The sequence below is a fragment of the Thunnus maccoyii genome, chromosome 4, assembly GCF_910596095.1.
Source record: "Thunnus maccoyii chromosome 4, fThuMac1.1, whole genome shotgun sequence".
Lineage (NCBI taxonomy): Eukaryota > Metazoa > Chordata > Actinopteri > Scombriformes > Scombridae > Thunnus > Thunnus maccoyii.
The window spans coordinates 32,364,024-32,508,202 of NC_056536.1; the positions used below are offsets into that span (position 1 = coordinate 32,364,024).

The 144,179-nt window shown below is 39.4% G+C and overlaps 6 protein-coding genes and 1 long non-coding RNA gene across 11 annotated transcripts; 4 read left to right on the forward strand and 3 right to left on the reverse strand.

The window, feature by feature from the left end:
- Nucleotides 1–373: 373 nt before the first annotated feature.
- gata1b (GATA binding protein 1b) lies at nt 374–5,772 on the reverse strand. Of its 2 annotated transcripts, XM_042409696.1 has the most exons (7): nt 5,429–5,772; nt 5,008–5,069; nt 4,611–4,705; nt 3,098–3,404; nt 2,840–2,985; nt 2,268–2,393; nt 374–931 (listed from the first exon to the last, which is right to left on the reverse strand). In XM_042409696.1, coding segments are annotated over exons 2-7 (912 nt in total). In that variant the 5' UTR covers nt 5,009–5,069; nt 5,429–5,772; the 3' UTR covers nt 374–694. The 2 variants fall into 2 exon arrangements, with proteins under 2 accessions (XP_042265630.1, XP_042265629.1); XM_042409695.1 differs by lacking the exon at nt 5,429–5,772 and having other exon boundaries at nt 5,008–5,198.
- Nucleotides 5,773–6,382: 610 nt separating this feature from the next.
- Nucleotides 6,383–12,415, reverse strand: cdk20 (cyclin-dependent kinase 20). The gene is made up of 9 exons (XM_042409266.1): nt 12,311–12,415; nt 11,250–11,389; nt 10,968–11,081; nt 10,693–10,881; nt 10,406–10,527; nt 9,284–9,346; nt 8,632–8,755; nt 7,302–7,457; nt 6,383–6,677 (listed from the first exon to the last, which is right to left on the reverse strand). The coding sequence occupies exons 2-9, from the start codon at nt 11,322–11,324 to the stop codon at nt 6,486–6,488; spliced, it is 1,035 nt and encodes a 344-aa protein (XP_042265200.1). The 5' UTR covers nt 11,325–11,389; nt 12,311–12,415; the 3' UTR covers nt 6,383–6,485.
- A 2,216-nt stretch (nt 12,416–14,631) lies between these two features.
- On the forward strand, nt 14,632–20,143 carry uxt (ubiquitously-expressed, prefoldin-like chaperone). The gene is made up of 6 exons (XM_042409318.1): nt 14,632–14,966; nt 15,623–15,704; nt 15,947–16,014; nt 17,333–17,440; nt 18,032–18,095; nt 19,475–20,143. The coding sequence occupies exons 1-6, from the start codon at nt 14,839–14,841 to the stop codon at nt 19,538–19,540; spliced, it is 516 nt and encodes a 171-aa protein (XP_042265252.1). The 5' UTR covers nt 14,632–14,838; the 3' UTR covers nt 19,541–20,143.
- A 5,843-nt stretch (nt 20,144–25,986) lies between these two features.
- elk1 (ETS transcription factor ELK1) lies at nt 25,987–71,727 on the forward strand. The gene is made up of 11 exons (XM_042409407.1): nt 25,987–27,072; nt 37,361–37,569; nt 51,197–51,382; nt 51,492–51,665; nt 52,779–52,925; nt 53,056–53,571; nt 53,659–53,809; nt 59,472–59,608; nt 59,771–59,854; nt 59,970–60,071; nt 70,248–71,727. The coding sequence occupies exons 1-11, from the start codon at nt 27,048–27,050 to the stop codon at nt 70,344–70,346; spliced, it is 1,830 nt and encodes a 609-aa protein (XP_042265341.1). The 5' UTR covers nt 25,987–27,047; the 3' UTR covers nt 70,347–71,727.
- Nucleotides 71,728–89,071: 17,344 nt separating this feature from the next.
- si:ch211-180f4.1 (uncharacterized protein LOC100144405 homolog) lies at nt 89,072–108,373 on the forward strand. The gene is made up of 13 exons (XM_042407900.1): nt 89,072–89,105; nt 100,233–100,412; nt 100,503–100,648; nt 101,816–101,917; nt 102,195–102,379; nt 102,977–103,219; nt 103,307–103,429; nt 103,948–104,070; nt 104,599–105,028; nt 105,138–105,267; nt 105,561–105,751; nt 105,883–106,041; nt 107,092–108,373. Exons 2-13 carry the CDS (start codon nt 100,331–100,333, stop codon nt 107,653–107,655), a joined length of 2,478 nt encoding a protein of 825 aa, XP_042263834.1. The 5' UTR covers nt 89,072–89,105; nt 100,233–100,330; the 3' UTR covers nt 107,656–108,373.
- Nucleotides 108,374–116,979: 8,606 nt separating this feature from the next.
- Nucleotides 116,980–122,065, forward strand: LOC121896461. Its single transcript, XR_006096006.1, has 3 exons — nt 116,980–117,306; nt 121,604–121,866; nt 121,992–122,065. It is a non-coding gene; the product is annotated as an uncharacterized LOC121896461 (long non-coding RNA).
- On the reverse strand, nt 118,654–142,205 carry LOC121896460 (alpha-tectorin-like). 4 transcript variants are annotated; one of them, XM_042410378.1, is made up of 18 exons: nt 142,071–142,205; nt 139,167–139,241; nt 138,391–138,476; nt 136,143–136,526; nt 134,907–135,006; nt 134,207–134,330; nt 132,721–132,955; nt 132,298–132,454; nt 131,004–131,088; nt 130,834–130,896; nt 129,899–130,101; nt 129,080–129,211; nt 128,139–128,326; nt 125,658–125,812; nt 123,533–123,778; nt 121,982–122,144; nt 121,746–121,839; nt 118,654–120,730 (listed from the first exon to the last, which is right to left on the reverse strand). In XM_042410378.1, the coding sequence occupies exons 2-17, from the start codon at nt 139,210–139,212 to the stop codon at nt 121,789–121,791; spliced, it is 2,418 nt and encodes an 805-aa protein (XP_042266312.1). In that variant the 5' UTR covers nt 139,213–139,241; nt 142,071–142,205; the 3' UTR covers nt 118,654–120,730; nt 121,746–121,788. The 4 variants fall into 4 exon arrangements, with proteins under 4 accessions (XP_042266312.1, XP_042266313.1, XP_042266315.1 ...); XM_042410379.1 differs by lacking the exon at nt 142,071–142,205 and having other exon boundaries at nt 136,143–136,223; nt 136,302–136,526; nt 139,167–139,399; XM_042410381.1 differs by lacking the exons at nt 129,080–129,211; nt 142,071–142,205 and having other exon boundaries at nt 139,167–139,399.
- Nucleotides 142,206–144,179: the final 1,974 nt, after the last annotated feature.

A 144,179-nucleotide genomic window follows, 5' to 3' on the forward strand; every position in this document is an offset into this window, starting at 1 on the left:
CTAACTTTTTGGGGGCCCTATGCTAAATCTTGTTTTCTACTATTTATCCATTATGTTTTAGCTATTTCAGCTACATTACTTTTAGCTAACTACATGATACTTTGCTACCCATTCCAGATATTATTCCATTATATTTACCGAATAAGTTCAACTGTTTATACATTTTTTATTTTTTTTTTGCAGTTTCAACCAATTACATCACTTTTAGCAAACTATTTCAACTTCTCTGCTCTCTTGCTAACTAGTTTTCACAAACTTTCAACTGACTCAGTTGGAAAAACTTACTGTTTATTATAAATTTCTAAAAGATCAGCGTGTGTTGCAAATATTTTTCCAGAATAAAATATGAGGCCAAAGTTTTTGTGACCAGCTGTTTATCTGACAGATATACAAATCAATACTTGCACACAAAGACCATTATTAACAAAACAAAAAAAACCCAAATGTGATATGTTTTCAGTTACAGGGAGATGAATAAAACGCAACACAGAAAAAATCTCATGGAAGAAAAGAAGAACTGCACACTTATACAACATGACAGGAGAGTAATTAAAGGTGGCATAGCAGGTGGAATGATCCAGCAATTTTATTATCAAAGAAATGTAAAAAAAAATATTCCAAATCTGCAGAGATAAAACCACAGACAGTAAAAATAAGCTCAAAAGATAAAGTTACATGCTGGAAATATTTCCTGTCAAACATCAGTGTATCCATCCGCCCAGTGCCTCTGTGCAGCGTCTCCTGCACAGCACATACAGTCAGACACGATCAGTGGGCAACAAGAAATAGTTCCAGCAGGAAACGGGGGCCTGACCAGGCTGGACAGCTCAGTCTCTGATTGGTCAGCTTTTCTGCTCCTCTTGTTCTTATTGGTCATTTTACGGTTTCTGGTTTGGATTCCGTCTTTCTTCATCGTCAGCGGTCTGTTGACCTGAAAAACAGGAGGAGCATTCAATGGCATCTGGTTCCTGGAGTCATACTACATACATGTGCGACAGTGTAACATGTGGCTCCATGTTCATTAATGTGCAGCTCTGACAGCCTCCACACTCCTGCTGTCAGTCTTTCCTCCAGATGTTGGAACCTGCAGATTGAGTCAGACGGCAGATCAGTGAGGATCTGACACACAGCTGCAGCTCATCTCAACAGTGTTGGATGGAGCTCAGGACAGACTCCCCTCCACCGCAACTGAGGAGTGTCCACATACTTATGGCCATATACTGGAGTCTGCAGTACCTGGTGTAGTTTATAGTATAATTTATAGTACCTCGTGTAGTTTGCAGTATAGTTTATAGTACCTGATGTACTTTATGGTATAGTTTATAGTACCTGGTGTAGTTCATAGTACAGTTTGTAGTACCTGGTGTAATTTGCACTCAAGTTTATAGTACCTGGTGTAGTTTGTAGTATACTGTATAGTACCTGTTTTAGTTTGCAGTACCTGATACAGTTTGTAGTACCCAGTGCAGTTTGTAGTACAGTTTGTAGTACTGAGTGAAGTTTGTCGTACAGTGTGCAGTACCTGGTGTAGTTTGTAGTACAGTTTGTAGTACCCAGTGCAGTTTGCAGTACAGTTTTTGTACTGAGTGCAGTTTGTCCTACAGTTTGCAGTACCTGCTGCAGTTTGTAGTACAGTTTGCAGTACCTGGTGCAGTTTGTAGTACAGTTTGCAGTACCTGGTGCAGTTTGTAGTACAGTTTGCAGTACCTGGTGCAGTTTGTAGTACAGTTTGCAGTACCTGGTGCAGTTTGTAGTACAGTTTGCAGTACCTGGTGCGGTTTGCAGTACCTGGTACAGTTTGTAGTAGAGTTTGCAGTACCTGGTACAGTTTGTAGTACAATTAGCAGTACCTGGTGCAGTTTGCAGTACAGTTTGCAGTACCTGGTGCAGTTTGTTGTATAGTTTGCAGTTACTGGTGCAATTTGTAGTACAGTTTGCAGTACCTAGTGCAGTTTGCAGTACCTAGTGCAGTTTGCAGTACCTGGTGCAGTTTGCAGTACCTGGTGCAATTTGTAGTACAGTTTGTAGTGCCTGGTGCAGTTTGTAGTATAGTTTGCAGTACCTGGTGCAGTTTGCAGTACCTGGTACAGTTTGTAGTACAGTTTGCAGTACCTGGTGCAGTTTGTAGTACAGTTTGCAGTACCTGGTGCAGTTTGTAGTAGAGTTTGCAGTACCTGGTGTAGTTTGTAGTACAGTTTGCAGTACCTGGTGCAGTTTGTAGTAGACTTTGCAGTACCTGGTGCAGTTTGTAGTAGAGTTTGCAGTACCTGGTGTAGTTTGTAGTAGAGTCCGCAGGCGTTGCACACTGGTTCTCCTGCAGAGTTTCTCCTCCACAGAGTTGTTGTTGCTGTCAGACAGTTCACACACTGAGTTCCTTTTCTCTGAGTCACAGTCTGAAAATAAACACATGAAACAGCTGAAAGTTATAATCTGTTAGATTTTCATGAGATCAAACCTCTTTTTGATTATATTCATGATCGGAAATATCTACTGAATTTTCTGATGAAGTAGCTCATCAACCAGTGTTTACTGTAAATCATCTAGAACTGACATCTAAAGGATTATAACTTCAACCAGTATTAATCTAAGGGCTAATAAAAACCTTCAGGATTTGCAAAATAGCATTAAAGACTTCCTGAATTTTTCTCTTAATTGAAAAAACAACTTTCATGTTATTTAGTACATTTGTTTTACCACAATAAAACCCTTTAAAACAGTCAGAACACATTAAAATGCTTAAACATATTACTATTCATTCATTATGCTCTTAATATCCTATTACACTATTACTATTATTCATTATTATCAATATTAATTATTATTATTATCATTGTCTCACAGGTCTCTTCTTCGGCCTCAGCAGTGGTCTGTTGTGTCTGTTGGTTTTCTGTTGGAAGCTGCAGGTGTTACACAGGTGATATCCAGTGGTGTTTCTCATCCACAGGGGGGCGCTGCTCGTCCCACAGCTCACACACTCACGCTGCTCTGAACACACACACACACACACACACACACACACACACACAGATGAAACACACAGTGAATAAAACCTCTTAAACAGACAGCAGCAGCTCAGACGGACAGGTAGATATCTCACCTGGTATGTTGCCCCGCCCCCACGGCACACTGACAGGTGATGCCCAATCACCAGAAGAGGAGGAGGATGAAGTGTAAGGGTTGCCATAGTAACTGGTCCATCCCGGCGTGGAAGAGGGGAGGAGACAAGTGGGGGGCGGGGTCAAAGCAGGATCACCATACAAGGAGAGAGGAGGCGGGATATATGCAGAGCTCAGTGACTGACAGCCGGAGTCGTCCAACCAGAGAGAGGGATTAATGACCTCATAACTGGCCTCATGTGACGTCCTTGGTGATTGGAGGAAGGTGTGTGAGGGGGCGGAGTTAACCTGAGAGGAAGAAGTGGAGTATTAAATTGCACACGCTGAAAAAAAAAAAAGCTTCCAATGCTTGAAAAATAACAAGTTAATGCGTTTAGAGCTGCACGGTCTGCATCATATCTGTCAAAAGTTATATTCCCATTAACCTCGGTGACAAATACATTGTGTTTCCTGTGACTGCTTCACAATAAAAGCCATCCTGTGTTTGTCCAGTTGACATGTTTTAATGTGAAGCAGCAGCAGTAGGACATGTTGTGTTAGCAGTAGCATTAGCTTAATTAACCAGCTCTGATACGACTGCAGGAGAGCAAAGACTGAGGCTGATATTAATGAGATCAAATTACAAATAGTAATGCATCACTTCCTGTCAATCCCTCCAGTGAGTGAATTTGAATCCAGCCTGCAACCAACAATAAGAACTATCTCATAACATATAGAGATAATTAAAGAATGTAAAAACACTGAGTGGCTGTTGCTGAAAAATGTTGGAGCGTCATCAACATGACGGCCGGGTCACAAACTTTCTCATATTAAAGATAAACAGTTCACTAAAAATATGTTTCTGCAAACATTTGAGGCAGAAATAGATAATGCAGTAATAGAATCATGACTCATATTTGATCAGCGCTGCCTAGTTTGACAGTTTGATCTGAGTTTTCTGAGCTGTGTTCAGATGCAGCTTTTCTTTTTCCAACTTTACTGAGTAAATGACAAACACATTTGTTTTGGGACTGAGATGCTGCTGCTCCAGTGCGACGTGTAGTCGTATATATGCTGCACCTTTAAAGTTCAACAGTTTCATCCAGAAACGATTCTCAGTTGATGACACATAAATATAATCTCATGTTTAGTCCGATCAGTCTCGATTTTCTTCTCTTTCTTTGCACCAAAAGGGTCAAAAGAGATGAAATCTGTTTTATTTACAGATTAATGAGCTTTTTTTTTGCCTCAGTTAAAGTTTTTATGAAAAAAAGCTCTTTTAAGGTGGAATTTTCTTTATTTTTTTTAACTAAAAAATGTTAAATTACACAATTTGAATGAGTCAATTTGAATAGCCGCCCAGTGAGATGTCACAACTGGGAAAAAACACAATTTCAGTATCAAACTGATATTTTTTTTTGTTTTATTGTGACGGTAGCTGCAGTAAATGAAGCAGTAATAGTAGTAATAAAGTGCAGTTAGTAGCAGCAGTGTAGCAGTGATGGTCCTTCTAACCTTTGTGAAGAGTCTTGATGTTTCTGATCTGGTTGTTGCAACAGCGGACGACCAATCAGCTGGCTGCGAACAGTCTGACATCATCATCATCATCACTGAGGGTCAGGCGAGGAGGGGTGGAGGGGGGGGGAGAAAAAGAGATTTAACGCAGAACATTTCTACTCCATTACTCGCCGAATGAATAAAACAATGAATTAATTAACAAATTAAAGACACTTTAGATACTAAAGATAAAACTAACTTTAAACGCTCAGCTGAAAAACATCAGCATCAAATCAGAAAAAAATGTTTTACGAACCAAAATCAACGATTTGGTCACAAAAGCTGCGAGAAAAAAAAACATCTGCAGAGAATAAATAGAAACACATTAAAGTGCAGTGATGATGATGATACTCACTGACGAGCTGCTCAGTCTGTCTCTGTCTTATAACAGTTTACTTCTCTGACTGCTGCTCCAAGCTGACAGACAACAGGAGGAGAAAGAGGAGAAAGAGGAAGTGTTTGGCACCTCCCACACTTTTTCAGCTCTTTTTTTAAAATATTGAAGGGTGAAACTGGTGTTGACTGAAATTTTTTACTTTAAAGATCCCCTCCATACATGTATTAAGACATATGAAAAGATTCTGCTTGTAACAAAAACATGTATGTTTGAGATAACATAATAATAATAATAATAATGATGATAATAATAATAATGTGAAACTCTGCACATACATCATTCTGCACAGTGAAGCTCAAACATCCAAATGCAAGAACAGGAAGAAAAACATATTTCTGAGTGGAGGAGGATTTTACATTTTATCTGAGCAATATCTCACTTTTATCTGTCTTTATGAAGAAATAAAAATGTGTTCCTGGAGTTTGTTTTCCATATTTAAGGAAAAACAGGTTTCACTGCAGCAGTTTAAGAAGCTGAAATCTTTGTGTCTTTAACAGTTGAACAACAGGTTTTTTTAGCGTATAAAAACTCTGATTGACTCAGAATGACTGTAGGTCACAATAACTCGGTTTTGTGCATATCATTAAAATTCCTCAACACCATCTTCTAAAGTCTTTTTTTCCTCAACTTTATAGTTGTAATCTCTGCCGTCTTAAAGGATAAATTCACAGTTTTTCAAGTGTCTTAAACCAGCAGTCAGGTGTCCATAGTAACAGTGAAAGAGGTTTTCCTCGCTGTAATCATTCCTCCTGTTCATACTGGATATTAAAAGATCCTTCAAATGTGTTTTCAATGGAAGTGATGGAGGATAAAATCCACAGTGTGTCCACACAGTCATTTAAAAGTTGATGTGAAGCTTATATGAGGCTTCAGCCTTCAGAGTTAGTCATATCAAGTGGATATCTGACACATTTACAGTCTTTTTAGCATCAAATTCCCTCTTTGTGTTTCTTCCTGTTTCCTGAGCTGTGGTGGAAGTATAGTAACAAAAAGAGGGACTTTGGCACTAAAAAGACTGCGATGTTGAAAGATATCTACTTGACATGACTCATTTGGACGCTGAAGCTTCATATTAGCTTTTTTTTTAGATCTTTTTTTTTGCAATTTTGCCTTTATTGGACAGTGAAGAGGCAGACAGGAAACAAGGGGAGAGAGATGGATGTGACGTGCAACAAAGGTCTCTGAAATCGAAGCAGGTTGTTGTTTTAAGACAGACTTGAACACTTCATTCAGTCCTCTTCGTTGCTACAGTTGTCTTTATTTATGGAGGGACAAATATATATAATAATTTGGATTTAATTATTATTTTGAGACACTGAAGAGCAACAGGAAGTGTGAGAACAGCTTCTTTATTAAAGCAGGTTAGAGTGCAAAAATGAATAAATTAAAACAGATATGTATGTAATATATAAGAGTAAACATGATTGGTTGATCAGTCAGAGGCAGGAGGCGTGTCCCTGCAGCAGCGCGGGGTCTACCACGCTGTTTTGCAGGGGCAGGTCCACTGAGAAGTCAATGGGCGGAGCCTGAAGACGCTGGCGGGGCGGTCGACCCCCCCTCTGAGGGATGGGCAGCTCCGAGTGGTGAGCAGGAAGAGGAGAGGAGAAGAAGTACGGATGGAGAAGAGCCTGCAGGAGAACCAATGAACAGCCAATACGTCAATCAATACATGTAGTAATCAATTAATCAGTCAAACAGTAAGCTAGGTGCTTTTTAGATCATCTCACCTGAGTTGAGACTGTTCAGTTACAGGAAGTGATGCGTTACATTCACTAAATTAAAACTTGACCTTTGCATTTCACAGAAAAAATACGAAATACCTTAAATTATTGAACCAATAACGTTCAACTAAATGACCAAATAACGTCAGTTAGCTTAGCATAATCAGATATTTCTCTCTCACTGTAAACTGCATCAATACGACTAAATCTGAAACACATACAGTACAAATTCCAAACTTTTGACTGGTACTGTATATTTCACCTACAGTCACTTTATTTTATCTTTTGGCTCCTAAAACTCTTATTTTTGGAGTTTTTGCTGCTACAGTCACTTCCTGTTTACATGGTTTTAGTTGGTGGATTTTGTAAATCACAGTTTGAAACTTGTTAGTAGTCATGAAGAACTTAAAGTCTTGGGAGCTGAGAGATTTATGATCAACTGGTGAGTAAAACAGAAAGAATTGGGGACCTAGGATTGAACCCTGAGGAACTCCTCTTTCTGAATCCTGAACTTCACTTCCTGTTTCCTACCTGCCGGGCTGAGCAGCGCTGTTTGGACGGATAAACCAGGAACTTGTAGAGCAGGTCGACGGCTTGGGGGCAGGTGTCAGGGACAATCTCCTCCAATGGGATCGCTGGATTCTCCTTAAAGGTGATTTTATTGTAATCTGGCAGCTCCACGATCTCCTTCAGAGAGAGACAACATTAAAGGTTCACAACGTTTCAAGTGTGTTTTAAAACATCAGTCAGGATTATTTTAGGAAAATCAGTCGTCTACAAGATTTGCTGTTAAATGAATTTTGGAATTTGATTCACAGATATTACATTTATTATTAATTTATATTAAATAAAATAAAGAGTAAATAGGTTAGAACATCTTTTGTCTGTCTATCATCCAGTTGGCTACAGAAGGTTTTATTGTTGGTACAGGTTATCTGTTATAAATGTGTGTTTGAAGCATATAAACAAATCATTTTCATTTCTATGACTTTACATTTGTTCTTAGGGCATCATTATTATAATATAGCTGCTCTTTCCCACTGCAGCTGCTTGTTAATTGATTGAATTAATTGATATAACATCAGGCTGCTGCCGGTGTTTGTTTTCTCTCTGCGTTCAGGCCGACTACGTTTTGGATCGGGTCTCTTATGTTCGGGTCTGTTATGTTTGGGTAGCAGCTCCAGGCTACATTAGCCGCTACTAGCATAACACACCACAATCTCCAGGTGCATTGTGGGTAACGTAGGCAGCAGGTTTTCACCAGAAAGAAGAAGAATGTGTAATAAAATAAAAAAGACTATAATAAAGAAGACGATGTTTCTGGTTCTGCAGCAGAGATTTACTGTCTATCATGAGTCTGATGATGTTTCAGAAGTGAAATAATAAATCCATGGAGACTCTTTTTTAAGACAAATACGAAATATAAAGAAAAGTTTAGTTAAGAGATCAATCAATCAACATAAAATTAAACAGCAACTATTTTAATAATCGATTCATTGTTTTAGTCATTTTCTAAGCAAAAATGTCCAAATATTTGCTGGTTTCAGCTTCTCAAATGTGACGATTTGATACTTTTCTGAGTCATATATGATAGTAAACTGAATATCTTTGGATATGGTTGATGTGTTGGACGTCTCCATGATCTCTACAAAATTATAACAGGCAATTTTCACTATTTTCTGACATTTTATGGACAAAATGATCATTGTTTCGGTTAATTGAAGATGTTTAGGATGAAAATGAGCGTCTCTTCAGACAACTGTACGAATTTCAAGGCTGTGTGTGTGTGTGTGTGTGTGTGTGTGTGTGTGTGTGTGTGTGTGTGTGTGTGTGTGTGTGTCTGTGTGTCTGTGTGTCTTACAGGCCAGCTGTCCTGTGTTGGCGTCCCGAGCACTCTGAGGACGCAGCAGAGCTGTTCAATGTCATTCTCTCCAGGAAACAGAGGAGACGAGTTCAACAGCTCCCCGAAAATACAACCAACAGCCCTGAAACACACACACACACACACACACACACACACACACACACACACACACACACAAACACACACACAGTCATATCAGTGCTTCAGTCAGTAAAGCTGTGACTTCAGACTGTTGCTGCCCTCTGCTGCTCATCTCTCAACACTGAAAAGATGTTTTTAACTCCACCTCACATCTTACCTCATATTATAACGATGACACCAAACCCTAAAACTATGTTTATTATCTGTGAAAACAATGCAAATGTGTCACAGTTCGCTCCATAATTGTTGCTGTTGTGTCGACTGTGTGAAGAGTTTTGAAGTCATAGACTCAGTATTGATCTCTGCAGGTAACCAATCACAAAAAAGTGTAATAATTAAGCAATTTAGGTCAGATTTCTGAGTCTTAGTTAGACTTATTGACAACATAAAGACTGTCGTTTTGTTTGTTAATATACAGTAAAGCCCCAGATTTCAAACCTAAACTCTTCAGTAGCAGCAGTATGAGCAGGATCATTATAAAGATGAGTAGTAACAGTAGTTTTCTCACCACAGGTCGACTCCCTCGTCGTACTTTCTGGCTCCGTACAGCAGCTCCGGAGCTCTGTACCACCTGAACACACACACACACAGGAAACACTGCGGAGCTCAAAAACCGATGTGGACGGCAGATCCACACATGGTTCTGTTTAAAGACAATACCGGGTGTCTGCATACATGCACATGTACACACGTTTGTTGGCATTTAACTAGAACAAACAAAAGAGCCCACATCACTGCAGCGCTGTAGTCTTTGCACTGGCTTCCAGTTAGTTTCCAGATCAATTTAAAGATTCTTGTTCTTGTATATAAATGTGTTCATAGACTCGTCCCGGACTACTTGGGTGATATGATGCATAGATCTGTCCCTGGCGACCTGCTCTGCTCTGTTTGTGGGCAAATTTCATTCATAAAAATGTTCCCAAAGAGTGAAAATAAGAATTTGAGGTTGCTGCTGTCAGAAACCAGCAGACACGTTTATCATCATCAGTAGTCGTGTTAAAGGAGCTGAAAAAAATTGAAAATATGAATCCATCAGAGCAGCGCCGCACTGTGACGGGATTAAAGAGGGAACGCTTTGACATGAAGTTAGAGGCTAAAAAAACGTCTCTCTAAAGCAAAGCGCTCCGTGACTCATATGACAGGAGGTCATGTGACCGTGACAGAGATATTAGAGGAGAGAATATTACAGCCTACAGCAGGTGATGTTACACTGTCAGCTGTAACACAACATGCTGCTGGACAGAGAGACACCTGTTTACTACTGATATAAACATCAGCACATCAGGAAACTGTTTCACATTTACACTCTAGATTCAGATAAAGACATCATGATTTCAGGTCAGATGAGTATTTTTCCTCGTGTGAAGAAAGTCAGACTGTGTGTTCATCTTTCGACAGCTCTGAACTCGTCAACGTCGTTCAGTCTTCAGAGAAATTTCTAAGAAAACTGGTGAACGTGACAAATTCTCTGAAATCACTCGTACGTGCCACTTTAGAATGAATGAATATTGTGTTGCAGCATAAATTCATTCAGATTAAACTTTTTTGCTGGATGTTTTTTCTGCTGCGGCCCTCTGCAGCTGCAGCTCCGCTGTCTCATTGAAGTGAATGAGTCAGCTGCTGTCTGTACCTGGTGGCCACCTGGTGGCTGTACAGTCTGTCTCCCCGCTCACTGAACAGTCTGGCCAGACCGAAGTCAGCGATCTTCAGATGACCTGACGAGCTGATGAGGAGGTTCGCTGGCTTTAGGTCCTACACACACACACACACACACACACACACACACACACACACACACGCACACACACACACACACACACACACACACACACACACACACACACACATCAGGGCTTTTATTATTCCGAAGGACCACAGGAACAGAAACTCCGCTCAGAGAGGAAATGACGTTCTCACCCGGTGCATGATGTTGTTGTGATGCAGGAAGGCCACGCCCTTCAGCAGCATCATCATGTAACCTTTGACCTGAGCCGGGGTCAGAGGTCGCTGAGAGTTCCTGATGACCTCAGAGAGGTCGGACAGCATGAAGTCAAAAACCAACACGAAGCCCGTGCCGTGAGGGAAGACGTCCTTCAGCTTTACCACCTGAGGAGGAGGAGGAGGAGGAGGAGGAATGAGTGTGACATTGACCTCTGACCTCTGACCTCAACATGGCGTCCTCTGGTACTCACGTGCTGGTTGTCCTCGATCTCCTGCAGGGCCTTGATCTCCCTCAGTGCCTGGTTGGGGATCCCGTCCTCCAGCCTCCTCAGAGCTACTTTCTTCAGCGCCACCGTCTCTCCAGTCTGATCAACATCCAATACATCATGATCAATACATCAGTCATTGATACATCAATGCTGAGTCGTTTGCACAGGTTTTAAAACATGTAAGGGTAGAAAATATATGGCTTTTCAGCTGAAAAACAAAAGTAATCTTTGGTTATGTTTGGGCTTTTTGGGCAGCAGATTTACCTCAATGTGTTTGGCCTTGAAGACGATGCCGTGGGCTCCTTCTCCAACCCGACCCAGGATACTGTACTGCTCCATGTCTTCACCAACACTGCTTCACCCTGGATCACTGCTGGCTGTTTAACCAGTCAAATGTCCCAGTGCTGAGGGTTTGGTAAGATTTTTTAATTTCATTTCAACACTCATTTGATATGGTATTTAATTCAGTTAAAGTTCTTTAAAGGCTGTTTGTGTTCAGACAGCAAACACACTCTCACTCTGTTTCCTGCAAGAGGATCTTTGAGCAAACTGAGCAGAAACTGGTTTAATTCCTCTGTAACTGAATTTAATTCTCTTGTAGTCAGAAGGAGAAAATATAAATATAAAGTTGACTGCAATACTTAGCAGAAATGTTCTACTTTATTCCTTATTCAGTTATGTTATTTTCTGACAAATCAGACCTAAAAATTAACTTATTCTTCAGATGTTCTGCAGGAGAAGTTCTGTAAAACTCTGTGATTTGACTCCTGACAAGAAAACACCGACATTAAAAATGCTAGTGGTCTGTTTGTTTAGAAAAATAGTCAGCAGCGATTGAAAAGTATTTTTAATGTGTAGATAATATTTCATGAAATATGAAAACACCAGTATAGTCATTTGTTGTCATTTGTCAATGACTCGGAGAAGCAGATTAACTGGAGCGTACCACGAACTCTGTTCATAAATCTGGCAATTAATTTATGTTCCGCTTATCAGCTCAATAATATAGACATTTATTAATCGTTACTTCGAACCCTTTAAAACTATTAAAGTGTTCTTTAATTCGGCATGTAAGACATCGACAAATAACCAACATCTTATGAAGAATAATCGACTTTTAGGGGAAACACCATCAGCTCCAAAGTTGAGCTTGCTAACTGTTGGCTAACGTTGCCTTGGTAACATGCTAGCTAAGCTAACTCTGCTAGCACGTCAAATTCAACGACAATCTGATCTAAACAGCGGCAGGTGACGCTCGCGACACATGTGTCCGACACAAACTAGAGAGCCATAAACATAAGTATTTTATTTAAAAAAATACATACTTGTTCCCATGAAGAACAGTTTAAAATAAGCGTTTGATGTCAACCACAGAGTTTCCAGCGGTCAGCCATGTTTGTTTACAGTGACGTCACGACATTAACAGCTACAGAACCAGAGCAGCTAGAAAATCCCCAAAATAAAATAATAAGGCAGGTAGAAAATCCCCAAAATAAAATAATAAGGCAGGTAGAAAATCCCCAAAATAAAAAAATAAGGCAGGTAGAAAATCCCCAAAATAAAATAATAAGGCAGGTAGAAAATCCCCAAAATAAAATAATAAGGCATGTAGAAAATCCCCAAAATAAAATAATAAGGCAGGTAGAAAATCCCCAAAATAAAAAAAATAAGGCAGGTAGAAAATCCCCCAAATAAAATAATAAGGCAGGCTGAAAATCCCCAAAATAAAATAATAAGGCAGGTAGAAAATCGCCCTAAAATAATAAAAAACAAAGCAGATAGAAAACCTAAAATAAATAGAGAAATAAATAAATACAGCAAGTAGAAAACACGGATTAAACAACACCTCATATTTTTTGGGACTGTACCTTTAATCAGACTTTTTATTATGACCTTAATCTTTTTTTAAACCTAAAATTAGATGCTCAACTCAAACTCAAAATTAAATTTATTTAATTTGTAGTTTTGTTTTGTTTTTTTTTGCTGATGGAATGCCTGTTGAGATAATATATGTTATTAATATTATTTCTTTATTAGCTAAATTCCACATACACGCCAGCAAATTTGCAAAATATAAACCCAACCTTACTGTCTTCATGTCCTACTTAAAATCCCACCTGGAGACACTAAAATACTGCATAAACTCTAAAGCTGTGAAACTAGAGTCTTATCCAATCCTACCTGAAGCCAAAGAAGTGACCTTTAAAAATTTAAATGACATCTATCCACCCAATCACTTCTTGCATAAAAGATTTAATTAGAACAACAACTTGTGGATTATGTGAGAGGGATATTGAGACTGTAAAGCATATTTTCTTCCAGTATGAATCTGTGCAGGAATTCTGGCTTTCATTTCAGAGCTGGCTTCTGTCTAAGAATATATTAGTGAAACCTCTAATGTGATCTGATTAAAGCTTGAGTACTTATGGAAGAGAAAACTCTGGATTCTCTAGTAAGCAACATTGATTGTTGTGTATATTCATAGATGTAAATGTTTCAATAGTAAAAGATGGGTTCATAATTTTTCAGTTGTGTCTTAAAACAACAGTCAGGAGCTCAAATGAATTAAAGCTGTTTTTCTTGCTGTAATCATTCCTCCTGTTCATACTGACCATTAGAAGATCCCTTCATAATGACCTTATAATGGAAGTGATGGAGGACAAAATCCACAGTCCTCCTTCTGTGCAAAAAATGTATTTAAAAGTTTATCTGAAGCTAATATGAGCGTCCAAATGAGTCAAATCAAGTAGATATCTTTCAACGTTACAGTCTTTTTAGTGCCAAAGTCCCTCTTTTTGTTACTATACTTCCACCACAAAGAGGGAATTTGATGCTAAAAAGACTGTAAATGTGTCAGATATCCACTTGATATGACTAACTCAGACTGCTGAAGCTGAATATAAGCGTCACAGAGACTTTTAAATGACTGTGTGGACACACTGTGGATTTTATCCTCCATCACTTCCATTGAAAACACATTTGAAGAATCTTTTAATATCCAGTATAAACAGGAGGAATGATTACAGCGAGGAAAACCTCTTTCACTGCTCATATAGACACCTGACTGTTGGTTTAACACACACTGGAAAAAAATGTGAACCTGTCATTTAGTATATATTCTATTCACTCTCGTTCTGTGGCTTCAGCACCTGCTGCTTTTATTTTTTCTTTCCTAGGATGGCGAAGTCTTGTCCCGCCCTACTCTGCCTCTGATTGGTTTACCCTGATATTATCACCCTAATCAACCTCGCTGCCAAAGGTATGTTTCAACAGAGAATTTATAAATAATGCACTAAAAAAAGAGCAACATATCAGTAATATTCTAAAAAAAAAAAAAAAAAAAAGTCTTCAGGTGACAAGTGGTGGAAATCTGAGAAATATTAGTATTAGTTATTTATTTATTTTTGTTTTCATCCGGTTCCTTTTTATTTATTTATGACTATTTTGTTTATTGTTTTAACTTATAAACAAAACTCTTTGTTTTGTAGAGAGTAGATCAAATATGCTCTATAACATATAACATATACAATATAACATATACACATATATTCCTGAACCGTCTCTGACCTCTGAATCTAACCAATGAAAACAACGAAGGTATCGAGTATCAGCCAATCAGAGGCAGAGTAGGGCGGGTCATGACTTCGCCATCCTAGGAAAGAAAAACTGGGCTCACGGTGTGCTGCAGAGAGGTGTTTACATGAGGCTGCAGCATGCTAACTGAACAGTTTGTGGATCGATAATGACGCAGAGACGTTAAACATAAGAGCAGTCAGACTTTCAGCAGGTTACAGCGGCAGCACTTTATCTTCCTCTCGGACGAAAAGTTTGGTTTTAAAGGGAAAATAGGCGAATGGCGATGGCTCCTCCTGCTAATGCTAATGCTAATGCTAACGCTAATGCTAACGATAATGCTAATGCGGATCAGAAGGTTCAGCAGTATGAAAACTTCATCAATGAAGTCCTGAAGAGAGATTTACAGTAAGACACACAAACTGACGCACTGCAGTGGCTTTAATATGTTATAAAAGTTTAATTTGGTGTCATAGAAAACATGTAGTCATGGTTTATACAGTTTGTATGTGGAGCAGTAACTCAATTACAGGTTAAAGGTAACGTTACTTGTACTTTACTCGAGTATTTACATCTTTATATAATCAACAAAATACACTGGAGACAGTTTTCAGAATAGCAAGCAGTTAACGACTATTTTCGTCATCAATTAATCTGTCTAAAGTGACACCTGACACATTCAGATTAGAGCTTCAACTAATGATTATATTAATTATCTATTAACCTGTCGATTATTTTCTTGATTAATCGATTAAGTTGTTTGGTCTATAAAATGGTGAAAAGTGTATATAAATGTTTCCCAAAGCCCAACATGACCATAAACATGATCCATAAATCACATATCCAATTACTGCAGAAATGCAGAAAATAAGACAAGACATTTGAGGACGTCATCTTGGTTTTAGGAAACACTGATCCACATTTTTCACCTTTTTCTGACATTTTCAACCAAGCAACTAATCAGTTTATCGTAACATTAATCAACAATGAAAATAAAGGTTAGTTGCAGCTCTAGAAGTGACACTTTAAAGCTCACGAAACGTGTGTGTTTGTGTGTTTTTCAGGAAAGTGTTTGAGCAGAGAGATGCTGTTTATGAGAAAATCTCTCAGTACCTGCAGCTGAAGAACACCATCCAGAGTCTGCAGGTACACACACACACACACACACACACACACTCACACTCACACTCATAAAAATATTAAAAAATAACATAAATAAATTAGAATCTGTTACAGAGTCTGAGTTTTTTGTCAAAGAGAAGAGCAGGAGGTTATAGGTTTTTTGGGTCTTTGTTGCTTTTTTAAACATGAGGAACATGTTCAGTATGAAGGTGAAGGAGTGATGTCACTGTGATGTCACTGTGATGTCACCGCGTGTGTCGTTGCAGGAGGCGGGATCTCAGCAGCTGAAGACAGACGTGGATCTCGGCTGTAACTTCTTCGTCCAGGCTGAAGTGTGAGCTGCTGACACTCGAACACAACTAATCAATCACAATCATTATTACTGATCACAGTGAAGTACAAACTTATCAATACAGGAACAGACTCGACTCGTCTTTAGATAAAGTCCCATTAAAAATCCTTCAGGGTTCGTTAAACTCACACACATTTACATTTCTTAATTAAATCGCTTATTAATGACTGATAGAAGAGAGACAGGATGTAACGGCTCCACGTTGGTTAATTAACATGTAAACACAGAGGAACCAACGAGGAGCATCATCACAATAACCACAAAATTCAACTCTCATTATTCAAAATGTTGATTTAGTATCAAAAAAGCTAAAAAGAAACAACTTTTATCAAGCACATGTATGGATAAATAAAAGTATTTTCTGAAAATCAAGTTGTTTTTTCATTAAACAATTTCTGATTTGAAAACAGACGTGAACTGAACACAAGTTTAGGAGCACAGAGCTACGACCAGGGCGGGAGGATAAACGCAAACTAAGCTAGCTCAGAACAGCCTCATACCGCAGTTTCTATTGTAGCTTCTAGGAGCGCTTGTTTTGTTTTCTGTTTGAACTCTGTATGAGACACGGAGACAACTGTTACCACCCGCTCTCCTGCTACGCCGGTGTTTAAAACAAACAAACCCTCCGTGCTGAAGCTAGCAGGCTGACTGGAGCTGCTTTCATGAAACAGATGAATGAATCATATGTGACATTAACATGCGCAGCATTAAATAATAATCTGTCAGACAAAAGACAACAAAGCAAGAAGCTGGAAAAGCTCTTCAGCAAAGCTGATGTAGAGATATGAAGACATTGAAAGCAGGAGGTCTGACTGTCAGCTGTATGTAGATGAATTACTGCTCTGTAAATATTTTAAAAGCACAATCTGTTCTCTAAATGTGAGCCAAACATCCCAACAAAGCACAGGATTAAAGCTTCTATAAAAGCACTTACAGATGTTTAATCCAGATACTAACACAACAACTCTGTTAACATGATGTTTTCTTCAGCTTTGAAAAGGTCGTTGACCTCAGTAACCGTTGTAAACACACAACGGTTTCAGTTATTAGGAAACAAAATGCTGATTCATCTATTAGTCAAACTGTTTATTCCCCACAAATCAGTTTTGTTATTTTGTTATATTCCAAACATCGATCTATAATTAGAACCATGTAGACGCTGTGAAACATGATATTATGAAGATGGACACTGATTGGTTGATTTTATTTACCTCTACAGCTCTGATCATAACCTGCTGCATCATTTAAATAAACAGTTGCAGCCTCCTGATGATGATATTTGTCTCCTTGTCTCCTTCAGCGAGGACGCGTCCAGGATCTTCGTGGCGGTGGGTTACGGTTTCTTCGTGGAGATGAACCACGACGAAGCTCTGTGCTTCATCGACAAGAAGACGAGTCAGCTCACAGCGTCAGTCTGAAATCCCAGAATTCAACAGGATATAAAACAACACAGAGCAGCTTAATGTTAAATGTTTTTATATCTGCAGTAACTGTTTCCCTCCAGCAGAGAGCAGCACAACAAACAACACCGACTGCAGCTCCTCTTCATCGTTTTTACACACATCAACACTAAATCCAGCCGCAGCATTTCAGATCTTCACCAGAGTTTAAAATAAAGTTTTGATAGTTTGTACAAAGTGTATCTTTATAGACGAGAGTATTATAAAGCACAACAAATGACAAAAAAACCCCAAAATATTCAATTAACTGTCATGTAACAAAAGCAGCAAATTACTACATTTGAGAACTAGAAGAAATCAAATGTTCAAAAGATCAATTGATTATCAAAATAGTAATTTTCTTTCGATCATCTAATCAATTAATGTGCCGATCGTTGCAGCTCTAGTAAAGAAACAGATGAAGTCAGATTGAGATGAAAAACATTTCTCAAGACAGTTTCTTCTTTTCCTTCTCTGTTAGCTCGATGCTAGCCATGTCTGTTATTATGAATGGCAGATGCTAACCATGCTAACATCCTGTCTCTCTGTGTGTGTTTCAGCTTCACAGATCAGCTGACCAAAGACTCGGCCAAGATTAAAGCCAACATCCGGATGGTGCTGGAGGTCAGTCTGATGTTTACATCATCGACTACGTTATTGATTATTAATAATAAATTATTCTGTCTTTAAAATGTCATTTTATGATTATTATGACAAACATTGATCAGCAGTAGTGTTTTAAATGTAATCAGATATCACTCCCAGGATTTGATTTTAAACAGAATCAAAAATATGATTTATTTTCATCATTTTTAACAGCCTGCTTGAAAAAGTTCTACAATTTATTTACATGACAAATATTTTAAATTAAATTACAGCAAATGTGAACTTTTCTGAAAAGCCTGCAGAGTTTTTCTCTTTACAGCTTTTGCACTTCGTTTCTTTGACTTTTATTTTTTTTTAAAAACAAAAACATTTGAGTACAGCTGGACTGAATTTAATCAGATGAGAATCAGAAAAACTTCATTGATCTCTGCAGGGAAATGACTTTGTTACAATTGCTCAACATGCAGTTATGAAAGAGGAAGTAAATAAATAAAAAGGTCAAAACTGCTATAAAGTAGAATAGTAATAATAAAAAACTAATGTGTGAGGTAGAATCACAGTGTGGATAAAATAGCAAAAACTGAAACGTGCAAAGTAGATGAACAGTAATATAACAATAATTTAACAGTAAAGTACAAAAGTAAACTGAGTGAACCTAACCTAAGTGTAATGTGGGTCAACAGTAAATTAACAGCAGAGAACTGATGAAGATGAAAGCATGTGAGAAGTTTAGAGGGAAAAATCACTATTTGGTGGAGCTGTTAACAACTCATAGACATGTGAAATGTGACCCCGACTACACACTGCTTTTTGTAAGACGTCAAAAGACAAAAAGGTTGGAAACCACTGGTTTCATCTTTAACAATGTGTTGTATTTTAAAAGCTTGTTATATTATCCATTGTGTCAAATCTTCATCTGAAAAAAGTAACTAAAGCTGTCAAATAAATGTAGTGGAGTAGAAAGTACAATATTTCCCTCTGAAATGTAGAAAGTAGCATCACATGGAAATACTCAAGTAAAGTACAAGTACCTCAAAACTGCACCAAAGTACAGTACTTGAGTAAATGTACTTAGTTACTTTCCATCATTAAAAGGCTCCTTACATTCGCAGCAGCTCATTCAACAGTTGTGTGAAGTGTTAATAAAGTTTTCAGGTGTTTTCTTGGGAAAAAGGATCAGATTTTGGGAAAATTGCCAGAAAACATTAAACAGATGTGACAGACAGCTGCTGTCAGTCCACTCAGATGATTCACTCTCAGTGTTTTTATTTTAATCAAACATTTTACTGAAAATGTAAACTTATCAAATCTTTTCTGTCAGTCAGCTGATCAGCAGATGGGAAATCTGATTGGCTCTTATCTTCTTCTTCTTCTCTTCCTCTTCATGTGCCTCTCAGGGTCTGAGGGAGCTGCAGGGGCTGACGGACCAGCCGTCAGAGAGCAGAAGAAGAGACGTTTTCTAGACTTTTCTACTGGTTGGACGACGGCTGCGACTCCTGAAGGGACGACCGGAGGACGGTTCGGTTCAGGAGATGCGTTCAAAGACCTGAACCCGATCACTTGCTCAGCTCCCATCGACACAGACGTTTGATAAAAATGTGTCAGCTGACGCACAGAGACTGAATTCTTCTTTTCAGGTGAACTGTTGGTGTAAAGGAGGTCACGTGTTTCAGACGTAGACGGATCCAGCGTGTGTTTAGACTGGAAGCAGAGGGGAAACAACTCCACATGTGTCTGATTTATATGTTTGATTTTGTTGGATGTCACGGTAACGTCCTTCAGTCGGGACGCAGGAGAGTTTGAAAATGTTTTTTACTGATGAAGTTAAAATCGTCTCCTGTGTGTGGACGTTTTGTCAAACCTTAAATACTGTAAACATATACTGTACTTTGGTCTGATTTCCTGGTTCCTCAGTTCCAGTGAAGTGAAATTAATGATGTTTCAACCAGAAGTTCTCAAACCTTTTTATGAATGAAGTTACGTTTACTTGTGACGCCTCCTCACATTAAAAAGCAGTTTGTTTCTTCTAAGATTGTTGAATTAAAGTCTTTCTTTTGAGACTAAAAGAGATGAAAGTGTCCAGTTTTTCACAAGAAAATTCAAAAAATAAAGAAAACTCACAAAAAATAAACATAAGTTTGTGTAATTTCTTAAAGGACAAGTTCACAATGTGTCAAGTGTGTGTTAAACCAGCAGTCAGGTGTCCATAGTAACAGTGAAAGAGGTTTTCCTCACTGTAATCATTCCTCCTGTTCATACTGGATATTAAAAGATCCTTCAAATGTGTTTTCAATGTAAGTGATGGAGGATAAAATCCACAGTGTGTCCACACAGTCATTTAAAAGTCTGTGTGAAGCTTCTATTCAGCTTCAGCAGTCTGAGTTAGTCATATCAAGTGGATATCTGACACATTTACAGTCTTTTTAGCATCAAATTCCCTCTTTGTGTTTCCTCGGACAGTGTTTCCCTGTTGAGCTGCAGGTGGAAGTATAGTAACAAAAAGAGGAACTTTGGCACTAAGAAGACTGTAACGTTGAAAGATATCTACTTGATTTGACTCATTTGGACGCTGAAGCTTCATATTAGCTTCAGATAAACTTTGAAATACATTTTTTGCACAGAAGGAGGACTGTGGATTTTGTCCTCCATCACTTCCATTGTAAGGTCATTATGAAGGGATCTTCTAATGGTCAGTATGAACAGGAGGAATGATTACAGCAAGAAAAACAGCTTTAATGTTCATTTAAACTCCTGACTGTTGGTTTAAGACACACATGAAAACTGTGAACTCGTCCTTTAAATCATCTGTTGCAGGTTGATCAGTTCAACCAAACATTATAGTTTCAGCTAAAATAAAAAATAAAAAAATCTTTTATTTCAATAATTCACAAGAGAAAAGTAAAAATCAGAGTAAAGTCTGAAAGTAATTAAAACATAATTTTGTGTTGCAGAAACATGTGTTTTTCCAGTTTGTTTGTTTCCTGTTTCAACACAAAGCTGAGATGATCAGAGGATTAATTAATTAACTGAAAAAAATTAACTGGCAACAATTTTCATATTATAATTGTTTAATTTTGAAAGCACAAATCCCAAAATTTCTCTGGTAGCAGCTTCTCAAATGTGAATATTTACTAGTTTTACAGTTTTCTATGACAGTAAACTGAACATCTTCATTTGGTCTTCAGGGAATAATCAACATTATATACACTGAACAGTCAATAGATTATTAATAAAGTAATCAGCTCTCCTATGATGGAATAAAACGACCTGTCCCTCACTTTTCTGTGATAAAAACACAACTTTACAACTAATGAGCTCAACAGAAACTAAAACCAAACAGAGTCCTTCTTCAGGACCAGGACCAAATGGAGGATGGAGGAAACCCGGGAATGTTCAGCCGTCCACATACTTTCGTCCATGTGGTGTATTTTCTTTCAGATATGATCATCAGTTTATTATCAGTGTTTTGTTTTTTTAACAGATTTAAAAAACACTGAAAGAAAAGAAAAGACACAGACTGTCGAACTGAACCGTAATAAAAAGATGAAACATGTTCTGCAGCAGCTCTGTCAACAACACCGATACTGTTGCCATGGAAACTGGATGCTAAATAGAGGCCTTGGCGTAAAGAAGCTGAGAGATGACTCTTGAAATAGACTCCCAGCAGGAGCACGTACACACACTGACACACTCACACTCACACACTCACACACGTACACACACACACACACACACACTCACTCACACTCACTCACACACACACACACGTACACACACTCACACACTTCCTGTGTTCGGTTGGATGAATTTTCATGAAGAGGAATGAATGACTGGATGTGATTCAGCAGTGAATCAGATCAGTTTTGTCGGACATTTACAACATTTTACGACGGTTTCGGCTCAGTTTTCAGTGTAAAACAATAAATTCATCACATCAGCACAAGTTTCAGTGATTATTACTGAACAAACAGATCATTTAATCAATACAACAAGTCTGCAACCATCAGTTTAAAACCTGTTTCTCTTGATGTTCTCCTCACTGTTCAAAGTGTCTCTTAAAGGACGAGTTCAGTTTTAATGTGTGTCTTAAACCAACAGTCAGGAGCCCAAATGAACATTAAAGCTGTTTTTCTTGCTGTAATCATTCCTCCTGTTCATACTGACCATTAGAAGATCCCTTCATAATGACCTTACAATGGAAGTGATGGAGGACAAAATCCACAGTCCTCCTTCTGTGCAAAAAATGTATTTAAAAGTTTATCTGAAGCTAATATGAAGCTTCAGCGTCCAGATGAGTCAAATCAAGTAGATATCTATATGAACACCTGACTGCTGGTTTAACACACACTTGTCCTTTAAATCTCAGTTTAACACCTGCACGTACCTGCAGGATTTATGACATCACAACTAGTTTGGAGCCAATCGTGTTCCAGTATTCAACTCAGACAAGTGTGATGTGGAAACTTGAAGCCTCCAAGAGCACAAACACTGAGACTTTATAGGTTTTATAAGGAGGAAACATCTGGAGTCCAGCAGGAAAACTTTACAAATCAACAATATTCACATATTCAGAGATTCTGGATTTTGACATTACATAATTAATGTTACCGGTGGAGGCAACTGACAAGTTTCTGAGTTTACTGCATCTCATGTTCTTCATCAGCAGACAGTTTATTCAGTTTACTTAAAAGCCGACTAACCAGTGAAGTTCTGGCATTGAACCGCTGAATAAAGAAAATTAATATGTTTTTATAGTAAATATTTCCATTGTTCCAGATGAGAAAGCTGTTAGCACTTTTATTTCTCCACATAAAACAGACAGGCTGGATTATTACAAATTATTATTATTAAAAAATAAAAATTAAAAACAATTCACATTTCATTTATTAATTTAACTGTTTAATTACGTTCTCTGTGAATTTTTGTCTTCTTTTATTATGGTCCAGTGTCACATATTTAAATGTGGTGGAGAATAATTGTATTTTATTAATTTATTTAGTTTATTTTTTTATTATTACTTATGGAAAATACTCAAGTAAAGTACAAATACTTCAAAATTGTACAGTACTTGAGTAAAAGTACTTAGTTACTTTCCACCAGTGGTAATAATGTTATTTTAGATGACACAGAGTCTGTTTAAGGACTCGGTCTGATATATTTTAGACTAAATTTAAGTGTCTTTAGGCAAAAATGTAAAAATGAGAAACCTTGAAGTGCTCAGAATCATGAACATCTGAACTTCAGTGACAACTCGCAACATGTTATAAGGTCAAAAGCTCCGGTAAGAGGACCTTGAGTTGAGATTGTTGTCAGAGAAATGTGAATCACGTGACTTTGCTCAGCGGCTCCTCGGCAGCGTGTGAAAGGAACAGCGCGCTCTGACGTCACCGCCCTGCTGTCTCTGCTGCAGAAACACTACAGCGCGTGCGTCAAGTTACACAAAATAAAAGATAGAAAAATACCGGAAGTCAGAGAGAGAGTGCGACAATTTGCCTTCAAAATAAAGAACCTCATTTAAAAAAAAAAAATTCTCATTGTTTTGGATTCCACAGACCAACCGACTGATGTTTGTTTAAAAAATAAAAATTTAATCCTAAAATCAACATTGGTTAAAAAAAACTTTAAATAAATGTTTTGTTTTGTTTTGTGATCTCATTAAAACTGACACGTAGAAAAGTATTGAAGTGGAAAATCTTCACTTTGACATAAACTGAATATTTGATGAAGGTGATAAAATACAAAAGTGACCATAAAGTAATGTTATTACATCTTATGTTGTATATGTTATATGAGATATACACAAACAAATATATATTCTTTTAGTTTATTAAAAGTCATTAATCAACAGATGTTCAGTATGTTTTGCTACAGAGTGATGATACAGATGTTCAGAGAGGTTTAACTGCCTGTTCAACAAACTTATAAAACAACAGAGACCACAAATGTCATAAATTCAAAATAATGTTTATAAGAAATCTTCATGAAATCAGTAAAAGTCAGAGTGTCGATGAAACAATGTTTTTTAAAGCTGTTAAAGAAAGTCCAGCACACAAACAATCTAAATATCTGTGAAGGTACCAAAGTTTCAGAAAATATTCTAACTGTTATTCGCTTTTTTTCCACAGAAATATTACAGTGGACGTGACCTCGGTGTCGTCTTTTTACAGAAAATCTTCACATAACTGAAACATTCGTGAGGCTTTCAGTCACTAAACAAACTTCATCAACTATCCCAAGATCAATAATGTCTAAACTCCTTTAATTTCATTTCCAATTATTTAGTGTTTTTTTGAGGTTTATTCGTCACCCTGGAAACAGCATTTGACAACAATCTCAACTCAAGGTCCTCTTACTGGAGCTTTTGACCCTATCACATGTGAGCTGTCACTGAAGTGAAGATGTTTACACTTTATATGATTCTGAGCACCTCGAAGACTATATAAAATATATATAAAAGATATCAAAATGAGTCCTTAAACAGACTATTTGTAAACTAAAAAAATCATATGAATAAGTAACTAAGTACATTTACTCAAGTACTGTACTTAAGTACAATGTTGAGGTACTTGTACTTTACTTGAGTATTTCCATGTGATGCTACTTTCTACATTTCAGATGGAAATATTGTACTTTCTACTCCACTACATTTATTTGACAGCTTTAGTTACTTTTCAGATGAAGATTTGACACAATGGATAATATAACAAGCTTTTAAAATACAACACATTGTTAAAGATGAAACCAGTGGTTTCCAACCTTTTTGTCTTTTGACGTCTTACAAAAAGCAGTGTGTAGTCGGGGTCACATTTCACATGTCTATGAGTTGTTAACAGCTCCACCAAATAGTGATTTTTATTAATTTACTGTTACTTTATTGTTAAATTACTGTTCATCTACTTTGCACGTTTTGGTTTTTGCTCTTTTGTCCACACTGTGATTCTACCTCACACATTACTTTTTGCACATTTATTATTACTATTCTACTTCATAGCAGATTTTACCTTTTTATTTATTTACTTCCTCTTTCATAACTGCATGTTGAGCAATTGTAACAAAGTCATTTCCCTGCAGAGATCAATGAAGTTATTCTGATTCTGATCAGATTAAATCCAGTCCAGCTGTGCTCAAATGTTTGTTTTAAATAAAACTGAAAGAAGCAAAGTGGAAAAAGAAAAACTCTGCAGGCTTTTCAACAAGTCAGTAAAGTTCACATTTGCTGATGAGAATAAATTATATTTTTGATTCATTATTCGGATTTCTGTTTAAAATCAAATCCTGGGAGTGATCTGATTCTATTTAAAACACTACTGCTGATCAATGTTTGTTATTATAATCATAAATTAAATTTTTGAGACAGATTTTTCCCTCTAAACTTCTAAACATGCTTTCATTTCAATATATGTTCAAATGATCCAATATTTACTTTATATCTTTGTTTTTTCTTCTTTCCTCTCCCATTAATCATCTCACCACCCCTCAGATTTATCTGCTGACCCTTTGGAGGGGCCCGACCCCTAGGTTGGGAACCACTGGACTAAACTAGCTAACTGTATATAAAGTAGTGTAAACTAGCTCCACCTCCAGCAGCTACAACAGTAACATGCTGCTCTAACACTGATTCTTCATTATTAATAATCTAATGATGTCATATATAATAATATATCAGTCAGAGGGACCAAACCACTACTTTTACTGCAATACTTTAACTACATCAAGCTCATAATACTTATGTACTTTTACTGCAATACTTTAACTACATCAAGCTCATAATACTTATGTACTTTTACTGCAATACTTTAACTACATCAAGCTCATAATACTTATGTACTTTTACTGAGGTGAAGGATGAAGGTCATGACCTTTTTGACTAATTTGGAGACTTTTCCTTACAAACTCATGACCGGAAGTTTGTTTGTTTACATCACAGTTAGCTTGACTGTGGTAAAAAGTACTGAGGGGGCGTCCGTCCAAACAGGAAGAAACTGGGAAAACACTCCTAAGTGATGAATTTAGCCTCTAATGGTGGATGTTTTAGTCCACAAGACGCGAATAAACAATCAGGCGGATTTTACAAACTACTTTTTCTCCGCGTCGGAGGACTCTGGAGGCTCTCCGGTGAACTCTGCGGCTCCTGTCCGCAGTCGGCAGCGCTGTTTGGGGGCTGACGCAGGAGAGGAAGGCGGGGGGGGGGGGAGCTGTCACAGCAGCAAGGCTAGGCTAGGCTAGGCTAGGCTAGGCTAACAGCTTTATCCCCCGGGAAACATGGACTTGGAGAAAACTTTGTGAAGTTTAAAAAGACCACCAGCAGACTGACGTTTAAATGGCTGCTCCGGAATCCAACGAGAAGACAAAAAGCACAATTTAACCGCCAAAATACGCGTTAGCCCGGCAGCGTTAGCATTGCTAGTTAGCCTGCTAGTTAGCTCTCATCCAGGCTCTGACAGCGGGGATGCAGCGGAGAGAAAAACACCCCAACATGTAGATAACATCCGCAGAAAAGGACTTAACTTAGATTTTTATGTTAATACAAAGCAATTAGACATCAATTTATACCGTTCGTCATAATTGGCACCAACTTATGTGCGGCGAAAGACTGTAAACGCGTCAGTTAATTGATTTCTGAAACATACTTTTTGGGTGGTTTTTTGTTTGTTTGTTTGTTTTAATAGCTGAGCTAACTTTTAATTTTCGGTGCTGTCGGTGTAGTGTGTTGTTAGCATGGAGGCAGGGGAGCCTGGCAGCAGCTCGGAGCGGTTACATAACGCCAGCAGGTCGGGTCAGAAGCTGCTGAACGTCGCCTCCTCAGCCTCCTCAGCCCGGCTCTGACAGCTGCAAACTGCTCCGACAACCCCGCTAACAAGACAGACACACAAACACACAGACAGACAACAACACAGCAGCATGGAGGAGGTGTGAGTCTGCTGGGACACAGGAAACAGAAGAAACAAGACTGAACATTCCCCCTTGAAGATGGATTCAAACCCGCTGATAAACGGTGAGAGATGTGCTGCTGATGGAGGGTTCATGCTGTGTGTGTTTGTGTTGCAGCCCTGCATGTGTTGCTGTGCAGCTTGGAGGGAAGAATCAGCAGCAGCAGTAGTGTTATTGCAACAGGTGTGTGGCGGCAGCTGAGGCCTGCAGCAGCTCTGTGTGTGTGCTGAGGTGGGATGTTGAAGCAGGTTCTCTCATGATATTAACTGCAGGTTTGGATCCAGACAGCAGCGTGTTGAAACTTGCAGCATGAGAGCAGGTTCACACTAAACCGGGTCAGTTTGTGAATGTGGCTACAGGTGTGATTTCACAGTGAAACACCTGAACCAGGATTTTAGGAGTACTGAGGTCAGATTATGTCTCCTAACATGGTTTAGTTTTATCGATTAGTTGCCAACCGTTAAATCAGTCACCGACTATTCTGATAATCGATTCATCGTTTTGAGTCATTTTCTTAGTTCTAAGTCTTAGTCTAAGTTCTCTGGTTCCAGCTTCTCAAATGTGAATATTTTCTGGTTTCTTTAGTCCTCTATGACAGTAAAGTGAATATCTTTGGGTTGTGGACAAAACAAGACATTTGAGGACGTCATCTTGGACTTTTGGGAAACAGGCTTCATCTAAAATGATAAATCGATTATCATAATGATCTGCCAGTTGACTAATTGATTAATTGACTAACTGTTGCAGCTCTATTACTAATACCTCGGGTGTTAGGAAATTATTTTGTGACATTTCGTAGATTAAGCGATTAATCATTTAGTCTGTGAAATGTCAGAATGTGTAAAAATGCCCGTAATAATGTAAAGTCCGAGGTGATGGCTTTAAATTCCTTGTTTTTTCTGACCAACAGTTCAAAACCTTTTGGAGTCTGTGCTCTCGAATTTATAATTTTGTCAGTCAGCCTTAACTTTGAAGAAGCCAACAAAGAAGACGTTTCCACTGTAGCGTCAGTTCATGGATGTACGTGTCAGTTACTGATCCATGAAGCGCTCCATCAGAGAGTATAACATACATCCATGTTCACAGCCCTGAAGCTGAGTTTACGGCAAAAAAATCCATTATCTGATAACATAATGGACCTCAGAGATAACACAGTGTTATGTTAAGAGTATATCCGCATATCTGAGTCCAAGATAAAAATAAAGCCTTATGAAAGCCAAGTGATCCACGGCGAGGGTGAAATCTGATAAATCAAGAGCATGATTTAGTATTTTTTTGTCCTCGGCCCCTCCTAAAAACATAATGACATTTGTATTATTATCCTATATGACAAAGAAAAGCAGTAAAACCTCACATTTAATTTTCTCCCGATCGACTAATTAATGAATTGACTATTTGTCGCAGCCCTACTCGAGAAGGAGCGCTCTGCCCGCGCCTGCCGCCGCCACCGCCGCAGTAAAGTTCACTTTCAGATAAATGATGGATGATAAAATAGAGTTAACATTATTTCCACTGTGTTGTTTGTACTTCAGCTTCTGCAGCTGCAGCACAGCTGTCCAGTGAAGAACAAACACTGTTTTTTCCCTGCAGCGAAAAAGGAAAATGAGTCAAGACACGTAGACTTCACTAAAACATCTAACATGTCTGTTTAGTTCAGTAGAAATAGTTCTGACATACTAACTTATATCTATTGTTGCATAAAACAGTATAAATTAGTTTTGTTCCTACGCTGAGTGAAATAAAAATAGAACATGTTTTTCATTCTGCACTAAACAAACTACCTGAAAAGACTCAATAAGGTTAAAATGTAAATATCTTGTTCTGTCTGATTAACTGTCAGAAACCCAACGATATTCAGATTACTGTCATGTTTGACACATAAAGGATTCAAATATTCACATTTGAGAAGCTGCCACCACCAAATATTCACATTTTTCCTTAAAAAAAAGACCAAAAAAACGACTCACTGAACAGTTATTCAGTCATCAAAATACTTAATTTTCTGTCGCTCGACTAATAAAAATAGTCGACTAATTGTTGTAGCTCTAAATGAGTCCAAGAGTTTTAGATTTGAATTGTAAAGTAAAAAGAAACGTATCGTCTTGTTTCTATAATGAGAAAAATGAGTTAATTATATTTGTCAATGTACATTACTGAGAAATGGGATTGAAACTCGGTTAATCACCGACTGGTGTTGAAATATGTGAATCCCGACCTCATTACAGAGACTGATTCAGGTCAGGGGTGTAATATTCACACGTTGTCATGGCAACGCTGACACGTGTTCTCATGTGAGTGTTAAAATAGTGTTCGTGAGAAATGACGCGACGGCACATCTCATGTGTGTGGAAGATCCGAGGAGTGACAGAAAAACTGCAGGCAGGAAGAGGACAGCAAGGAACGACGGGGAACTGTAGTATCATCAGTAGTAGTACCATCAGTAGTAGTACTACTGTCAGTAGTATTTGTCAGTCCCTGGTGTGTTCAGGTCTCCTGCTGTTCAATAGATTTGTGTCGACTGACTGACAGATGGATGTCAGGAAGCAGAGAAACCACAGTGGGACAGGAAGTAGACAGGAAACCACACTCTTCTTCTCTGGTGGGGAAAGTACTCTCGGCGGTTTGGTACTTCCTCTCCGTCTTTCTGTCTGTCTTTCAGTGTTTCTGTCTTTCTGTCACTTAAAGACGTTCAGTTTTCTCTGCTTCTCGTTCGCTTCACAGCCTTAAAAACTACAAACGAACAGTTTCATCTCAAACTGCAGTGATTTAGTTTAGTCGATTCAACTGACTGTCAAATATAACACATGTTATCAATAAAGTTGTTTCAGACAGCTGATTAATTTTCTTATGATCGACTAATCGTCCCAGCTCTAGATAAGTCGATTAATTGATTAGTTCATTGACAGAAAATTAATTAACAACTATTTTGATAGTGGATTAATAGTTTTTTAACTTAAAAAAATCCAAATATTTGCTGGTTGCAGCTTCTTTAATGTGATGATTTAATGCTTTTCTTTGTCATATATGACAGTAAACTGAATATCTTTGAGTTTGAGACTGTTGGTCAAACAAAAACAAAGAATGAAGACGTCACCTTTGACTGTTTTCTGATGTTTTATAGACAAAACAGTTGACTGAGAAAAACAACTTGCAGATTAACTGATAATGAAAGTGATTGTTAGTTGCAGCTCTGAAGGGATGTGCAAACCTCCGCCTCTTTGTTCAAAACAATTTATTGAGAAAAGAATCAGCAGATTAATTAGTTGCAGCTCTAATGGGGTCTCAATATTAGGTAAGAAAGCCTTTATCGTTTAAGTAAAGCAAAAAAGGTCTGAAGTCACCTGGGAAATTATAACAGCTGTTAATTTTTCACCGTTTCATAGTCTTCATCATAGTCTTCATCCTCTGGGTCATGGATAGAGACGTGGAGGAGAGAGTTCAGCATTTCATTAGACGGTGACCCTCTCCACTCAGACTTTATCCTTTTCATGCAGGAGAAGTTACGCTCACAGCGAGATGTTGACATAAGGAACACAAGCGTGACCTCCATGATCGACCTCGTGTGTCGTCCTTCAGCACCTTGTAGAAAACTCTGCCGCAACACCTGAGGCTCAACTCCTGATGCCTGAAATGTTGATGCACGACTACTTTGAGGTCAAGCCGCTCCTGTTTGGCTTCTTTAATGCACTTAAAGTCTGTGCATGCCTCAAGGACGTCCTGAAAGTGAGTGACAAAGGTCTTGAGGTCAGTCAGGAACAAAGGTAGCGAGGTCAGTGATGTCCTCTGGCCAGTTGCAAAGGTCAAACAGGGTCATTCATTAAGGCTGCTGAACTGTGTCGGGACATAGTCACCAAAGGTATCGATTAGTTTCTTTTTTACCTTGTGGAAGTCGTCATCATCCACCTGTTTCCTGTTGAGCTGCGCGTCAGAGTACCCAGGAAGTGGTCCCACTTCTTCCAGGAAGTGGTCCCACTTCTTCCAGGAAGTGCTGTAGCCGCTGGCCTGGAGCTGTCTGAAACACATGAAAACCTCACTGTCACAATTAATGAAGATAAACATGTAGCACAGAATCAGCTTACGGGGAGATTATTTTCCCAACTATTTATTTTGTTTACCTGCATGGCTACAAGAGTAGTCGTCTGCAGCCCGTCTGAAACCATCTGTATCTGACAGAGAAGGTTCCGGTGTTTCAGTTCACTGAGGATGCCCAAAATAAGATGGATGAAGAGGACCTTGTACTGTTTCAGCCCTCTTGGGTTGGATGGTTCTCAAAATGGACAAGGATGACTAGATAGTTCCTGAGAAGTGCTTTTAAGGCGTGCAGTGTGTGTCACCTCATACCATCGATGCTTCCTGGTTTGACTAGATGGATTCTTAGTGCGTTTGCCACAGTCTTGAGCTCACAGTTTATGTTTGGCAGCGGGATAGACTTCATGCTGTCTAACACTGCAAGCTCAAGACGGTGACCATATGCTCACAAGGGATCCACATCTGGCAGCCACGCCGTTCTTTTGACCTGATGTTACTGAGGCACCATCACACCCGAACCTAACAAACCTTGGGTAAGACCGGTAATGATGGCGTCTATGATGCTCTGGCTGTTGGCATGCTGTAGTCACCATGTTTACCATGTTGTTATCAGGTAGCCTGTTGTCCACAAAGGTGATGTAAATGATCTCTTGACCCTGCGTGGACCAACGGAGGTATCTGACATGATGGAGAAAAGTCTTGCAGACTTGTTCTTGTCCTCCAGATCTTCTGTCTGAGCGACGTTCTGAATGAATGTGCTTCAAGCTTGGTTGTTTTTATTGGTGTTATTTTCTGAATGATTCCTCTTTTTGGCCACATAGTAGGATATATTGAATAGTTTAAGTGTCTCTGTAACGTCTTCGTCCATCCCTCGAAGACAGACGGGCAGAGCTGCTTTCTCGGGATTGACCTGTACGTTGAGAACCTTTTCACAGTCAAAGTGAGCTGAGGTCAGAAGATGACTTGGTAGTGTTCTCACCCTTGTTTTGTTTCCGTTCACACCAACAAACAATGTGTCGTTTGCTTTTGTTGGCACATGTCAGCATTATCTCGGCATCAGCATCATATTCTGTGAAGTTGTATCGACGTTTCCATTCAGGAAGCCGTTTCCGTTTCTGAGTTACCTCGTAGTCCTCAGACACTGGAGGCTCCTAGAGACAAATGCATAATAAAATAATAACAAAGTAATAAAGTAATATGATAGAGTATAATCAAATAATAAAACAAATAGTCAGTAAGCGGCGGCTAATAATACTAGTAATAAAAGGCCTTTGAGTCAGATAAGCAGGGAAAACCCTGAGATATCACGGCGATGATGGTTGACTTCATCTTTAATTTGAGTTATTGTGCTGTTTTAGATGTGCAGCCGTTCGTAATAACAGCTGTCAGAGAAAATCAGTGAGTTTTTTTACAGACATGTAAACTGCAACATGACTGGTTTGCAGAGGCAAACAAGCACAAGGCGTGTTTCTGATTTGTAGTCTGTGTCTGTAGTTTAGGTCTGTAGGTTTGTAGTCTTTGTGGTTTTATAGTCTTTCTTCTTAGTTTTTGTTTTCAGTTTTGTAGTTTTGCTCTGTACTCTTTTAGTCTGTAGTTTTGTAGATTGTGTTTGTAGTTTTGTTGTTTTTGAATAAAGCAAGCTTATACCACTAGCTTTATTGTTGTTATAAATTTGCAGCTGTCTCAGAACTGAGTCTTGATAACCAGTCTTCACCCTAGTTTGTTTTTTAATCAGATTTCCTGTTTGTTTGTAGCTGTGTACAGTTGTACTGGTCAACTCCCAGTATGAGGTGAACCAGCCTGGGATTAAAAGCAGCATGCAGCTCCATAAACTGTCTCTGTGGAAGTAAAACATAAACAGTTTCTACCTTTTGTCATAGAGACGGCTGGAGGACAGAGATAAGCTGCTGCACACACACACACACACATACACACACACACGCGCGCGCTCACACACACACACACACACACACACACACACACACACACACACACACACACACACACACACACACAGTGTCCTTGTACCTGATGTGTTTTTCTGTCTTCATGTGTGAATCTCGCTGCAGAGATCAGGTTCAGGTTCTCTCTCTCACTGACAGGAAGTAAAGGACACACCGAGGCTTCTACTGACGCTTCTACTCTGTTATTACTGAACAAACCGAACATTTGCTTAAACACAAAGACAAACTGTCAGTCAGATGCGGGAGAACAAGCCGAGCTGTCAGCCCCGCGGGTTTACGAAGGCGGAAACATTCGTGACATCTTTCAGGCTGGTTATAAATTTGATTTGGGCGTCACAGTTGATTGGATTCTAATTATATGTCAGTCGCTGCTTGTTGTCCACATTAGATGATAATAATAAGATTACAGGTTTGGTTTTTATAAACTAGAATCAGGACATTGACATGAGTGTAAATTTTAGTCAAATTAACTTATTTTTAGTCAATGAAAACTGACCGGACATCGTAAGTTTTGTGACGTCTAAGCCTCATTCACATGAGATTAACATTCATTCTTCTTCTCTGAGTCATAATAAATCTTAACACACAGCCATGAAACACATATTCATATCATTCAGTGTGACTTATGCCTCCGGAGGATATCATTATCGCCAATAAACCTCCATAAATCCTCTTAGAAATCAGAGAAAAAACAGAGGTTGCAGAACTTGTTTTCTTCAGTATCACAGTAAGCTAATGATAGTTGTCTCTACATCCATGTTACACTGCAAACAGGAGCTGCTAACAGCTGATTCAGCAGACTATTTATGGATATTATTAGTCAAAATGTGAACAATTACGGTCTTGTTCTCCTGATATTTGTTCCCAAACATTCCTCTATGTTAGTGTTAGCATGTTTTCCATCTATCAGATTAGCAAAAACATTTCTTAAATTTCCTTCTTTTTCACATAAAAACAGATTTCACAACAAAATGATAAAAGAGATTCGTTTTAAAACACAAGGACGTCGCTCCAGATGGGATTTAAATTACACGGAGGAGCAGAGAGTTCACTGGAAAAAAAACAAAACAGTCGGGTCATTGCAGCTGTAATTATTCTTGGGTTGGAGGTGAAAATGAGCCGTAAACAGAGAGAGAGAGACTGGATTAAAATCACTGAGCAGCAGGTGGTGTTCAAACGTCCCCTCCCCTCCAGACACAGACCACGTCCACACTGAGCCGCCTGAATCCATAAACACATCCTTCTCTCTCCGTTTTCTTCTTCCATCCAGACTAAAACTGTGTTTTTCTCCCCTGTAAACTGCGGCCTCCAGAGCGTGTAAATGTGTATTTTTTTTGCTCGAAAACAACATTTTAGAATTAAGCCGATTTTAAAGGAGGAGTTCACAGTTTTTCAAGTTTTTCAACAGTCAGGAGCCCAGATTAACATTGAAACCTGTTTTTCTGGCTGTAATCAATCCTGTTCATACTGACCATTAGATCCCTTCATAATGACCTTACAATGGAAGTGATGGAGGACAAAAATGCATTTAAAAGTTGATGTGAAGCTTATATACATATATATATAAAAGAACCAAATGAAAACAAAAAGAAATAAATAACTAATACTAATATTTCTCAGATTTCCAACACTTGTCACCTGACTTTCTAGAATATTACTGATATTTTGCTTAGTGAATCATCTAAAACTTCTCTGTTGAAACAAACCTTTAGCAGCGAGGTTGATTAGGGTGATAATATCACAGTAAACCAATCAGAGGCAGAGTAGGGCGGGACAAGACTTCACCATCCTAGGAAAAATAAAATAAAAGCAGCAGGTGCTGAAGCCACAGAACGACAGTGAATAGAATTATACTAAATTACAGGTTCACAATTTTTTCCAGTGTGTGTTAAAGCAGCAGTCAGGTGTCCATATGAACAGTGAAAGAGGTTTTCCTCGCTGTAATCATTCCTCCTGTTCATACTGGATATTAAAAGATCCTTCAAATGTGTTTTCAATGGAAGTGATGGAGGATAAAATCCACAGTGTGTCCACACAGTCATTTATTCAGCTTCAGCAGTCTGAGTTAGTCATATCAAGTGGATATCTGACACATTTACAGTCTTTTTAGCATCAAAGTCCCTCTTTGTGTTTCCTCGGACAGTGTTTCCCTGTTGAGCTGCAGGTGGAAGTATAGTAACAAAAAGAGGGACTTTGGCACTAAAAAGACTGTAACGTTGAAAGATATCTACTTGATTTGACTCATTTGGACGCTGAAGCTTCATATTAGCTTCATATTAGCTTAGAGTTTTGCCTGTAGGAATTATTATGGCAAGAAAAACCTCTTTCAGTGTTCAACCTTTGTATTACAGTGTTATTTGCAGGTTTACCAGTCAGGAGCCACTGCAGAAATAGCAGCTTTTCTATTACACATTTCATGTATGTATGTATGTATTTGTTATAATCACAGTATGTAAATCATCAGCTCTACATGTTCTATACACTCTTATTTTTAGTCTTAATTAAAACATACTGTTCACATGTATTTGCTATAACAGTTGTTTAGCAAATACATGTGAAACAGGCCCAAGATGTTTGATCAAGATTGTTTAATCAAGATGACTTTGTGACTTTGTGTAAAATGAAACATCCTGGACAAATAATACACATGAAAATCAAATACTGAACAATATTTACTCACTCTGAAATAACTTTAATGCACTCTCAGCACGGAAAAACACATTCGTAACAGGTCTGCAAAACATAAACTTGATTTGTACGTCTCTCTGATCAACACTTCTAACCTTTTGACGTTTGCCAAATCAACTATTTAGTCCTCCTCCCTAAACTTTTAAATACATTTTTTGCACAGGAGGAGGACTGTGTTGTTGTAATATTGCATGCTGAAGCTTACAATATTATCCTTAAATCATGTACTGAAGTAAATATCACATCATGCTTAATTTGACACCGATTGAAAGAGCGTCCTCTCATAAATACCTTTTTGTTTCTGGATAGACGACAAGTTTTACTTAAAAAAAAAAAAAAACACTGATGAAATGTCAACACTAAGTCTTTAAAAGCAAAATTGGCATCTGTTATAGAAATAAGGTTCGTATTAACCAAAAATTATAGAAAGCAAAGTGTTCAGTCAGCCTTTTTTTTTATCTGTTCTGGACTGTGGTGATGTGATTTATCTGCACCTCTCAGACCTCTCTGGATGCAGTCTATCATTCAGGTTCATAACGGGGACGACTTCAGAGCGCGTCGTTAGATTCTTTATGTGAGCTGTGAGAAGACCACAGCGTTGCATCCTATTTATACACAAAGCTCTCCCTGGCAAACTTCCTGGGTACCTGACATGTTTTATTAATTTTAGTTCAATTTCACACCGCACTGGGTCCCAAAAACTGTTTGGTCCTTGAATATCAATGTGTTGGTTAGCGCTGAAATTGGGAAAATGGCTTTTAAATATGATGTTTCACACACATGCAACAACTTGCAGGAGATAGTCTGATCTCTTTTAATCATTACAAACATCTTTTAGCTGACATATGACTGCTGTGTGAATGTGTGTGTTTAAGTTTCATATTATGTGCTTTTGCTTTTATTGTTTCTTTTATTTTATACTTGTAATCTGGGCAACCTTGAAAAAGCAAGCTCTCTTTCAATGTCCTACCTTGTATAAATAAAGGTTTGAATGAATGAAAGCTGTGCGGTTTTCACAGAGCAGGAAGAACGGAGCCAGAATAGTCGTATATTTTAATATTGTCCTGCCTGTTTCAGGACGAACTGCTGCAGCCTCTCCAAACCTCTCTGTTGTCTGTTTTATACGTCTCTCTCGCACGCCGTACTTTTCCCCTTGGTTACCATTGATAAAAGGTCTCTCACCATGGCGATGGTTTCCTAGGTGTTTGATAGGTTAGTTACGTAACAGGTCAGCCGATGGTAATGAGGCTCATTTGCATGCCTGACCGGCATCTCTCTCACTGTAATCTGTTTTATGTTGACCTTTCCAGGAGGGCTGGTCAGGGGTTCACTCTGACATGAGGAGCACTCGTTAGAGTCGATCCACTGTGTGTGTGTGCATGTGTGTGTGTGTGTGTATGTGTGCATGTTTCTGTCTCTTCATCCATGATGCTGTGGCAGTTTTACACCAGACTTCAGTCACCGTTTCATTCATCTGTCTGTCTGTCCACCTTTGCATTTGTTAATCTGCCTGCATCTGTTAGACGGATGAATTGTGTGTTTTAAAGAAGTTTGGTTTATTTTGTTACACTAAAAACGGGTTTTGTTTGTTTTTTATTCCTCAAAATGAGGAGTATCGATTTAGTATTGATCCCAAAACTCAGTCTGTCTGTGTGTCTGTGTGTCTTTCAGCCATGGACCCGTCCATCACGCTGTGGCAGTTCCTGCTCCACCTGCTGGAGGACCAGCGGCAGCGTCACCTGATCTCCTGGACGGGCGACGAAGGAGAGTTCAAGCTGCTGGACGCCGAGGAGGTGGCGCGACTATGGGGGCTCCGCAAGAACAAACACAACATGAACTACGACAAACTGAGCCGAGCGCTGAGATACTACTACGACAAGGTACTGCCCATAATACTACTGATTATACTACTAATAATACTACTGATAATACTACTGATGATAATACTGATACTACTGATGATACTACTGATGATACTACTGATAACACTGATAACACTGATGATACTACTGATGATAATACTGATACTACTGATGATACTACTGATGATACTACTGATGATACTGATAATACTACTGATAATACTGATAATACTAGTAATAATACTACCGATAATACTACTGATGATACTACTGATGATACTACTGATGATACTACTGATGATACTGATGATACTACTGATGATACTACTGATAACACTAGTAATAATACTACTGATGATACTACTGATGATACTACTGATGATACTACTGATAACACTAGTAATAATACTACTGATGATAATACTGATAATACTACTGATGATACTACTGATGATACTGATAATACTACTGATAATACTGATAATACTAGTAATAATACTACCGATAATACTACTGATGATACTACTGATGATACTACTGATGATACTACTGATAACACTAGTAATAATACTACTGATAATACTGCTGATGATACTACTGATGATACTACTGATGATACTGATAATACTAGTAATAATACTACTGATAATACTAGTAATAATACTACTGATAACACTAGTAATAATACTACTGATGATACTACTGATAATACTACTGATGATACTACTGATGATACTACTGATGATACTACTGATGATACTGATAATACTGATGATACTACTGATGATACTGATAATACTAGTAATAATACTACTGATAATACTGCTGATGACACTACTGATGATACTACTGATGATAATACTGATGATAATACTGATAATACTAGTAATAATACTACTGATAATACTACTGATGATACTACTGATGATACTACTGATAATAATACTGATAATAATACTGATAATACTAGTAATAATACTACTGATAATACTACTGATAATACTGATAATACTACTGATAATACTACTGATAATAATACTGATAATACTAGTAATAATACTACTGATAATACTGCTGATGACACTACTGATGATACTACTGATGATAATACTGATGATAATACTGATAATACTAGTAATAATACTACTGATGATACTACTGATGATACTACTGATAATAATACTGATAATAATACTGATAATACTAGTAATAATACTACTGATAATACTACTGATAATACTGATAATACTACTGATAATACTACTGATAATAATACTGATAATACTAGTAATAATACTACTGATAATACTACTGATGATACTACTGATAATACTACTGATAATAATACTGATAATACTAGTAATAATACTACTGATAATACTACTGATAATACTGATAATAATACTGATAATACTAGTAATAATACTACTGATAATACTACTGATAATACTGATAATAATACTGATAATAATACTGATAATAATACTGATAATACTACTGATAATACTGATAATAATACTGATAATAATACTGATGATAATACTGATAATACTGATAATAATACTGATAATACTACTGATGATACTACTGATAATACTACTGATAATAATACTGATAATACTAGTAATAATACTACTGATAATACTACTGATAATACTGATAATAATACTGATAATACTGATAATAATACTGATAATACTACTGATAATACTGATAATAATACTGATAATACTAGTAATAATACTACTGATAATACTACTGATAATACTGATAATAATACTGATAATAATACTGATAATAATACTGATAATACTACTGATAATAATACTGATAATAATACTGATAATAATACTGATAATACTGATAATACTAGTAATAATACTACTGATAATACTACTGATAATAATACTGATAATACTAGTAATAATACTACTGATAATACTACTGATAATAATACTGATAATACTAGTAATAATACTACTGATAATACTACTGATAATAATACTGATAATACTAGTAATAATACTACTGATAATACTACTGATAATACTGATAATACTACTGATAATACTGATAATAATACTGATAATAATACTGATAATACTGATAATACTAGTAATAATACTACTGATAATACTACTGATAATACTGATAATACTACTGATAATACTACTGATAATAATACTGATAATACTGATAATAATACTGATAATACTAGTAATAATACTACTGATAATACTACTGATAATACTGATAATACTACTGATAATAATACTGATAATACTGATAATAATACTGATAATACTACTGATAATACTGATAATACTACTGATAATAATACTGATAATAATACTGATAATAATACTGATAATACTGATAATAATACTGATAATACTAGTAATAATACTACTGATAATACTACTGATAATACTGATAATACTTCTGATGATACTACTGATAATACTACTGATAATAATACTGATAATACTGATAATAATACTGATAATACTAGTAATAATACTACTGATAATACTACTGATAAAACTGATAATACTTCTGATGATACTACTGATAATACTACTGATAATACTGATGATACTGATGATACTACTGATAATAATACTGATAATACTAGTAATAATAATACTTAAAAATATGACTTTATTATTATTGTTGTTGTTGTTGTTGTTATTATTATTATTGTTATTGTTATTATTATTATTATTAAAGTAATCTACATGCTGTTGTTTCTTGTAATGGGAAATTGCAGATCACTCAATAAACACACAAGAGAGCATTGTCAGGTTATGAAATAGTGTAATCAAATAATACAATCAGAAGTATAATGCATCATAGTTCTGGAGACAAAGAATACGTACCACCTAGCTATCTTTTCTTTGTCTGAAAGGTTGGCACTTAACCAGTCCCTTAAATACTACTTGTACAGAATTTATGACATCTGCTTACTAACCTTACAGGTCAGCAACCAACCCTCAGATAGAAACATAGGTCAGAAGTTCAGCTAACCTAGGAACAGTCTTTCTTTACGACCATATATGACAGTACATAAGCATGCACCAAGTAGCATCACAAAATAACATCCCTGCTATATTAAATTAAGGACAAACCACACTATCCTCTAAAGCTTATCAGTTTTACACATAAACATCTACATAACTACAGTTTATCTTATCACTGGCTCAGGTAAGGGTATAACAGAATAAACTTAACTGTTAAACACACAACTGCCTCATCTTACACAGCAAAGAACTAAGTTTAGAATATATATAGCACAGAGGAATTTAGAACATGTGTGAAACACTAACTAACACTAAACTGAACTTAAACACTGTCTGAAACATGTATGATATATTGAAGAAATACATCAAATGATAACCTGTGATTCAGTTTTCTTTTACATTCCCTCCTTTTATCATTTGATAATCCTTTGTACATATCAGAGCTCAGAATAAACTCAAAAACTAAACAACATGACTAAAACACATTTAAACAAACAAAAATAGATAATGAGTTTCACACTTATTACTACATCAGAATATAACAAATAGGCCTACACATAATATCAATACGGATAAAAGTCTTCTCACGTCCTCTTCACCCTTATAGCTCTTGCAGCTCATTCAAAGGGCCAGCGCTGCATGCTTATGCATCCTCGAAATCATCCAAGTCAAGTTGAAGTTGCTGAAGGTAGTTTTCATCACCAATATCCCTACAATTACCCTCAGCCATTAGATACGAGTGGGTGTCCAATAACGTATTAGACAAAGGTCTTTTCATATCAGACTGTATTGCTACAGCAGTCAATGAGGTGTTAACCACCTTGCGAATCATAACTTTAACACAACTCAAAGCGCACATAATCATTACAAAAAACAACAATATTACTCCAACAACTGGCAAAAGTAACTGTAATATACCTGCTCCCCATGATCCAAAGATATTAACCAACCAACTGCGATAAGGATTCTCAATTCTAGGTTTAGAATACAAAGAAGACTGAAAACGGCCTAAAACAGTGATAACATCTGTCAAATTATCCGTAACATCCGGAATCAAAGTCATACAAGAACCACCAGTCAAATTTAGAGTCGCACACAAACCTCCAGTTTTAGCTAGTAAAAAATCCAAAGCTTGTTGATGTTTCAACAAGGTCAATCTATGAGACTTTAAAGTATCCTTTATGAGTGAAAACCCTTTCATTGTTGCATTTGCAAACCCCCACATAGTATAAGATAATCTATCTACATGCAAAGACATAGCAGTTACTGCTATTTGTGGAAAGAAGAAACTCATAAACTTATCATACCAAGAAACTTGTTGACCAAAAGCTGCTTGCTGACCAAAGGCTGTTATATCTGTAAGCTCTGTAGGAAGTGATCTAGGCTTTCTAACATGTGTACTATTTAACTCACTTGCTTCAGCCGAAGAAGTATTTTCCCATTGTCTTGTCATCTGAATTAAGTTTACTGGTACTGTCAAATGAACATAGTAACAGCATCCTGACCAAAACCTAGGCAAATAATAATAATAATTTTGACCCCCACACATAAAAACAAGATCTATCAAAGCACCTGTGGCTGAATATCCAATAGTAGGACCCTCTTGTATTACTACAGTCTTTCCATTTCCATGAAACTTATACACACCAGGATACCTCCCTCCATACTCCTTACATTCCGCCACACCCATGAACACTGTTTCAATCATATCCTGTCCAGATGCATATGGAGGATTCCCATCCTGGTAACAAAAACAATAGGGTGGCTTTTCTAACACCCGAACCTGACCAACAGGCTCCGGTCTACTCCTAAGATCTGTAGCACTATGAATCGGAATAATTTTGCCATACTTACTATCACACTCAACATCAAACGAACTCTGAAAGTACTGCTTCCCAATTTGCTGCTCATACTCGCAAGAAACACCCTTCATTTCATCTTTCCTCAGTGGTCTTCCAACAGGACTTAAACACATGTCTATGCTATTACAAGGAGGCGTAACCACAGCTATCATTCCTCTCCTATCTGGATATGTGTGCTTTACCATATAGGCCATCATTTCATACCATGTATTACCCTTCTCACCCAATGGCTGTAGGTAATTATCATCTAGCTCATTTACATCATCAGTCTGTATTGGTTCCAGCAGAGTTTGCCTCTTTGCCTTTCCATGAATTCCCGCTGATGAGACATCTTGAGTCTGCGTTGTTTCCACTAAGTCTGCAATGTGCTCTTCCAGGGTTGCATTTAATGTCATTAAGCCTCCAACAGATGGTAGCAAATGCACCAGCATAAGCAATCCCACAACCTTGAATTTGGGCATCTCATGGTATTGGTGCCCTCTTACAGTGGGACGCATGGATCCAAGTTGTCCTCTCCTTGACTTTTACTGCCGTTGGTGTAGTAAGCAGGACCTGGTATGGACCTCTCCACCGCGGAGAATGCCAATGTCGTCTCCTCAGATCCTTCACCAAAACCCAATCTCCTGGCTGGAAAGGATGGGTTGTTTCTCCTTCCCTCAGAGGCGATGGAAGAGCTGCTTTCACCTGAACAGAAATTGAACTCATTACTTGAGTTAACTTCTTACAGTAGGCCACTATAGCCTCATCTACAAGAATTTGATCTGTGTGTGTTCCCTTATACAGATTTTGGCCTATAGGCATAACTCTTCCTGTCAAAACTTCATGTGGAGAGAGACCTGTAGTAGAGTGATGCCTTCCCCTCATATACATTAACACCAGGGGGAGACAAGAAACCCAATCTAACTGCGTTTCTTCCATCATTTTCGTGAGCTTGTTTTTCAACACTCCATTAGCTCTCTCAACAGCACCCCCACTCTGTGGATGGTAAGCACAATGCTGTCTTAAATCAATACCTGTTTTTTCCGCCAGGTATGAGATTGTATTATTAACAAAATGAGAGCCATTATCCGATGACAATTTTTCCGGAATCCCCCATCGTGGAATAATTTCCTGCAACAAATGTTTAGCAGTAGATTTTGCATCTGCCTGCTTACAGGGAAAAGCTTCTATCCACTTGGAGAACATATCTACAACAACCAGACAATACTTATATCCTCTAGCTGGAGTTAATTCAATGAAATCCATCATGAGATGTTGAAACGGACTATCAGGAATAGGAAATGCTGATTGTGTCGTGTTGTGCGACTTACCTATGTTATGTTGAGCACACACCAGGCATCTTTTGCAAAAGTTTTCTGCTACGGTGCTAAAGCCAATGGAGTCCCAATTTTGTGCAATGAATTCAGTCATACCACCCTTTGAAACATGATCCGGTCCATGGGAGAGCTTCGCCATGTAGGGGAAAAGTTGCTTAGGCAAGCAAGGTTTATCTCGTGGACCCCTCCAGACTCCCTTTGAATCACAACGACCATGTTTCCTCCACGCAGTCTTCTCTGCTGCACTGGCCATTGATTGGATGTCTTTAAGGGACATGTGTGGATCAAAAGGGGTCTGAGCCGCTGGAAAAGCAAGGTACATTTGAAGCGAATGCATTTCAGATGAAACCGCAGCAGACTTAGCAGCAGAATCAGCAAGAGAATTTCCTTTAGAAACAGCATCTCCAATCCTAACATGTGCTTGGCACTTACAAACAGCTATCTGAGATGGAAGCAAGATAGCCTCAAGAAGATTGCCAACAAGTTGATGATGTTGAATCGGGGTACCCTGTGACGTAAGGAATCCTCTATTCTTCCACAAAGTCCCAAAATCATGTACTACTCCAAAAGCATACCTGCTATCAGTATAGATAGTAACAGATTTTCCAGATGCAAGAATGCATGCCCTTGTTAAAGCGAAAAGCTCAGCAGCCTGAGCAGAAAGATGAGCTGGAAGTCTTGCTGATTCCACCACTTCATGATCAGTAACAATGGCATAACCAACAGCCCCTATTCCTTCCAACCTTCTAGCTGATCCATCCACATAATAAATCAGGTCAGGATTAAGAAGAGGTTCAACAGAAAGATCTTGTCTAGGAGTTACTGTTTCAGCAATAACTGCCAGACAGTCGTGAGCTTCCCCATCCTCCTCAATAGGAAGAAGGGTGGCTGGATTCAAGACATTACACCTTTGCAAGGTGACATGTGGAAGACTCAAAATGTTATAATAATGGAGGGTAGAAGCTGGGGTAAAATGAGCCGTCTTAGCTTGAAGAAGAATAGTAGCCACAGCGTGTGGAACCAAAACAGTCAAAGATCTGTAAGCCACTAAAGAAGAAGAAGCTGTCACAGCCGCTGCAGCCGCAGCCACTGCTCTAGAACAAGGAGGAAGCCCTCTCACAACAGATGGAAGCCTTTGAGAATAATAAGCAACTGGCTTAAGTTTATCACCATGCTTCTGAAGCAAAACAGCACTATAAAACCCTTTCTTCTCATCCACTGCCAAAGTGAAATCCCTTGACAAATCAGGAATGCCTAAGGCTGGAGCAGAAGCCAAGGCTTCCTTCAGTTTTACAAAAGAGTTAGTAGCTTCAGGAGTCCAAGTCACTAAGTCATGTGCAGTCAGTCCAGTCGCATGCGCCATGTCTGAAAGTGGTTGAACTATTTTAGCATAATCACAGATCCACTGTCTACAGTAGCCTGTACATCCCAAAAAGGATAGCACCTGTTTCTTCGTCATTGGTTTAGGCATTGACAGTACCGCTTGAATTCTGTCTTTGCCAATTGTTCGTTTATTTTGTGAGATCTCATGTCCCAAATAGTGCACTTCTTGTTTTACCAGCTGGAGTTTTTCTAGCGACGCTTTATGTCCCTGCAAAGCTAAATATTTTAAAAGGGCGTTTGTATCCGCGATGCAGTTTTCCTCAGATATCGAACACACAAGCAAATCATCTACATACTGAATTAAAGTACTTCCCTTGGGAAATACAAAACCTGCTAAATTTTCCTGCAATGCAGCTGAATAAACTGTTGGTGATTCTGCAAATCCTTGAGGAACTCTGGTCCAAGTATATTTTTTACCTTTAAAAGTAAAAGCAAACCAATATTGTGAAGCCAGATCAACTGGAATGCTAAAGAAAGCATTTGCCAAATCTATCACAGTGAACCATTTTGCATTACCAGGTACTGAAGACAAGATTGTAGCTGGATTGGGTACAACTGCTGCACGGGCAAACACAGCTTCATTCACAGCACGCAGATCATGAACAGGTCGCCAAGATTTGCCATCAGCTTTCTTTATTGGAAGGAGTGGGGTATTACATGGAGAAGTTGGAGCTGGAACAATAATTTTATCGTTCAAGAGTTGCTCAATAATAGGAGTCATACCTTCTTCTGCATCGGGCCTCAGAGGATATTGTCGCTTATTAGGCCTGTAATCTGATTTAGGAACCACTACTAATGGAGTGGCATCCTTGATCAGACCCACATCATATTTATGTGTTGCCCACAATTGTTTAGGAACACCTTCCAATGCTGGATGGTTTTCTTTAGACTCAAAACTGTCCATCACAAAATTATGGACCACAAGGGGAAACTGATCAACCAATTGAATTGTCCTGTGGGCGCTAAATGTACAGTGGAAAGGATGGAGAATGACTCCCTTTTCACAGTTCACCTTCTGGCCTATAGCTAAATTAGTGTCACAACAGGACACATCCATGCCTTGTAGTACCATCCCTACATCATAATCTGAAAGCGCTGGCGAACTGGCCAAAACAACATAAGGGACACCAATCTTCCGAAACACTTTCCTCTGCATTTCATTTAGATCAACAAGCAAAACAACAAAATCCTCTGTGACCACAATACCATTACCATGCAACCTTTCCTCTTGTATTTGTCTGTTCCACTCTTCCTTAAACTGTTCATCTACACCTTCATATGTCACATGTGACACACACTTATAGCTGCATAAATCATGTCTAAAAAACATTTCATCACTATGAGTCTCAACAAAATCATGCAATTCCTGCACAACTGAAGAAGGGTCTATGCTCCAACAATACTCAACAGCTGGGGAGTGACACACCATAACAGCCAAAGTTTCGTCACAATGATCAGATTTTTTCAACACTAAACCTTTTTCTGTGCACTCAATAGTCAAGCCCAAAGCACATAACAAATCTCTTCCTGCCAAATTCACCGGACACTCTGGGACAATGACAAATGAATGCTGTATTTTTGAAACACCAAATTCCTCACATTCTACTGGACACAGTTTGGTCACCTTACACTTTATAGGTGTTCCGGAGACTCCAATGCAAGTCTTAATTTTTTGAGACAAATGGAAAGCTTCTGTTGCCGATCTTAATGTTGATTCAGTAGCTCCTGTGTCAGCCAGCATTTCATAGGTGGTACCGTGGACTGTGATTTTAAACATTGGAAGTTCTTTAGACTTGAAGCAAAGAGAAAGGTAAAATAGATCAGAGTTTTCAGAATTATTTATTTGAGGTTTTTCACTCTCCTTCTCCTGAATAATAGAAGGATTTGAGACTTGCTCAGACAGTCATGTTCTCTGTGATAGTTGATTCCTTCTTCCAAATGGTCTATTCACAGACACATTGCCAGGTGGAGGACGTGCCACTCCTTGTCCACCATCCCATTCCTCCGACATTGCAACAGGACAGTCTCTGGCCCAGTGGCCCATTTGGCCACACTTCCAACAGGCCTCGCTTCCATCTCTATTGTTAAAGGAGAAGCCTCTACCTCTTCCTCGTCCTCGACCTCTGCCTCTTACAGGTGGAGCATAATAAGCCATCTGAACCATCTGCAATCTTTCAGCCACTACTTTAGATTTCTTCTTTTGCTGGTTTCTTTCATCCTGAAGAACAGTCTCAGCATGTATGCAATATCTTTTAATGTCATTCAATCTGGCAGTTTGCCATGCCACACAGTGTCTGACGAAAATAGCTCTCACTTCCGGAGACAGACCATCCACCAAGGCCTGTACAAACTGTCTTTCCCACACAGTATCATCGACAGTGTTAGCTGGTTGTTCATTTCCACTATGTGTGTTAAAAACTTGGAGCTTTCTGAAGAAATAATCATCAAACGATTCTTCTGGTTTTTGCACACATGCATTTACAGTTGTCATATTTATGACTGGTTTAAATTGTGTCACCAATGCTTGACACAAAGCTGCCAGCTGCATTTGATAAGGGGCGCCATTTGCAACAGTCCATGGGGCAGCTGGATCCCAATTAGCAGGCTTAACTTCTCCCCAGGCAAGACCCATCTTAGTAGCACAAACATGCTCCAATTCAGCAGCAGTGGGTTTACACTGTATTACCATCTTTGCCAAAGCGTCTGCAAAGACTTTTCCATTATTCTTAGGGTCTGGAAGTTTGTCAATGATAGCCTGCAATTCTGTTATCTTCCATGGTCTATAAACATGCTGTACACCCCCAGCTCCATTAGGGCACTCTATCATTGGGCCAAGAAATGTGTCTCCAAAAGCACCTCCACATGCTCCCTCCTCTGGAGCAGCAGACGGAAGATCCAATGTTGAAGCTGACATTGTGGGCTGATAAACAGTTCCTGACCTTGTCATAGCTAGGCCACCTGGATTGAAACTTGTTTTTCTCCTCACCACCATTGGAGTCAACCATTCAGCAGCACAAAGACGTGGTGTTTTCTGAGGTGTTAGTGTTGGTGGTTTCATGGCTTGCTCCAGCAACCCAGCATATGGTGGAGGGGGACGGCTGATAGGTGACACTACAGCAGCTCCTTTACTTTCCTCTGATTCTATAAATACCTCTCCTACAGCTCCTCCTACAGCTCCTTCTCCCAGCTGTGGGTGATATTGTTGCTCACTGGGAGGAGCCACATCTCCCAACTGTGGAGGAGGACTTCTTGCTGGACAGTCCAACAAATCATCCACCTTATGAACACTGACCATAGTAGTAGCGGGCGGTGTTATTTTAGGACGACTGCCAATTATCTGCTTCGTGTGACAAATCTTTCGACTGATGGCATCCCATACCCCAACACATTCTATCATATACCCATAATCCCAATCAGAAGGGCCTAAAGGACTGGGTGGAGCTGTTAACTCATGCAACAACAATATCTGAGACTTCTCAAAAGAACCACTTCGTGGCCACCGCGAGTCAAAATCTGCTACATGATCACAAAATGGCACTGTGTAATAAGTTGTACTCGTTATTTCTTCAACAAGGGCTTTTGGCGTCATTTGTGCCAATTTGTTGTATGTGTCATCCACACACAAGGAAACAAATGTTCTAACACTTTTACACATTTTTTCAGTTCTTTCTCTATTGTCTGCTTCTTTTTCCCACAATTTCAAACTTTCAATTTGTTTTGTCCATCTATCATTAACCTTCTTAGCAGCTCGTACTTTAGCTTTCTTAATTTTATCCTCAAATCTCTTTGCTATTTTTTTTCTCAGATTCCTAAGAGAAGCATGTTGTAGACTCCCATATTGAGGAAATCCTGAATTCTTATGCCACTTTGGCAAAAATTGTACGGCAACAGAGCCATACTTATCAAACATTTCTTTTGCTGGACTTTGAAGGTTTTTCTGATTGCTGTTAATGGCACCCATGGCGATTCTGTTCCAATTATATAATACTATGTTAAGATATTTAAATAAACACCTTCTAATGAATCTTATATTAACTTTTTCAAAAAGAGAAAGAAAAAAGAAAAAGGAAAGAAACCTTCAAAAAACTATCCCTTTTCTTCACCTACTGACATGCACTCAGGGACTGAATGAATGTGTGACAAAAATATCTTCCACAGACTAACTGTCTGCTGTAGAAACAGAGGAGACAAAATATGTACCAGCTGTCTGATTCCCTAGTCTGACCACTAACCTAATCAGACAAATTACTATTTCTCACACTTCTTTTTGTCCTTTCCTTGTTGAAAAGAACTTAAAAAAATACGCCACACCAACTGTGCAGTGCGTTCAATAATTTCAATAGGAGAAAGGAAAATTTGACCTTGCTCATCAAGAGATTGATAATGCATGCGATGTAAATCACCAAAAAGGTGGACAGGCATCATTAATTACTCATACAAAACAGTCCACGTTGAACTATTTTCATTTAGTCTATGCATTCAGCATAACTCACTTTTCGTCTTTATTTATTTATTCTATTTATTTATCTTGTGTTTTTTTTTTTTTTTTTTTTTTTTTTTTTTTTTGTTTTGTTTTTTTTTCCTCGTGAGTTCAACAACTAATTGTTAGCATTTATGTGGGGAAAAATTTCCTGAACTGGTCTACACCCAGACATCAAGCAGACAGAAGCCGCCGACACATAACCACACAGGGAAATGCAATAACTCAAACAAAGAAAAACAGTACTGTACAGCACGGACTCTAACCGTACTAAGCGCTTCTTAACAATTTACGCAGGCTCACATATTGATAGAACTCTGATCTCACCTCGTATTTTAGGCCTTTTTGGGGACTCTAACCCCTTTTATTTATCTGGCTTTTAGTTACGCAGGCTCACATATTGATGGAACTCTGATCTCACCTCGTATTGTACGCAGGCTCACGTTTGTTGTTCCCGATCTTACCTCGCACTTTTAGCCTTGGGGACTCTAACCCCTATTAGCTTTTATCAAGGACTCTAACCTTGAAAGGGACCCTGGCAGCGGACTCTAACCCTGCCTTTTTTACAGTGCACACAGGGGACTCCAACCCCAAACCCAACCTTATGACTCCATTATTTCAACAACCAACAATGCATAGTCAAACCCACCAATTTAGAATTTAAAAGCAACAAACAAATGCAATTTCCACATAATCAGATCAACAGTTGCCAATACAAGTCCCCATAAAAGTGGTTCTTTCAACTTACTGCCGTCCCGTTTCTCGAAAGGAAGACGTCAGGCGTCCCGAAAAAACCCTTTCTTACTGGGCGTCGAGGTTCCTCAGTCTCCTAGGACTGTCCCGATCGTGGAGTCCGTCAGTCTTACGAGAAAAGGTCGGCAGGTTAGCATCCCGGACGAGCCCCCAAAATGTAATGGGAAATTGCAGATCACTCAATAAACACACAAGAGAGCATTGTCAGGTTATGAAATAGTGTAATCAAATAATACAATCAGAAGTATAATGCATCATAGTTCTGGAGACAAAGAATACGTACCACCTAGCTATCTTTTCTTTGTCTGAAAGGTTGGCACTTAACCAGTCCCTTAAATACTACTTGTACAGAATTTATGACATCTGCTTACTAACCTTACAGGTCAGCAACCAACCCTCAGATAGAAACATAGGTCAGAAGTTCAGCTAACCTAGGAACAGTCTTTCTTTACGACCATATATGACAGTACATAAGCATGCACCAAGTAGCATCACAAAATAACATCCCTGCTATATTAAATTAAGGACAAACCACACTATCCTCTAAAGCTTATCAGTTTTACACATAAACATCTACATAACTACAGTTTATCTTATCACTGGCTCAGGTAAGGGTATAACAGAATAAACTTAACTGTTAAACACACAACTGCCTCATCTTACACAGCAAAGAACTAAGTTTAGAATATATATAGCACAGAGGAATTTAGAACATGTGTGAAACACTAACTAACACTAAACTGAACTTAAACACTGTCTGAAACATGTATGATATATTGAAGAAATACATCAAATGATAACCTGTGATTCAGTTTTCTTTTACATTCTCAGAACATCATAAAGAAGGTGAGCGGTCAGAAGTTTGTTTACAAGTTCGTCAGTCAGCCCGACCCCTCGCTGCCTGACGGGATACGTAACGGAGACGAGAGCCAGAGGAGGGACAACGCCGACCCAAACGGCCAATCAAAAGGCCTTGTGGGCGTGGCCTCAACCTGTCCATCAAAGGGTTTACCACAGGTACACTTTGGCATTATTTTCCCTTTGTGGATTTCTGCAGGATATGGAGAAACACACTGATATGATCGCACTGATTGATTGATTGATTGGTTTCTGTGTGGATCCGCAGCGCTCCTCACCCAGCAGCTCCCAGAAAAGCTCCCGTAACGACTACATGAAGTCTGGCCTCTACTCCACCTTCACCATCCAATCACTGCAGGCCTCGCCCAACCCACGGCCAATCAAAACAGAGCTGCTGCTGCAACAAGACCCCGCCTCCAAGGTGGACCTTACGGCCAGAGAGGTGAGAGAGAGAGAGAGAGAGAGAGAGAAAGACTGACCCCAAACATGCGAACAAACACGCTTCGATCTACGCAAAATCGATTTTGCACGTTGTTGTATTCTAGTGTGTCTCATAGGCTTGTGACTATCGATCAGATAGTCAATCTGATCGATAGTCATGGTCATAGTTGTTTTCAATATTAAGGAACTAAATTGTTGTAGAAAATAAAATCTAAATCTGGTGGAGTGATGGAGGAGGTGATGGGCTCGTCTATCAGAGATCTCTGGTTATGACAGTAGGTTGATATGAAAATAAAAACGATTGCACAACCCTAGGAATTGGTGAACATATCATTGCACTGTGGAATTTTGAGGACACAATAGTACAGGACTGGCGGGCTGCCAGGTCAAAAAAAAAAAATTTAATGCCCAAAATAAAGCCAAATATCCATTCATTCGGAAATTTAAAGCGTTTGGGAGCCCCGAGTTGTGAGTCAACCTCTGTGTCGTTGCCTGAGAAACTCGTGATAGTGCAGCTCTGTTTAAGGAACAGGGTAGTGCATAAAATGTGGCGTAGCAGGTGAGTGAGCGGTTGAGTGAAAGAGCAAGCGGCAGAAAAGTGACGGTGAATGTGAGTGGATTAGAGAAGCAGTGAGTGGTCAATCTGGCAGTAAATGTACAGTACAGACTATAGTGTGTCAGTTAATAAATACTGCAGCTTCTCAAGACACATCTGTTGCTGTTAGCTCCACAGTTAGCGACAGTGGGTTAGCCTAACCTGCAGACGCTAAACAGAGAAATAGAGAAAGAAGAAATGTGTGCCCAACCCCTCCGGCATCGCCCCCAGGCCAAAGCAGTCAACCTCTGGGAAACACTGGTAGATACATTAACTCATGCTGTGTGCTGTCCAGAGACACACAGATACAACAGCAGGTGATACAGTAACTATAGTGGGCTGTGCTCTGGTCCCATAGACTAAACACTGAGGTGATGCCGCACACAAGTTTGACAAAAAAAAAACAACAAAAACAAAGCATTTTAACACAAAGTTCTGCTGTTACTCAAAGCATTAAAATATTCTGATCTCTCTCCTGGCTTTGTTTCCTCTTCCTCTTCCTCCTCTTCCTCCTCTCAGGTCTGTTTATTATCGGAGTCTAAATCCTCTCCATCAGTAGGCGGCGCTGTTGATCCTGCTCTCCAGGTGATCGTCACTCAGCCATCTCCCTGTCCGACTCCAGCTCTCAGCCCCCAGATACCTGCCAACACCTCCAGTCAATCACAGGTCAATAATAGGCCACGCCCCCTCACGGGTCACATTTTAACGACCTTGTTAGCTGTCCTCCAGCGCCACCATCAGGACAATTTTAGCTCCACTGCTGTATGTCCAACAGTTTTCTTTCTTTCTTTCCCAGAATCCTCCGGCTCCTCCGCTGAACGACCCTCCCCAGATTTATCTCACCAGCATCGGGGATCCTTCCTCCCTCACCCCCCTCATCCCCCTGGGTCCCGTCGGTGGGTCGGTGAGTCCCGTCCCTCCGCCCCACGTCGCCATGGGCCCCCAGGTGCCGCAACAGGATGACTGCGGGGGAGTCGCCAACACTGCCAGCTTCCCTCCTCACCCCCACGCTGCTCCTCACCAGAATCACCCCCCGCCCGTTTTCGTCATCATCAACCCTCCTCCTCCTCAGCAGCAGCAGCAGCAACAACAACAGCAGCAGCAGCAACAGCAGCAGCAGCAGCAACAACAGCAGCAGCAGCAGCAGCAACAACAGCAGCAGCAGGCGGCCATGGCGGCTGCGCCTCCCTCCGTCGCTGCTCCTTCTGCTCCAACCACCACACGTCCTCCTCCTCCCCCCATCGTCATCAAGGAGGAGAACCTGCCATCAAGGGAGGAGCTGCTGGAGATGGTGTCTCTGGAGGAGAAACAGGTGAGAGGAGGAGGAGATAAACCATCATCAGTTCATGATTTGATTAACCGGTTGATTTGTTTGACTCGTCTGTGCTCGTTTTTACAGGTTCCTCAGCTGATCTGTGGCTCCGGGGAAGCAGAGCCCCCCCTCACCATCGTGGAGAGCCCGCCCCCTTCCTGCCTGGAGCCTGGGGTCGGAGGTCAACAACCTGGAGGGGAGTGGGGAGCAAAGGGGGAGGCCAAGGACTCGCTAACAGGTAACTCTTTCTTTTCTTTAGGCGTTGCTATGTGGTTTCTATGGAGCTGCTAAGGTGTTATTAGATACTGTTTGGCTTGTTTGTGTAGCAGCTGTGTCACTAGCTTGTTTCCTAAATGAAGACTGTCTGCCCAAACATCAGAGGAGATTTTATGGAGTATTTTTTATTTCATTGTTCATTGAACAGGGACGATGCACAATACAGTTATTGTACCAGATATAACTAAAAGCTCACTTCTCTCTCTGGTCCCTGCAGGGCGGATGATGATTTTATTCTTGTTTCTTTCAGTTGTGTGTTTGAGCTTCACTGTGCAGAATGATATTATGTTCAGTTTGTTTTCACCTTCATCTGCCGAAGGAGAAAAGTTTCTCTGAGCTCACCGAAAATCAGATTTTTTAAGGGGCGGGGCCTACGAGCAGGATTTGTGACATCACATCTAGTTTGGAAGCCAATCGTGGTCCAGTATTCACACTGAGAACAGACTTTACAGTGAAGGAGGAGACATCTGGTGTCCAGGAGTTAAACCTCTGAAAATAATGATATTTGCATATATATATATTCTGGATTTTTAATGAGGGAGAAAGAGTAGATGCCATTTTTTTTAGGATTTTAACGTGGTAATAATACTTGTTTGTGGAACATATGTATCACTCATATCACATTCCTTATCATTCCAAGCAGAGTATTTTTATATTAATACATGTCTGGAGGGGATCGGTCAGTTGTGGTGAATAACAATAAGAAAAAGAAAGACGGTACTAGTTTCTAACTGGGATTAACATTCACCTTCAGGGGAAAAAGAACACAGGTTCTACATCACAGCAAAGTCACCTGTTGCAGATCTGCCAACCTGTACTACGCATTTTGACATCAAAGTGCGCTGCTACGATTTGTCACTCTAAACTACGCAAAAGCTGGTGACGCCTGTGAGTTCGATTCATAAATCTATGGTTCAGTTGTGCACATGCAGAACTCAAGTCCGACAGCAAGAGGCAGCAGCTTGTAGCCTGCCGAAAAGCAACAGAAGAAGAAGAGTTCGACCAATCATAGCACCGGATTCATTCCTCCAGCCTTCACCCAAATATCAGCGGGGATATGGTCCATACATCCATGATACAGTCACACTTGACAAATACATGTCACTGATTTTAACCCTCATGATCCCCCCTCTCATTCCAGCTGGTTATTTCCTCAAGTGAGGATGCTACTTTTAACTTTTCCTTTGTTAACGTAAACGGACTGGGGTGGATGTGGAAAGTTGAAGTTGTGAATTGTGTTATGTTAAGGCAGACCTTCCAATTTTGGGAAAATATTTAACGTTAATACCGTTAGCCTAAAGTTACATAATTTTCAAGCTAGCTTGCTTGTTCACCAGGCATTTAAAGTGGCAAAGTAACGTTAGGATATATTGTCCGTATGTCGCAGATTGTAAAACGTGACTTTTTCATTGTGTGTAGTCATAATTATTGTTGCAGCTAAACCCGTAACTGTAATGAGAGGAGCAGTGGCATGATGGACCTGTGGCCTGGTGTGTGTGTGTGTGTGTGTGTGTGTGTGTGTGTGTGTGTGTGTGTGTGTGTGTGTGTGTGTGTGTGTGTGTGTTGGCACTGTAGTTTATAACTTTGCTTACTCAAGGAAAATTTCAAGGAAACAACCCCTCACTGCAAATGAAGTACAATATTTAAGGAGGGATGTGATGACTCCTATAGTTTCAGCAGCCATGTTTATATTCAGCCTGTATTGTCATTAGATCATCATACCACTGAGTTATAACCTTCCTATAATGAGAACTGTTGTATTAACCAGCTCTAAAATATTTATTTAAGGCTGGTTTGGGTTTTACAGCTACATTGTCATCATCTGTTCAAATTAGCTGAAAATCATATTTTCAAAAATCAAATTGGTTTAAAGTTTGATTATTGTGAAGGTGAAAACAATATGAACTATGTAAATGCAGCAGTAGTGGGAGGTTAGTGTGTAGCCTGAGTGAAATTGTGTTCCTTGTGTTCATCTCATAAATCGCCTTGAGAGCTGGGTCGGCCTCTCAAACTGGTTCCTGACATACATTACAGGAAGGAAGTCTTTCATTAGTCTTGGGGAACATGTGTCATAACTTCTGGTGTTGCACAAGGGAGCTGCCTTGGGCTTCTGCTATTCTCAATATATATGCTTCTGCTAGGTGATGTCATCAGAGAACATGATGTTAACTTCCACACACTATGCCGATGATACACAATTATATATATATCTGTAAAACCAAGCAATCCACTTGCTCTAAACTCTCTGACTACCTGTCTGTCCACAATCAATAAATGGATGAGTGATGACTTTTTATGAGGAAAAAACAGAAATCTTATTAATTGAGATCCTTCAAAGACTTGGCAACCTGACTCCTTTAATCAAACCAGAAGTAACAAGCCTAGGAGTCATTTTAGATTCTGTCTCAAGCTTCAAATCCCATATAAACAAAGTGACTAAAACAGCATTCTTTTATCTCAGAAATATTGCCATGGTTCGACCATTCCTGACTCAACAAGGTGCTGAAAAACTAATTCATGCTTTTTTTTAATTTCAAGTAGATTAGACTATTGCAATGCACTTTTTTAGGGCTGTAGTCTCCCAGTCGACTGCTCGATTAGTTGGTCGATATGCTCTCATCTGACCAAATTCTCATTGGTCAAATAATCTCCGTGTTACTTTCACAAGGAGAAAAGTGCTACCTCAACAGCTTTCCAGGATTAATCCATTATTTCCTGCGGCGGGAGGGACAGACTAACAAATTACCTGTGAAAACAACGGGGGTGTATTCAAAACACCCCCGTTGTTTTCACAACTTTGAACTCGCCCAACCTAACGGAGACTGCTGGGTCTAACTGTACTCAACGTTTACTGAACGTTTACTGAATCTGTGTTTCTCCTGTAAGTATAACAACAAGAACCCCCGCCAGGCCCAAAAAATATTTTTAATGCCAAAAATAACGTCAGATATCCATTCATTCGGGAATCAATAGTGTTTGGGAGTCTCTGTGCAGCGCTGCTCTGGTACGCGAGTCAACCTCTGTGTCGTTGCCTTGGAAACTATTGGTAGCGTAACTCCGTTAAGGAATACGTAATTGCGTAGTATGTTTGCGTAGCGAGCGGGAAACTGAGCGGCAGAGAAGTGACGGTGGATGCGAGCGGGTCAGAGGAAAAGGTTAGCAGTAAGTTGTCAGTGTGGCAGTAAATGTACAGTACAGACTACAGTGTGTCAGTTAATAAATGCTAAAAAAGTCTGTTGTTTCCCCAAGTGCTGGAGTAGTGAAGGGGGTTAGCTCTAAAGTTAGCAACAATGGGTTAGCATACCCTGAAAACGCAAAACAGGGAAATGTGTGGCTGCTGAGTTCACTCTGTCCCGTTACATCCAACCTCCCCCGCGACCAATCGATTAGTTGAAGATTATGTACGATTTCAGTCGACCAAGATTTTCTTTGGTTGACTACGGCCCTACACTTTTTACAGGTCTTCCTAAAGGGTCAATTGAAAGATTACATCTCATTCAAAACTCCGCGGCCAGACTATTAAAAACAAAATAGAGAACACATCACTCCAGGCTTGGCTAGCCTACACCGGCTCCCTGTGTCCTCCAGAATCGACTTCAAAGTCCTGTTACTCGTTTTTAAAGCTCTCAATGGGTCAGGGCCGAGCTACATCAGAGACTCCCTTATTCCTTATGCTCCCTCACGAGCCCTTAGATCATCCTCTGCAGGACTGCTTGAGATCCAAACTCTGGAACACCTCACGGTAGAGAAGCAGTCTCTCTTGAAAGCTTTAAACGATGCTTAAAAACATATCTTTTTAACCGAGCCTTTCTTCAACATATGACATGAAGATGACTTTTATATGATATGACTTTTACACCATATCATATACTCAAACATTTTAATCCATTTTAAGGCATTTGTATTCTTATTGATGAATGATTGTCTTTTACTTAAGATTCATTCATTTTTCCTGTTTGCCTCCTTTTATTCTTCCTGTTAATGTTCTCAATTATTTATTTGTTTATCTATCTATATGTATGTGTATATATATGTGTGTATGTATGTATATGTATGTATGTATGTATATGTATTAGTTTTATTTATTTATTTATTTTAAAAGTGAAGCACTTTGAGTTGCATTTTGTATGAAAGGTGCTATACAAATAAAGTGAATTATTATTATTATTATTATTATTATTATCATCTGTGTTTAGGCAGGTGAAAGACAAATGGACAAACAGGCATAAATGACCAACTAACAGTTTTGGCATCTGCACATATTTTTGTAAACGATCTGTTCCAGGCATCCTTCACATTGTTGTCAGTTTGCTGCATGTGTACACATGTTATGTGTATGTTTGCAAATTATGTACAATAATTCATTGTGTGAACAGCAGTGATTTGCATCCAGGTCGGGGAAGTGGTACTCAAAAAATTCGTCCAGGGTTGGCAGGTCTGCTGTCGCTAAGCGGTAACCGGGGAGATATCTGAGGGCATTTCAAGGTGGTTGTTGTTGGTGTCAGTAGGTGTTTGCTATGGGAGCAGATAAGGAGTTGCTATTGTGTGTGTACAGACAGTTATAAAGGAGCTATTAAATGGCTGCTGCGGTGGATTTTAGGAGGGACGATTACAGCAAGAAAAACATGTTTCACTGTTCATTCGGGCTCCAGACACACTTGACGAATTGTGAGCCCGTCCTTTAATTCTGGGTGGTTGTTAGGGTGTTTCAGATATCAACAACAACACTCTCCAGCTGATGTCAGTCCTCTCTGCAGCCCGGCCTGTACTGGAGTTTTAAGGCAGATGCCTGTAACCAAATTTCAGAGTCCAATAAATCTTTTTTTAACATAAAGGCAAAATACAAACTGCAGTGTTTGAGATATTTTATAGTGTAAAAAGAAACTTGTCAACACTCTCTGGAGGACAAATGACCTCAAACTTATCTTTGACATTTCTTTACTGGCATTTACTGGTACTGATCAGACCACAGATACGCTGGTGCTGATATATGTGTGATAAACTAATATGAGCCGCTACGTTCACCCAGATGATTTATCAGCTGGACTTTGTTTCATACAGCGAGCAGCAGGAAGTCGCTTTTAACATTCATGAGTCTGTTTGCATGCAGTTTCATTCAGTTGTTGGTGTGTTTTTTATGACTGGCAGTTAATGGCTGCAACTAATGAATGTTTTTATTATCCAATAATCTGTATTGATTCATTTATTACTAGTTTGGTTTATAATATATCAGAAAATGGTTAGAAAAAGCCTTGTTTTACAATATTGAGTGTTTTTTTTTGTCCATAACCCAAAAAAATTCAGTTTACTGTCATAGAGGACGAAAGAAACCAGAAAATATTCACATTTAGAAGCTGGAATCAAAGAATTTGGGCGTTTTTTCTAAAAAACAAAAGACTCAGAATAGTTGGTGATTAATTTTCTGCTTTACTGGCAGTTATAAATTATTCTGTTTCGGAGAATAAATGAATCAGAAGGATTTTGATCTGAAGAAGATGTTTTTGCAGAATTTGGGAGGATTTGTTGTCTCACTTTGTTGTATTTGAGCAGCGTGGGAGCGTCAGTCTCTGTGTTCACATTAGTTTTTTTCTCAGTTTTTCTCTCTCTCTCTCTCTCTCTCTCAGATACCTCCGTCCCTCCTGTGACATCATCCTCAGCGGTGACCTCGACCTCAGACGCCGTTCCTCCCAAACCAAAGAAGCCGCGGGGCCTGGAGCTGCCCTCCTCCCCCTCCCTCCCTCCCGGCCTCTCCCTGGATAAGGTCCGCAGCCTGCACTCTCAACAACATCAATCAATTATTTTGAATTTTTCTTGAATATTAAATGAACTGATGCGGTTGGGAATCGAACCCTCGACCCTGGCAGCCCCTTACTGGGCTCCAGCTGCGAAGCCTGTGACATCACATCCTCTGTTTCCTCCGCAGGTTAACGCAGCTGTTAACAGTTTATTGGCTCCCGGATCAGCGACCAACACGCTCACGCCGACCGTCATCACCTCCCACGCTCTGGTAAACGCGCCGCCCTCGAAGAAGACGCTTGTTGTTGTGTTGAAACGTTGTGTTTGTTCTCTGACTTTTTTCGTTGTTTTTCATCTGATATGAAACTCTCTTTCTCTCCGTCCAGACTCCGGTCCTGCTGACTCCCAGTCCTCTTCCCTCCACCATCCACTTCTGGAGCACGCTCAGTCCCATCGCTCCCCGCTCCCCCGCCAAGCTCTCCTTCCAGGTAATACACCGAGCCCGCTGCGTGTAATGGTTATCATAACCGTCTAAATCCAGATACTGTAACTGCCAGTAACAAATAAAGACCAGTCCCTTTATAAAGACCTGTCCAAAGGTTAGTTATAAGATTATTTTGTGTGCATTTGTCAGCTGTCGGGAGACGTTTTACATCTATAGACTGTAGGTGAGAAGGTGCTGCAGGAAGCTGTTTAGAGTTTCAGTCAGCAGCATCAGACCTGCAGCAAACACTGTCACTGCTGCAGCTCCAGCAGCATCCAGTCACTGTGGGAAAGAAGAGAGTTTAGCATTTTTCTGCTGCTTATCTGGGTCCAATTACTGTTATAAACTGCCGGGAAGTCTGATAAAAATTATTCTAGGTCATATCGTCCCTGCTGGTTTACCGTCATACTTTCATATTTTGACCGCTATGATTGTGAAACGCGTTCAACAGCATGTGGTGTTAATTTAACTTAAATTTAACTGCAGAAACTCTGAAGGAAGTTTAGTTTTTCAGTTGCTGTGTGGTTTTTCACTTATCGGGAAGGTCGGTGGTTCGATCCCCGGCTCCTCCGGTCAGCACGTTGAAGTGTCCTCGCGAAAGATACTAAACCCCAAACTGCTCCAAAGTGTGTGTGTGTGTGTCAGTGGCAAGGCAAGTTTATTTGTATAGCACATTTCAAGTGGTTTACATAGAGCACAAAGGGTATTAAATCAGAATATAAAAGCAACACAAGTAAAAAGACATATAAAAACAATTAGAAAGTGTTACATTTAGAAATAAAAGGAAGCTAAAAGGGAATAAGACAGATAAAACAAGAGAAGAAAAGTAACAGTGCAGTGTAAAATATTAACCCTCAATGTGGTTTAATGAAAGGTAAACAGGAAAGTCTTCAGCTGCGATTTAAAAGAACTGAGAGTCGCAGCTGACCTGCAGTTTTCTGGGAGTTTGTTCCAGATATGTGGAGCATAAAAACTGAACGCTGCTTCTCCATGTTTAGTTTTGACTCTGGGGACAGAAAGCAGACCTGATCCAGACCTGATCCAGACCTCCTTAGAGGAAGCAGCAGATCAGAAATGTATTTTGGCCCCGAACCATTCACTGCTTTATAAACCAACAGCAATATCTTAAAGTCAGTTCTTTAACAGACAGGAAGCAATGGGTGAATGAGTATTAGAAACACTGTAAAGCGTTGTATCGCTCCTGATGAGCAGGTTGGCACCTCGCACGGTGGCCTCTGCCATCAGTGTTTGAGTGTGTGTGTGTCTGTGTGTGTGAATGCTGGCGTGTGTTGTAAAGCGCTCCAAGTGGTCGTTAGACTAGAAAAAGGCTTTATATAAATGCAGCCCATTTACCATTGAAGCTGCTGTCAGTGAAACTCAACTCACCCTGCTGAGTTTTCTCAGTGAAAACAGGAAAGGGAGGCGTTATGCTTAAGAGATTTTAATATGAGATACCTTCACTGGAAATGTCATTTAAGATAGTGATAAAAGAAAAAAAGTCGAGGTGATAGATAACTGTATTGTTTTAAGCAGAGCGTTGAGTATGACAGGACTGTTTTAACATGAACATTATACTAAACAGGAGCAGAAAACAGGGAGCCTTTTTACTAAAATGTAATCAAATATAAAACAGCAGAATATAAATGAAGGTTTTAAATTATAGGAGTTAAAGTGTATAATTAACCTGTTGGATCTCAGCGTGTGACAGCAGGTTTGGAACAAAATATCAAATGTTTTCAAATCTCCTTGAAAAAAGAAAAAAAATGTCACCTGTGACTTGTTTACAGGTTTCGCACCGTTACTCACAACCACAAACATCTTTGACCGGTTTGTGTGCAGCTTTGTGAACTGAAACCACATCAAAAGCACAAACGTGTTCAGCTCTTCATCCTCACACATTGCTGCAATATGTAGATTTTTTTGTGCAACACATTTTGCAGTTCAAATTAGAACCACACATATTATTATCACAGCGGTGCAACTGTCAGGTTTTTAGAAGAGCAGCTCTGTAGATGTCTGTCTGTGAGACAGACAGACAGCTGCTGGATGAATTATCATAAAGTTTGGTACAGATATGTTGAGGATGAATCCAAATGACCTCAGTGATCCTTCTATTCTAGCGTCATCATCAGTTTGGATACTACAGACGAAGACTCTCCTCCAAACATTTATTATAAGCAGGTTTTGACTCTGGAAAAGAGGCAAAATTCAGTATACTCAAACCAGACCAGCCTGATTTCAGTTTAAATGAACACTGTGGTTTAACATTATTGTTCTACAAATCAACGCACAGCGAGGGTAAAACTGCACATGTGGAGGGCAGCGTTACACGTCTCATAGTGTACATTGATGCTGCTGGAATTACATCAAAAGAGGAAAAGTAGACAAGAAACATCTGGAATAAAAACTTGTGAAAAAGAGGTAGTGGTGTGCTCGAGGACTGTCTCGATCATATAAAACTCAAGATAAATGCTCTTGAAGATAAGGGTCATCACATAGAAGGAAAAAAACAAACTGGAGCAGGAATGGAAAAACTCTGCGATTAAACGCACAATATGTCATTTCAGCCGCTAGGGGTCTCAATCAAAACAATAACAAAAGACGGAGTGTGATGACGGTGTGAAGTAGCAAGGGATCATGGGAGTTGTTGTCTTCCTCGTTAAATAACCAGCTTCACCGGGATAGGATTACTCCAGTGTTCATCATTCAGGATGTTTTTACCCGCAGAGGTCTCCTCCTCTCCAAACGGAACCGGTGATTACAGGTAAAAACACTGAATAAAACTGATTCACCTAAAAAAAATCATTGTTTCTCCGACGATGTTTGGTGACCACCGGACGTCCGTTATGGGCCGTTAGCCGAGCTGCTGCTAACACTTGTTCGGTTTATTTCTCTTATAACTTTAGATTCAGACGTTCGGCCGGTTTCTCCCGGGAGCCGAATTACCCGCAGAGGTCTCCTCCTCTCCAAAAACAAACGTACACGCAGATTAAAATTGTTAAAATACTAATTTAAGCTGTTTTACCTAAAAAATCAGTGTTTCTCCGACGATGTTCGGCGACGACCGGACGTCCGTTATGGGCCGTTAGCCGAGCTGCTGCTAACACTTGTTCGGTTTATTTCTAATATAACGGTCGGTCGGTTTCTCCCGGGAGCCAAATTATCCGCAGAGGTCTCCTCCTCTCCAAAAACAAAGGTACACGCAGATTAAAATCGTTAAAATACTAATTTAAGCTGTTTACCTAAAAAATCAGTGTTTCTCCGACGATGTTCGGTGACCACCGGACTTCCTGGAGGGGCTGTTAGCCAAGCTGCTGCTAACGTTTGTCCAGTTTATTCCTCTGATAACTTAAGATCCAGACGTCCAATGACTAAAATCCTTCTTCCGGCCAAAAGATATAGTTAAAAGCCACCTAAATTTATCATGAAAATGTGGCTTAAAACTGAATAAAAGTCAATTTATAACAATTTCTGTGGAACAAGCACAACACCGATGTACTATCTTGTATGTGTGTAAGTTACTCTTTGGTAGACGCCATTGTAGCGGACAAACACAGCACCGCTGTGTGCATCTTGTGCGTGTTTACTCTTTGGTAGAGGAGGTATGACGCCATTGACATGCGACCAAATGAAACGGTCCGTTACTTTGATTAAATTACAGATTTCTCTGGGTTTGAAAATTGTTGGATAATATTCTACATTTATAGAAAAGGCGTGTAATCAATCTCCTCATTTAAACCAGGATATAGCATTGCATCAAGTTTGAATGCATCAAGTTTGAAAATCCAAAAAGTTTCCCTTTGGAGAAGTCTGTGTAAACGATCGCCACCCCTGATGGAGATTTTTACTAATTCTGAACCCTAAACATCTGGAATAATCGGCAGAATACAAGGCGGCGGCTGGTTGTCTGAAGTCGCAGATGATATGAGATCCATCGCAGGAGGTTTTGTGTTGTTTTCCATTTAGTATGAGACGTGTAGTCGACTTCATTTGTTGTATACTTGGTGCAAAAACCGCATACCGTGACCAAGCGGCAAACTCGGGGGCTGTAAAATGAAGCCAATGCGGAAGTGCCACTTGAGGCTCCAAAAGCGAGTCAATCTCCATAGACCCCCATGTTAAAATGCCCAACTTTACAGCAGAAATAAACATGTTTACAGCCTGGTACAAACAACGGTTTTGGTCTCTAAAGCTAATTTCTCCTTTCATGACAACTGTACGGGGGGTGAATTTTTTTATAACTCGCTCGTTTAAGTTTTATTAAGCCGTAAAGTTCTGCATAATGAAGGACATGGCTGCTTTGAGTGACAGGTCCACCAGCTGCTAGGTGGCTTGTTTCAGCCATTCGGCCCGCCTCTTTGCCCATTTTTGATTGGCTGGGAGTTAGGCAGTGTCACGCACTGCCAAGATGGCGACGGCCGGAGCAGCTCGCTTTGAGCTTCAAAACCGCTCTTCAGAAACCAACGGGTGACGTCACGGTAACTACGTCCATATTTTTATACAGTCTATGACCGTGACGAGTAGCGTGTAGTTCATACTGAATAGAATTAGTTTGTAGTGTGGAAGACACTACAGTCATGTAACTCAACATGCTAACATGCTGATATTTAGTAATGCTTCACCATCTTAGTTTAGCGTGTTAGCATGCTAACATTTGCTAATCAGCACTAAACACAAAGGACAAAAAAATAAATGCACAAATAAAAATTCTCATCTGATGATGTAGATAGAGTAATTACAGTTCATCCTGAGGGGAAAGTGAATGTGTGAACAAGACTTCATGATAATCATTACTGAATATATTTCCGATTCCATATAACAGGAAAACACAGACACAAAAAGCCCAACATGGAGGAGGTTTGAGACTCCTCTTGATATGTTAAAATGAAAATGATTCACCTGAGAAGTTGTGGCTTTGAAGGGGACTTTACTTTATATTCTGGGATTCCCCAAAACTCTCAGCGGTTCTCAGCGTTTTATATCTGATGTATCATCACAGCTGTCAGATGAGCTGCAGCACCTCCAGCCACCTGCCGTGTTCCAAATTAGTCCTGATGAACAGACTGTAAACTTGATCTTACTCAACACTTATAATCACATAGAAGTGGATAATGTTACTGTGTATTTTATCATGTAAGACGCAGTGATTCGTTTCTTAGTAGGTTTATATAAATCATCTCCACGTCTCTGCTCACATACTGACTGTTATTCAGCAGCAGCAGGTGTTGTTAAGGTGTTAAGCTGACTCAGGTTGGTGGGAGGTGTGTCCTCTGCAGTCTGTCTGTCGCAGCAGAAGCAGAAAGACGACCGGTCGGGAATCAATCTGCAAGATTATCAGCAAAATGTTCAAAAAAAGAAAAGTTGATTTTTTTGTGTTTTAATCTGACTCTGAATCCAGAATATTTATTAAACTAATCAGAGCTCCTCTACAACACACACACACACACACACACACACACACTGTGCACCGCATGTACCTGTACCTGATCCATGTCCTACACACACACACACACACACACACACACACACACACACACACACAGAGAGCTGGTGTCTCTGCAGTTTTCTGGCTCACAGTTTTTACTCCATCTGTCATTTCAAACACTGAAAACACTCTGAGATTTTTGCCAAATGGAACTTAATTTGTGCTGCTTGAAAAACTACATTTAATGTTACGTTAAAAAGGGGGGAAAAAGGTGTACGTGATGTTCTTCGGTGTGTTAACGAGACGTCGAGGAGCCAAACACACCGGCTGTTTGATGACGGTACAGTAGATGATGGCAGCAGCAGGTCGTTAGTGGGATCTGATGCAGACGTGGAGGTGCACCCCCCGCTGCCGTCCAATCAGAATACAGAACACCACTGTTGCCGGGGGCAGCTACAACCGCTCGCTGTCTGAAAGCAGCTTCATTCTATGAATAAAGATGTTCAGTTTATTGTCATAAAGGACTAAAGAAACCAGAAAATATTCACATTTAAGAAGCTGGAATCAGAGAATTTGGATTTTTTTTTTCTTAAAAAATGATTCAAAATAATTAATCGATTATCAAAATAGTTGGTGATTCATTTAATAGTTGACAACTGATTGATTAATCGACTCATAGTTGCAGCTGTTGGTTTAACATGTGTGATGGTTTGATGTGTTTGGGTTTGTGGTTCTGTGTCGCCTCCTTCTGGTGAAACTGGAAACTGCAGGAAGTGAAAACGTGTTTGTTTACTGAAGCTGTTGATCATGTTTATCTCCAAAATATCAACAACTAGGAACTGAAAGTTGGTGAAAATGTGTTTGTTTTATTTCAATTCAGTTTGATTCTGATGAGACTTATTAAGCCTCAGATAAAGAAACCACCAAATAATCATAGTAATTATTAATAATAAAGTTACTGATTGATCCAGAATCCTGGTTTAGTCACAATGTTTTACTTTAACGTCAGAGTTCAGTTCATTTTCACATCAGTTTATTTATTTGTGCGGGTTAAAATCAAACAAATACACACAAACAACAAGAAAAAAAACCTCTATTTAAATAATATTCACAATAAATAAAATTCATACATAAATATAAAAGAAAAGCAAAGTCAAACTATTAAAAAAACAACAAAACAAAACACCAAATAGGATTATAAAACCAAAATTAAAGCCTTTTTTTAAATATGATCTAAAGGACCTTTTTAAAGACAAATAAATCTTAACCTTGATGAGGAAAGTAGTTCCATAAATTTGGATCCGTGTATCTGATTGAAAATTGATTTCTGGTTGTCAGATGTAAAGTCAATAAAGACACAATAAATATAGAAAAATACAAAACAGCTTTTATGGAGACAGAAAAAAAACACTCAGAGCAGATTATACAGATACATGATGAACATAAAGAGACTCAGCTTCACTTAACTCTTTATCTGTGTGTGTGTGTGTATGTGTGTGATATAAAAGCAGAGGATTAAAGGGTTTTAATATTTTCCTGATGTTTCGCAAATCTCCTGATGTATATAAAATCTCTCTGGTCTTTTCTGGCCCTCTGAAGACAGAAACAAAAGGTCTCCAGTTGGCTGCCGGTTTCCTCACAAGATATAAGAAGATACGTCCTATAAACCAGTACTGATGTCTCTGCATCGGCTTTAAATGGATCGTCTCCTTCCTGTATCTCCAGCCGTGTTACTCTTGATGCTCGTTACTCAACTGTTCCTCCTCAATTTAACAAAAATCTTTTGGCGGTTGAACATCTAGAAGCAGAGTCGAGAGTTTCTGACACAACTTCACCTGCTTCCAACGTGCACAGAGAAGGGAAATAAATCTAAAGAGGTCCAAACTCCAGCAACACATAGTAGTATATAGAACAACTTTATTGTTAGTCCAACACTCTTCAGCTTGTTGCCTTCATCAGGGTCATCATAGAACATTAAATAGAGTCGTAAATAATTATAAAAGACAACCAATCATGTACATCCAGACACATTATCAACCAATGGGGCATCTGCAAAGAAATATACACATCCAGTATAGTAACAAAAAGAGGAACTTTGGCACTAAAAAGACTGTAACGTTGAAAGATATCTACTTGATTTGACTCATTTGTACGCTGAAGCTTCATATTAGCTTCAGATAAACTTTTAAATACGTTTTTGCACAGAAGGAGGACTGTGGATTTTGTCCTCCATCACTTACACTGTAAGTTTTCATTTCACTGAGACACTGTTAATAACTACCATATACAACAAAACCCTCACATCCCAGACCCCCCCCCCCCCCTTTTTTTCTTTTTAGGTTCTTATTTCTCACACTTTTAACCTCAGTAGACACACCTATCCTCCCTTCACTCTCCCAACGGTTACCAGTCTGATACAGCCGTTCAAAATCACCACTAAACTCTCTCCCACATAGCTTAATGTTGGGCTTACAAATTCAGGCCTTTTACACAACTCAATGTTGATGAAAGAGACGAACTTCTCACCTCACAAAGGAATCCATGAGCGCCTTTATCTCTGAACGTAACAGGAAAAGGAGTTTGTAACCTCTGTCGTGCACTTTACTCTGCTCCGGCTGGGAGAGAGGGCCGAGAAGCACATCCAGGAATCCAGCTCGAAGGACCAAACTGATAGATAAATTATCAATAGGCTGAGGTTGGTTGAAGTCAAGTGTCTCTTTAATTCAAACAGAACACATGTTACAGACACGGAGAGCCCACAGAGTCTTGTTTACAGACTCCTACCAGACCTAGACAAAGCTTTACAGAGCTCTGCCTTCCACATGATATCCATATGACTTTGTCCTGCTGTTACCCTCGGGACCCTGCAGTCTAATATATATATATATATAACCATACATGGTACACAATGTACAGATTTTTTATCAATTATGAAGGGATCTCCTTCTTCAGTATGAACAGGAGGAATGATTACAGCAAGAAAAGCAGGTTTCAATGTTCATTTGGGCTCCTGACTGTTGGTTTAAGACACACATGAAAAACTGAGAACTTGTCCTTTAAGGAAAAACTAATATACGGCATCACGAGGCTGGAAGAAAAACGTGAGAAAAGGAAACTGCCGCTGTGCAAAAAATTAATGAAAGAAAATATTTTATATATGAATGAATGAATGAATGGTTTATTTCAATCATACATAAAATAAGGAACAAAACAACAATTTGTGTGGGTATGCAACTGACAAACACATCATCATACATGTTTATACCGATTCATTTCACACAATCAATGACTGAAAAAGGAACAAGCTGAAGCCCACAATCCACAAGATAACCCAGAATATCAGCAGTATGAAATAAAGAAAAAAAAATGACTCTAACTTGTAATCCTAATTATTTTACATCTTTATAATTTTATGACATAATCCTTTATTATTTTACATTTTAAGACCCTTCCATAGTTTGACTCCCAAAACTGAAACATTAGTTCTCACTTTACATTTTAATGGCAGCGTTCGATACTGTGGACCACCACGTTCTGATCCACAGGCTCAATCACCTGGTGGGCATCTCTGGGACTGTGTTGGAGCGGTTCTCCTTGTATCTCACACATAGATCCTTGTCAGTCTCTGTAGGTGAATTTGTGTCAAACACTGCAGCTTTGTCATGTGGTGTCCCCCAGGGATCAATCCTGGGACCCATTTTATTCTCCACATACATGCTGCCACTGGGACAAATCATCAGCAGTTTCAAGAACATCTCCTACCATCTCTACGCTGATGACATCCTCTGAACTTAACAGCTGTTTAAATGCAATTAGGAATTGGACGGCAAATAATTTTCTGCAGATAAAACTGAAGTCCTGATCTTTGGCCCTGATAATCTTCAGTCACCGATCAGACAGAACCTCGGTACCTTATCCTCATCTTCTCAGTCTTCCTTGCATAATCTTGGTGTAATTTTTGACCAATCAATGAGTTTTGAAGCGCACGTTAAGACGCTAACCCGATCGTGTTTCTTTCACCTGAGAAACAGCCAAACTGCGGTCTGTGGTATCAGGAAATGAAATGGAGATGTTAATACACGCCTTTATTTCATCACGATTGGACTGTTGTAACTCTCTTTTCACCTGTTTTAATAACTCTTCCATACAACGTTTACAAACTGTCCAAAATGCTGCTGCTGCTCGGCTTTTAACACGATCCAACAGATGGTCACATACGACTCCTATTTTAACCTCACTGCACTGGCTTCCAGTAAATTTTAGAATTCATTTTAAAATGTTGGTGCTCACTTATAGAGCCCTACGTGGCTCCACATTACGGACCTTCTGCACCCCTACACCACCAGCCGAGCCCTTAGATCCTCCACCCAGGGCTTTCTAAGTGTGCCTCGTACACATTTTAAGACCCGGGGTGATCATGCTTTCCAGTTGACAGCTGCTAAGCTTTGGAATAGTCTTCCAACGAGCTTAAGAGCCTCTAAAAGCAGCTAAAAACCCGTCTGTTCAGACAGGCGTTTGGACAGTTTGTGCTATTCTGTCTCTTAATTAGTCTATTTTATCTGCTCTCTCCTTGTATATTTCTCTCTGGTGTCTTTGTTTTATTTATCTTGATGCGTTTGATTTTACTTCTTTGACTGTAAAGCACTTTGTGTTTGTGAAAGGTGCTTTATAAATAAACTTTACTCACTTTACATATGTCAAAGATACACAAACTTCTTAGATTATAACTTCCTTCTCTCTCTTGTCTCTCTTTAGTTCCCCACTAACGGCAGTAATCAGATCCACATCCCGGCCCTGAGCGTCGATGGTCTCTCCACCCCGGTGGTCCTGTCCCCCGGCCCCCAGAAACCCTGAGCCCCCTTACCCACCTCGCACAGCTCCTCCGCTGGACACAGCCTCGCCTGACGGTCCCCCTTCACTCACCTCCTCCTTGGGGGAGGGCTGGAAAGAGAACTGGACCTGCCTGCACTGACTCTGAAACTCTCCACTCAAACCAGGAACCACATAGTTTTTTTGGGGGGGGGCACCGCTGTGGCCTGACTGGTAAGACTGGGAGATCTGAGGGGTTTTACGGGAGCCTTTCACTGGTGGAGAATCATCATCGTCCAAAAAACCAGACAGGAATCACAGTTTGGTGAATGTCGGAGATGTCGATCGCCTTCGCTGATACACTGACAGAATATTTTGCGGAGAGCTGCTCTCTCTGTTTTTGTTGCTACGATGAGGTTTTGGCGCCAGTTCGCTATAAAACCGGACAGATTCTCTTGACTTGAACGCATCACGAGAAGCCGACAGCGAAAAACGTTTTTTCTTCTGCTACTGAGGGCTGAAACCAACAACGATTGTTTGATGTAAATGTCGGTGTGTAAACTGTGAAAAACGACAACAAATATCTTTGTAGTTGTCTGATTACAGTCGGGTTTGAAATAAAACACAAAGAGATTCAGTTTACAGGGAGACCAAACAGAGAAAAAGCAGCAAACTGGAACCAAATCGTGTGTTTTTACTGGAGAAATGAGGAAATAATAAACATTTAATATCAGAACTTTAATTTTCTAACCGATCATCTGATTGTCTGAGGACCTGAAGGACGCGACATGTTTCCTGAAAAAGAACATTTTAATCTTCATGAATCGCTGCAGCTCCGCCTCCTGCTCATTAAATATTCATGAGGACGTGCGACGGGGAAACCGCTGATTAATCTCAAATGTTTCTCGTTGGATCTTTTTTTTTTTTGTGTTTATTTATTTCAGTTCCTGCTCCTTCCTCTTCAGATGTTTCTTGACTGTTTTTACGGACGGCGGTCGTCGCGGCTCCTCGACCGTTAACGGGCGTGTGTGTTGATTGCAGCACTCCCCGATGACTTTCTCTTGTTTGTCATTTTGTAAACTCACATCTGCTGGATTTAAAAAAAAAAACTCCTTCAGAAATGACTTTTAGAGCCATTTAGGGAGTTTTTTTTTTCTTGCTTCGCTCTTATTGGCCGCTTTTTAAAAGGCCACGCCTTTCTCCAGTTATATGCATGGCCTGTTATTGACTGAACTCCTCAGCATCATTTTGAACTGACTAATCACAGGAGGGATGATGATGATGATGATGATGCAGATTTTTAGCCCTGGTTCGGGAGCTTTTACTCAGCCAAGTTATTTCTCTATAAAAGCATCGACGTGTTACAGATTGTATATTTTCTAAAAGAGTCTTTGAATTAGAAGAAAGTGACGAGTTTAAACTTTAACAGACGGTGTTTTTGGTGTTTTTCAAGGTTTTATGGAGGACGTGGTCACATTCCTTTTGGCTTTAAAAAAACAAACAAAATGTTGAAAGAAATAGTTTGTTGTATTTGACAAGTAACTGGTTTCATAGATATCTGAATTCATTCCAGATGTGTGTTTTGATGGAGCACCTCTGGCTGGAGGGATCTGTTCTCTGATTGGTTCCTGAAAGCCTCGTCGAGTCGTCGCTGTCGTCGTGCTGTCGGTCTGCGGTGATGTTGCCACAAGTTTCCTCTTGACTATCATCTGTTGTTAGATTTGAATCCTTCCTGCCGGGACTCAAACTGAGAGACGACGGCGACCTGAACCGCTGTTTTTATTATCCCTTAATCTCACAATAGTTTCCTCTATTATTGCTCATTTCTACCCAGAAATATCCAGATCCTTTATTTAATACAAGTAGAAACACTGTCATCTACAAATACTCCTTTACAAGGAAAAGTCATGAAGTCAAAATGTTATTGAAGTAAAAATATATAAGTATTATCAGCAAAAATGTACTTCAAATATTAAAGTAACAGTACTCGTTATGCAGACTGGCTGGTATATTATTATAACACATGTTTGTTTTTATCATTAACAGATAAACGTTGGAGAGTTTTAATGCTGTCGTTCTTCAGTGTGGAGATATAAACGTATCAGATGGTTTTATTGTAATAATAATCTGGAAAGTAACTAAAGCTGTTAAATAAATGTAGTGGAGTAGAAAGTACAAGTACCTCAAAACTGTACTTGGGTAAAAGTACTCAGTTACTTTCCACCACTGATCCAAACAACCAACAGTCCAAAACCCCAAAATAATCAGTTTATTATCATAGAAGAGGATGAAAACCACAACATTTTGAACATTTTGAACATTTAGCTGCTGAATTTTTGTGTAAAAAATAACTTAAACAATCGTTTGATTCATGGCTGCAACTATCAGTTATAATACAGTTATATTCATTATTGATTGATCAATTAGTTGTTTGGTCCATAAAATGTCAGAAAATAGTGAAAGATATCAGTCAGTGTTCCTCAAAGTCCAACATGACGTCTTCAAATGTTTTGTTTTGTCCACAACTCAAAGTTACAGAGACGAAAGAAACCAGAAATATTCACATTTAAGAATCTGGAATCAGAGAATTTAGACGTTTTTTCTTATAAAACGACACCAAACGATCAATCGATTGATCAGAATTGTCGGTGAATAATCGATCAATCAACTGATTGTTGCAGCTTTATAAATAATTCTTGTTCAGATTTATTTAGAAATTTAGTTTTAGAAATTTTATGGAAAAATTATAAAATGAGGCGATGACATCATCACAAAACTTTTTTTTTCTTCTTAAAACGATAATTTGATCAAAAACAGGCGATCCATTTCTATTGATCTGCTGATTGACTGACTGATTATTGCAGCTTCGTCTTTGTTTCGAGGTTGTTAAACGGTTGTTTTACAAACCTGCATCTTTCAGATTTACCTTCCTGTTCAACCGTTTCAGGCATTAAAAGTAAAAGATGCTTTAAAAATAACGTCATGAATAGATTTTATTGATCAATTAACTCGAGAAGAGAAGAAACATAAATGAGATCAATATTTGGTTTGAGCAGCTTTTCCTTTAAACCAGCAGCAGGTTTGTTAGTGGTCTGACTGGGACCCAGTACGACTCAGCTGTTGCTGCTCCTGGTTTGGTTTGTTTTTGTTTGTTTGTTTTTGTTTGTTTGTTTTCTCCCAGAATCGTTTTGTAATTTTCTGTTTTGCAGTTTTTTTCTCCTGCTGACGATGAAACATTTCAGAAAAAACTGCACAAAAGTTACTACTGTGAAGGCGACTTGTGGCAACATCAGAAACTGCAGAAATGATTAAAAAACCCAACAACAGATGCAGTTTTCTACAAACCACCAAGTTTCTGTTTATTTGTTTTGTTTTGTTTTGTTTTTGTATTTTGCAACAAATCCAAAGTGAGGCTGAGCCGTCAGAGCGTCCGAGGACACAAACTGACATGTTACGGTTCTATAAAGAGACTGTTGTTATTATTGTTATTGTTATTGTTGTTGTTGTTGTTGTTGTTTGTGATGCTAGCAGAGCTCTGTGGTTGCCACGGTAACCTGACACCCCGACTGTTTGCTGACCTGCAGGTTTAATGTCGTTGCTGATGTCGCTGTCGGAGCAGCTGAAGCTCTCTGTGATGACGCTGTTAACGTGTTTCTATGCTTCTCTGTGTGTGTGTGACGACGACGGCTGCTGACACACACACACACACACACACACACACACACACACACACACACACACACACACAGCTGGACCATCAGGAACTGACTGAAGCTTTTATTCAGTTGAAGCAGGTCTGATTATTTTTCTCACCACGTTGGTCAAAATCTGTTTTTTTTTCTCCCCAAATTTTATGAAACTGACACTTAAAAGCAGCTGTTAGATATTTTTATAATGATACTTAAATGAATTATCAGAGACTCTGCAGCTCTCCTCGGCTTTACGGAGCTTTATAGCGAGTTTCATCTCTCTGGAAAACTGTTTAAAATGGTTTTAAACATGACAAAACATAAACATTAGAGGGACACAAAAGTTAGAGAAGATTGTTTCTGTTTGCTGCTCGGAAAGACCGACAGAGTGATGAGTCTGTCAGACAATAGATGATCTTTGGAGACATCATTTTCCAGCACTTATTTGAATTATTTTTTAATGATCTACAGCTGATATAATCTGCAGTTTATGATGTTTGACATTTAAATTAACATGAGAATCCTGGTATTTAACCAACATGGATCCAAAATATAACCAACCATCAGAGCCTGAATCTGGGTATTATTCTTTAAATTTATTAAAAAGTGTAAGAGGAGACGCCTAGATAGAATATAGCATCATAATTATTGTTAATATAAAATCAGACAACTTCAGTGTGAGTTGAGCTTCTGATCAGTTCCTGGCGGTGTGATTTCCCAGCCCTCAGCAGTGACGTGAACGCAGCACCAAGCCATCGTGTTCGACTGTTCTCTCCTTTTACAGCATGACTCTATTTTTCTATCAGATGACGACGTGGTTTATATTGAGTGTATATATATATATATAAAGTTTAAAGAGCGACGAAGCCTTAAAGATTTTAGAGCTGCAGCAGCAGAAGAAAGATGCATCTTCATCGTTTTTATATTAAAGAAAGTAAAAAGTAAATCGTGGCTGTGCATCTTTCAGCATGTGTGATGAACAAACAAGCCATTTACGGTGAACTTCAGTTAACTTTACGCGCTTCGGACGACGGTTTCCGCATCTTTTAACGTCAAGCTAACGTTTCTCTCACCAGCAGAACATGAAGAATGTTTTTATATTCATTAGGTTGAACAGCGTTGCATTCTGGGTAATGTCCACACTCCCGTTTTATAAACCGCCCGCCGCCACCCGACTCGGCGCCGTTTTGAGCGAAATGTCAGTTTTTAGTTGTTGCTGGAAGTACGCTGTAAAAAATGATGTGTCATGTTTAACAGCACAAACATGTTGCTGCTGATTAATGACTGAAAACATGATCAGAGTATTGATCAGGATACTTTCCATTAATATATATTAACATATATATGTAACATGTAAAGATCGTGATATCAGTATGAACGTATTTTTATAGGAATTTACTGGAAAATAAATGAATCTGGTTTATCTGATCAATTAAATGTGTCACCATGAATCAATCCTGCTTATTGATTTGAAACATTTCCCACAATGATCTGATACAACCAGAAATATTAACGTTACATTAACAGAACGTCTCTGACGACACATTTAAATAATTAGAGCTGCAACTAATGATTGATTAATCTGGTGATTCTTTTCTCAATTGATCGATTAATGGTTTGATCTGTAAAACGGTGACGACGTCCCTCAAATGTCCACAACTCCAAAATATTCAGTTTACTGTCATAAAACCAGAAAATATTCACATTTAAGAAGCTGAATCAGAGAATTTAGAGGTTTTTTTCTTATAAAATGACACCAAACGATCAATCGATCATCAAAATTGTTGGCAAATAATCGATTGATCAACTCATTGTTGCAGCTCTATTAATCATTCCTGTTCAGAATGATTTATTTAGAAATTTAGTTTTAGAAATTTTATGGAAAAATATATAAAATGTTGCGATGACATCATCACAATATGAATTCAAGAGGAAACTTTATAAACAATAATATTGAATTATTGATCAGCTCTTTGCTCAGATACTACAACTTTTATTATATTAAAATGTGTAAATTTTCCATGAAACAAAACGACTGAATAACAAATATTATTAGTCACAAAATATGAAAAATTCCCTGTAAAATGTAAAACATGATTCAGCAGAAGCTCATTAAAATGTTTCATGTTTTCTGAATTATCGACACTGAGATGAAGTTTGGAAGTTGCCGTGACGACGGAGATTTAAAACCGGCACATCATCTTTCACAGTTGTCTAATAATCCTCGTTAATCCAGCGCCGTCACTCACAAACCGCAAAAAAACAAACAAAAACTTTGTGCGAGTCTTCTCGCACGTTTCACGCACAGGCAAGACCAAAAAAATGATTTCATGTCGCAGATCTCAGCTCGCGTTTCGCCCCCTTCTGCTGCCGGTCCGACCACTTACTGATGTTTGAGATCGTGACGTTTACAAAAGTAGATCTTTTGTTAACGTCCGGTGAGGGGAAACATCTGTTGACATCTGGAGCTTTCTGTCCAATCAGACGTCAACACGGCTGCTGTTACTGCGGAGAATCTAGAAGTCAGTTTTATTCAAAGTTCTGAATTTATTTGACAACTTCTTGAAATAATCAGTTGCTTCAAGGTTGTCCACATACTTTTGGCCATACAGTATATTTTTATTTGAACTCTCAACGCTGTAAAAAAACAACAAACTAAAAAACACTAAAATTTAAAGGACAATTCTGCTGATTTTCTATATTTTTCTTCATGTTTGGATCCAAACCATCAATGAAATGATCTACTAACAAGAGTTTGGTCACGTTAGTTTGTTTAGAAACGGCTCCAAAGACTAATAACAGCATCAGGTTTTCAGTCTCTGGAGAGTAGTTCTGTGTGAGGAAGAGGTCTAATCCTAAACCCTGTCCATGAGGACCATGGATGGATTAAGGAGAACTGGATACGGGACTCAAAGATGGCGTCCTGTTCATTCCTATGAGAGTTGCTCAGTGGTGCATTAAGCCAAAAAAATCGTCTTCTGGCTGTAAAGAATTAACCTGGATGTTGTTCAGTAGAGACTTACTGACTTCCTGTTGGATCCCAAGCAGCAACCTCCGCGGCTGTAAAATGAAGACAAAAACTGCAGTTCCTTGAATGACCACTTGAGGCTCCAAAAGCGAGTCAATCCCCATAGACCCCCATGTTAGAATGCCCAACTTTACAGCAGAAATAAACATGTTTACAGCCTGGTACAAACAACGGTTCTGGTCTCTGTAGCTAATTTCCTCGTTCATGACAACTGTACGGGGGGTTTAAATTTCATTAAGCCGTAAAGTTCTGCATAATGAAGGACATGGCTGCTTTGAGTGACAGGTCCGCCAGCCGCTAGGTGGCTTGTTTCAGCCATTTGGCCCGCCTCTTTGCCCATTTTTGATTGGCTGGGAGTTAGGCAGCGTCACACACTGCCAAGATGGCGACGGCTGGAGAGGCTCGCTTTGAGCTTGAAAACCGCTCTTCAGAAACCAACGAGTGACGTCACGGTGACTACGTCCATATTTTATACAGTCTATGACAAATACTGTCCAGAGACTGAAAACGTGATGCTGTTATTCGTCTTTGGAGCCGTTTCTAAACAAACTAACGTGTCCAAACTCTTCATGATGAAGGAACATGTCACCCAGTGCAGCGGTGTGGCTCACTGACGTGTTTTTAATAGTTTCTGGAACAACAGCGGAGGAATCAGATATATCAGACTTTAGATACAAACACAATACTTGTTAGTAGATCAGTTTATTGTTAGTTTGGATCCAAACCAGCCAAATCCTTTTAATATCCAAACGAACTTTAGATATCCGTCAGTATCAGTTTGTTTTTTCAGAAAGCCCTGACAATCTTCAAAATGTCCCATGATCCTTTGCAGCGGTGTGGGGATCAGACAGAAAGCTCTGGGAAGCAGCTGTTTCCTGTCCAGAGTTTTCTTCTAATTGTAAAGAGCTTTTCTATCAGCAGGATGTTTTCTGTACAAAGATGAAATCTAAATATCGTCTGAACATATAAATGAATATATTCTGTACATGTGAGAGGCCTGACCAATGGCTGAAGATTGTTAATGATGACGTGTTGTTTCCGTGGCCTATTGTCGCTGTCATAATCCCGCGAGGGCCCCCGCCCCTCCTCGGCGGCTGTGATTGGCCGAGGAGTTTATTGATGTAACGGGGCGGGGCCTGCCTTTATTTTTCTGAGACTGAGTTCTACATGTTCTACCTGTATTTACTGGAAACAAAAAACAACAAAAAAAAACAAGAAGAAAAGCTATTTTTTATGGACATGACTTTACTTTTTGTTGGTGTAAATGTTCTACAGATGATTCCTCTTGTTTTCTACGAGGTGAAGCTACAAGCTAACACACACACACACACACACACACACATGGGGAGGACTGTAATAAAACTATTTTGTTCTGTACAGTCTGGTCTGTCTCATCACTGACTCACCTGAGTGTCTCCAGCTCTAATGCAAGTTTCATCAGTGAATATTATGAACTAATATTAAGTTCCAAATGTATTTCAAAGTTTATCTGAAGCTAATATGAAGCTTCAGCGTCCAAATGAGTCAAATCAAGTAGATATCTTTCAACGTTACAGTCTTTTTAGTGCCAAAGTTCCTCTTTTTGTTACTATACTTCCACCTGCAGCTCAACAGGGAAACACTGTCCGAGGAAACACAAAGAGGGAATTTGATGCTAAAAAGACTGTAAATGTGTCAGATATCCACTTGATATGACTAACTCAGACTGCTGAAGCTGAATAGAAGCTTCACACAGACTTTTAAATGACTGTGTGGACACACTGTGGATTTTATCCTCCATCACTAACATTGAAAACACATTTGAAGGATCTTTTAATATCCAGTATGAACAGGAGGAATGATTACAGCGAGGAAAACCTCTTTCACTGTTACTATGGACACCTGACTGCTGCTTTAACACACACTGGAAACATTGTGAACTCGTCCTTTAATCTTTTATTTAAAGAATAATTCTGGTGATTTTCTGTATTTTTCTTCTTGTCAATAAATCTCAAAGCCTGATATTAACAGGTGTTAATGTTATGAAGGCTAAAATAAGAGCAGAGATAATCATAAAAACAAATACTAAAGTCTAAAATGAGCTCAAAACAGACAATAATTCATTCTTACCACAAAGTTTACAGTTTAATTTTCCTCTGCAGACAGTTTAAAGTGTTTGGGTGACATGTACAGTAAATATCAGGTGTGTTAAAGTTAGTAACTAGTAAGTAAACTTTATTTATAAAGCGCCTTTCAGAACCAGAGTAACAAGGTGCTTTACAATGCAAATAAAAACGAGAGAAAAATAAAATAGAATAAAAATAAAAAATAAATAAAGTGTAACAACACATAATATCAATGTAAAAACAATAAAAGCATAATAACCACACAGAAGTCAGATAATAACAACAATTAAAACAACTACAGCTGTATTTTATTGAGTCAGATACATATAAAGCAGCGTTATGTTCTGTATCTGCTGCTGTAAACTAAATATCACATAAAACTATCAGATAATCAGCATTAAAGGACTAAAAAACTACTACACACTCTTATAATTTAGATGTTCTATTATTTTTCTTAACATTTCATCTTTTTTTTATCTTTTCTTGGCAGAACTGAGCCTCCGTACAGTTCAGGATCTTTAGTAACATCTGGTGGCAGATTATTAAACTACAACAACAAACTGATTTTCTCCACAATGATTGTTTTTGTTGATTAAACTTCATTAATTATAAAATTCTTCACCTCATCATGTATGCTTTGCCTAGTTACAGTTTCTAAGCTGTGATTGGTTAATTGATATTGGGGGGGGTTAATATTTTACAGCAGGTGTAGTTCAGGGGACCTGGGAGAACGGAGAGATGTTAAACCTTTTTTCAAATTATCTCACAATTTAGCTTCATTTCTTTTCTTGTGACTGTGATCTGTGATTTCACTGTCCTGACTTCTGCCCCCCACCCCCCCGACAACACACACACACTCTAACACACACACACACACACACAGAGAAAGAGACACAGTTTCCCAGTTTGAACTGAAAACAATCCTGCTGCCTCTGAAATCCAGCTTAGTTTGGATTAACACTGAAGTAAACATTAATACCCAGTCAGGAGTGTGTGTGTGTGTGTGTGTGTGTGTGTGTGTGTGTGTGTGTGTGTGTGTGTGTGTGTGTGTGTGTAGCAGTGAGACAGTTTCAGGTATTAAAGCTTTCAGAGCTGAAAAACTCTCCAGCAGTCGTCGGCAAATAACCAGCTTGTGTTCCAAATCCGTCCGTTTAACAGAAACATTTTTCCACTGATGAAAGCTGAAGATAAAGATCCTCTCAGACGCGTATTAAGACATAAAAATACTCTGCTTTGAACAATAATATGTGTCTGATATGGGTTTTTTTCCCCCACAAATAAGATTTAATCACAACTTTAAAAACCTTAAAACATCATCTCTCTCTTCTCCCTCATTAAAAATCCAGAGTCTGAATCTGTAAATATGGTTTTCCTGCTGGACACCAGATGTTTCCTCCTTCAGTGTTTCTGCTCTGGAGGCTTCAGGTCTCCACATCACACTTGTGTAAGTTGCATATTGGATCACAATCGGCTCCAAACTAGTTGTGATGTCACAAATCCTGCTAAAAATCAGATACGACCTGTCAATCACATCTACACAGTCTATGTTTGTCATTTTCATCCAATCAGAGTTAAAATAAGTAACTAATCACTTATTGATGAGAGGAAACAACATCTGCCCTAATAAATAATCATTAAACTCTTTAATAAATGAATTAAAATTATTCTCAAAACATTGAAAACATGCGTGAAACTTTGCCTCCTTGCTGAATCTCTTTCCCTACATAACTATAACTAATATGGATATGGATGTATTGATCAAGTCTTTCTGGTCGCGATCATATTGATTATCAGCTGTTATTAATCTTTGGAGCCGTTTCTTAACAAACTGACATGTTTTTGGAACAACAACGGAGGAATCAGATACATCAGGCTTTGATACAAACACAATACTTGTTAATTGATCAGTTTATTGATGATTTGGATCCAAACATGAAGAAAAATATAGAAAATCAGCAGAATGATCCTTTAAGGTCGTATCAACTTTAACTTAAACTAAACGTTTCTCTAACAAAGTGATCATTTTAACCAAAAACTGTCATCTTTCCCTAAACATAACCAGGTGGTTTTTGTGTCTAAATCTAATGACTAGTTAATTATAACAAACCTTCACCTGTAAACCTGTTAATGCTGACAGAGACGCTGGATTAGAAAACGCTTGGAGTCACATGTTAACTAAATATTTCCCCTTTTATAGTCGACGTCAGATCTTTTACACGACTCTGCATAAATCTGCAGTAAACAACTAGACTGGATGACTGTAACGTCCTGTTCTCTGGTCTATCCAGCTGCACTATTAAAAAATTACAACTTGTGCAAAATGCAGCCGCCAGATCTCCAATCCTAATCTCCCTCAACTGGCTCCCAATCTAAACCAGATCTGATTTTAAGGTGCTTCTCTTAGCTTATAAACCATCATATCTTCCTGACCTCATCACCCCTGATACTCCCCCTCGTGCACTCCGATCACATGATGCTGGATATCTTACTGCGTTCTCCTACTGAACTCCCTGCCTCTTATAATCATCTAATCTAGACTCAAAACATACTTATTCTTACAATCATATGACCTGCCTGAACAACATTGACATAGTCTTTCACCCCGCTGAGCGATGTGATAATGTTGATGATGTGATGTTTCACATGATGAGCCTCAGATGGGTTTTTTTATTATTCTCCTTTTGCCTGCGTGTGTCGTCCCTCCTCGATTCTCTTAATATCGGTCGATTGTTTTAACATTGTTTACTGCTGTAAAGTGTATTGAGACACTGGTGACTTTAAACCATGATAAATATGACTTGTAACAAAACTGCATAACAAATGTACATAAATTGAGCCAAACTGACCAGAACAGATTTGTGTCAGTTACAGTTCTTTGCTTTAACTATAAATAAATCAGGTCACTGTTTATTGTGTATAAGTTATCAATTAAATGTCTACATTTCCAGTCATTTTTTGCCTCATGAATGTTAACATAAGCTGCTGTAATTTACAAATGGGAATGATGACATCAGATACAACCCTAAAACTGTTCAATCAATTAGAAACAAACAAACAGAACATATTAACATATTATAAACATAGTGGGCTGTTCTCTCTACACCTGTACATCAGACCTTAAATAAACAGTTTCTCTATTTTGACACAGATGACCTCCTTCACTCCTGTTTCAAACCATCTGTCCTCCTCTTTGGATAAGGAGGACAGATGGTTTGAAGGAGGTCGTCTACGTCAAAGTAGAGAAAGGAGGTCTCCGTCACCACTTATCCCCCCCCCCACCTACGATAACGTCCTCTCATCCCTTCACAGGAGATTTAATAACTATTCACATTTGGCCTCGTGACGACTGCAGTGACTGTCGTTACAACAGCCAAACGAAGTTCTGTCAGTGACCTTGATAACGACCACAAAGAGGTTAAATACCTGTCAGAAGTGAAGAAGCTCATTGGATGAAAGGTGAAACGTCTTCAATTGCCCTTGATTCACCCTCCTCAACCCCGACCTGATGACTGAGAGTCTTCAACTCAAACTGCCTTTAAAATGAATACATGCCTTTTTCTTAAATGTCAGTTTGTGTAATTGTATTTAATTATTAGGGACTGCGCCCTTTTTGTTTGTTTGTTTGTTTATTATTATGCCACTGAAACCCTTAATTTGACCCTCTAAACATGCTCAAAAACTCACCAAATTTGGCACGAACATCAGGTCTGGTGAAATATTTGATAAAATGTAAAAATTAACCCCTAAAGTGCCAAAATGTGCTCTCTAGCGCCACCTATGTAACTAAAATGGCCGCCACGGCCCGTAGGAATGTCATAGAGAGATCAAATCAAAACTCAATTATTTGTCTCATCAAGACCTACAAATCATACACTGACACCCCTGACCTTAATCCAACAGGAAGTCCGCAATTAGCCTTTCAAAATAAGACTTTGCCCCAATTTTGGCCCCCAAACAAACGCTATCTCCTTCAAACTTAAATAGGTGACTTATGACACTATGCTGAAAAAAAATTGTTAAAAACTTTGTAATAACTCGAACGGTTTGGATTTTATAAGAGAGTGCCACATCACACCTTACAATGTAAAACAATGGGGAGGCAATCCATGAGCATGAACTTTGTGTCAAACAGAGGCTTCTGACGTCTAAACTATAAGTCTGACCACTTTCAAACCTGTATCAATGGATTCACCACAAAATTTCCTACTAAAATATGATTTTTAATGTTAGATTTGGCCAAAGTCATGGGATTTATGAGGATATTTCACAAGAAGTGTACTCTAAAATCCTCCTCTCCAACTGCTCCTGGTGATGTCACTCCCTCAGTGCTGTGAAACATTCCGCAATACACACTCATTATAAAATCACAGGAGGAGCAAGAAAAGACTTTAAAACTCACACTCTAATATCTCAAAAACAATAAAAGATAGAAAAAACATGTAAATTCAAGATTTGTAGATCAAAGTCTCGTGACTCATTTAAAGTTCAAATGAAGTTTGTATCTAAAACTATGTGGAAGCAGTAAATGTTCAAAAAGGTGTGGGTTCACTCACACTCTCCATTCAAATATATGAGTATTTTTCTGTCCAGCTGCAGTTACTTATTGTCTCTACACACCTGACAGTACACATTTCAATCAAACTTTCAAAATAAAAGCACACTACACTTGTAAGAAATATCCCTCATTTTTAAAAAGCAAAATGATCTGATCCCGACGGGCCAGAGTGCGAGGTCCCGACCAACGCTGCTTGCATCTTTAATTTATCTTGTCTTTTATGTTTTGGATTTTATTTACTTTTTATTGTAACTTTGGGTTGGAGGGTGTTACTGTATCTACAGTGATGTATAAAAATAAAACTCTCTGGTCTCTGTTGTCTCATATGAAAACATTTATTCTGGATTCAGGAAGCAAAGTGAACAAAACAGAATGTTTAATGTTCACAGTGAATCATCTCCTCCTGCAAGAAGCAGTCGTACGAATAGATTCGTTCTTCAGATGCACATACGAGTGATTTAAAGGTGCAGTTTGTAGAAATTAGTGGCAGCAAGAGGAACAGACTTGGGAGGAATGGAATATAATATTGATAAGTATGTTTTAATTAGTGTATAATTATGGAGCTTTTTCCTCATCTTTATTCAAGAGCGTTGTTTATCAATTTGAGAGCATAATTTATCGATTTCACGTTCAAATTTTGTAATTTGTCCCTTAAAACCCTCAAACAGCCTCTGCTTGCACTTAGATTTGCTCTGTTTCTGCTCAAATTATGTGCTTGCACAGGACGCTCTGAGAAGTAAAGAGAACAAGCTCGCAAGGCGGCAGGGATCATTTCATTGGTCAACACTAAACCTGGCCTTCTATTGGTTGGGGGACTTTGACAGAGTTGTTGCACAAAAAAAAAATCCAAGAGCAGAGGAGAAATCTTAAGAGCAGAAGTTTCACGAGCGCGCAGAAGCAGCCTGAGAGCGAGGAGAAGACGAGCTGAAGCTTGATGGCAGGAAATCTGTGCAAGCAGCATTATATTTGAGTGCGAGGGGGGGGGGGTTCTGAGGGACAATATCACAAAATTTGAACGTGAAATCAGTAAATTATGCTCTCAAATTGATATACAACGCTCTTGCATAAAGATAGGGAAAAAGCTCCATATATAATCACCTGAAAATAAGAATTGTTGTGTTTTCGTTACCTTAGAATGACTCGTTCATATCTACAGAGGGAGCGGGTCCTCTTCCACGGAGTCCGCCATGTTTCTACAGAGGCTTAGAACAGACAAAGCAAACACTGGCTCTAGAGAGGGACTTTCATGTTTTTTGTGACTTTTGCGGCCACCGTAGGTTCTCCTACATGCTTGGAAGGGGAGTCGGGGGATATTCAGTCGGTTGCAATCTGCGTCCTCACCACTAGATGGCACTAAATCCTACAGACTGCTCCTTTAAGAGAGTTTATGAATCTGACTTGGAACATTTGTACGAGCAGAGAGAAGTCAGCGTTTTAGGATAAAAATACAAAAATGTTCCTCCATGAGGCTCATTGATTCCCTTTAACCTCCCACCTACTGACCCGGTGACCTGGTGACCTGGTGACCTGGTGACCCGGTGACACAATATAAGAAGATTCTTTGCAAGGACACATCTTCTCTTTACTGCTGTAGGACAGAAAACACACAGTTATAAACGTCATGAACGACCCAACAGAGAAGCTTCTCAGTAAACTTCCACCACATACAGCATATATACAATTATTATTATAATATATAGAAATAAAAAATCATATGTTAATCTTTAACAGCACATTAGCTGACTAACAATTAGTGTTAGTTTAATATTAAAATGTTTATGTTATTAACAAAAGATCAAGTAATATTTGCTCAGTAATATTTGAACATTTCACTCTTTGTAGCTTTCTTGTATTTTTATTTGACTTGCAGCAGATGTTTACACAGATGTTACAGAACTGTATGGCGTGTGATGTTTGGCGTCTCTTCTCTCTTCTCATTGGCTCACAACTGGACTCTCGAGGTTGTGAGGTGATTTTGGCGCAGTGGTCACACTCGGTACTGCAGGATCACACGATGCACTCTGGTCGTTTCCCTCCACAATCATTAGAGAATTAACAGCAGCGAAATGATTCTTAACTGAATTTGATCCAATAAAAATAAAACAAGTCTCAGAGGTTCACTAACCACATTTCCACCACATCACAGGTCCAGTTAAGCTGCATCACATGATGATTAATCTCAGAACTCTGCAAATAAACAACATTTCTGTATTAACCGCAGACGTGAAACCTTCTTTATACAAAGTCCTTAAACTTGAGCATAAAAGCTGTGATGTCAGACACTGCTGTAGAGTTCATTAGTGAGTTCTTCACTGCTGAAAATGTTTGATTTTACTTTTATTCTGCTGAAGTCTTGATGTCAAGACTTCAACTGGTTCAGTTTTGTGGTTCTTACCTTCATGTTTTTGCGAGTTTTGTTCAGAACAGACATGTTTGGCGTCTTAGTGGCGTTCTGTGTTCCCGCTCTTCATTGCAGATAAAGCAGAATGATGTTTTACTTCCCTCGAGCTAAACAAACTCGTATTTCTCAGCTCAGTCATCCTTAAACAACCTCTCTTGTTTTGTATCAGTTAGTTTTGAACGAGACATTTTACTTTATAAACTGAAGCTGCAACATCCGACAACAACCTTGTGAAGTCATTCATGTGAACCAACAGGAAGTCAGAGAAGGACTCTACTGACTCTATGGACCCAAAAACACAGAAAACCTGAAAAACCTTCTTGGTCTACCTTCATAGGAATGAATGACACAACATCCAGTCTCCTTAATCCATCATTCACTATATTAAAGGACACGTTCACAGTTATTCAAGTGTGTGTTAAACCAGCAGTCAGGTGTCCATATGAGCAGTGAAAGAGGTTTTCCTCGCTGTAATCATTCCTCCTGTTCATACTGGATATTAAAAGATCCTTCAAATGTGCTTTCAATGTTAGTGATGGAGGATAAAATCCACAGTGTGTCCACACAGTCATTTAAAAGTCTCTGTGACGCTTATATTCAGCTTCATCAGTCTGAGTTAGTCATATCAAGTGGATATCTGACACATTTACAGTCTTTTTAGCATCAAATTCCCTCTTTGTGTTTCCTCGGACAGTGTTTCCCTGTTGAGCTGCAGGTGGAAGTATAGTAACAAAAAGAGGGACTTTGGCACTAAAAAGACTGTAACGTTGAAAGATATCTACTTGATTTGACTCATTTGGACGCTGAAGCTTCATATTAGCTTCAGATCAACTTTTAAATACATTTTTGCACAGAAGGAGGACTGTGGATTTTGTCCTCCATCACTTCCATTGTAAGGTCATTATGAAGGGATCTTCTAATGGTCAGTATGAACAGGACGAATGATTACAGCAAGAAAAACACGTTTCAATGTTCATTTGATGACTGACTGTTGGTTTAAGACACATGAAACACTGTGAACTCGTCCTTTAACTTACTGAACTTCTTCATCATCATCACTGACAAGAACCACCAACACACTGAGCTTCATCATCATCATTTTTGATCATCATCTTTCTCATTATGCTCATCATCGTCCTGATCATCACCATGCTGTTCTGCTTCATCATCATTATCATCATCATCGCTGTTATTATGATCCTCCATCCTCCTCCTCCTTCCTCTCAGCTGATCTCACCCTTCTTCACCTCAGCGTGGTCATCCTCGTCTCTTCATCGCTCCGACAGTAACACTGAGTCAGGCTCCGGTATTTACTGGATCACTGTGACATCATGGCTGATGATGTCAGCAGGCGTCTCACATTACAAACATGTCTCTTCAGTGTTCAGACGCCTGAACTCAAAGTTTAAAGGAAACAAACTGATTAAAACTAAAGTTCAGACGGTTTCACATTTTGCTTTTAACTTCAACTTCAAACTTGTAACTTTTTGTTAATTAAAGTTGGAGTAACTTTGAAATTTGACATCAACACAACCTTTTTAATTTATTTATTGCATTAAAGTTCTTCAGATTTTCACAACTATATTTGGGGATTTAATTACAGTTCTGTTTGTTTTAAACATCTGAACATCTTTAGAGGTTACAGATGGGGTTTCCTCGGGTCAAGCTTGGCCCTTGAGGTCACACTGTAATTCTTCATCAGAGATGAAGATATCTTCTCCGTGAGACTCCAGCTGTCTGTGATGTTCTGGGGAAGGCAGGAACCTCTCTGATAGAGAGTATATCAGCATCTCCATGGTTACCGAGGTCAGAGGAGGCTGGTCAGGGGTGGAGTGCAGTCCCTTGTTTAGAAACTAGTGAACCAATCAGACTAATTCTTCATATCGTAGGCTGATGAAGACGAGGACTCGGACCTACAGAGACGGCATCACTCTGGTGTTTCCTGTTTTTGGTTCTCCACTTGGCCGAGAGCTTCCAATAAACACTTTCAGCATTAAGACATGAAAAGTCTCCACTGCTGACCATCGCTCCAAATATCCACAACGACCTGCAGAGCTGATACGTGATGATACCAAACAAACTCTATATAATTTTCATTAAAAGAAAAAAACAGACATTCATATTTTTGTCTTTAATTAAATGTTCAGTCATTTGCTTTTTAACTTTTATCTTCTAAAATTATGACGGACAGTAAATATCATCTACTTTAACTCTAGAGAATATAAATGCTGTTCATTGTATTATTTATTTATCATATTTAATCTAAAAGTTATTAGAAACAGTCTTTAAAAAACCCGCTGTGTGTGATGAATGTGCAACTATACGAAACTCTTCCTTATTACACAGGACATGATCTCAGTATCATGATAATTTAAATTTATTGTCACGACTTCATGTTTTTCTTTAAATATTGATTATTTCTGATAAATCAAATCTCTCAGACTTTCTCCAGAGAATATGAGATTGTGTTTTTATTGTTTTTGCTGTCAGACTGAAGCGAGACGCTGAGAGAAGAAATGAAGTAGAAAGAGATAACAAGAGAATCACAGAGATGGAGTCATAAGGAGAATCTGGAGCATTACGTCATGGTAGCATCCCCCCCCTCCTCCTTCCTTCATCCCTCCTCCATCAGCTCTGTGCAGCATCCGAGCTCTGATTGGTCCATCACCCGGTGGCCTATAAACCCCATTGGCTGACTCCGGGTCAGCTGCTGCGGACCTGACAGAGGACAGGAGAGAGAGGGAGGGCAGGGATGCTTCGGATAAAAGCGGCAGCAGCAGCAGAACTCAGTCCGCCCTCATCTGGATCAGAAACCTGAAGAAACTGCGGAACCGGGAACCGCTTTCACCGGACTCTGCTGCTCTGTTTCTACCGGCTTCTGTGAGACTCTCCCCCCCCCCCCCCACCACCACCAGCCCCGGGCTGCAGTGTGACCGTCCCCCCCCCCCCCGCCCCCCCGGGCCTGTCGTCCCGCTGCTGCGGCTCGGAGCGGCGGAGCAGGAGGAGCTGCAGGCAGGAGGAGCAAGGTGAGAACATGGGCGTCTGTCCTCCAGCGCACACAGGAAGATTATCCCGGTGTTATTCCCAAAACCGCCAGTTTAAAAAAAAAAAAAACTCTTTCAGGTCGCTGTGAAGCGCTTTAATCCCGCTGTAAGAATATTATGAGGATATTATAGAATCACTACAGGAATATTATACATGTATCACAGAGCAGGTGTGAAGGCTGGAGTTTAAGGTGGAAAGTCAGATTACAAAGTGTTTCTGTTTACTGGAGGATTAAAGATGAAAACAGCACAAAGTCTGAAACTGTTTATTGATTGAAGGAAAACAGTCACAACTGGAATATTTTAGGTTTTTATTGCAGGATTCTTTAAACACAACTCACAAGAAATTAGTTAGATTTCTAATTATAATAAACCAAATGCTGCTAACTTCTTATCAGTTGATCTATCAGATTATAGTGTAATTTATGATAAACATGTTTGTGTTTCAGTTTCAGGAGACAAACGTTATAAAACTGAGATGTAAAACAAGTGAATGACTGAATCAATCAATCATTTATTAATCAATTAATCAATTATTTATTAATGACCACACGAGCAGGTCAGTGGAATCTGATTTCAGACAAATATCAGCGTCACATCAGACTCACGACGAGCACAACAGATGATATTTACAAGACTTTAACTAATAATTAAAATAAACTTTAATAATAATAACAGTTTATTTGTACAGCACATGCTTTATATAGTAGAAACAATAAAAACAAAGGAATAAAAGATATGAGGATAATAATAAAAGTCATAGTTATGCCAATAAAAATGAGTTTTAAGAAGTGATTTTAAAGAAGACGACTAATAGCTGCTACTAGTAATAATAATAATAAAGATCATGTGTTTAGCTTAGCTTAGCATAAAGACTGGAAGCGGGTGGAAACAGTTAGCATGTCTCTGTCCACAGTTTAAAAATACATCTTCTAAACTTTTACACAGACTGAAAACTGGATCTCGGCGGATGGATACACTGTTGTTTGTCAAGAAATAGTCCCAGCGTGTAACTCCCCCTGAAACCACAAACTGTCGTCTCGATATCCGTCTTCTTCTTCATCTCAGGAGGGAAGCAAACGTTTATTTTTATTTGAACCAATCAGATGTTTTGTTTGGTTTCTCTGTATGAAGGTCACACAGGGGCATGATGGGAAGTGTGATGGTGTCTCTACGCTGCTTAAACACTAAATTTAGTGAGTCTAACTTCTGCAGTTCAGTTTCAGTTTTGATTTATTTATTGACTCTGGACCATGATCACATAACAACAACAACAACAACAACAACAACAACAACTGTCCTTCATCCTCCATTAGACTTTTAAATAGCACCAAGACATAGATATGAATGTGTTGAAGATCGATGGTATTTTATTGCATTTCTTATTTATTTTTTAGTTTCATGGTCACATGACGTGGACGTCGTACCGGGAACATGTGCAGTATCTCTCTGCTGCTGCTCTTTGTGTTCGTCTGTTTATTCTGTTTATTTATTTATCTTTTACCTTGTTGTCTTGATCTGTTTTTGCACTACATGCTTGTCTGATGGATGTTGTTTAGATGTTGTTTAGATGTTGTTTAGATGTTGTTTAGATGTTGTTTAGATGTTGAAGTACATGGAAATTAAATCTCCAACAAAGTGGAACATTCCTCAAATAACCTTTCATCTCGCTGGCTGTAAGAACTCATTTATATAAGTGTAGATTTGTGTTTTTTCTCTATAATTCGTTGTTCTTACGTTATTTAACTAACTGAATATGAAACTGGTGTCTGGTTCAGTTGCAGCTTCGCTGGTTTCTCTGCAGACTTTTATATCTTCTGACTTTGTCACACAGGATTCATCAGTAGATGGAGTTTAAGTTGTCACAGAGCTTCAGATGTTCAAACTAAATTTGGAGCATTTTTACAAGATTTCTCCTCCTCCTCTCCTCTCCTCTCCTCTCCTCTCCTCTCCTCCTCTCTTGTCTCCTCTCCTCTCCTCTCCTCTCCTCTCTTGTTTCCTCTCCTCTCCTCTCCTCTCCTCTCCTCTCCTCTCCTCTCCTCTCTTGTCTCCTCTCCTCTCTTGTCTCCTCTCCTCTCTTGTTTCCTCTCCTCTCCTCTCCTCTCTTCCTCTCTCCTCTCTTGTCTCCTCTCTTCTCTTACTTCCTCTCCTCTCCTCTCTTCCTCTCCTCCTCCTCTCCTCCTCCTCTCTCTTCCTCTCCTCTCCTCTCCTCTCCTCTCCTCTCCTCTCCTCCTCTCTCCTCCTCTCCTCTCTCCTCTCCTCTCCTCCTCTGAGACGGTGAGTCAGAGAGGCAGATTCATTGAAGGAGGTTTTGAAAGTAAAACTTTGACAGACGGGTGGAGACTCAGACAGAAAGTAGGGTGAGTTGAGTTGTTGTTGCGTAATAATTGTTCTGAAACTCTTGGAGGAAAGTAGGTCAGAGTTTCAGATTCAGAAGGTTTCCACAGTAACAACATCTCTGCTTTATGTAATCACAGATGAGCTGCTTTCTTTATGTCTTAAAGGATAAATCAGGTGTATTTATAGTCTGGTTTTATTTCTGTATCCATCGTTTCTATCAGTAATAATAACGTTGTACTGACCGAGTTACCACTGACAAAAAGAAACAGGATCAGACAGCAGACTGTGAAATTATTAAACAGGAAGTGTAATTAAATATCTAATCTTTGAGTATCTGAGAGTCTCCCTGATGTTTCCCAAACATTTCAATCAAATCTCAGACTTCTTTTATGTTCTATAAGATCATTAACGAACTTTAAAGAGCAACTCAACGTGCTGAAAGTTGTTTTTTTGTTGACCTGCAGTTGTTTAACTTCTCACCTGGCTGCACTGATGTAGAAGTGTACTCCGGTACGTCGTGACATCACACGTCGTCAGGTGTGGTTACAGGTATCTGCGTCCAGAGATGTGCATGTAAACAGTAAAGCTTGAGTACTTTTGGCTGGTAACAGCAGTAACCATCACCTGCTGCCTTTAACGTAGGATCAGACGACTGCATACGTTGTGGTCACGTGTTGATCATGTTGATGCATTAAAGGTACTTTGGGGGGAGTTTGTCCTTATTTGAATCGAGGGTTTAAGGATTTTAAAGCCCCTTGAGGCGAATTTGTGATTTGTCAACTCAGTCGCCAGAAGAAAACGTTGGCGTTGAACGTTTCTGTAAACCACAGAAACGTTGAATATATACGTTTCAACACGTGAACTATATATCATATCAACATTTCTACAAACGTAGCATATTAGCATTTCTACCTGTTGAATAATGTTATGGTGTGACAACGCTGTGGCAGTATGTTCATATATATGATATATATGTAAATACACGATATGTTAAAGGAGAAATGTTGAATATACTTATATAAAAATGACAGAAATGTAAAGTTCTGTATGTGATTTATAGTTCATTTATACTATCGTCTGTTCAACCAATTAAAACTCTGCTGCAAACCAAATGAGTCTGCAGAACTAAAAGGACTGAAACAGGAACGATAATCAGATTTTCATATAATGAAGTGATTTGACTTTAAAATTGTAAAGAGGCAGAATAATGAAAGTGTGTCTTTGTCTGTCCTCTGTTTGGCCTGCAGGTTCAGGGGAGGAGGAGGACGTGAATATTAATGAGAAATTGGGGGGAAATTTTGTGGATTCACAGTTTTTGTCCTCCATCAGAAGCAGAGGAGGCAGAGAGGAAAAAAAGACACAAAGCAGTTTGGAAATAAAGACAAAAACATGTAAATCAGAAGAGATGTTGAGCTAAGCTAACAGTTTCCCCTCCTGCTTCCAGTCTTTGTGCTAAGCTAGGCTAACAGTTTCCCCCCCTGCTCCCAGTCTTTGTGCTAAGCTAGGCTAACAGTTTCCCCCCCTGCTTCCAGTCTTTGTGGTAAGCTAGGCTAACAGTTTCCCCTCCTGCTTCCAGTCTGTGTGCTAAGCTAGGCTAACAGTTTCCCCCCCCCGCTTCCAGTCTTTGTGCTAAGCTAGGCTAACACTTTCCCCCCCTGCTTCCAGTCTGTGTGCTAAGCTAGGCTAACAGTTTCCCCCCCTGCTTCCAGTCTTTGTGCTAAGCTAGGCTAACAGTTCCCCCCTGCTTCCAGTCTTTGTGCTAAGCTTGGCTAACAGTTTCCCCCCCTGCTTCCAGTCTTGTCCTGGATCTATCTCTTTACACATATGATGTTTCTTTAGTGAACGTCTACAGTAGAGGAAGATTTAGATGATTGACTGCTGACATTAATGCTGCAGATAAACATGAAAGTCAGATATCAGCGTGTTTGTCGCAGCTGTTTTGTTGCTGCTTCCTGTTTAATTTTCAGTGAGATTGTAGAAGAGTTCAGTCCATAAAACTGTGACTTTTTCTCCTCCAAGAACCGCTAACAAGTAAAAGACAGACATGAGGAGACTTTTCCTCACAGCTTCATTCAGACATGACAGAACATTTAAGTAAAGAGACACTAATGCTCGCTGATATTTTAGAGCAGCGGTGAGTTAAAATGTTGTGATCAGGAGGAAGCCGACACTTCAGGCTGCAGCACTGCTCACAGTGAATCCACTGCTGCGTTTTCACATCGGTTTCATCATTTATTGTTATTTTTTAGACTTTTTTTTTTTTTTATAAAGTCACACATGCACACAAACATTGAATGACGGAACGTTCAGCTCACGTGTATGTAAAGCTGAGGATTCATTTATTCATCCTGCGGCTGTTCTGAATGAAAATGTCAAATATAGATTATTATTGTGGTTGTAAATAGTTTTTATAGGCTGATCTGATGGGAGGAGAATCTCTCTCACAGCTTTTCATCGTCTGTTAAAGTGATTTGATGAAGATTAAGATGATAAATGTGTTGCAGTGAAAGGAAGACTCTGACTCTGGACTCTTACGTAAAAGTGACTCTGTGTTTTTTAAAAAGAGTTAGGACTTTAAAATAGTTTCATCCATCTTTCACAAAAGTGTAAAATATTTAGTGTTTCTCTTGTTGTTGTTTCTTCTGTCTCAGGTTCTCCTGACTTGTATGAATCAGCGTTAGTGGACAAAACTGCATCGCCCACTTTTTAGACAATTTATCTCAGACGACTAGACTATAAAATGTTGTTTTATTGTTTATATTTGTAAAATACTGTGACTATGAAGAAGTGCACGACTCTGTTTTATTGTAAAGAAATCTTTGTATTGTCAGTTTGGAGTCGGATCAGACTGAGCTTGTTGTGTTGAGCTGCAGAGAGTTCATTAGCAGCGTGGGCTGTTTGTTCTATATTTAAGTCTCCACCCACCTGAAGAGGCTATGAGTGTGTGTGTGTGTGTGTGTGTGTGTGTGTGTGTGTGTGTGTGTGTGTGTGTGTGTGTGTGTGTGTCCATCCGTCTGACCGTTCAGAGTTAATTAACCAGCATCTCCTGCTCCTCTCCTCCAATCACAGCCTCTGCAGCAGGACACTTAACGAGGCATTCGCAGCTCGTTAAATAATTAATATCACCTCATCAATATTCCATCTGCTCAGCTGCAGCAGCAAAGGGGGGGTGGAGGGTGGGGGGGTGGATGTGTTCAGATGTTGGAGCAGAGAGACAAACCCGCCTTCAGTCTGTCGTTAACAAGAAGAAGGACCGTTCAGATGTTTTAACGATCTGTCAGCGCTCTGCCCCCATGCTGCGTTCAGGTTCAACCTGGGAAAGTAGAAACTCCTGCTAGAGAAGCATAAAAATCAAAACCTGTTTTCTATAAAGTCCTGACATAACCTCCTCGTTAGCTGCTGTTCATCACACGCAGAGTTTTCTTCCATCTGTGTTTGTGAAGAGATGAAACGTTTCTGAGGTTTTTTTTTTTGTTCGGATCGACTCCTGACAGAAGAGAAACACCTGAACACCTCAGCGCTTTAACGCTCAGCAGCAACTATATCTCCCATCAGGCTTTGATGGTGAAGAAGTCGTTCTTGTATCAGTTAACTTGGATTCATGTTATTGTGGAAAAAGCAGCGTGTGTGCGTCTCCTCCAGTCGATCGACGGTCAGACTGTTGATCGATCAGGTGATTGATTATAACGTCGTGACCTCAAACTGCCTGTCAAACAACAACAGATGTGACAGATGTTCAGTCTGATTCAAATAACGCTGCTGAATCACATTTTCTCTCAACATGATAAGAAAATGTTAATTAACGTATTTGGCAAATTGCAAAAATGTTCAGAGACGACGTAGCTGGTTGTTGTTTTTGTCTGATGTTGCAGTAAAACATCTGCTGGTTGAAACTGCAGCAGTGTGAACGTGTTTGTGGTTTGTGTTCAGACTCTGGCAGCTCTCGGTTAAGGTCAGAGAAAGGTCACGGTTCACACACGCAGGACTCCAGTCTCGATCCAGGTCTCTGCTGTCAGAGTCCTGCATCTTGTCGCCCCCCCACCCCCACCCCCCACTGCAGAGACACATAGAAATGTAGCTTCATTACTGTAAACATCATCCAGGCAGAGATTATGTTTGCGAACACAACATGATTTGGAGAATAATTTCTATATGAATGTAGTTTCTAGGAGACAAGATAATAACGACACAACTCAAAGCTAAAGTGGAAAAAACACAACAAACCTACTATAACGTGTCTATTATAACATTTCTAATAAAAAGCTCATAAATCAACATCTGGAGCACAGTCAGTGTGGTTTATAAGATAAGGTTTCAGCTCGCACAGCAGTTGGTAGTAAACAAGATTAGCTCACTAGCAGTAGCGCTAGCTCGGCTACCCCCTGTGGGTCACATGATCTCTCTTTGCAGGTCACAGTTGTCCGTTGACAGCGTGGATGTATTTGGAGTTCTGGACACAGCGCCGCTGCTCAGCTTTGCTACCAACTTTCCCTCGAATTGCAGCGAAAGAAATCCCACAGACGTCTAATTATAAAACAGACATCTGTAAAACTGTTGACAGGACTCCTCTAAAAAATAAAGTCAATTATTATTCTCTGTATTGTGGATTATTAATCCCTGAAAACATGGAAGCTAGAAACTGTTTCAGCTCACGAGTCAGGTGAACGGTTCTTACTCGACTGATCAGCCGCCATCTTTGAGTTCCAGCTCTTGTAGTACAACTGTGGTCAAGAATCTCTGCTGATGTTTGTGTCTGAGGTCACATACGTGTGTGTGTGTGTGTGTGTGTGTGTGTGTGTGTGTGTGTGTGTGTGTGTGTGTGTGTGTGTGTGTGTGTGTGTGTCTCCTTCAGGGAGAACAGCAGGTAGAGGATTATTTCTGTCTGACCTGCCAGCTGTCTGCTCTGATTTCAGCTTTTTGTTTTTGCCTTTTACTCCGAATATTAAGAATGTTTCACATTTGTTGTTGTTGTTGTTTTGTTATTAACAACCATGTGTCTTCTTTCTTTTTGTTACTTTCACTACATTTTGTCTCTGTGTTGATTTCATGTCTTTATTTGTATTGTTTTAGTTTTCAATCTGGAACTGTGTTTTCTTATTTTTTATCCTGTGAAGCCTTTATTATTATTATTATTATTATTATTATTATTATTATTATTATTATTATTGTAAATAACACACATGTCAAAATATTCACAAAACAACAAAAAAAGAAAACCAAAACAAGAAACACAGATTTAATTGTGTAAAACAAAATAATTATAAAATAAAGTGAAATAAAACGCAAACTATAAAACAAACTACAAATATGATAAAACACAAACAAGCTGTTATGAGTAAAGTGATAAAAAGATTTAATTACAGCAGATATATGACTCATTATATACAATATATAAGAACATTCATTTGTTTTTCCTCATTTCCTTCAATCAAAGGAAAATTGATAAAAAAAAATGTATTTAAAAAATAAAAATAAAAATATTAAACATAAATAAAATAAAATAGAATAATAAATAGAATAAAGTCTCAAATAATACTAAATAAAATAAAGTCTAAAATACATCACTCTCTCACTGTTTACTGTCAATATTTATTTATTTATTACCCACATGTGAGCTGTGACATCACTTCCTGTTTCTCCGCTGAATGTGGGTCACTTCTGTTGACTGATGTGACTGTTTCTCTAAAATCAGTGTGAAAACACAGACCAGCCAATAGCAGAGCAGCTCAGAGGTCGCTCTGCTCCCCCCCGCCTCCCCCCCCCCACCCCGTCCCCCCTCCTCCTATGTCACTTCCTGGCTGGTTGCCATGGCACTAGAGGCAAGGTGTCTCCCCTTTTTCTGCCCCGCTGTGTGTGTGTGTGTGTGTGTGTGTGTCTTTTTCAGAAATTAACGAGGGATTTGTTGTCGGCTGCAGAAAGACGTAGAGAGACTTTGATTTGATGATATTTGTCACCAGTCTGCCTCTTCCTCTCCGCACACACACACACATACACACACACACACACACACATACACACACACACACTCAGTGTTGTCAGACTAATTGCTGGTTCGTGTCGATGGTTGTTGCAACACGAGTTTGACACAGTTACTGCTAATGAGCTGCGCGAGTATGAACATTGTGTGTGTGTGTGTGTGTGTGTGTGTGTGTGCAGCTGTATTAAAGGTGCACTATGCAGGATTTCTCAGTTGTTGTTTGTAAACCCAACATTCATCGTTTCTCTCCTCTATTCAAGAAACAATGAATCTGTGACAGTTTTTAGTTAAAGCCTGTTGTGTTAACAGTTAACTCAGCGTTGCAGTGATGTCATATTGATCCTGTGATGTTTAGTGTGTACAAAGGCAGTAGACTGATTAGTCAGCAACACAAGGAAATAAACAATCAATACAAAGTTTCCCTGTGAATCTTTACATAAAGATGTCAGGGAGGAATCTTCATTTAAACACTTAATGTGGCTGCAAAATCTATTCAAGAAGCTCTGCAATCTGTCAACATTTAGACATATTAATCTCCTCTACACCCTGTCATAGAAATGATGATTACACCGTGTATGAGTGTTACTATTTAACATAGATCATGATGAATTGTTCCTGTCTTGTCCTGCAACTCTGCAACATCAGCAGACTCATCAGTGAAGGTTAAAGGAAGTTCAGCATTATATTTAAATTAAAATGAAAATTGTTTGGAGACAGGATGAGACATGTCATCTGGGGGTTAGTTGGACAGTAGAACTGAAAACAGACATGATGCTAACTATAAGTCTGTATTTTGATAGATTAAGAAAAGAACTGTAACGCCAACTTAAGGTGTATAAAACCCTGTTATATGCCTTTTTCTTTGTAACCTCATCCTGTGAGTTGCATTGTGAAACGCTCCTTCTCGTACAAGAAAATAAATTCTGTTAACTTTGGATACTTGGGCTCCGGTCTCTATTGTTTAACGGTCATTATGAAGAAATTCTTTTAACACACCCAAAATCTGAGGTGGCTGACATCATGTTTATGCTCATTAAAATGCAAAGTGACTGAACGCTTCATGTCCACATTTATGCACATGGATTCTTATTTTAAAAACCTTTTTGGTTTTTACCGACATAAATGAAATTGCACAAACATCATAGAATATAAAGTGTCGCCAGTATGAACCTTTCTAGACTTGGTGTCAGATAGATGATGTTGGACCATCTTTTCTCACAGTTATTAATAGCAGTCTGTCCTCTGGAGTGGTTCCTGTTCATTTTAAACATGACGTTGCGCAACCTTAAAAAAAAACCTGGGCTGGATCCTACTGTTTTGGCAAATTTCAGGCCGATCTCTAAATTGCCTTTCCTTTCTAAAATCTTAGAAAAGGTTGTCTATTCTCAGCTCATGGACTTTTCAAATGAACAAAATATTCTTGAGATTTTCCAATCCAGTTTTAAAACATTGCACAGCCCCGAATCAGCGCTTTTAAGAGTTTTTAATGACATCTTTTTAGCTACTGACTCTGGTCACTGTGTTGTCCTTTTAGATTTGACTGCAGCTTTTGATACAGTGGACATGAAACCCTGATTGCTCGGTTGGAGCAGTGGGTGGGCATCAGCCTTGATGACTCGGTGTCCTCCACTGCTCCCCTCTCATGTGGGGTACCACAGGGCTCTGTGCTCGGCCCTCTTTTATTTTCCCTCTATCTACTCCCACTCGGTTCAATTCTCAGGAAACATGGCATTTCTTTTCATTGCTATGCGGATGACAGTCAGATCTATGTCCCCCTAAAAAAAGTCAGACTCCTAGTCAGCCTGGATGTCTCTAAACTTCCTAAATTTGAATGAAAAAAAGACAGAAGTCATGGTCTTTGGTGGCACTTTTGTGACCCCCCTGGTTTATCTGGGTTCTTTGGCACAGTATCACAAGCCAACTGTGCACAATCTGGGGGTAAAAGTGGACACAGACCTTAAATTTGACAGCCAGATTAAAGCTGTGGTGAAGTCAAGCTTTTTCCAGTTGAGGCAGCTGGCAAAAATTAAACCAGTCCTTCAGAGACGGCACTTTGAGACAGTAATCCACGCCTTTGTGACCACTCGGCTGGATTACTGCAATGCACTTTATACGGGGGTTAGTGCATCCTCCATTGCTCGTCTTCAACTGGTGCAAAATGCTGCTGCACGTCTAGCAAGCAAGTACGAGCACATTTCACCTATTTTAGCTTCACTCCACTGGCTGCCCGTCCATTTTAGGATTCATTTTAAAATTATTTTATTTGCTTTTAAAGCCTTGAATGGCCCAGCCCCACCTTACCTCTCTGAGCTGCAGCACCCAGACACTCCCAGCCGCTCTCTCAGGTCAGCTGACCAGCTGCTCCTGACGGTGCCTGAAGCGAGGCTTAAGCTCAGAGGTGAACCGCTGCACATTAGACAGGCCTCCTCACTCTCACTTTAAATCTCTTCTCAGAAGGTAACTGGCCAATAGGGATGCAGCGCTGTAACACCCGCCCACACGTGAGCAACGTAACTGACAAAAGTGAAAATAGAAACTGCGATCAGTGACAGAAAAGTGAAGAATATTGTTGTCAAATGTAACACTCAGCTATAGTTTTATTGTAAGTGTTTCCATTGAGGTCATTTTTTGGTTTCAATTTTTTTTTTATTCATTTAAAAAAAAAAAAAGATTCTTGTGAGGTTTTACTCTGTAATCATGAAACAAATTAGAAACAAATTGGTTGGAATGAAAGTTTATAAAAGTATAACTATTCAAAGTCTTTTGTTTGTCCTCTGTGTGTTTCCATCCAGCTGCAGATGTGACTCGCCCCCCTCTGACCTAACGGAGGAAGTCGTCGTCACCGTTTAGCCAGAACTTCCTCTCTGCTCTGACCCGGCCCCAGTGCACCATGGGATCTGCAGTCCTCTTTGTGCTCCTCTCCTCCCTGGTGACGTCATCAGTGTGTGTGGGAGTGGGTGGGGCCAGCCAAGGTGACGGACAGTTAAAAGTTGTGCGGATGATTTTTGGTTTGAATCATCGGTTTTTTAAACAGAGGTTTGGTTGTGTGTTTTGTCCTGCAGGTGGCGCCGTGCTGTGTCCTCTGCAGTGTGTGTGTGAGACGCGGCCCTGGTACACTCCGCAGTCTGTGTATCACCAGGCCAGGACCGTCGACTGCAACGAACTCCACCTGCAGAGAGTCCCAGCTAACATCTCTGCCGACACACAGGTAACGCTGACATCACACAGGTAACACTGACATCACACAGTTAACACTGACATCACACAGGTAACACTGACATCACACAGGTAACACTGACATCACACAGGTAACACTGACATCACACAGGTTACATCACACAGGTAATACTGACATCACACAGGTAACACTGACATCACACAGGTTACAACACACAGGTAATACTGACATCACACAGGTAACACTGACATCACACAGATAACACTGACATCACACATGTAACACTAATGATACACAGGTAACGCTGACATCACACAGGTTACATCACACAGGTAATACTGACATCACACAGGTAACACTGACATCACACATGTAACACTAATGATACACAGGTAGCACTGACATCACACAGATAACACTGACATCACACATGTAACACTAATGATACACAGGTAACGCTGACATCACACAGGTTACATCACACAGGTAATACTGACATCACACAGGTAACACTGACATCACACATGTAACACTAATGATACACAGGTAGCACTGACATCACACAGGTAACACTGACATCACACAGGTAACACTGACATCACACAGGTTACATAACACAGGTAACACTGATGATATACAGGTAACACTGACATCACACAGGTAACACTGACGATATACAGGTAACACTGACATCACACAGGTAACACTGATGATATACAGGTAACACTGACATCACACAGGTAACACTGACGATATACAGGTAACACTGACATCACACAGGTAACACTGACATCACACAGGTAACACTGACATCACACAGGTTACATCACACAGGTAACACTGACATCACACAGGTAACACTGACATCACACAGGTAACATCACACAGGTAACACTGACATCACACAGGTAACACTGACATCACACAGGTAACACTGACATCACACAGGTAACACTGACGATATACAGGTAACACTGACATCACACAGGTAACACTGACATCACACAGGTTACATCACACAGGTAACACTGACATCACACAGGTAACACTGACATCACACAGGTAACATCACACAGGTAACACTGACATCACACAGGTAACATCACACAGGTAACACTGACATCACACAGGTAACACTGACATCACACAGGTAACAGTCACACCTGTCATGTCAGTGGTCATGTATGTGTGTTTCAGGTGTTGCTGCTGCAGAGTAACAACATCTCCTCCATCACCACTGAACTGCTGAGTCTGACCAACCTGACGGAGCTCGACCTATCACAGAACCACTTCACACAGGTAACACACACACACACACGTTTGTCTTTCTACACTTGTGAGGACCCTCGTTAACATGATACCTTCCTTGGCACTAAACTGAACCATCACAACCGTAACAACTAATAAAGTTGTTTTTCTGAAACTACAGTTTTCACAGAGCAGCAACATTACGTCTCCACCTCATGTTACATTTCTGTTACTTTAATGAATTAATTTTCATCCTCAGTCCACATAATCCTGATCTTTCTGTCTGCTGCTTTGTGGAGGTGTGTTAAAAACGCTGCTGTGTGTCCAGGTGAGCTCTATGGGTCTGTCCTCTCTCGGCCGCCTGGTGACTCTCTACCTGGAGGAGAACCAGATCGAGGAGTTGGAGGACTTTAGTCTGAGGAACCTGTCCAGCCTGGAGGAGCTCTACATAAACCACAATCACATCTCCTCCATCGGACCTAAAGCCTTCGCCGGCCTCACCAACCTGCTGCGGTACCTCGCACTCTTACTTCTTCTTCTTCTTCTGTTCAGCTCCAACTTCATTTAAAGTGCTGGTATTATGGAAAACAAGACAAAATATCTTTGGAGTGGATCAGGGTGATGTAAGGGCCTCCTGCGCTGTAGGATTACTCAACTCTGTCTCCTCAGTCAGAAAGTCAAATCAAATCTGTAGTCGCAGTTTGCATCGCAGCCGGATGACGAGCAAGAAGATAAATGTTGGTCTCACAGATGAAATCTAATATTTGTAGCTGCCACATTAGTTTGTCTGAAGATAATGTGAAGCTTCATGTTTTTATTGGACAGAACATTATCGCTGCCTCTGTGGGCTTCTCATATGAACAGATATCAACACATTTCACACTAATCAATACGTGAACATGAACAGAGGCAGTGCGGTCTGTATTACATTTCATTTTATTTTTTAATATAGATTACAGATTAACTGACTGCATCTCACTGTCAGGTCATATTTTCTTTGTAAAAAGTCTGTTAGTTCCAGCTCACAAGTAGACAAGTGTGAACTTTACCCAGCATGCATTGCAGGTGTGCAGGTCTCCTCTCTGTCTGACTGTGTTTTCTGTGTTTCAGGCTCCACCTGAACTCGAACCGTCTGGTGGCGATCGACAGCCGCTGGTTCGAGTCCCTGCCCTCCCTGGAGATCCTGATGATCGGGGAGAACCCCATTCTGGGTCTGGAGGAGAAGAACTTCCTGCCTCTGTCCCGCCTCCACAGCCTGGTGCTGGCCGGGATGGGACTGGCCTCCATCCCCGCCGCCGCCTTCCTGGGCCTCGACTACCTGGAGAGCCTCTCCTTCTATGACAACCGGCTCAGGTGAGTCTGACCGGCGGAGCTGCTGTCTGTAACGTTCTCTCACTGAGACGCCGAGCGATGACTGACGACCTGCCGTCCTCCTGACAGGTCTGTTCCCCGGGACGCTCTGAGCATGCTCCCTAACCTCAAGTTCTTGGACCTGAACAAGAACCCAATCAGCCGAGTCCAGCAGGGAGATTTCCAGAACCTTCAGCACCTGGAGGAGCTCAGGTGAGTCACGACGTACTGTCCCCATATTCACTATATTTAACAGTCAGGTGTCCATAGTAACAGTGAAAGAGGTTTTCCTCGCTGTAATCATTCCTCCTGTTCATACTGGACATTAAAAGATCCTTCAAATGTGTTTTCAATGTTAGTGATGGAGGATAAAATCCACAGTGTGTCCACACAGTCATTTAAAAGTCTGTGTGAAGCTTCTATTCAGCTTCATCAGTCTGAGTTAGTCATATCAAGTGGATATCTGACACATTTACAGTCTTTTTAGCATCAAATTCCCTCTTTGTGTTTCCTCAGACAGTGTTTCCCTGTTGAGCTGCAGGTGGAAGTATAGTAACAAAAAGAGGGACTTTGACACTAAAAAGACTGTAACGTTGAAAGATATCTACTTGATTTGACTCATTTGGACGCTGAAGCTTCATATTAGCTTCAGATAAACTTTTAAATACATGTTATTTCAGAGTATTGTGCGTGTTGTGTTCAGTAATAACTGTTAGTTGTGTTTGACTCAGTCTGAACAACATGGAGCAGCTGTTGATGGTGGAACGAGCAGCTTTCCAGAACCTTCCAGAAATCGCCAAACTGGAGCTCTGCAACAACCCGCGACTGTCCTACATCGACCCGCAAGCCTTCAGGTGACTGCTGGGAAATAACCGGAGAAACTGTCTCATCACATGGAAACAAATTCACAAAGTTTACAACTAATTTTACACGAGAACAAATGAAAGAAGAAACTAATCTGGACAAATAAAGATGAAGATCTAAACTCTCTTCCTTCTTCTTTTTCTCCATTTTTCATTTTCTTCTTATCGCCTCCTTGTCCTCCTCATTCTTCTCCATTTTCTTCTCCTCTTCTGCTTTTCATTCTGCTGCTCCTCCTCCTTCCCTTCATCCCTTTTCTCGTCTTCTCCTCCCCTCTCCTCTAATTTCATCCTCTCGTCCTCTTCTCTTGTTTTCTCTCCCCTCCTCCTCTCCTCACCTCTTTTACTCTTCTACACTCCTCTAATCTCCTCCTCTCTCCTCCTCTCTTCTTGTTTCCCCTCCTCTCTCCTCCTCTCCTCACCTCCTCTACTCTTCTACTCTCCTCTAATCTCCTCCTCTCCTCTCCTCTCTCCTCCTCTCTTCTTGTTTCCTCTCCTCTCTCCTCCTCCTCCCCCTCTCAGTGACCTGTCCTCCCTCCGTACTCTCCTCCTCCATAACAACCAGCTGAGCCTCCTCTCTGGAGACCTCCTCTCCTCCCTCCCCTCCCTGGAGGAGGTGTCTCTTCACTCCAACCCTCTGCGCTGTGACTGTCTCTCCTCCTGGGGTCCTCACCTCGGCAACCAATCACATCTCAAGCTGCTCGAGTCCTCCGTCACCATCTGCTCCTCCCCGCCTCACCTGATTGGTCGGGAGCTGCAGGAGGTGGTGGCGGTCGCATGGGGCGGGGCCGACGGCGGAGGACCCGGAGCCAACAGCTGCCTGCCGCACATCTCTGTTCACGCGTTTCCACCTGCGATCAACGTCAGCGGCGGACAGCCAATCACACTGGAGTGCTGGGCTGACGCTGACCCCGCCCCCCAGTTCTACTGGGTCACGCCCACTGGAGACAAGGTGAGCGGGGTCGTGTGTGTGTGTGTGTGTGTGTGTGTGTGTGTGTGTGTTTTGGTTGGTAATCATGTTCATCACCCAAACAAACCTTTCCTCCTGTCTTCCTGGTCAGGTGAGCTCAGAGGCCGTGGCTGCACCAATCATATCAGAGGAGGGGCGTGGCCTGAGCAGGAAGAAGAAGAAGCATCGCGTGTCTGAGCCGGGAGCGCTGGTGATCGAACACGCTGAGCCGTCAGACGCAGGTCAGGAACTAAAGCACATGTTTAGGAGAGTTTCTATGTTCGGTGTCTTTGAGGAGAAAAACTGAAATGTGAATACAGAATGAGGAAGAACAGCGACTCCTCACACTTCACTGCTCTGTTGTCCTGTGTTGAGGTTAAAACTGCATGCTGAAGCAAAATACCGTTCTCTACATTAAAAATAATAAAGTTCTTAACGATATATAACTCAAAGTCTCACATGTAAATGAGACACCAACTGGAGCCGATCAGTATCAGTTTTGTTGTGGTATTAAAACTCTCTCTGTGTGTCTCAGGTGTGTATACCTGTGTAGCGTGGAACATAGAGGGAGCAGACACAAAGAGCGTCTCAGTGTTTGTGGACTCTCAGGGGTCTCTGGATTCGTGGTCGGACAGGGGGAGCTGGCAGGGTGGTCAGCCCGGCCGAGAGCAGCCCTGGCTGGGGAACTCGTCCAGCGCTGCAGCCTCTCTGGTCGTGCTGGCGAAGGTACCTGCTGTGTGTTTTTTGTAAAGCACATTGTGTTTAATCTTTTTTGTATGTAATTAATACTGTTATTAACATCATTAACACTCCTTGAATGAATTCATCAGTGGAGATTAACATGTTTCCTGTGCAAGGTGGTGCACGCCCAGTCGGTGGTGCTGGAGTGGAAGCTGTATCCCAGCGGAGGAGCTTCATCTGTGGGTCAGAACCAGCAGGACGCCCCCCTACCTCTGCCCCGCTGGACCAGCGCCACCGTGCACATCGACAATCCTCAAATCAGCTACACCGCCAAGGTGAACGCATCCGCCCTCCCTCCACCTGTCCACATGTGAACTAATGCTGTCGCTTCACTGGAGGGAGCTCCAGTACTGTCAGAATCACCTCAGATGGAGAAATAAGAGCAAATATCTCATGAAAGTTTAAAGGTCATTAGAGACTTCACATCTGTCTGACATCGACTGCATCACAGCCACAGGCGGCTCTGATTGGCTCGTTCATTTGACTTGTAAAACCGAGTCTGTGTTTGGTTTCCATGCAGCACACATCCGGCCTGAGAGCGAATCAAAATTTTCAAGTGATATGAGTCAAAATTAAAGGATCATTCCGCGTTATTTGAAGTTTATTACAACGTCAAATTTTATTTTTCTGCACATATTTTATATCACTAAAATTAGGAATAAAATCTCATATTACATTAGAAATACTCCTTCTTCTTAATTAAAATTGTGACCAATAACAGAATGTTTTAATAACCAAATCACCTTCAAATCCTGTCTGTATACATTTACATGATTTTTGCTGCTATTTTCTGCCAAATTCTTTCAAGTATTCACTCTAAAAAATATATGTTTGTGATTCAGCCCATACGTATGAAGAATGAAGAATATATTGTCCAACTTGTTTCTCTGTTTCTTGTCTTTATGCTATTTTATTGCTCTTTGTCCTGATTGTAAGATGGCAGGTTTCAGGCCAACAGCTGCTAATATTTTTCACTGCTTTGCTGTTTTGACTGCAAAAAATGACTCTACTTAAATTGATTTACCTTAGTTCAACTTAAGTTAGCTCAGAATAACTAAACTCAACTTAACTTAACTCAACTTACTTTACTTTACTCTACCATTCCCTTAATTTAGTATTTCTAATTATTTACTTGTGAGAGATTGACTAAAGAAAGATGGAAGAACTGTACAAATTTCTGCAGCAGAGGTCGAGATGTCCTGACTTTTAAACTCCCAAAACACTGGAACTACATTTCCCATAATGCAACTGGATAGTGTCTTTCATTAGAGCCTACCTGCTTAACCAGTTGCACCATTTCCTGTAACTTTGTTTTTGTCTTCCAGGTTCCTGTGGATGTTCAGGAGTATAACCTGACTCACCTCCTTCCTGCCACAGAGTACCACATCTGCCTCACCGTCTCCTCCTCTCCTCCCTCCCCCACCTCCCCTTCCTCCTCCCCCAGCTCCTTCCCCACCGCCACCACTCCCTCCTCCTCCTCTTCCTCCTTCTCCTCCCCCTCCTCCTCCTCTCCTGTTCACACCTCCTGCCTCAACGTCACCACTAAGGAGGCGGGTTTCTCTGTGGAGCTGGTGGCGTCGCGGCGCAGCAGCGTGGCGTTGGCGGCCGTCATGGGCTCCATGTTCGCTCTGTCCATCATGGCGCTGCTGGTGGTCTACATGGGCCGCCGCGTGCAGCAGCACAAATCCTGCGGCCACTCGCTGAAGAAGTACATGCAGCACGCCACGTCCATCCCTCTGAACGAGCTGTACCCGCCGCTCATCACGCTTTGGGAGAGCGAGGCCGAGAAGGACAAGGACGACAAGGAGGAGGAGGAGCGGGAGGGCGGGGAGAGGGAGGAGGAGGCGACGGGGAGCCAAATCGACACAACAAAGACTTACATGTGGTAGCTGGAGGAGGGAGGACGGGAAGGCGAAGGGGACGTTTTAAAATTATAGAAAGACAGACATGCGAGGAGAGTTTCAGGAGGGACGAGGACGACGAGAAGAGAAACTGGACGGATGAGAGTTGCAGGATGCACATGTGAGAAAGAAAGAGAGGAGAGAGAGAGAGATCATGTGACTCATTGAAGAGCCAGACAGACTGGAGGTATAAAATATTTAAAGATGTCGATAACGAACACATCTGGCTGCTGAGAGAAAAAGGGAGGAGAACTAAATGACGGATAAAAACAGTGACGCTCCATCTGCCCAAAACACAACATCACACCCATCAAATTCACTTTTAAAGGACCATTCTGGTGTTTTTTTTCATGTTTTAGACTATTAACTTTCCATCCCTGCTGATCATAAATCCTTCATCAGTTTTTAAATTGATTTCCTTCCTTTAGACTCACATTAGTTTCATAAATTTCTATCAAAATCTGCAGAGAGAGAAATAATCCACCACAGATGATGTACAGTCAACTTTAATTTTATAATCATGTATTAATGCAGCTGAGAGCAAACTTCAAAATCAGTTTGTTGTTTGAGCTCATTTAAAAGCAACAAGGTGACTTCTGGAAACTAAAAGGTACTTTAGAATAAATAAACGGGTAAATATGGATAACAGACAGAAAAAAAGCAGTCATGTTTTAAAAAGACATAATTTTAGTCTAATCAGTTCCTTTTTTTTTAGGTTGATATTCATTGTTTAACATAAACACATTAAAAAAAACATTTTTGATAAGAATTGTAACTGAGATAAGAACTGAGCAGGACTTGGCAGTATAAATAAGTTAAAAAAAAACAAACAAAAAATACACAAAATTTGAATTTTTCAATATTTTCTTAATTTTACCACACAAAATCACTATTGATAACTGTTTTTTTATACAAAATTGTTACTGCTACTTTGTGTAAAGGTACCCTGCAGAGTTTTGGCTTCATATTATTACGAGTGGGCCTCTATTTTGTTTGTTATCATGGACACATGCACATGGATGACATGATCAATAGTCCTGCTGATGGTTTCACCCAATTCCACTGATCACCAAGTAGCGTTAATGCACCAAGAAATGCAGCAATAAAGGCAGGGAAGAAGAAGAGCAAGTACTGTAGTGTTGGCAAGAAAGTAACAGAAAGTAAACAAGATTTGCATTTAATGGGCTAAAATATGAAAATAGACCCATCTGTTTCCATCAAACCAGGTTTGTTATAAACTTTTCTTATAGCATCAGTTTTTATTTTATCACCACCCGGGCAGCTGGACGTCCTGTAGAGACGCCGGACGGACAGACATTAACAGAAGAGGTTGATGAGTTTGTTTTCCCTAACATCTGTTTCTCAAACTGAGGGTCGGGGGCCTGTAATTGGGCCGTCAGCTGGTTTGAATGGGAGCAGCATCTGAAGAGACCTTTTAGGACAGATGAACTGTTGACCTGTGAGTCCAGATGTTTTCTACTCACCTCTTTCCTCTCCTTTCATTTTCTCTTCTGTCCTCCTCCCCCTTGTCTTCTCTCTGTCAAGCACACTGACAGTAATCGTACTGTTAAAAAAAAAAAAAATCAGATTATTGTAATTTAGTTCATCTGATGAACACGAATGCAGCACTAACACTCAGCACAGGCAGCCATGTGGAAGATTTCACTCTAAATGTTTTCAGCGTACCACTTAAAGGTCCCGTATTCAAATGTTCAATTTTTCTTAACATAATTAATACTTATAAAAGTTATTTAATGGAAATAAAGTTGAATTAAGCTTTAATTTTACACACGAGTACAACACAAGGATGTCCACTCCTTCCCTCAATATTTGCCATTTTCATAGAACCATTAGTTATCCTGCAAAGCTCAAACATGCTGGAGTACAAACCACCAATATAAATCAAACTATATCACTGTATGCAGACGATATATTACTTTACACCCAGAATTTTACATTTAAGCTTATCTAGTTTGCATGATTCCTTCTGTCTCGCCATGTACCTCCAGAATAACACTTTTTTTTTGATAAATCTTTTGGTTACTACTTTTGTTGTCAGTTGCTTTAATTACAATATTAGAAAAATGAAGATTTGATTTTAATTTTACTGTCATCAGGCAAGTAAAAACTTTCAATGTATGAACAAAAACAACAGTTTTTAAGCTGGATGACGGTGCACACATGGTGGTATTTATTTAAGGGTTGCAACTTTGTCTTTACAAACATTTTTTTGTCTGTCATCACTACATTTGACTCCCAGAGAACTGCAAATATTTTTCTAAAGAAATAATTCGTTGATGATCTTTGAAAAACCCAGAATGTGGTTTAACTACACTTGACAAAGTTTTAAAGGTATTTCCATCTGGATCAAAAAGCATTCTGTCCACAGTGCACAGTGAAATGTAAACGCCTTATTTTCTATATAAAAATAATAATGCAATTAATAATGGAAAAAAAACATAAATTTACAAAACTGATAATGAAATGTTTTAATTTCGGTTGATGTTGTACAAATCTAGAATGAACATATGTCATTTCCTGCCAGTGTTGCCAACTTAGAGACATTCCTGCTAGATTTGGAGACTTTTACCCCCCTTTTAGTGACTATTTTCCAAAAAAAGCGCCTAGTATTAGCAACTTCTTCCAGGGAACTCCTTGTTCTTTGTTTTCATCCTAAATTATTAATGTGACCATTTAAGTTTTTTTTATAGTTTAGAGGTTTAGAGGCAGAGTTTACAAAAATGAGTTGATTCCAGTGTCTCTCTATTCATGACACTTCAGTTCTACACAAGCGGCACATAGCATGGTTTGAGGCTGAAGCTGATGCAGAAGTGCCACTGAGGGCATTTTTAAAATTATTGCTCCGTCAATAAGATTGGAAGACTTATAGCTGCTTTGATGCCATGTGGGTGGTGATTGACAGCTGTGATTGACAGTTGGCTCACCTGCTGCTCTCCCCGACTCCCGCTGAGTCAGACTATTGCCGCAATATTTTCATAAGTTTAATGATATTTGATAATGATGCCTGCTGTGTTATTTAGCAAATGCCCAAGTGTGCAGCAATCGTTCCCAGTAAGCTAGCGTTAGCTTCAGTCTGAGGTGGTGCGGATTGTTTCCAGAGCCAAACGTAAAAGAGGGCGCTGAACATAAGCTGCAACTCTGGGCTTCAAACTGGTTCCAATGTAACCAATGGGTGACATCACAGCTCGCTATGTCCAGCATTATATACAGGCTGTGGTTCCACAGTTTGCACACCTTTATAAAAAGATTTAGATTTTGATCAGAGGTAGATTTAAATGCATATTGATGAGACGATAGCAGCTTTAAAAATAATAAAAGCAAATGGTAAAGCTAATTAGTTAAGTTTAGCTTAACACAATTCTTTTAACTCAGATTCAAATTAGCATGTGATATCATCTAGCGACCTTTCAAGCTACTTTTCACTGATAATAGTTGGCAACACTGTTTCTGTCTGTTTTTGGATTAGAAAATAGAGTCAGTAGAGTTATTGTGCTGCAGATGGAATATTTTATGATCCAAATGTGCAAAAGAGTCTTTTCAGCAGATTCTGGAAATACACTGTCAAAAAGAGATTTCAAAGGGATCTACAGTATCTTGATACTGAGTTCTGGGACTCAACAAAAAGAGAATACATGAACACATGAGAAACTTCTTTTTAACAAATAGTTTGGCAGTAGTTTCAGGTGTTTTACAGGCTGTTTTGCTGCATTTGCTCTTGTTTGTGTTTTTAGGGGGAAATGTCCTCGGTTAACTCAGTGTAAAACTTTTTCCTCTGCTGCTCTGGTGATGACAGGTTTCTCATCATAAAACCAGCGATACACCTAATGTTTTCCAGCCTGCAGAGCTCGTCCTGTGTGATCAGGACTTCAGTCTGCACATTTATTCGCTTTAAGTTCAGCTTCAAACCAAACAAACATCAAGAACTTCCTGTCTGAATACGGGACCTTTAACCTTCACTTTACTTGACACGCTGTCTCAGGGTGCAAAATTAACTTTTTTGTCCACTGGTCAAATGGCTCGTGAATGTTTACATTTTACCAGCCAGTCAGTACTTGACCATTGTTTTTTTGGCTGGTGAGTGAAGCAAACCTACCAGCCACTTGCATATTTTACCGGCATTTGGCTTGTGGCTGGTGCTAATTTTGTGCCCTGTGCTTCTTCATCAGCACAGCATGAATGCATAATTATTATTATTATTATTATTGCAATTATTCAGTGGGCCGTGCATTTATTCTGCATCAGGAATGTGTACAGTGGTTGTCATGGTGACAGTCGTCCATGTATTAACCCTGCATCCATCCTGCTTCAGTTTCATTTAAAAAAACAAAAAAAATAAAAACAGACAATCCAAAACTGTCTTAGAACTGTGTGGTCCTGCAGCAGGATGGATTCAGGTTAAAGCTCAGTCACTGACAGCACTGTTACATCCAACTTTATCGACACCCTCTGCACTGACACTAACAGTGACCACGTTGTGCTTTTGTTTGTCACAAACGCAGAGTTGTAACCTCTGACTGTTTTATATCCTGTAACACTGAGTTATTTTGGGTTTGTGGAGTTTTTAGCTGTTGATGACGTTGCACTCGGGAGGCGGGTGGTGCTGCATGCCTTTGCACTCATATTTAGGACTGTTTGTATAAAACCTCGTCTGTGTGACAACCTGCAAACTGCTGGAGGAGCTGTGGGTTCGATCCCAGCTGAACCAGCGGCAGAGTTCTGCAGGAAGACTTCTAATGTTACACAAGCTAAGTGTTTGTACAGAAGCACCCTGCATTCACCAAAGAAAAGCAGATATTATCTCAGATATCAGATATAATTATGACTTCCATATATCATAATTATGACTTTGAATCACATACATTTACAAGATAGATTACAAGATATATTCATAATTACAGGATACAGAAGTCATGCTTACAAAAATCTGACATTTACAAGATCTGCATCTCATTCTGAGAGTTTTCGTGTAATTGTGACATTTGAATCTCATAACTGGGAGATGCTGGGTCATAATTACAAGATACAGAATTCATTATAACAAGAAAACGATTACATATTTATGATATACAGATCTCATAATTATTAATTGTTTTCATATAACCATGACATATTAATCAATCTCATTTATACAAAAATCTCATACAAGATCTGTATCTTGTAATTATAATAGTTTATAATATATATGATATATAAATATAGAAAAGATTTTGTATTTTGTAATTGTTAAATTGTTTTGTTGTAATTATGAGTAATGATTACAGGATAACATTATTATTATTATTTAACATATAATTTTCTTTATTAATAAGATCTGTATCTCACGGTATAATTTTTAGTCCTCTGAATTATGAGATATGATCTCATTATTATGAGATGCTAAGACATAATTGAAACATATGGAAGTTATAATTATGAGACAAATATCTCATTTTTAAAATTTGTATCTAATAATTACAAGTTTTAAGATAGTTATGAGTTTTCATGTAATTATGAGGTACAGCTTTTGTAATTATTAGATACATATATACTGTGTCTCATAATTGTCAGATTGTTTTCTCATAACTAAGAGATAGTTTTTACATAATTGCGAGATATGTAATCACAAAAATCATAATTTTCATATTAATAAGATCTGCATCTTGCAATTATGATATATTTTACACTTAATTACTATATACATAATTATGAGTCATGATTACAAGACACACAAATCAAAGTCACATAAATTTCATATATACAAGATTTGTATCTTGTAATTATGAGTTTTCATGTAATTATGGGGTAAAGCTTTTGTAATTATTAGATACATATCAATCAATCAATCAGTTTTTATTTATATAGCGCCAAATCACAGCAAAAGTCATCTCAGGGCACTTTTCACATAGAGCAGGTCAAGACCGTACTCTTTAATTTACAGAGACCCAACAATTCCCCCATGAGCAGAACTTGGCGACAGCAGTAAGGAAAAACTCCCCTTTAACGGGTAGAAACCTCAAGCAGAACCCGGCTCTTGGTGGGCGGCCATCTGCTTTGCTACTGTGTCTCAAAATTGTCAGATTGTTTTCTCATAATTAAGAGATAGTTTTAACATAATTGTGAGATATGTAATTATGGGTCATGATTACAAGACACAAAAGTCATAATTTTCATATTTACAAGATCTGCATCTTGCAATTATGATATATTTTACACTTAATTACTATATACATAATTACGAGTCATGATTACAAGACACACAAATCAAAATCACATAAATTTCATATATACAAGATTTGCATCTTGCAATTATGAGTTTTCATGTGATTAAGATTTCATAATTATGAGATACGTATCTCATAATTGTAGGAAAACTATCTAAGATCCATACGTCATAATTATGAAATACAGATCTTATAGTTTGTCATAATTATGATGTAATATCTTTGGTGCTGAGTAGATTAGTCAATCAGTGCTTTTGATCAATTGATTTATTGTCTTTTATCAGCAAAACTCAAAATCTCTATCTGAGCTAAATATTTTTGGGTTTTGGACTGTTGGTTGGACAAAACGAGACATTTAAATGCGTCACTTTGAGAAACTGAGTTTTCCACTGTATTTCAGACCAGACAACTAATTGATTAATATGAAAAATAGCGATAATAGTAGTTAGTTGGAGCTGAATGCAGCGTGTCTCTGGTCTGATAGATACATGATGGCTGTTCCTTCTTTTGTCCTGAAACTATCTGGATAAAGAAACAATGAACTCTTCAGAAATAAACTGAACAGGTTCCACGTCTTATGAAATGTAAATCCAGACTGTTTGAGTTAAAGCCACAGCGTTAAACAAACAGTTCAGGTATTAAAATGATCCGTCAGTTTGCAGGTTTGTTGTTCAGACTTTTAGCCAAAAATTCCCTCAACTGTCTGTCAACCAAAACACTTCAGGAACACTCAAAGGATGCTCTGGGCATTTTAAAGATATAGATATATATATATACTGTTTTAAAGATGTTTCTTTGCTTCTCTGGTTCCAACTTCTACAATATGAGGATTTGCTGCTTTTCTCTGTTTTCTATCATTAACTGATTTAAATGGATTAATCAAGAACATAATGAGCAGGTTCATCACTAATGAAAACAGTCAACAGTTGCAGCTCACAAAACTCAAATTTAAATATTTTCTTTCATTGTTCAAATGGTTTTTGCAGATGTAGTTTTTAGTTTGAGCTTTAAAGGAGCATTAAAGGGTCAAGATGTCTGGACTGAGTGTCCACGAGCAACACATACACGACTACAACTGTAATTTTATAGTTTTATTAACTGCAAAATTAAAACATTTTGCTTGTTTGAGATTGAAGACTTTGAAAATGCCAGTTTGGCAAAAAAAGGTCTCAACACAAGGTTGGACTTTCAACCACATATACGACCAAAATCCCACAATAACAAAGGAAACCATCTCAATGACAACTGAGCATCTCCATCCACTGATGAAGTCCACACAATGAGGCTGAAAGCTTCAGAAACCTCTCTGACTTAGACCTTGTGGTGAGACTTTTTTGGCTTTTCTTTGTTTTTTTCTTCTTGAAAACATCAAACAAAAGATGATACTTGGATCTGATTTCATTCAGTCTGAACCTATGAAGAGAGTTGAGGGTGAAAACTGAGCGGTGGTGGCGCCCTCCGGTGGCCAACAGGGTGAACAACCAGAAACAATGACATCACACTTCTCATGTCATTTAAATTAAACTTGACAGTAATATGCAGGGTATTTTGTATAAAGTGTAATCGCTCTATATTTGAAGACAACTATTGCTTATATTATTATTATTATTATTATTGTTATTATTATTATTATTACTCAACACTGAGCACAAACTGTAACTAAAGACGTGTGTGTATGTGTGTGTGTGTGTGTGGGAGGGGAAGATAATATAAATACACACTTTGTCACTCCTGAGCCTGGTGTCTTATTACTAACTCATGTATATAATATATATAATGTATATAATTTGTATAATTTCACTCTGTTTGCAGCTGCCTCAGCTGATGATGATGATGATGAGGGTTTTGTTCAGTGGTGGAATATAACTTTAATTACAATATGAGGTACTTTATACTTCTACTCCACTATATGTTAGAGACAAATATGGTTGTTTTCATTCTACTACATTTATTTGACAGATTTAGTTATACAGTGCAGATTCAGATTATTAAACCAAAAATATTATCAACTCATAAATTATAATATATTTTTATAGATTATACTACCTGGCAGCATATAAAGTAGTTAAGATTAGCTGCAACATTACTGATACACAGTAATATAACAATATTATAATCCAGTAATATAAAATATATGATTCTGAAATGGGCCATAATGAGTACTTTTGTATTTGATGGCCTATTATGATTTTACTTTTACTTAAATAACATTTTGAATGCAGGCCTTTTACTTGTAACTGAGTATTTCTACTTTTACTTAAGTAAAAGATTTAAATACTTCTTCCACCACTGGTTTTGTCTCATGTAGTGTTTTAGCTCCAGTTTAATGTTCTACAGTGATGTTACATTAATGTTTTTACAACCAGCACTGAGCGACTCGGCGTCTACGAGCCAAAGAGCTGCTGGAAACTCTGCAGGTTCCTGAACACAACTCATCTGCTTGGTTCTCCAACATGAACTGAGCCGTTTCCAGGATTTTATTTAATTACAACATTTAACATTTTATTCCTTATTTCAAAATTTCAATTATAATTTCTGTAATTTTTTTCCTCATTACATTATGGTCTGGTACTTCAGCTGATCAAAGCTCTTGCATTTGCAGTATTATGAGTATTTTCCCGCCATGCATTCAAATCACAAGTTAGTGACGTGTTTTCCATCAGCCAGCGGTGGATCCACCAGAGAGGGAAGGTGGACTTAATGCAACAGACTCGCTCTTCAAGTCACTTGTGATAGTGTGACGTCACACGGCGACACTGTTTGGATCTCTGGGAGGTTGAGTGAGCGAGCTCCAAAACACACACCTGCAATTACTGCTTAACGCCAGATGGCGCCGCCAAAGAGAGGGAAACGGAGGTCTTCAAGATTGCCACTTTAATATTGTGAATATGTTTGGTATATTGGTATGTAAATGTAAATAACTAAACAAAGAATAACGACATAAAGACTACAATGTCTAAATGCAAACCAGGACCAATCCAGAATAGTTGTCATTGTCATTTTTGTCAAATAACACAAAATTACACTTGTATTTCATCGTCCATCTCTTCCCCAGTTTCACCAGTTAGACGACAAAAAACATGCAGTTTAGTTTCAGTAAGATTTTAGGTTGCAGCCTGCTGGAGCACAGCAGGTGAAGTTGATGTTCACTGATTACAATCAGCTGCAGACTCTGGTGAAAAAAACTGTGAACTGTCTCACTCTTCATTTACAACAAAGACGGCGTCATCGTTTAAATGAAACAAAGCAGCAGAGTTTTCCAGTGTTGCTAATGCTATCAGCTAACATGCTGTTTAACTTGTTAGCTAGCAGTGATGGTGGGAAGGTACAGAGATCCGTCAACAAACAAACAAAACAGCATCACAGCGATAAGAAGCAGTTCACCTTCATGAAGGGAAGAAGAAGAGCTTCAGATGATGTGAGTCAGATACACCTTCTGTCTGTTTGTGTGTGTATAACTTGTTGCTGTGTAACTGTGGATGTCACTGAGGTTATATTCCGTGATTAGTGGGTTTATCCAGCTAACTTTGGGGGTTTAGTCTCACCAATCATCAACTGCCAATCACAGACTTTCATAACGTTTTGTGGGGGGAATTATTCGTGTTCTCTGGGTCATTCTCTGGTCATCTTCTATCCTGAGAGCAGCAGGTCATGACCTTTCTATTTCAGAGTGGTTCATCTCTCTGTCTACCGGTTGGCTGGCATAAGCAGCTGTCTTGATAAGGTCGGCTGTCTCCTATGACAACCGAGGTCAGCTGGAGATATGCTGCTTTGTGCAGACGGTCAGACTGGTTTCCTTTTACTCTGCCTTGCACTGTGACCTTCAGTTAACTTTAGTCAGCATAGTGTCTTGTTTATAGTTCAATGCCCAGTAGAGGCATAGATGAGTTAAGAATAACCTTATTTAGAGGTAGTCAGGGTTTGGCAGAACTGAGCAGCATTACACAGTTGCTGTGTCTCAAATCGCATACTTCTGTACTTACACTTAAAATTTTGAGTGCATAAGTGCATTCACACTCAGAAGTGTGGAAAAATGAGTGAGTACCCAGATGGTGCATTCAAAACTGTCAAAAAGTTGAGTGTGGAACTATGGACACTTCTCGGCCTCAATGGTCACCATCTTGGCTACGTAGCGGAAGGGGAGGGACCACTTTTCAAACTGGAAAGGGCGGCTAAGTACGTTGTAACTACGGTGAACATCGCTACATTATACAAATGTAAGTTATACATGGGTGTATAAATAGGTAGAGGTCTGTCTGCATTGAAGTGATGAGTATAGTTTTAGCTCAGTAGTCAGCGCAGTCGTCTATGATCTGGGAGACTCCAGTTCAAGACCCGGTGTGGGGACCTCCTTCATAAGGTAGTTTATTCATAAATACTTACTTTAACACTTGTAACACTTTAATTTTCTGAAATTAAAAGCATAATAAAAACAAAAAAAGGATTTTTAAGCCTCTTTCCAGTTTTATTCGAATACAAATACAGATACAAATAATTTTTCTGCCTCAACAAATACAGTTACAAATACAAATACTGGACTCTCTGCACATCCCACCACATGTTTCTCTAACCTTAACAAAATGATCATTTTAATCATCTTTAACTTAAGCTAACCAAGACCTGAACCACAGCGCTGTCACATCATAAAACATTATTATTGTTTAACAGTGATGTGTAACAGTTTTATAAAACACAGACAGATGATGTCGTCCTGCCGATAGAGACGCCAGATTAGAAAACACTCCTATGTGTCGATCTGGAGTCACATGATCAAACCACGGATCTGCTTGTTTCATTTGGAGGACGTATTTTAAAATAAGGAACTGACGAATCACTAAAAAAAGACTCAAACTCATATTTGTCTTTTACCCAGATTCCCATTATTTATTTATTTTTATTGTACTTTTGGGATGCTTAAACAAACAATAACACAATGAAGGGCATACAGCACAACAGCATGTCAACAGTGTCAATAAGTCTGAAGTTACAGTCGTTATTTAACATGAATCTATGAATGATCAGCATGTCGATTGATTCTGACTGAACATCTAAACCTCGTCGTGTCGGAGCTTCTGTCACAGCTCAGCGAATGAAGCTGAACTGACTTCCTGTTACAGGCTGCTGCTCTCCGGAAACTAGACAGAAAATACAAACTGGAAACATCAGGAAAGTAACTCGCTGTGTAGGCTGGACGTAGAGTTTACTTATTTTATACTGATTTATAATTCAATTAATGAATTTAGGAGACAAAATAAAATTAATTAATTGTGATTTCTTGAGCTGAAAACCTGAAGTCTCAATGTTTTTTCTTGAGCTGTTGAGACTCATTTATATGTCAGTAATACCTGAAGTCAAAACCTTTTTTTTTATCATATGACTTAAGAAAAGTTGATATTGTTGATTAAAGCAGCAGTTAAAACATGAGAACTGAAAGGTGTTTCAGACGATCAATGAACCTGCTTGTTGGAACAGAAACCTGGTGTACAGCCCCAGAGCATGTTGGGAAATGTAGTCCATTAAGTAGAGTGAGTATTATTGGTGATTGCTGCCATTTACAGGATTATTTATCTGCAGTCTGTTTAACTATCCAGAGTCACAAAGATGTAACTCATGCTTCATGAACCAGATGTTCTTGTTTTGTCTTGTTCAATTTAAGTTCAATTAATCTGTTTTTAATCAATGAGTTTAAGGGAGAAAATTTAAAAAAAAACTGAATGAAGCACTAATGTAAAAACACAGTAAATCCTTTCTATTAGTTTCATATAGAAGAACAAACACTCCCATTGATTACTGGAAACTCTTCTCATAATCACTGTCTTTGTTTAATAAGAGTGTTGCTATGTGATAAAGTGGTTATAATTCAAATCAAAGACACATTTCCCTTCACCATGTTAATAAAAGTAAAGTTATAATATTGATTATAGATTCAGTCCCTCCAGGAACTTGTTATCTGCAATAATGAGCGCGGGGCATTCAGGGACTTAAATGAGTGTAGGGCATTTAATAACTAAAATAAGCGTGGGGCATTCAGGAACTAAAATGATGAATAATGTCACTTTTTCCAGAAACCAATCTCAAACAAACACATAATTAGTTTGATTTGATTTGAACACAACACATGTAGCCTGATCCTAAAATACGCTGCAGCAGTGGTCACACCGGATTTCACTCCCTGTTCATTTCCTGTCTTTTTACCTCCGTTTACGAGTAAATTTCACCTGCTGAAATCTGATCTGACTGTGCTGTGTTGTGTTTCTGTGCATTTTCAAAAATGTACTATACCATTAACCACAATTTCTCCATCTGTGGTGTTGAATCAAAAATACTTCTGCTCAGATCTGCTCTGCGAGACTCGCTGGTCTAATATATTTAGTGCAAGCGAAGAGAACAACAGTCTAATGTACTGAGAGGACAACAGGACATCAGCAGATCGCATTATAAGTAAACCTCCCACCGGAATGTGAGGAGCTGCCAGATGTGTTTACTCAAAGTAAATTTGCATTCAGACAGGTCTTTAAAAAACTGAATTTCTAGTAAAGGTGACAGCTGGACAGTAAACAGAAGACTGATGTTGGTGCTGGGGGAGAGCTTTCACAAAAAAAGGTCAAATTAGAAGAAATCTTGCAAACTGCAGGTTGTCAATAATCAGAGAACCTCTGCGAGGTCCTGGAGGGGCTGAGTGAAGATGATGCATCGTTCTAAAACTGAAGGGATTCAGTTATCCAGGCTCGGAATGATGATGATGATGATGAATGATGATGATAATTGATGATGATCAGGACGAAGCAAAAATCTTGAATCATTCTGAAGGTGGGCAGCCGGTCAGTCGCCATAGTAACGACCTGAGGAGACAACCAGAACAACTCAGATTGGTTAGCTCCAACATCCTGACCAGATGTACCAATCAAGCGGCAACCTCCGAGGCTGAAGTGCCAAAAACCTGCATTCTCTCTAACGGCCAGCAGGGGGCGACTCCACTGGCTGCAAATAGAAGTCTGATTGTATGGAAGTCTACAAGAAAATGACCCTACTTCTCTCTTGATTTATTACCTCAGTAAACTGTTTCCTAATGAGTTTATGGTCTCAATCGCTAGTTTCAAGTCTTCTTCAATACAGCATGATGTTCATTTTGTAAATTATGGCCCCATTTGGAGTAAAATAGACGATAAAGCAGCGTATGCTTTAGGGCGTGGCTATGCTGTGATTGACCTGTCGCCAGGACGGTGACAACGTTGCTTACGTAATGTAAATACAGCGTATAGGTGTAGCTGCTGCTATTTCACAGCGTGTTTTCAGTTCACTAAAGTTAATTGTAACATTGTGGTCGCCTAAAAAAAGTCTTGTTCAGCGTTCGGTTGTAATAAAAGAGTCGGATGATCAGTTTTTACGGTGAGTACATTTTGTTTTAACGGTTTTAGGCCTGTTTTTCACTAGCAAAGATTAGCATTAGCATTATCACTGTTAACCATAGAATGTAATTGCACTGTGCTAACCACGCTAGCAGCTAGCGCTATGGTCAGCCCCACCCTCTCATCCAAATATAATAGAGTCATAATTGACCTTGTTTGCAGTTCGAGGTGTCCTGTCAACAGTTTTACAGACGTCTCTTTTACGATGGCGGTCTATGGGGAAAATGCCTTTTGGGCCAGTGTGCATCACATGACAGACCCAGGAAGTTGTTATTACACGGTTTGGCCACTATGTTGTTCCTGCAGGCTTAGCTCCATCACACACTATGTAGCCACGAGGCCACGCCCCCTACTGTCGCTGTCTGTCACCATAAATGAACTCGACACCACAGACGAACACTGACCTGTAACTGTGTCCTGATGTGAGCGGTCAGCAGCTGAGTCTTACCTTAAGTGCTCCAGGACACGTTGATGAAGGCGGGATTCTCATCTTAATATTCAGGCCTGACGGATCTCTTCCTCCTCCTCCCTCGCTGGCATTTCTGCAGTAATATTAAAGACAGAGACAGGTCAGGTGACATTTCTATTCATTTATTTACATCAGAGCTGTAGTTATTAACCATAGACAACAATGTAAATCAAATACAGTGTGTGTGTGTGTGTGTGTGTGTGTGTGTGTCGTACCGGCACACAGCTGGGGTTGTTCTTCAAACACAGCTTCATTTTGCAGTTGAGGAACACGCCGCTGTCACTCCCTTTAAACTGGAACATCTGGAAGGACACGATGGTTCCTGTTCCCTTTCCGTTACCAACGACCTTCACCGTGCTGTCCTGCGGGTTCCCACAGCTGCTCAGAAACAGGAAACACATGGCGTCACATGACATCACACGACATCACACGACATGACATGACATCACACAACCAGGTACTTCAGTCCAAAAACAAAGAAAACCAATTTAAGTAATTTTGAGTGAGATCTTCAGACAAAATTCATGAATGACTAATAAAACATGTTGTTCTGTATAATAATAAGATTAATAATAATGATAAGGGAGGAATTAGAATAATACTAATTAAATGCTTTTCAAGCTTCTGAGTCAAAGACTGATGGTTCGTATTGGTTTGGTTATTGGTTCTTATTTATCTACAAGCTTCAGTTTCCACTAATCACAAACTGGGAATCGAATATTCAATATTAATCTTCTGGCTGTGAGACAGCAGCTAATGAGGATCCCAACAAACAAACAAACAAACAAACAAACAAACAAACAAACAGTGAGTGTGTGTCATTGTTTGCAGTCTGTGCACTACGACTTAACTATTAATCTGTTGTTGTTTTTTTAACAATTTTTATTTATTTTAGTTATCAATGTTTACAATACATTGCAAGACAATAATAATAATAATAAAAAGGGAAACAAACAGCCAGACAAATAAAAAAGCAGTAATAACCAATCAGGAAGAACAGAGCCTGCGGACAGTTATGTAGAATCTCTTCTTTCATTTTCAACTTGTATGTAAGATGCTCCATCACCAGTATATCATCTATAACTGACATCCATTGTTTGCTACTGGGGGTTTTTCAGTAACGGCCTTCCTCCCAGTACGTTGCAGAGAACCGAGTGAACGTTCCCCCAGAAAGGCTTCACATTCGTACATTTCCAAAAAAAATGTGTGTGTGTGATCTGGATCCATGCGGTTACACAATCTCCAGCAATTGAATTCTCTCCGTCTCAGAGACTGTGACGTATTTTGGTGTGTTTTCCACCAATCATACCAAATCATGCTCTCTAGATTCTATCTATTCATCTGTTTTAAATGTGAAAGAGTGCAATCTTCAAATAGCTGCACTACAACAGCTACAACAAGCTGTAGGAGCTGAAAGGTTTTGTCAACTGGTAAAATTACTCAGCTGCAGCTGATTAATATTAATCCTGTGAGTTTCAGCGGTGAAAGAAGCACTGAGACCTTTTACTTCAATGTAAAAGTAGCAACAGCCAGATTTCCATCCAGATGTTGCAGAAACTTTAACCAATTTTCCAGAATATCAGGAAAAGAAAATTTGAATGAATGTTTGTTTCTATCCGCTGCTGTTGTGTGATCACAATTATCACTGATGTAAAGTAGATGGAGGCAGAAAGCCACCAACCGTTCATTGGGTTTGATTAATGTTGCCTACAACTGAATGTGCATGTGTCTGTGTTCCAGTCTTGAAACAAACCCGCTCTACTCACCCGTCTTTGACGAGGTCGTATTTCAACCCGTCGCCACCGGATTGCTCGTCGGTTGCGTAGCAGGAGTCGGTCACCAAGGAGATCAAGTTGCCGTCCAGCCCGTCGGTTTCCACGTGAATGTAGATGGTCTCGTCCATCTGGACGCCTTTTGAAAAGTCAAGCGGTTGAGTGCAGGCGAGGTCGGCGCACATTTTTAGAGACAGAGTGTAATTCCAGGATCCAGACAAAATCTGCTGCATCGCTTTGCTGCGCACACACACACACACACACACACACACACACACACACACACACACATATTTGTCACATTCCTTAACTTTAACCTAAAAACCAAGTCTTGCAGTCAGGCTGAAATTTGAACTCACTGCTTGTGGAGGAAAATATAAACTATGACGACACCAAAAGAAGATTAAACTCATTTTGGGAAACGAGTCACTACACAAACACTGCTGCGGTAGCGTACTCCGTCGCTACTGTTGCTTCCCCCTTCAGCTCTGGCGAACCAATCATTGCTGGTTGACCTAAAACACATCACTACTGGTGTGCCAGCGTGGGAACGTTGCCACAGAAACCAGATTTAAAAACTGTGTATACTGCGAAATACAGTGAGATTGACCTGGCAGTGATGGGCTTAGTCAGCATTGTGTGAACTCGTCCTGCAGTCCAGCTTCAAGTACAAGTCGTGTTTATTTCCTGCGGTGGCCCTCTGCTCTGCCACAGGAGTTTAAAGAGTAACTTAAACTACCTGAAAGTCTTGTTTTTGGATGCTTGTGTCACATACACCGTGTATGTAGTGTATTCCACATCCTTTCATCAACTTTTCCTTGTTGTTTAGTTAAATTCAACACATGAGCTCTTCTTCTTGCTGCCATGAGGTTGTTTTCTAGTGCTTTTACTTGTGACTGGTTTTGACATTTTAGTTTAAAGCTATAATATGTAATTATTCCACATTAAAATGTCTAAAAACAACTATGTTATATATTTGTTTATCCCAAATGTTTCCAACAGTTTTCAAACCCAGAGAAATCTGTCATTTAATCAAAGTAACGGACCGTTTCATTTGGTCGCATGTCAATGGCGTCATACCTCCTCTACCAAAGAGTAAACACGCACGAGATGCATACGGCGGCGCTGTGTTTGTCCGCTACAATGGCGTCTACCAAAGAGTAACTTACACACATACAAGATAATACATCGGCGTTGTGGTTGTTCCACAGAAACTGTTATAAATTGACTTTTATTCAGTTTTAAGCCAAATTTTCATGATAAATTTAGGTGGTTTTTAACTATATCTTTCAGCCGGATGAAGGATTTTAGTCATTGGACGTCTGGATCTTAAGTTATCAGAGAAATAAACTGGACAAATGTTAGCAGCAGCTCGGCTAACAGCCCCTCCAGGAAGTCCAGTGGTCACCAAACATCGTCGGAGAAATATTGATTTTTTTTTGACGAAACAGCTTTAATTAGTATTTTAACGATTTTAATCTGCGTGTACGTTTGTTTTTGGAGAGGAGGAGACCTCTGCGGATAATTTGGCTCCCGGGAGAAACCGACCGACAGTTATAGTAGAAATAAACCGAACAAGTGTTAGCAGCAGCTCGGCTAACGGCCCATAACGGACGTCCGGTCATCGCCGAACATCGTCGGAGAAACTGATTTTTTTTAGGTGAATCAGTTTTATTCAGTGTTTTTACCTGTAATCTCCGGCTCCGTTTGTTCTGGAGAGGAGGAGACCTCTGCAGGTAAAAACATCCTGAATGATGAACACTGGAGTAATCCTATCCCGGTGAAGCTGGTTATTTAACGAGGAAGACAACAACTCCCATGATCCCTTGTTACTTCACACCGTCATCACACTCCGTCTTTTGTTATTGTTTTGATTGAGACCCCTAGCGGCTGAAATTACATATTGTACATTTAACACCTAGAAAACTGTTGATAGCAGCACAATTTCAGCCCTAATTCTGCTTCATCATGCTGGTGGAAGCAGATTTTTCACTTAATAATTTTAGGGAATAACAGTTTCTACCTGCACAGACAGATGAGCCTCCACACTTCTGTTATTAACGACGAGTCCTTCATAACAGTTGTGACGTCGGATGGTTAATCCTGCTGAACTACTCACCCGCCTTTTATTTTGAAGTTGATGTTCTGGAGTTCTGGCTGGATGTAGAAGCAGGAGATGTCCATCTGGACCGAGCCGTGGCGAGACACCACACCTGACGAGGCGTTGATGTCTGTCCTGATGGTGTTCTTGTAGATGATTTTTTGGTTTTCCGCCTGCGGATTCACAAGGATTCAGACGGTGTTACTGCGTGATGTTATAGGTGCAGATGTTACAGATGTTACAGAAAATATGTTTTGCTAGAAACGTAATGCTGGAAGAATCACGTTTTCACTCAACATAATGAGAAAATGTTGTTAATTAATGTATTTGTCAAGTCGACACTGAACGTATGAGTGAAATGTTCACGGACAATTTATTTCTTTTTTTTCTCCACCAGAATATCTGATCTTTCAGTAAAACATCGGCGAGTAGAAAATACTTTTTATGGTTGTGTTGAGGCACTGGCAGCAGTTTGTTAAACTCAGGGAAACATGTTTAACATTTAAACGAAAGGACGACCATCACTAATCTGAACCAAAGTGCTTTTGTTGTCTAAACCTATAAATACGCTGGACTCAGGATGTGAACCCGAGTCTCTACTGTCAGATTCCAGATCCACCCCGACCTCCTCCCTCTGAATTCAGAGCGATATATTCATGTAGCACTTAATTTATTTTTTAAAAAAAACGCTGCCTGTGAACATAATCTACGTTCGCCAAAGCAAGTTAAAAACAGTTTAGTTGTATATAAACGTAATTTCTATGAGATGCCAAAATCGGAACGGGAGGGAGCTGTGTCTGACAACTTTTAAAACTTTTCAAAACAGGCAACACAGAAATCATGTCCACTTAATGCAAGTGTGTGCAGGCGGGAAAGCAGGCGAGGGTTGAACTTTGCTCTTAAAGGACCAGTGTGTAGGATGTAGTGGCATTTAGTGGTGAGGCTGCAGATTGCAACCAACTGAACACCCCCTGACTCCCCTTCCAAGCATGTAGGAGAACCTACAGTGGCTGCGAAACAACAGACATGATGGAAACTTGCTGTGTGTCTTTAATACATGTTATAATAAGTCATGGTTGTTTCTTTTCATAACAATAAAAACAATAAAAATCATGATGAAGGTTAATATTGAATTAAATCCCCGTAAACTACAATAATAATAATAATAATATTAATCTCACTGAGAGCAGCTTTGATTGTGATCTTTGCACCGACTCTACAGCAGCCACCAACGCTGCAAGTTCTTGGTGTCAAATGAAAATCAAGAAATATAAATGAAAACCAAAATGATCCTGAATTAGATTTTCAATTTCAAACACCTACCTGACCAGTTCAATAAATTAACAGATCTAAATCCACCAAACAAAGGCTTAGTGTTTATACAACATGCAATATTTAGTCAAGATAATGTTCGATGGTGTTAGAAGAAATATTTGTATTTGTTGACTTAAAGGTGCAGTGTGTAGGATTTAGCGTGAAATGCAAAAGTTCCTGTCTAGAGTCAGTATTCGGTTTGTCCGTTTTGGGCTACTGTAGAAACATGGCAGTCCAACATGGCGGGCTCCGTGGAAGAGGACCTGCTCCCTCTGTATATATATAACACAATAATGAATATTAAATTCTACACTAAATTCTACACACTGGTCCTTTTAAGCTCTCTCTTCATTTAAATGCTGACAAGTTTCAGCAAAACAATTTGATAATAATATGAATCAAATCACAAAACTGCTTCTGTCATTTTTGTCATGTGAACAACACCATGAATGTCTTTGATCAGGTTTACTGAAGCAATAATTCCCTTGTCTTGCAAATGAACGGCAGTCTGAGGCATTAAAATCAGACATTCATGGAGTTATTATTATAACAAAGGTTCAGGAACAAGACCACGCCCCTCTCGTTCACTAATTCAATCACCTGCGCCTCACTGATTCAATCATCCGTGCATACCTATATATGCGTGTCTAACCCCTTTCTCTCCCATACGTCTCAGTTCGTACGGGAGAGAAAGGTAATAAGTAATTCTTCTTGTCCTATTCTAGGAACCACAGGGGGATGACGAAGCAGAAAGCTCATCAAGACACGTGTCCTCCACCCTGAGTCTCGACCCCCGGGTTCCTAGACGCTCCAGCCTCTTTGTGATTCCATTTGGTCCCCGGTCGTCCCAACACCATCGACCCCCTTCATCCCACTGTACACGACCCAGACCAACCTTCGGCTCCCATTCATCCCCCGACAATCGACCCCTTCATCCCTCTCCCCGATCCGCATCCAGCCCACCATACACCCTCCTCATCAATCCTGAACCCTCAGGACAATCCAAATAAATCTACTTTTATACCGTTCAAATGGCGTGGTCTTTGTTAGTGAACTAGTGTTGCACATGAAAAGTGCCGGTAGAAGTTCTGTGAAGAATAAAAACGAAGGCTTCAGAGAGACTCCCCTGAATCTGACATCAATATACTCTTCATTTAGTGTATTTAGTTTATAAAAGATGCCCACCAAGACAATCGTCCCGCAGTCTTTGTTGCTGTTGAAGCCAAAGTTCACCATGTGGGTCTTTTCATCCATCTGACCTCTGCAGGTTTTGTCATTCAGGTGTAAGGTAGAGTAGTCGATGCCTTTTTCCGCCAGGAGGCAACCAGCCAGAGAAACTGAAGCGGAGTTCCTCCTGCAGACCGTCGGCTCGCCTGAACGCCGGAACAGACATACAATACATACAATATTTAGAATATCACCAGCAATTGTGGACATTCTCACTTATGAAATATTCTTTTGGTTTCAGTAATGACTAATGGCTCAGTAAGGATTCAGCTTCCACATGAGAACAGATAAACACATTAAAGGAAGTTTACAAAATGGACAAAAATCACCTAAAAACTGAAACTACAGACAAAAACATTAAAAAAAACTTGTCAGACATGATGGCTTCGGTCCATGAAATGAACAAAATAAATGAGAAAATGTCAGTGTTGTTTCAATGTGAGTTATGAATCCTTCCTGTCTTATTATTTACTCACTTTTAATTAATTTTTTTGTTCTTGTTTTCGTTTATTTATTTCAACAAACACATTTCAATATGATTTACATAAGACTGAAAATAGTCAGCAGCTCATTTCTGACCAATGTGGTAACAGATACTTGTCTGACTGTATGTGCACACTGTCTGATTTTTATTTTTTTATCTGTATTCCTGAATTGTGTTGTGACCTTGTTAAACCATCTTGCAGGTCTGTTTATTTATCTGTATTTGTAACCCTGGTAGACTTTGCTTTCAGGTCTAGTTTTATATCTGTATTTCCAAAAAAAGTGAGAAATATTCACATTTAAGAGGCTGGAATCAGAGAATTTGGAATTTTTCGATCCATTTTCTGTCGATCGGAGTTTGAATTTAATGTAAACAAATCTCATGATGATGCGTCAGGTGATGGCGGCCGTCTTACCGAAAACTCCCATCGATCTGTATTTGGAGGCAAAGTTAGCGCGACAGAGGCAGCGAGGTTGACCACAGACGTCTTCACCGCAGAACTCATGAGCGCTGCAGACGGTGTCCTGACAGAAACCCTGAGGGGGGGCTACAGAGACAGAGAGGGAGGCGGGGGGGTCAACGTTAATGAACCAGAGAATAAAAGAGGATGATTGGTAGGTCTTGATGAGACGAATAATTGAGTTTTGGTTTGATCTCTCTACGACATTCCTACGGACCATGGTGGCCATTTTTGTTACATAGGTGGTGCTAGAGAGCACATTTTGGCGCTTTGGGGGTTAATTTTTACATTTTATCAAATTTTTAACCAGACCTGATGTGTGTGCCAAATTTGGGGTCAAATTAAGGGTTTAAGTCCCGTAATAATAAAGAAAGAAACAAACAAACAAACACACGAAAAACAACAGGGTCCTCGCCCTTAGGCAGAGGACTACTGTAAAACAGTAGGACTACTGTTTTACAGAGGACTACTGTTTTACAGTAGTCCTCTGCCTTTTGGGCTCGGTCCCTGATAAATGTGTTTCAGTGAAACATGTTTGAGCTGCTGTTGTCTTTATGTTCAGACTGCTGTCAGGAATGTTTCAGCTCCCACTGAGGACGACTGACTCGGGACTTTTGCATTTATCTCTAAGAAGCTTTGCTTAAATGTAACTCTCACTTGAAGAGGCTTAGTGAAGGATTTAAAGATTCATTTTGGGACTTATTTCATCACGTAAACATGATGTTTTAACAACTTCAGGTTGTGTTGTTCCTGTCATATTAAGGCCGGTCTTACAGCAGCTGGCCTTTGACTTCCAGCCTTCCGGCATGTTGCTGCTGTACGTGCTGCAGGCTCTGGCGTAGGCCACCAGGAACTGACACTGGAGACCGTCCACCGCCGGGTATTTGCACAGCATGTTGGTGCAGGCGGTGATGAACGGATTTGGATCGATGTGGTCGTGGCAGGAGGTGAAGGGAGCCTCGTTCAGGAGATTACAGCTGTTGGGACATAAACAGAGGTGGAAGAAGTATTCAGAGTCTTTACTTATCTAATATATTATGTCATTCTATCATTCTTTTAATAGCCAGTATGAACAGGAGGAATGATTACAGCGAGGAAAACCTTTCACTGTTCATATGGACACCTGACTGCTGTTTAAGACACACCTCAAACACTATGAACTCGTCCTTTTTAAAACCAGATAAACCACCATTTAAATGTGACTCATATTTTATGTATTTGGACTTGGAACAAGTATCTGAATGAAACCATCTGAGTAAAGTGCCTCAACTATTCACTGCTTAAATTGTATTTTATAAAATTATCCAAAGTTAAGTTGTTTTCAAATGTAAAACCTTAAACTGGAAAATACCCAGTAACTACAGCTGTTAGATAAATGTAGCAGAGTAAAAAAAAGGACAAAAGTTTTCCTGATGAAATGTGGTGAAGCAGAAGTTTAAAAATAAAGTACAAACACCTAAAATTCAAATGGATATAATTGCTTTTGTTAATTAACAACATGCTCTTTGGCCTGAGTAACACTCAGTTAGTACTGTAGGTAGTAAGATAGTTAGCCGGGCATGCTAAAGTTAGCATTGTAGGTTATTTTTAAATCCATTTCTCACACTTGCTGTCATGTTTTTGTTATTGGGGCTAAAAAGACTCTAAAGTAAACAACCAGAGGAGAGTGTGACGTGTGTTCAGGTGTGTTCAGGTGCATCTCTGCTTACTGTTCAGCCATGGTGGTGCAGTTGATCTGACTGTCAGCAGGCTCGCTGTACTGCGTCTCACAGCTAGGGGGGGCGACAGACAAACAGCAGGAGGTCATGTGAACACATACAAACATAGAAAGCAGTGGCAGCGGTCAGCGGGACGTTAAGGGTAGAGACGAGGTTTTTACCTGTCAGAGCTGTACTCGGAGAGCTTCGCTTCACTCAACTTGCTGGAGTTCACACATGAACCCTGCAGGGGAGCTGGTCCTGCTCCTGGAGGCAGATTTACACACTAGTCAGTCACATCTGAGACATTTTACTGCCCAAGGCAAGATCAAAAACCAAGGTCAAGATAATTAAACAGCACAGAGGCAATAAGAACACACCAACATTAAACCAGTAGCTCACATCATATCGCTACCCATCACAAAAGAAAGATTAAACTCAAAACAGCAGCTTGAAAACCAGGAAAACAGCTAATTTAAAACATCCAGCAGGAGAAATGTTTTATGTTTACCAGACATCCACAGGTGATCTTTTCACTTTGGTGCTATAATAACTTGATTTTTTTATTTAAACGACAGGTTCACAATCTTTCAAATCCGTCTTAAAACAACAGTCGGTCAGTCAGGAAGTATAGTAACAAAAAGAGGGACTTTGGCACTAAAAAGACTGTAACGTTGAAAGATATCTACTTGATTTGACTCATTTGGACGCTGAAGCTTCATATTAGCTTCAGATAAACTTTTAAATACATTTTTTGCACAGAAGGAGGACTGTGGATTTTGTCCTCCATCACTTACATTGTATGAAGGGATCTTCTAATGGTCAGTATGAACAGGAGGAATGATTACAGCAAGAAAAACATGTTTCAATGTTCATTTGGGCTCCTGACTGTTGTTTTAAGACACACTTGAAAAATTATGAACCTGCCCTTTACTTCAACTTTACTCAACTTCTGGTCAGGAGGCAAATTTCCAACCAAATGCAGCTCAGATTTCTACAAAATTTCAAGAAAACCATCTAAATGTTGTGAACACTTGTTTCCATCCACTCAGCATCAGGTGTACAGTGTGCAGGGATTTCAGTGCGACTTTTAAAAGTATGTTGGTCTGAAATTAATTACAAAAGATGTCATGATAACTAGAGCTACAACGATGAGTCAATCGGCAACTACTTTGATAATCGATTTAATAATTTTAGTCATTTCTTAAACAAAAAAGCAAACATTTTCTGATTCCAGATTCACAAATGTGTTGATTTGTTGCTTTTCTTTGACATAATGACAGTAAACTACATTATCTGACTGCTGGCTGGACAAAACAAGATATCTGAATATATCTCCGTGAGCTGCTGGAAATTATATTGGACATTTTTCAGCTTTTTCTGACAATTCATAGACTTAAATGATAAATAATCCGCAGATTGATCGATAATGCATATCTTCGTCTTTCTTAACTCAGCTGTGAAGTGTCCTTGTACCTGTCATGTGAATCTGTGCGGTGTTGCCATCAAAGAAGATAGAAGCGTTGTATTTGGAGAGCGTCATCTTTGCGGTGACTCCGGTGTGATCCTTAGAGAGCTCCACGCCGTGAATCAGCTGAGTCGAGCTGTTCAGGCTCAGCGCCGAGTCGTCCACCTGCAGAGATATAAAGACGAGGAACAAACACAGCTGAGGAGGAACCTCTGATCTGTCCCATTAGAGCTGAAACAATTGATCGGCTAATAAACAGATGGTAAGCAAGTTCAAAACCTGAAGGTCGTCAGGCTCAACTGAAATGTATAACTGAGTATCATCAGCATAGGTGTTGATGTTTTGCTGCCTGTTGACCTGATTTCATTGGAAAGTTTAGCTATTTTAGATGCTGGTGTGGCCTTTGAAGTGATTCAAGCTTTTTAACTTACCTGAGCTCCCCCGCCTGGTCCCAGTTGAATGTTAACGTCTTTCTCATCCAGATGCAGAATCACATGGTCCAAAAAATTCACATCTTTACGGCGGCGTTCCTGGAAGACGGCCAGCAGCTTGAAGCCTGTGTCTGATATCAGAGTGTACGCACAGCGATCCAGGACAGAGCCAATATTTCCACTGATATCAATGACATCGGAGCCGCTCACAGTGCAAATGGCGTCCAACACACACCTGACAGGGGTGGTGAGAGAGAGGTAGCATTGATGAAATAACTGACACGAAACGAGACATGAAAACGTGTTACTACTCTGTTTACAGCTTCGCTAGCTTGTTGTGATCATATCACATTTCACAACCTCTTAACTTTGTATTGAAGTTCTTTGAGAAATTCATAATGTAGCACAAAGTGCAGAGGTTGTGATATGTAGCAAAACAAGCTACCAAAGCTGTGAACAGAACCACATTTCTGCCAAGCAGGTAACTTCCAGTCTGAAAAGTGAAGCCAATGCGGAAGTGCCTTAAACTTGCATTCTTTCTAATGGCAAGCAGGGGGCGACTCCACTGACTCTAAAAAGAGGTCAGATTGTATGGAAGTCTATAATAAATCAAGAGAGAAGTAGGGTCATTTTCTCATAGACTTCCATACAATAGGTTGTCTTTTTGGAGTCAGTGGAGTCTCCCCCTGCTGGCCCTTAGAGAAAATGCAGGTTTAAGGCACTTCAGCATTGGCTTCACTTTTCAGACCTGGAGCTACCTGCTTGGTAGCAAGCTAGCTAGTTAGCCTAATCCTGCATAAGAACAGCAGTTAAAACAACCAAATAGCTAAAGTGTCAGTAGAAACAGAACACTGAATGTGTAAAAAAGAAGCCTAATAAGTGTGTATGATGATTCAAAAATTAACAAAGTTCCCAAGGAAAATTAGTCTCTGATGCACTGCAGTATTCACAGGAAACAATCCGTTCAAAATTTCAGTTTTACTCAGACTTCCTGCAGGTATTGACTTCACTATTTGGGTTCATTATGCACTGAATATAAGATGAAACATCCATGAAATATATCAGTTTGTCAGGGGTCGTCAGTTTACTCAGTGGTAAAATAGATCTAAAAACATGATCAAATATGCAAATATATGTCTCATCTATAAAATTGTTCATGGCATGGCTCCTCTCTCACTCAGTTGCTTTGTTAGTCAACAAGTAAATACAAATCGGATTACAAGAGGAAACTGCATAATCCCACTAAGAAAATCTGGTTTCAATCAATGAAAGCAGCACATGAAAGGAACGCTGCACCAGCCAACAGTGGTCCTATATCAGGCTAAATTATTGTCTTTAAAAAGATAAAACTGACTTGGCTTAAATACTTAAATGTGGGTGTTTGGTGCAGGAAACTGTAGTGCTGTAAAATTTCAAACTTCTGATTTGGGGCAAAGACAAGTTTTAAACTATGGGACATCTCTAGTGTCATATGGGACATATTTACTGTCCGTTGCCCTGGCAACGCCCTCCTGGGCCACAGGAACTGATGCTGAGGGCGGCTGAAGCATTGCAGGTTACAACACGTGCCTTAGAGTCGCACCCCACCACGCTGCGTTCATAGAAAACACCTGAAACAAAACACAGACGACTGACTGAAATAACAGCAACATTCAAACGTTCACCCACGTTACAAAAAACATAAAATAAGATCGAAATGTAATTAAATTGAATTTGGTTAAATAAAACTAAATTCAAGTAAAATTTAATTATAAATGAAATTATACTAAAATTGAAGAAAAAAATGTAAAAATGTAATAAAATAAAATAACTGAAGTTAACTGAATTGAATTAAAACCTAAATAAATTAAAGAATTATATAAAAATAGTTTAAATAAATAAATTTGAGTACAATAAAACAATATAAAACAATTTAATGTAATTAAAATGTGGTAATTAAGCGCTTAAGACATACAGCAACGTCCCCACTTTAATTCTTTATTCTTTTTCTTGTAAAAGTAAAAATGGGGGAAGAGAGAATCAAAAGGAGGGAAAATTAACACCTAATTCACTTCATTTTCATGACTTTTTATGTCAATATCGTCACTGAGGCCAGGATATCCAAGTAACAAGTCCTTCCTTTCTTAAAAAATGTATTTCTGTAATTTAGGTGAATTGACCCTTTAAGAACCACCAGCTCTGCTAACCTGAGTGTCTGCATCCGCTCATGTCCTTGTAGTACGCAAACTGTTTTTGTGTGAAACTCCATTGTTGCAACCGATCACCATCGACCTGCACATCGACGGCCTGCAGAGGAGTGACAGCACATCAGGAACATCAAACATGTCAAACTCAAACACATTTTAAGATGTGACAACGCTGTGGTTGAAGTCTGGTTACGTTCAGGCACTAAAACACTTGATTGGCTTTAGGGAAAGATCATGGTTTGGCTTAAAATAAGGTTATTTTAGAGTCGGGGGACGTTTGTCAACATGGTTACAATAATAACCACGTGGTTAAGACGAGAAGACGATCGCTGACTCGTAACTGGAAACAGGAAGTGAACAGCGTTCTCTCGTATTAAAGTCAAGCCCCCAGGAAGTGTGCCAAGATTTGAAGCCACTTTGACATAGTGGCCAAACGGTGGAATTGCAGCTTCCAGTTCCAACAGGGGCCCAAGAAGCATTTTTCTCACATATAATCATGGGGAAAGGAGCAGCTGGTGGATAAAATGGTGGATAAATTCTTTTGAGTGTCACAATCTGCGCAAAATTACTTGTTTAATTATCAGAATTACATCCATTCGGTCCGATAACATTTGGAAAGTCTAGAAGGGCTGCATGATTGAATTATTGTATTCCCATTCAAGTTAGCAAGAGGGCTAAACTGGAAGTTAGCCCATAGAGCTCAGTATGTTTTCATCGGGTAATTTCTTTACAGCAGGAAGTGTTTTTTTGGCTTCTTCTGAAGCTAATATGAAGCTTCAGCGTCCAAATGAGTCAAATCAAGTAGATATCTTTCAACGTTACAGTCTTTTTAGTGCCAAAGTCCCTCTTTTTGTTACTATACTTCCACCTGCAGCTCAACAGGGAAACACTGTCTGAGGAAACACAAAGAGGGAATTTGATGCTAAAAAGACTGTAAATGTGTCAGATATCCACTTGATATGACTAACTCAGACTGCTGAAGCCTCATATAAGCTTCACAGAGACTTTTAAATGACTGTGTGGACACACTGTGGATTTTATCCTCCATCACTTAGATTGTAAGTGTATTATGAGGGGATCTTTTAATGGTCAGTATGAACAGGAGGAATGATTACAGTGAGGAAAACCTCTTTCACTGTTCATATGGACACCTGACTGCTGGTTTAACACACTTGACAAATTGTGAACCAGTCCTTTAAACTGACTTCTCTCCAACTATCTCACAGGTTTACTTACCAGAGAACTCAGTGTGAAGGACTCAGTGAGCTTTACTTGCACGGCTGCTTGGTCGTCAAACGGGCGGAGATGGTATTGAATCTGGAAACATGAAGCTGTCAGGAATCGATTTGTTCTGAGATATTCAGATGTCTGCTGATGAAACTGCACAGTACTCACATGATCATTGGAGTCCTGCAGATTCAGGACCACGCGGCATGGAGACGAACCTGTGAGCTGTTCCAGAGACATGTGATAATCTGAACCAGCGTTAATCGTAACGGTTTCTATTTTCCATGAAACCTTGGTGACTCCATTGTAAGTTGCCAGGAGACAGTCGTTTTTGGTTCCAGGACTGTAAGGTCCAGTGAAACAAACTGAGAGTTTGCCTCCGCTGCTGCCCACCTGCGAACATCAGAGAGACACAACAAGTCAAACCACAACACTGATGGAGGGGAAGCCGGTTTGGGGTTGAATGCAAGGAACTGAGATCGAGCTATCTCTTGGGAATTCTCGACAAAATCTGCTCCCACTTCCTGGAAAGAATACCTGTGTGAATGTGTAGTTCAGAGGCCAGATGCATAAAACTTATACGAAGCCAGAAACATGCAGACCCGTTCCTTTCATCAGATTTATAAACCTGTGCATGCACAAGCCTGATTTCCACAAATAGATGTAGACACAACTTTAATCAGGTATTTGCATATCAATACACTTCCTGTTTCACCAGTCTTTAAAGAACGGGTTCATAAGTTTACCAGTGTGTCTTAAAACAACAGTCAGAAGCCCAAATGAACAATGAAACATGTTTTTCTTGCTGTAATCATCAGTAAATAAACTCATTCACTGTTTCATCAACACCCTCGACCCCGTTCTGGCATATAGCATTAAAATTGAACATTTAATAGTCTTTCCACAGAATCTTCGTTTGTGGAACCATTATTTAATAACTTTTGAATTCCTATTACTGGACTACACACCATTAGACTAAAATGTCATCACTAGATGTCCATCTGATGGTGCTGTAGCTAAATTTAAGGAAGCAATTCCATCGGTATTAAATTCACTGCCATGTCTCAATACTACCGAGGACTCTTATGCTAATTTTAATTTTAATCCCAAATTGATAATCTTGTTGATAGTGCTGCAGGCTCATTGCAAAAAACACTTGACTCCATCGCCCCTTTAAAAAAGAAGATAATAAAACATAAGAGGTTAGCTCGGTGGTTTAACTCCCAAACCTGTAAATTAAAGCAAAAATCACAAGAATGTAAAAGGATTTGGCGTTCAACCAAACTAGAAGAATCATACAGGAAGGCCCTCTGTAAGGCCAGAGCCACCTATTACTCATCATTAATAGAAGAGAATAAAAACAGCCCGAGGTTTCTTATCAGCACTTTGGCCAAGCTGACAAAGATCCATGTATTCCTATAACTCTCAGTAGTAACGACCTCATAAGCTTCTTTAATGATAAAATTCTAACTATTAGAGATAAAATTCATCACCTCACAGGAACACAGGAACCTTAGAAACAGCTATTAAACCTGATATATATTTAGTAGGAATGTGACTAAATACAAATACGTTATTCGGCAAAGCACAAATAGTGGGGTTTTCATGAATATTTGTTTCATATAAATATTTTTAAAATCAGTCACAGTCGCTATCTCAGTGTCTCTCCTCTGCTCCGCTGTGACGTCGACCAGCAGGTCTCAACGAGGGGAGTCACATCCACCTGCTACATGACGCATATTTCTTAATTTAGACATCACTTTAATTTTCATCTTTAATTTTCTAAAATTATAAGTGTAATAAAAACAAAAACAAGATTTTTAAGACTCTCTCCACTTATTCAAATACAAATACAAATAATTTTAACAGATACAAATACTGGGCAATGTGCACATCCCTAATATTTTATTTTGTTTTTCTCTAATTGACCTTCCTGAACTAACTTCAACGATTTCTTCATCTCTCTTAGACCCCGTCCCTGCCAGGCTGCTTAAGGAAGTCTTACCCTCACTTAGCGCTTCTTTACTAGACATGATCGATCTGTCTTTGCTAACAGGCTGTTTTAAGACACACTTGAAAAATTGTGAACGCGTCCTTTAAGCCTGTCAATAAAAAGGTGAGGTGCCACTGCAGTGATGGAGGTTTGATTCGTCTGTACGTACGTTACTAGACCAGTTATCCAGGATCACAGTGTTTGAGCCTGAGGATGCTGAACCTGAACATGTAAATCTGCTCTTTATAAATCAACTTTACTCACATACAGTTTGTCGTAGAGCTTTCCAAAATACGGGATGCGACAGGTGCTGATGTCGACTTCAGCCGGGAGCGAAACAGGATCTGCAGCTGCAGACGTGAAGACACGACGAGAGTTCAGACATAAAGTCAGTCAGCAGGTAGAATTTATGAAAAAGTATAATATTTTTGCAAAAGTTGTAATTTTATGCAAGAAAAGTAAATATTGCAACATTGAAGTAATTTTAATGCTAACTTTAAAGAAGAACTGTTGCAATATTATGAGGTTAAAGTCTTAATATTTAGAGAAAAATATTTTGAGGAAAAAAGTCAAAATGTTGAGAAATTAAAAATTAAAGCTGCAAAAAGATTTTAAATAGTCAAAATATTTCAAGAAAAATTTAATATTTTTAATAAGATTAAAAAAAACTTCAATAAATTCAAATAAATGTAATCATATTTTGAGAAAAAATATCCTAAAAATGTGATATATAATATTATATTATTATGTAATATTCCAAGAAAAAAGTTGTAATATTTTGAGATCAAAGTCGTTCCTGTTTCAGAATTAAAGTTGTAATATTCTGAAGGAAAAAAGTTGTCATGTTTTGAGATTAAATTTGTAACATTTCAAGATTAAAGTTGTAATTTTTCAAGAAAAAGACGTAATATGTTACGATTAAAGTCGTAATATTTCATGAAAAAAAAGTTGTTTTGAGATTAAAATAATCGTCTTACTTCTTTATTCTCAAATTATTAGTTTTTCAGAGCTGTGAGTCAGTTGCAGTCAGGTGTGTTTACCTGTGAGCCGGCTGAGTGCGGCCACGCAGAGCAGGAGGCGGAGCATGTCGGAGGCCAATCAGCTGACAGAATCAGCTGAAACACAGTCGGACAGAAAGTCACATTTAGTGTGTTTAGAAGCAGCTGACTCAGCTAATCAGAGAAAACCTCACTGTGACTTTAACACATCAGATCTGTTTACTTCCTGTTTCCAACCACTGACTGTATATAAATGTATTTATTTTATTTTACAGTATTTTTACTGTGCGGTATTAATATTTTTACTTAAGAAAAAAGTACGTCTTCTACCGCTGCCAATACCAACGTTTAGTTAGAGAAACATTGAAAATAAAGCAAGACAGAGTTTCTCTGCAGCCCAGAAATCACTAAATCTGCCCCTGACCAGACTTTAACCACAGCGTTGTCACATCATAAAACGTATTTATTTCCCAACAGTGACGATTCATCGGCATCGGTACAGACGGATGATGTGTTTCTGCTGATAGAGGCATCAGATCAGAAAACAGTCTGTCCTTTTAATCTGTAGGAGCCATTACATCTCTACTTTAAAAAAAAACAGACAGATCCAAATACTGATATTAAGTTTCATGCCAAAGCTTCAGCTCCTCAGTTGGAACCATATCAAAATTTTCCGAAAAGCAGTGTCAGAGTTAGAACAAATATCCAGGGGGGGCAAGAGGCTTACAGCATGGTGAAAGTTAAACCAAATCACAAAAATAGTGCATTCTCTACACTTTCCCAATAATCTAACAAAAAATACAATGATAAATCACTTAGGTGTAAATAAAGGCATGGACAAGCACGTTTTACCGAAATGTTTGACTGAAAACACACGTAATAATAACACATAACGAGCTCACAGCAAATGAATTGTTGAATAAAAAGAACATTTCAGATTTACATATACCTGGCCAGTATGAACAGGATAACAAGTGAACTTTAACGTAAGCCTGTGTAGGCCTAAATAACATTAAATATCAAATGCATTCTCATTAGAACAGCTTCCATTCGTCTCTCAGCTTCCTCGTTAGGTCTCGTAAAATGTAAAAACGTACAGTGTTAGGCCACAGCGTTGTAAGTCTAAATATTTACAACTAATTTTAGATTTTCAGTCATTTATAATGGATTTCAGTCATCGCTACAAATACACTGATGGGAGAAAACATATGCTTTTATACAAGTGAGGTGCACTTCACTCTGCCAAAAAGTCCTCTAAACGAAACGATCAAGTGTATTGTTTGACCATGTGACTGCAGAACGACGGCAGTAATGGATGTATTAAGGAGGACTGGATATCGCTTTCGAGGATGGCGCCCATTCATTCCTATGAAAGTTGCTCAGTGACACATGAAGCCAAAAAAGTCTGCCACGCTTCCATGGCTCGGGCACACTGAGCATGCTCAGTAGAGTCCGAGACTTCCGCCAAATGTGCTTCCACTGGCTGACTTCCTGTTGGCAGCTACAGGTGAGGTTCAGGTGTGACGACGGTGAGAAGTGTTCCAGTGATAGATGGTGATAGACAGACGTTCCATCCAATCACCTAACAAGTATGTTTTGAAGTGCCCGCCCCTTTCCAAACTGTTTCCATGGACAACTTCTCACATGGTTCTGTGTAACAAACCATCTGACGTGTCAGTTTAAAGAAGGACATCGGTTTAACGAATTACGTCAGGTTAATGAATGACGTCAGGTTAGCGAATGACGTTGGTTTAACGAATGACGTCAGTTTAACAAATGACGTTGGTTTAACGAATGACGTCAGGTTAACGAATGACATCAGTTTAACGAATGACGTCGGGTTAATGAATGATGTCGGGTTAATGAATGACGTCAGTTTAACGAATGACGTCGGGTTAACGAATGACGTCGGGTTAACGGATGATGTCGGGTTAACGGATGACGTCGGTTTAACAAATGACGTCGGGTTAACGGATGACGTCAGTTTAATGAATGATGTCGGTTTAATGAATGACGTCGGGTTAATGAATGACGGGTTTAATGAATGACGTCGGTTTAATGAATGACGGGTTTAATGAATGACGTCAGGTTAACGGATGACGTCGGGTTAATGAATGACGTCAGTTTAATGAATGATGTCGGTTTAATGAATGATGTCGGTTTAATGAATGACGGGTTTAATGGATGACGTCGGTTTAATGAATGACGGGTTTAATGAATGACGTCAGGTTAACGGATGACGTCGGGTTAACGGATGACGTCGGGTTAACGAATGACGTCGGGTTAACAAACAATGCCTTTGACTTGTGAATGATGACATGAATAAATGAACTGCTGAGAGTTCATTCAACTCATAAAATTAAGTATTTAAAGAAATGTGATCGGCACTTTTTTGTGGTTTGAAGAAAGTTTGAAGAAAACACAAATGGAAACTTGTTGAAGTTGTTATAGTTTCTTTCTGTAACAATAAAAACAATGCAGACCATAATAAAAGTTGCACTCTGATAATTAGCTCACTGAGAGCAGCGTTGTTCATTATCTACTGACGCTACAGAGCAACAGCAGCAGGTGGTTATTAATATCAAATGAACTGACTCTTCACACTGAAATATCAATGAAAAACAATTTTAATCACAATTTCAAGCAATGACCTGAGCAGTTAAATAGGTTAATAAATCTAAAACTACCGAACAAAGACAAGAGTTTAAACAACCTGCAACACTTAGTCAACGTGTTATTTGTATTTGTTGGCTTTTTTAAGCAGCTCTTTCTCTCATGTTGAAACTGAAACAACAAGTTATATTTTACAGTGTAAAGGTGAAATAGCATGAAATCTTCTCTCTTCTTCATTATTTATTTATATTTAATTTATTCAAACACTCTGTGTCTCTGTATTAATGATGAAGAGAGTGAAGCCAGTTTGGTTTTTAGATGATATTTTCTCACCTGACTCGACAGTTAACGGAGTGATTTTACGGATCCTGTTTGTCTTTGTGGTCAAACAGACGGAGACAGAAGAGTTCAGGTTGTTTTACCTTCTCAAGGATCAGGGACACGATGCTGGATGCTGAGACGTCCTTCTTAGACTGATCGGTGTGTGTGTTTGTGTTTGTGTGTGTGTGTGTTTGTGTTTGTGTGTGTGTGTGTGTTTGTGTTTGTTTGTGTGTGTGTGTGTGTGTGTGTGTGTGTGTGTGTGTGTGTGTGTGTGTCTCCACCCTGATACACTCTCAATATTCAGATTCTTCTTGTGTTTGTGTCGTCACAGACTGGTTCAACCTGCAAGACGAGAATTTAAAAACTATTAGACGCATTCAAATCTTTTACATAATTAAAAGTACCAACACAAAAAATAACATTTACTCAAGTTCTGTACTTAAGTACAGTTTAGAGGTACTTGTACTTTACTTGAGTATACATATATATCCCAAGCGACAGCAACATCAAGAGGAAGGAACACGAGAAGATCGAAAAATACCAAGGGCTGAAAGAGGAGAAAAGATGTGGGGAGTAAAGGCAACAGTGGTGCCAGTGGTAATGGGAGCACTGGGGGCTGTAACTCACAAACTGGGAGAGTGGCTCCAGCAGATTCCAGGTACAACATCTGAGGTCTCTGTCCAGAAGAGCGCAGAGCTAAGATACTGCAGAGAACCCTCAAACTCCCAGCAGGCCTCTGGTAGAGACACACCACCACCACCATGGGAGGGGGGGTGAGAGGGGGATTTTTTTTATATACATACATATATAAATAATATATTAATTCACTCTTTTCACTTCCAATCAATCACATTTTTCCGCCACAGAGTCTGTGATCCAATCATCTTGTTGCTGTCAGACTTAAGAACTTGTTCCTTTCTCTGCTGCTGTCAATTCACAGTCTGGTCGACGTGATCCACTTCCTGTTTACATCACAACCAGCTGTCCAATGAGCTCCTCAGGAATCACCACCACCACCACCACCAGAGTCTTCTCTCCATCCAGAGGAAACTCCTGTTATTATATTTCCTACAATACAGCGGAAACACAGTGTTGACACAATATTAGAAACACCTCCCAGTATAACACAGTCCAGTTCAACAGCAGCACAAACTGCAGCCTCCAGAATGAGCGTAAAGTTGCATCAACAGCTCTGCGAAACAGATCCAACACAAACCGACGCCTCATGAAAGGAGGATTTATTCTATCAGACTGCATTAGTTTAAATATGCAGATAAACTGGAGTCTAACGTTTACAGAAAACATAACCGGACAGTTAAATCAATAAATATATTCAGGGGGAATCATGACCTTCACAGTGTGTGTGTGACTGAACGTATTAATCAGCAGAAGAGGATGATTGACAGGAGATTATTTGGTGGTTCAGGAATGGAGCTGAGCAGGAAAAAACAGTTCATTTATTTCCTTTAATGATGAGCAGCTGCAGGTTGTTAAAGGTGTAATTATCATTTCAGTCTCAGAGGAATCTAATGTGACACCAGAGACTTCGACAACAATGGCGGGTTCTTCATGTGACGCTGACATAACTCTGCAAGACGGGAACATAGACTGTATATAAGTATATATATATATCTCTATATATAGTCTATGGGCGGGGGGTCACATGTTCAACGATGTTCAATAATTAAATCATTGGAAAATTAGTAAAACTCTGTACAACAAAGAGAAAAGCTGTTAATCAACCTTCTGTGTTTCTGGGTTAAGGGGACATATTGTGCACATATCCAGGTCTATACGTATATTATACTGGAATAGCTTCACATGATTTACAGTTAAAAACTCCTTATTCATCTCACACCAGCCCTTTATGCAGCCTTTTTAGGATCAGCGCTGAGATTTAAGGTGAGAAACTTTCAGAACAGACGCCGCAGAGAGACGAGAACAACGTCACGAAGAACAAGAAAAACAGGTTTTATTACTGGAGGGGATTGAGTCATGACTTTATCATTTAATTTTTTATTTTTAGTTGTTGTGTGCATGACAGACACGTAATCATCAGGACGCTCACATGTATTTAAAAAAAAACTTCAGGTGCTGCAGCAACAAGATGAAAAAAATGCT

Coding starts and splice junctions, on each gene's coding strand:
- gata1b (XM_042409696.1), bottom strand. Junction 3,405..4,610: donor CATCAAGACTCTTCACAAAG/GTTAGAAGGACC, acceptor TCTTCCTCTCAG/GTTAACTCCGCCCCCTCACA. Junction 2,986..3,097: donor GGGGCGGGGCAACATACCAG/GTGAGATATCTA, acceptor GTGTGTGTTCAG/AGCAGCGTGAGTGTGTGAGC.
- cdk20 (XM_042409266.1), bottom strand. CDS start 11,324: ATGGAGCAGTACAGTATCCTGGGTCGGGTTGGAGAAGGAGCCCACGGC. Junction 9,347..10,405: donor AGCCACCAGGTGGCCACCAG/GTACAGACAGCA, acceptor GTGTGTGTTCAG/GTGGTACAGAGCTCCGGAGC. Junction 6,678..7,301: donor AGCGCTGCTCAGCCCGGCAG/GTAGGAAACAGG, acceptor GTTCTCCTGCAG/GCTCTTCTCCATCCGTACTT.
- uxt (XM_042409318.1), top strand. CDS start 14,839: ATGGCGATGGCTCCTCCTGCTAATGCTAATGCTAATGCTAACGCTAAT. Junction 14,967..15,622: donor GTCCTGAAGAGAGATTTACA/GTAAGACACACA, acceptor TGTGTTTTTCAG/GAAAGTGTTTGAGCAGAGAG. Junction 18,096..19,474: donor ACATCCGGATGGTGCTGGAG/GTCAGTCTGATG, acceptor TGTGCCTCTCAG/GGTCTGAGGGAGCTGCAGGG.
- elk1 (XM_042409407.1), top strand. CDS start 27,048: ATGGATTCAAACCCGCTGATAAACG. Junction 52,926..53,055: donor ACACCTCCAGTCAATCACAG/GTCAATAATAGG, acceptor TTTCTTTCCCAG/AATCCTCCGGCTCCTCCGCT. Junction 53,810..59,471: donor GGCCAAGGACTCGCTAACAG/GTAACTCTTTCT, acceptor TCTCTCTCTCAG/ATACCTCCGTCCCTCCTGTG.
- si:ch211-180f4.1 (XM_042407900.1), top strand. CDS start 100,331: ATGGGATCTGCAGTCCTCTTTGTGCTCCTCTCCTCCCTGGTGACGTCA. Junction 100,413..100,502: donor AGTGGGTGGGGCCAGCCAAG/GTGACGGACAGT, acceptor TTTGTCCTGCAG/GTGGCGCCGTGCTGTGTCCT. Junction 101,918..102,194: donor CACAGAACCACTTCACACAG/GTAACACACACA, acceptor CTGTGTGTCCAG/GTGAGCTCTATGGGTCTGTC.
- LOC121896460 (XM_042410378.1), bottom strand. CDS start 139,212: ATGCTCCGCCTCCTGCTCTGCGTGGCCGCACTCAGCCGGCTCACAG. Junction 135,007..136,142: donor CCTTCACACTGAGTTCTCTG/GTAAGTAAACCT, acceptor ACTCCTCTGCAG/GCCGTCGATGTGCAGGTCGA. Junction 132,455..132,720: donor GACCAGGCGGGGGAGCTCAG/GTAAGTTAAAAA, acceptor ATATCTCTGCAG/GTGGACGACTCGGCGCTGAG.